This window comes from Lissotriton helveticus, chromosome 10, assembly GCF_964261635.1.
Source record: "Lissotriton helveticus chromosome 10, aLisHel1.1, whole genome shotgun sequence".
In the NCBI taxonomy this organism is placed as follows: Eukaryota; Metazoa; Chordata; class Amphibia; order Caudata; family Salamandridae; genus Lissotriton; species Lissotriton helveticus.
Window position 1 is genome coordinate 594,989,061 of NC_136071.1, and position 144,179 is coordinate 595,133,239.

At 45.4% G+C, this 144,179-nt stretch overlaps 1 protein-coding gene across 1 annotated transcript; it reads left to right on the forward strand.

The window, feature by feature from the left end:
• The first annotated feature begins 11,989 nt into the window (after positions 1–11,989).
• Positions 11,990–94,675, forward strand: LOC144785419 (deoxyribonuclease-1-like). The gene is made up of 9 exons (XM_078664338.1): positions 11,990–12,103; positions 22,975–23,125; positions 60,994–61,082; positions 72,428–72,511; positions 74,551–74,666; positions 79,988–80,100; positions 86,871–87,025; positions 89,648–89,744; positions 91,255–94,675. Exons 2-9 carry the CDS (start codon positions 22,985–22,987, stop codon positions 91,306–91,308), a joined length of 849 nt encoding a protein of 282 aa, XP_078520464.1. The 5' UTR covers positions 11,990–12,103; positions 22,975–22,984; the 3' UTR covers positions 91,309–94,675.
• The last annotated feature ends 49,504 nt before the right edge of the window (positions 94,676–144,179 follow it).

Below are 144,179 nucleotides of genomic sequence, written 5' to 3' on the forward strand. Positions count from 1 at the left end.
GTAATTTGCGATTCCAAATTGCGGAAACACAATGTGCAAATGCATAATGTATCACATCTAGGGAATCGCAATTTGAGCTTCTCTAACTGCATTCGCAAAATAGGTAATCGCAAATTTTACAATTACCTATTTTGCAATTTGCATTTGGAATGATGAATCCCAAAGTGCAAAATACTGGCCGCAAGGGGGCCGATTCTGCGAATCGGCTCATTTGCGACCCGTATTTTGCTTGATGCATGTGCCCCTATGCCACTAAACTCTATTCTGCACCTCTGCACTTTACACCACCCTATTCTGCACCACTCTACTCTATGCCACTCTATTTTAGGCCATTGCACTCTACTCTGCATCACTCTACGCCACTGTACCCTACTTGTCACTGCATTTTATGCCTCTGCACTCTATGCCACTGCTCTACACACAACTGCCCTCAACTCTGCACCACTCACTGAACTGCACTGTGCCAAACTGCACTCTACTCTGCACAACTCTATGCCGCTGCATTCTATGCCACTCTTCTCTATGCCACCTTACTCCACACCACTCGACTCTATGCCACTGCACTCAAACCCACTCTACTCTATATCACTGCACTCCATGTCACTCAGCTCGTCTCTGCACTACTGTACACCACTGCACTCCACGCCATTGCACTCCAAGCCACTCTGCTCTTCTCTGCACCAGTCTATGCCACTCCACTCTATGCCACTACATTCTATGCTGCTGTACCACTCTACGCCTCTGTACCACTCAACTCTGTATCACTCTACTCTGCACCATTCTACTCGGTGCCACTGCACTCTATGCCACTCTTCCCTGCACCTTTCTACTCTATTCCACAGCACTCTAAGCCAATGCATCCCACACCACTCTATGCCACTGCACTCTACTCTGCACTTTACACCACTCTACTCTGCACTACTCTACTCCACTGCACTCTATTCTGCACCACTACACTATACACCACCCTAATCTACTTTGAACTACTGCACTGTGTGCAAATCCTATCTACTCTGCACCACTGCACTTTACACCTCAATAATCTACTCTGCACCACTTTACTCGATGTGACTGCACTCTATGCCATTCTATTTCACTCTGCACCACTCCACTCTATGTCAATGTACTTTATGCAATTCCGATCTATACCACACAACTCTACTTGCACCACTCTACTGTTCACCACTCTACTTTACTCTCCACCACTCTACTCTATGCCACTCCATTTAAGGCCATTATGCTCTACTCTGCATCACTCTACGCCATTGTAATCTACTCTACACCATTGTACTTGTCACTGCTCTCTATGCCACTGCACTCTACTCTACACCACTCTATGCCACTGCACTGTATGAAACTGCACTCTGCTCCGCACAACTCTATGCTGTTGCACTTTATACCATTCTTCTCTATGCCACTCTGCTCCAGACTACTCAACTCTATGCAAATGTACTCAAACCCACTCTACGCTATGCCACTGCACTCTATGTCACTTTGCTCTTCTCTGCACTATTCTACACCACGGCACCCCATGCCACTACAATCCATGCCACTCTGCTCTTCTCTGCACTACTCAACACCACTGCACCCTATGCCACTGCACTCCTTTCCACTCTGCTCTTCTCTGCACCTCTGTATGCCACTGAACTCTTCATCACTACATTCTATGCTGTTGCACCACTCGATGCCTCTGTACCACTCATCTCTGCATCATTCTACTTTGCACCACGGCACTCTATGCCACTCGTCCCTGCACCATTCTACTCTATGACACTGCACTCTACACCACTGCGCACCACTCTATGCCACTGAACTTCACTCTGCACCTCTGCACTGTACACCACTCTACTCGGCATTACTCTACTCAACTGCACTCTTCTGCATAACTACACTCTACACCACTCTAATTTACTCCGAACCACTGCACTGTATGCTAGTCTTATCTACTCTGCACCACTGCACTTTACGTCTCTCTAATCTACTCTGTACCACTCTACTCCATGCCACTGCACTCTACGCCACTCTATTTTACTCTGCACCACTCCACTCTAAGCCACTGTATTCTACGTTATTCCAATCTATGCCACACAACTCTAGTCTGCACCACTCTACTCTACTCAGCACCACTCTATTCTACGCCATTCCATTTTAGGCCATTGGGCTCTACTCTGCACCACTCTACGTCCCTGTACTCTACTTTACACCCTTGTACACACAACTGCACTCTATCCCACTGTACTCTATGCCACTTTGCTCTTCCCTGCATCACACTGCCACTGCACTCCACACCACTGCACTCCTTGCCTCTCTTCTCTTCTCTGCACCACTCTATGCCATTGTGCTCTAGGTCACTGCACTGTAATGCCGCTGCTCTCTATGCCACACAGGTCTTCTCTGCACCACTCCATGCCACTGAACTCTACTCCATGCCACTCCAGTCCATTTCACCCTTCTCTTCTTTACACCACTGATGCTACCCCACTACATTCTATGCTGCTGCACCACTCTATGCCTCTATGCCTCTGCACCACTCTACTCTGCCCCACTGCACTCTATGTCACTCTAGTCTGCACCACTCTACTCTATGCCAGTCAATTTTCTCTGCACCACTTTACTCTTCACCACTGCACTCTATGCCAGTGCACTCGATCCCACTGCACTCTACTCTGCCCCACTTTACACCTCCTCATGTAGTGCTACTCTATGCCAATTGACTCTATGCCACTGCACTCTCTGCCACTATTCATCAATCTACACCACTGCACTCTACACCACTGCAGTCCACACCACTCTGCTCTCTCTGTGCTACTCTATACCTATGCACTCTAAGCCATTGCACCACTCTACACCACTCTGCTCTGAGCAACTTTACTCTATACCGCTCTACTCTATGCCACTCTACTCTGTACCACTGCTGTCTACAGACCTGAACCGTACACCACTACACTCTATACCACTGCACTCTATGCCTCTGCACCACTCTACACCTCAGCACATCTCTACACCTCAGCACCACTCTACTCTGCACCACTCTGCACCACACCACTCTTGACCACTTTACTATATGCCACCCTACGTTATGCCTCTCTACTCTATACTGCTCCTCTCTATGCCACTGCACTGTACGTCACTGCACTCTACTCTGTACAATTATACACCTCTGCACTTTGCGCCACTCTACTCTATGTCACTCTACTCCATGCCACTCGACTCTATGAGACTCCCTTAAAACCCACTTTACTCAATGCTACTGCACTCCATGCTACTCTGCTCTTTTCTGCACTAGTCCACACAACTGTACTCTGTACCACTGTACTCTATGCCACTCAGCACTTCTCTGCATCACCCTATGCCGCTGCACTCTACACCACTACTTTCTATGCTGCTAAACCACTCCATGCCTCTGGACCACTCAACTCTGCATCACTCTACTCTGCACCTCTCTACTCTGCAACACTGCACTCTATGCCACTTCTTCTCCGCACCATTCTACTCTGTGCCACTGCACTCTATGCAACTGCACCCCACACCATTCTATGCCACTTCACGCTACTCTGCTCCTCTGCACTTTACACCACTCTACTTTGCACTACTCTACTCCACTGCACTCTCTTCTGCACCACGGAACTCTAAACCACTCTCATCTACTCTTCCTCACTGCACTGTATGCCACTCTTATCTACTCTGCACCACTGTACTTTATGCCTCTCTGATTTACTCTGCACCCCTCTACTCCACGCAACTGCACTCCATGTCACTCTATTTTACTCTGCAACATTCCACTCTATGACACTGTACTCTATGCCATTGCACTTTACAGCACACTACTCTACTCAGCATCACTCTACTCTATGCCACTCCATTTGAGGCCATTGTGCTCTACTCTGCACCACTCTTCACCACTGTACTCTACTCTACACCATTGTACTCTACCTCACTGCACTTTCTGCAACTGTTCTCTTCTCTGCACCACTCTATGCCACTGCACTTCACTCCTGGCCACTGCACTCCATGCCACTCTGCTCTTCTCTGCACCCCTTCACACCATTGTACTCTACTTCACTGCACTCTATGCAATGCACTCCATGCCACTCTGCTCTTCTTTGCACCACTAGACACAACTGCACTCTATGCTACTGCACTGTATGCCGCTACACCTCTCTAAGCCTCTCTACCGCTCTACTCTGAACCACACTACTTTGTACCACTAAACTCTACACCATTCTACTTTGCAAAAGTCTACTCTATGCCACTGCACTCTATGTCAGTTCACTCTTGTCTGCATCACTGCACTCTATGCCACTGAATTCAATGCCACTTCTCTCTACTCAGCCTCACTCTACGCCGCTGCACTTTGCGCTACTCAATGCCTCTCTACTCTATGCCACTCTACTTCACCCCATTGCACTCTATACCTCTCTACTCTATGACACTATGCACTACTCTACGCCACTGCACTGCACACCACTCTGCCCTTTTCTGCACTACTTTATGCCACTGCACTCTATGGCACTGCACCACTTTATGCCTCGGTCCCACTCTACACCGCTCTGCTATGCGCCACTTTACTCTATGCCACTCAACTTTATGCCACTCTACCCAATGCCACTGCTGTCTAGGTGACTGAACTCTACACCACTGCTATCTATACTACGGTACTCTTTGTCACTCTTCTCTTCTCTGCAGCACTGCACTCTATGTCACTGCACTCTACGCTTCTGCACCACCCTACGCCTCAGCACCACTCTACTCGGCTCTACTTTACTATATGCCACACTATTCTGTATCACTCTACTCGATGCCACTGCTCTATACACCACTGCACTTCACATCACTGCACTAAACACCACTGCACTCTACGCTGCACTACTCTATGCCACTGCATTATACTCTGCACAACTCTACGCCACTACAATTTACGCCACTCTACTCTACTCTACTCTACTCCATGTTACTCAACTCAATGCCACTCCACTCAAAGCCACGCTACTCTACACCACTGAACTCTATGTCAATCTACTCTTCTCTGCACCACTGAATGCCACAGCACTCTATGCCACTGCACTACACGCTGCTGCACTCAACTCTTCACTACTCTATGCCAATCCGCTGTATGCCACTGCACTCTACTCTGCACAACTCTAGGCCACTGCACTTTATGCCACTCTACTCTACGCCACTCTACTCCACACCATTCTACTCTATGCCACTGCACTCAAACCCACTCTATTCTGTGCCACTGCACTCTATGCCACTCCGCTGTTCCCCTGCACAACTCAACGCCACTGCACTTTATGGCACTCTACTCTATGCTACTCTACTCCATTTCACTCAACTCCATGCCACTACACTCAAACCCACTCTACACCACTGCTCTCTACACCACTGGACAATATGTCAATCTACTCTTCTCTATACCACTCTATGCCACTGCATTACACACTACTGCACCTACTCTTCACTAATCTGCCACTCACTCTACTCAGCACAACTCTACGCCACTGCCCTTTACGCCACTCTACTCTATACCACTCTACTCCATGCCATTCTACTCTATGCCACTGCACTCAAACCCACTCTACTCTGTGCCACTGAATTCCATGCCACTCTGCTCTTCTCTGCACCGCTACACACCATTGTACTCTCCTTCACTACACTCTATGCAAGCACTCCATGCCACTCCACTCTTCTTTGCACCACTAGACACAACTACACTCTATGCCTCTGTACTGTATGCTGCTGCACCACTCTATGCCTCTCTACCACTCTACTCTGAACCACTCTCCTCTGTACCACTGAACTCTACACCCTTCTACTCTGCACCACTCTACTCTATGCCACTGCACTCTATGCCAGTCCACTCTTGTCTGTACCACTGCACTCTATGCCACTGAATTCAATGCCACTCCACTCTACTCAGCCCCACTCTAAGTCTCTCCACTTTGCGCTACTCCATGGCACTCAACTCTATGTCACTCAACTTCACTCCACTGCACTCCATGCCACTCTACTCTATGACACTATGCACCACTCTATGCCACTGCACTCCATGCCACTCTGCCATTCTCTGCACTACTCTATGCCACTGCACATTATGCCACTGCACCACTTTATGCCTCGGCCCCACTCTACACCTCTCTGCACCACTTTACTCTTTGCCACTCCACTCTATGCCACTTTACCCTATGCCACTGCTGTCTAGGTCTCTGAACTCTACACCACTGCACTCTACAATACTGCACTCTTTGCCAATCTTCTCTTCTCTGCACCATTGCACTCTATACTTCTGCATCACTGTATGCCTCAGCATCACTCTACTCGGCTCCACTTTACTATATGCCACACTATTCTGAATCACTCTACTCCATGCCACTGCTCTCTATGCCACTGCCCTCTACACCACTTCACTCTATGATGCACTACTCTATGCCACTGCACTCTACTATGCACAACTCTATGCCACTGCATTTACACCACTCTACTCTACGCCACTCTACTCCATGTCACTCAACTCCATGCCACTACACTCAAATCCACTCTAGTCTATGCCACTGCACTCTACACCACTGGACTCTATGTCAATCTACTCTTCTCTACAACACTCTATGCCACTGCACTCTATGCCACTGAACTACACACTACTGAACTCTACTCTTCACTACTCTATGCCACTGCACTGTATGACACTGCACTCTACTCTGCACAACTCTACACCACTGCACTTTATACCACGCTACTCTATGCCATTCTACTCTATACCACTGCACTCAAGCCCACTCTACTCTATGCCAGTGCACTCTATGCTACTCCACTGTTCCCCTGCTCTACTCTACACCACTGCACTCCAAGCCACTCTGCTCTTCTCTGCAACACTCTACGCTGCTGCACTCTACTCCACTGCACTCCATGCTGCTGCACCACCCCATGCCACTATACCACTCAACTCTCCATCTCCCTACTCTGCACCACTGCACTCTATGTCACTGCACCCAACACATCTATACGCCACTGCACTCCACTCTGCACATCTGTACTTTATGCCACTCTACTCTGCACTACTCTACTCCATTGCACTCTATTCTGTGCCACTGCACTGTATGCCTCTCTAATCTACTCTGCACTACTCTATTCCATGCAACTGCACTCTACACCACTCTTTTTTACTCTGCACCACTCCTCTTTACACCACTGTACTCTATGCCATTGCACTCTATGTTGCATTATTCTACTCTTCACCTCTCTACTCTACACCACTCTTCTCTACTCTGTGCCACTCTACTCTACTTCACTGGCCTCTAAGCCATTGAAGTTGAAGTTGAAGTTAAGGGAATTTATAGAGCGCACGTATACCAAAAAGGTTTCAAGGCGCTAACCATTGTGCTCTACTCTGCATCACACTATGCCACTGTACTCTACTCTACACCATTGTACTCTACACAATTGCGCTGTGTGCCACTGCAATCTATGCCACTCTGCTCTTCTCTGCACTCTATGCCACTGCACTCTATGCTGCTGCCACACTCTATGCCTCTATACCACTCTACTCGGCATCACCCTACTCTGCACCACTCTAATCTATGCCACTGTATACTACACCATTCTACTCTGTACCACTCTACTCTACACCACTGCACTCTAAGCCAGTCCACTCATCTTTGAACCATTTTACTCTATGCCACTGCACTCTATGCCAATGCACTCACATTACCCTAAACCACTGCACCCACGCCATTGCACCACTTCACTCTACTCTGCACCACTGCACTTTACGCCTCTCTACTCTGCACCACTCTACTTCACTGCACTCTATGCCACTCTAATCCACTGTGCATCGCTGTACAGTATGCCACTCTAATCTATTCTACACCACTGCATTTTAAGTCTCTCTAATCTACTCTGCACCACTGTACTCCATGTGACTATACTCTATGCCACTCTACTTTACTCTGCATCACTCCTCTCTACACCACTGTACTCTATGCCATTGCACTCTACGCCACACCACTCTACGTCACACCACTCTACTCTTTAGCACTCTGCTCCTCACCACTCTAGTCTACACCACTCTACTCTGCATCACTCTACTCTATTCCACTGCACTCTAGGCCATTTGGCTCTACTCTGCACCACACAACGCCATTGCACTCTACTCTACACCATTGTACTCTATGCCACTGCACTCTTTGCCACTCAGCTCTTCTCTGCACCAACCTACACCACTGCACTCCATGCTGCTGCACTCCACGCCACTCTGCTCTTCTCTACACCGCTCTATGGGACTGCACTCTATGCCACAGCACTCTATTCTGCACCACTGCACTATACGCCACTGCACTGTACTCTGCACTCCTCTATGCCACTGCACCCTGTGCCACTGCACTCTACTCTGCACAACTCTACGCCACTGCACTTCATATCACGCTAATCTATGCCACTCTACTACAGCCACTCTTTACTATGCCACTGCACTCAAACCCACTCTATGTTATGCCACTGCACTCTATGCCACTCTGCTCTTCTCTATTCTACACCAGTGCACTCCAAGCACTGCACTCCATGCCACTCTGCTCTTCTCTGCACCACTCTACGCCACTGAACTTTATGCTGCTGCACCACTCTATGCCTTTTTACCACTCTACTGCGCATCAGTCTACTCTGTACCACTCTACTCTGCACCACTGCACTTTAGGCCACTCTACTCTGAGCCACTGTACTTTCTGCCACTGCGCTCTATGCCAGTACACTCTTCTTAGCACCATTCTACTGTATGCCACTAACCTCTATTCCACTGCACCCCACACCACTCTGCACCACTTCGCTCTACTCTGCACCACTGCACTTTACACCTCTCTACTCTGCACCACTCTACTCCACTGCACTCTGTTCTGCAACACTGCACTCTATGCCACTCTAATCCACTCTGCATCGCTACACGGTATGCCACTCTAATCTATTCTACACCACTGCATTTTAAATCTCTCTAATCTACTCTGCACCACTCTACTCCATGTGACTGCACTCTACACCACTCTACTTTACTCTACACCACTCCTCTCTACACCATTGTACACTACGCCATTGCACTCTACGCAACACTGATGTATTCTTCACCACTCTGCTCTTCACCACTCTAGTCTACACCACTCTACTCTACTCTGCATCACTCTACTCTATTCAACTACACTCTAGGCCATTGCGCTCTACTCTGCACCACTCTACACCGCCATTACACTCTACTCTACACCATTGTACTCTATGCCACTGCACTCTTTGCCACTCTGCTCTACTCTGCACCACTCTACGCCATTGCACTCCACTCCACGCCACTCTGCTCTTCTCTGCACCAGTCTACGCCACTGTATTCTACTTTAAATCATTGTACTCTGCGCCACTGCATTCTATGTCACTCTGATTTACTCTGCATCACTCTACTCTATGCCACTGCATTCTACACCACTCTACTCTGCTCCTCTGCACTCTTTGCTATTGCACTCTACACCACCACACCTACACCACCACACTCCGTGCCACTGCAGTCTACACCACTGCACCCTATAGCACAGCACTCTACACCACTGCACTCTACTCTACTGCAGTCTCCGCCACACTACTCTGCACCATTCTACTCTAAGCCACTGTACTGTATGCTACTGTACTCTACGCCACTGCACTCTACACCATTCTACTCTTCATCATTTATGCTCTATGCCACTGCACTGTACACTACTCTACCCCACTGCATTCTATGCCATTCTATTCTCCACCACTGCACTCTACCCCAGCTCACTATATTCCACTCTACTCTGCACCACTGCACTCTACCTGAATGCACCCTATGCCACTTCACTTTATGCCATTCCACTCTACACCACTCCATGCCACTCTATGTCACTTCCCTCTACGCCACTCTACTCTATGCCACTCTACGCCACGCCACTCCACTCCACTCCACAGTGCTACTCTACCCCACTCCACACAGTGCCACTCTATGCCCTTCTACTCTGCGCCCCTCTACTCTACCCTCCTCTACTCTACCCTATGCCACTCCAAGCCACTCTTCTCCACTCTACGCCAATCCACATCACTCTACGTTATGCCATTCGACTCCACTCATTGTAGTCTAACCCACTCCACTCCACAACACTTTAATCTGCTCATCTCTACTCCATGCCCCTCTACTCTATGCCACTCCAAGCCACTCTACTCCATCCTATGTCAATCCACACCACTCTACGTCATGCCATTCCGCTCCACTCCATTGTAGTCTAACCCACTCCAATCTAAAACACTCTAATCTGCTCATATCTACTCTATGCCAATCCACTCTATGCCACTGCACTCTACACCACTCTACTCCACGTAGTCCACTCTACTCTACTATACGCAACATTACTCTACTCTATGCAATTCCACTCTATACCATTTCTCTGTATGCCACTCTAAGCAACTGTACTCCATGCCAATCCACCCCATTCCTCTACGTTAATTCACTCCACCCTGCTTTACAACAATGGCAAGAAAACATAGACAAAGCCAACAGCTCTCGCATAGGCGAATCCTCTGTTTTTGCCAACTGCTTGTTACTGTTGATTTCGCTGATATTATACTACCACAAACATTGCCTGCAGCAAACACAAATAAATGCAGTCTCCCATTCCTTGTAACATCCCTTCATAGCAAGTCGTCTTTACAAGATCAAATCTGGCCGGATTTGCAAATGTGGGCCACTTTTATTGCCATCTGTTTCGCTATCGGGCCACTTTTATATTGGGGCCCAGGAGCATTTTTTATGCCAGTCCGACCCTGATTTTTAGCAAACCACACTTATTCTGATATGACATGGCCTGCCTGTTGTTTGTGGAGGCGGAAACCTACTTGATTGTAGTGAGGGAGGCAGAATAAACTTTCTAGTAGTATGAGAAAACAAGTATATGAGAGAGGGTGGATATTAACACTTTCTGGGAAGGGTTATTTCCGCCTGCATAAAAGACTAAGATAATGAGAGCCTGTGGAGATAAGATAAGGTTATTTAGTCAGGTAAGTTAAATATTATAGAACGAAAGAGAAGGTTTCCAGGAAGGTTGCACTGGACAAAGGGTTGGGCAGGACGGAAGAAAAAAATTGTATGTCAGAATATAGTACAGAAAAATACTGCCTGGCATAAATATTGTGTCTTACAGTATCGTTTACAAAACTGTCATCCCAGTGGGTGTACATTTGCTACAATTAACTCCAGTGGGTTGATACTTTCGTAAACAATATTTGGTATACAATATTCAAGTTAGATGATATTCTTACAACGCTTTTTTGTGGGAAACATCCTTTACAACGCAACTTTTATCACGCAGTGCCTTTACGACGCAACTTTTACAACGCAAACCATTACAACGCATTGCGCTGGGGGGCGCTCTAGGATAGGGAATAGGTTTCATTTACTATCCAACACCTTCCCTACTATCCACGGGGACTGGAGTTGGAATAGTAAATTAAACTATTCACTATCCAGCGCCCCAAAGCACTATGCGTTGTGAAGGCACGCGTTGTAAAAACAGCGTTGTAAAGGCATGCGATGTAAAAGCATGCGTTGTAATGTCATACATCCCTTTTTTGTGCCACACCTTGTGCCTAATCCAGTACTAAATAGTAGTTACAATACAATACCTTATTCTCATTGGCAATAAAGGCGTGCGATGGTGTGAAGAATGGACAGATTGACCACCAACTCAAAAGTAGGGTGAACAACAATCATGAGTTGGAAGCTAAAATACACAGATATAACAGACAGGTGAAGTTAAATAACTGTCAAATATCGTTTTCAGGGTTATTATAAAAGCTGCCTCTGCCTCAGTAAGGTAAGCCTTTTACAATAGGCTGCATGCCTTTGAGGTCACCCTGCCTCCTAAGGAGGCCTCTGGAGAGAGGAGCAGTTGCCGCGTCCTCGATCTGGGGCTTTTAGGAGTGGGCGGATGGCACTGTTACGGCTTATGCCAGATGTCTGATGGGCAAAGGGCTGGTGCACTCTTCACCAGCAGCCTAAGCGAGAAGAAGCTTTCACCACCGCTGCTGACAGGTGATCCCACCCGCCCATTCCACCATTTCAGGGGTAAGAGAGATCCAATTCGGGCTGGCACAAAGAAAAAGGTGTAAGAGGCGGAAGGGGGTGTTAAAGGCACATTTTCAGTTTATTACAAGGATAAACTGTTATGCTTTTGTGTTTTATTGTATGTGGATATATATAGCTTTGGTTGTCTCAAAGAGGGAGGGGCGGGCAGAAAAATGTCCGATAAGGCAAGCTAATAAAGATAAGGCCACTGAGTTAGTGATGTTGAATATTACTGAACAAACAAGAATGCTGCAGTAAAGGCAGCACCGCCCTGAAGGATTGGCAGGCTGGTTTCGAAGAAAGCATTAGAAAAAAGTTACAATAGAACGGCCAATTCAGGTTGAAGACAGGTACGTGAGGTGACCAGATTGGTCCAAGTCCAACTCAGAAGCATGGTAGCTGAAGTTTGTCCTCTTAGCGAGGCATGAGGATCGAGTACCGTCTCCTCACGGAAGTGTGGGGCATTTACCCGCTGGGCTTCAGGTTTAAAGGACTTCTGCATAGGGTCTTTGGGCCAACTCTTTATTTGCCATGGAGTAGTGGCGTAGAAAGGAAGTCATGAACCCTACTGCTAGAAAAATAGACCCCCTGATCACTGGCATGGTATTAAAATATAGCAATCCTTAGTTTTTAGTGAGTCCAAAGGCAGTTTCCTTGCTAAAGGCTGGTTGAGGGGTGGTCGTGTCGCTGGTAGCGGTTGTGTCACTGACACTAGTGCATGTATCCGTTTAATCAGCGAGGGAGACATGCATGCCTTTAAAACTGCTAAAGGTCTATTATTGCCTCCTCACAAAGGTCTGGAGCCCCAAGAGCAACCCTTCTCTGAGACAGGTTGTGAGGTACCACTCTCTGGAGCGTCAAGAGCATCCCTTCTCTGAGACGGGTCATGAGGTACCTCTCTCTGGAGCCCCAAGAGCATCCCTTCTCTGAGACGGGTCGTGAGGTACCACTCTCTGGAGCCCCAAGAGCATCCGTTCTCTAAATCAGGTCATGACGTACCACTCTCTGGAGTCCCAAGAGCATCCCTTCTCTGAGGCAGGTCATGAGGTACCACTCTCTGGAGCCCCAAGAGCAACCCTTCTCTGAGACGGGTCATGTGGTACCACTCTCTGGAGGCCGAAGAGCATCCCTTCTCTAAATCAGGTCATGAGGTACCACTCTCTGGAGTCCCAAGAGCATCCCTTCTCTGAGACGGGTCATGAGGTACCACTCTCTGGAGCCCCAAGAGCAACCCTTCTCTGAGACGGGTCATGTGGTACCACTCTCTGGAGGCCGAAGAGCATCCCTTCTCTAAATCAGGTCATGAGGTACCACTCTCTGGAGTCCCAAGAGCATCCCTTCTCTGAGACGGGTTGTGAGGTACCACTCTCTGGAGCCCCAAGACCATCCCTTCTCTAAATCAGGTCATGAGGTACCACTCTCTGGAGCCCCAAGAGCATCCCTTCTCTGAGACGGGTACCACTCTCTGGAGCCCCTAGAGCATCCCTTCTCTGAGACAGGTCGTGAGGTACCACTCTCTGGGGTCCCAAGGGCATTCCTTCACTGAGACGGACGTGAGGTACCACTCTCTGGAGCCCCGAGAGCATCCCTTCTCTGAGACGGGTCGTGAGGTACCACTCTCTGGAGCCCCAAGTTGAGACGAGGTACCACTCTCTGGAGCCCAAAGAGCATCCCTTCTCTGAGACGGGTCGTGAGGTACCACTCTCTGGAGGCCCAAGAGCATCCCTTCACTGAGACAGGGCATGAGGTACCACTCTCTAGAGCCCCAAAAGCATCCCTTCTCTCAGACGGGTCGTGAGGTACCACTCTCTGGAGCCCCAAGAGCATCCCTTCTCTGAGACGGGTCGTGAGGTACCACTCTCTGGAGCCCCAAGAGCATCCCTTCTCTGAGACTGGTTGTGAGGTACCACTCTTTGGAGCCCCAAGAGCATTCCTTCTCTGAGACGGGTAGTGAGGTACCACTCTCTGGAGCCCCAAGAGCATTCCTTCTCTGAGACGGGTCATGTGGTACCACTATCTGGAGGCCAAAGAGCATCCCTTCTCTGAGACGGGTTGTGAGGTACCACTCTCTGGAGCCCCAAGAGCATCCCTTCTCTAAATCAGGTCATGAGGTACCACTCTCTGGAGTCCCAAGAGCATCCCTTCTCTGAGGCAGGTCATGAGGTACCACTCTCTGGAGCCCCAAGAGCATCCCTTCTCTGAGACGGGTACCACTCTCTGGAGCCCCTAGAGCATCCCTTCTCTGAGACAGGTCGTGAGGTACCACTCTTTGGAGCACCAAGAGCATCCATTCACTGAGACAGGTCGTGAGGTACCACTCTCTGGGGTCCCAAGGGCATTCCTTCACTGAGACGGACGTGAGGTACCACTCTCTGGAGCCCCGAGAGCATCCCTTCTCTGAGACGGGTCGTGAGGTACCACTCTCTGGAGCTCCAAGCTGAGATGAGGTACCACTCTCTGGAACCCAAAGAGCATCCCTTCTCTGAGACGGGTCGTGAGGTACCACTCTCTGGAGCCCCAAGAGCATCCCTTCTCTGAGACTGGTCGTGAGGTACCACTCTTTGGAGCCCCAAGAGCATCCCTTCTCTGAGACGGGTCGTGATGTACCACTCTCTGGAGCCCCAAGAGCATCCCTTCTCTGAGACGGGTCGTGAGGTACCACTCTCTGGAGCCCCAAGAGCATCCCTTCTCTGAGACTGGTCGTGATGTACCACTCTTTGGAGCCCCAAGAGCATCCCTTCTCTGAGACGGGTCGTGATGTACCACTCTCTGGAGCCCCAAGAGCATCCCTTCTCTAAATCAGGTCGTGAGGTACCATTTTCTGGAGCCCCAAGAGCATCCCCTCTCTGAGACGGGTCGTCAGGTACCACTCGCTGGAGCCCCAAGAGCATCCCTTCTCTGAGATGAGGTACCACTCTCTGGAGCGCCAAGAGCAACCCTTCTCTGAGACGGGTCGTGATGTACCACTCTCTGGAGCCCCAAGAGCATCCCTTCTCTGAGATGAGGTACCACTCTCTGGAGCCCCAAGAGCATCACTTCTCTGAGATGAGGTACCACTCTCTGGAGCCCCAAGAGCATCCCTTCTCTGAGACGGGTCGTGAGGTACCACTCTCTGGAGGCCCAAGAGAATCCCTTCTCTGAATCAGGTCGTGAGGTACCACTCTCTTCGCTGACGGATTAGGTCCTAAAGTTGTGTCCTCGCTGGGTGTGAGGGCTTAATGATACCGAGGTGTGTGGTCTTGGTGCCACTGCCTCCATGAGACATGGTTTGTTCCTCATTGAGCCATGGTCCTTAAAGGTTCTTTCCAGAAGATGAGGCTTGATTGTGCTATATCTTGACTGACACAGGCGTGTTAAATCTTATCTCCAATGAAGTATAGGGTCTAAAGGCTATTTTCCCACTTCGAAATAGGGTCCTCGCCAGGTAATGGGGTCCAAACGCTCTTTCCTGTCTGAGGTACAGGAATAGGCCACGTTATAACGCATGCGTTTAGAACGCATGCGATTACAATGCGGTCATTATAACAACTGTGTATTTACATTGCACGACAATACAATGCATGTCATTACAACGACTTGCTGTAGGGGAGGCTCTGAATATTGGAATAGTATAATTTACTATTCCAACTCCAGTCTGCGCAACAGTAGGGAAGGTGCTGGATTTAAAATCCAACACTTTCTGCGCCCTATGGCAAGCTGTTGTAACGCCTTGCGTTGTAATGGTATGCAATGTAGCAAAGCAGTTGTTGTAATGGCATGCATTGTTTCGCATGCGGAGTAAACGATGTTTACCAAAGCAAGGCCCTAACTCATATGTTGGATACAATGACTGTCATCTCGCTGAGTCATGGCATTCTAAGGGCATCTCACTAAGGTGTTGGTTTTGAGAGCTTTCTCCTGACTGATATGTGGGACTGTATGATTATGACTTTGCAGAAGCATTTAGCTTTAAGTGTATCACTATGATAAATGGTCCCAAAGGCTCTAAACGCGCCGTGCATGAATTCTGTAGGACCCGTTCCATGCTGTCTGCGTTACAAATGTGCTCTGTACACTCTCCCTTAGGGAGGGAGTGGATCTGAAAGCATTAACCCCCTGAGCTACCTCGGACTTGCATGTTACACACAGAGTTCTGAAGTAGTTGAATTATCTCTAAACAATTTTTACTAGGATTGTAATCTCCCTCCACCTGCAGGTCACACATAGATCTCGGATTATGTAAAATGCTTTTTACAACTAGATGACAGTGGCAGGTGCACTAATTCACTGAGCTGCCCCCCTGAAACTAAGAAGTGCGACAGGACACTCACAGCCTGATTCATCAATCTCCCGTTTTGGGAGCCCCTAATAGCGATTCATAAGGAATCGCTATTAAGGACTTGCAAAACGGGATTCATGTAGGAATTGCTAAATAAATAGCGATTCCTACACATTCCTTATTTGCGATTAGCAAATTGCTAATCGCAAATAAGGAATAACTCCCCATTCATTTCTATGGGCCAAAAGGCCCATAGGAATGAATGGGGAGTATTCCTTATTTGCGATTAGCAATTAGCTAATCGCAAATAAGATAGCGATTTAAAGGGTGCCAGGGGTGTCCAAAGGACACCCTGTAGCACCCCTTAAATGCAAATTGAAACAGGTGTTGCGCACACACATGTCCAAAGGACATGTGTGTGTGCAACATGCAACTTAGAAAAATGCTTTTAAAAGCATTTTTCTAAGTTTTCGCTATTTACCACGAGGTTTGACCTCGCGGTAAATAGCGTGCCGAAATTGCGAATTCGCAATTTTTAAATGGATGATGAATTGCATTTAAGGAATCTCAAATAGAGATTCCTTAAATGTAATTCCTCGCAAAATAGCGAAATCGCTATTACCGATTTTTGCATTTGGGATGATGAATCCCAAATGCAAAAATAGCGCTCGCAAAGGGCCAGATTCTCAGAATCTGGCCCTTTGCGAGCCGATTTCGGCTTGATGAATCAGGCTGCAAGTCCCGATCACTTTCATTGTAATTTGCGACCCGAAGGACAGGGTTAAATTGGAGTTTTGCTAAATACTGAGGCTTCACTCTAGCGTGAGCAGACGTCCCAGATGCCCTGGGACAGTCCCAACAATTATCAGTAAATGTAAAACATGTCTTAGTTTTCGGAGAGTGACCTGGACACACGGCAGGCAACCTTTTTTCAAGTGTTTTAAAACCCATTAATTAACTGAAGAATTAAGAACTCAAGAATTAATTAGCATCGCCTAGCAGAGCCCGATTAAACACAGATGATAAATCAAAATTGCATTTCCTTCATGTTATTTACTATGTTTTCTATGTTAATGAGTACGTTCAGTTACGCCATTCATTGCCCCACGGTCGATTTAAACTTGCAGTTCTGTTTTCATGTTTGTGGAGTGTCCCTGTATTTGTTTTTCAAAATCTGATCACCCTATCTCGCTCAGAAGGGCATTGAAGTAGAGTCTGTCCATCAAAAGCCAGGTTCAGGCAGGACAGGAGAGGAGATGCTGGCTGTGAAGTGCAGCACGTGACCTGGGGAGAGTTCACGGCCTATGACGGCCTTAGAACCCTCCCGGATTCTGTTACTCGGAGGCTCCCACTGCGCCAGGCGGACTTTCAGATGCTGCGCCACTGACAGCCTGGCGCAGTGAGCACGGGACCCACGTCTGGGCATACCCTTCCCACATAGGGTGAACAGCAAAACAAACAAGATGATGGACGGAATGTTGCACAATGGCAAAACATTCACCCCCAGTCACAGATATGGGTTTAATCCATCGTTATTTTGCTCACCAAGCCACCCCAGTTCAGACAAGGCCATATGCAAATCAGTCTTGACCCTGTGCCTCATGGGAACAGTCCAGCCCGAACTGGCAAGCCATGTCTTCCCTGGACCGGAATCAAGCATCCTAGGACCGGTTTCTGGACTGTTCCCATGAGGCACATGGTCAAGACTGATTTGCATATGGCCATGTCTAAACTGGGGTGGTGTGGTGAGCAAAATAACGATAGATTAAATCCAGATCTGTGACTGGGGGTAATGTTTGCCCTTTACCTGTTGTGTATGTATGTGTATGTGCGTAAGGGCGCTCATACTGCTATTAATTGCCCTTTACTTGTGTGCGTATGTGTGTGTAAGGGAGCTCATACTGCTATTAATTGCCCTTTACTTGTGTGCGTATGTGTGGGCGTAAGGGCGCTCATACTGCTATTGCCTGTGGTTTACCTGTGCTGTATGTGATAGAAGCGGGTAGTGTGTATCTGTGAATCTGGCACTGGTGTTGTTCTTTCTGTACAGACCCTACTTTTGCTCTGTGTTTGCCTGTAGTTTGCCAGTTCTATATGCTGAAGCTGCTCTGTGAGCAAAGCAATTGCAGACTCTCCAGGTACATGTGCAAAGAGTGTTATCATTGTGCAGCACAGGATAGTGGTGGAAACATGACAATAGGCTTTTCCCATATACCAACAAAATTCATAGTTGCAAAGTAACCCATTGTTATGTGTGATACCTTCAGAAAATTGTATTTGTTTTTTACCTATCTGCCCTTTACTGCTGTGATTTTGTAGCAAGTAGTTACAATGTCAACAACACATTTTCAAGTACTAGAATGCAATGTCGTGTCTGTTAAAAGGTTGGGACTGATGTAAAGTAAATTATTTGCCATGGGGACACTTGGCAGCTATCAATTTCCACACAACACCGGCATTACCTCAATGTAGTTAGGCAAATAGTGCAGAAAAGCAGTGGTACGCGTGTTTATACCATTAAGTTTCAGGTGCCTCAGAATGCAAGGCTATAAATGAAATTGGTGTCATTCAAAAATGTAATGGTTTCACAAGGTACTATGCTGTTGGAAGAGTTGACCACACCTACAGTATCATAATGTTTATTAAGGATTAGGTGAATGATGCCCAACTGTGTCTGGGAATGTGTTTATTAAAACAGAAGAATATAGCACTGTTACTTTTTAAATCTTGCGATAGTCCTGTAAACCAGACAGAGTCCTGACAGACTGAGAGTGAGAGGTAATGATATGTGAGAGAAGGTAATGAGATGTGAGTGTGAGAGTGCAATACAAAGACTTTCTATGCCTAAAATAATCTAACATAAGTCAACTGGATACACTGTCAATGGGACGACTATATATACCCTGCATTACTTCTCCTTTGAATTAAATATGAGCTCCATAACAATCACTGAAAAATGTATATGTTTTGTCAACACGAGAAAGCAATTGTTGCCGATTTTGGGTGTTAGGCAGCTGAATAGACACTGAGAAAGCACCATTAAAACCAACCTGGCAGACAATAACTTAAAATAAAGGTTATCATTATACACCCATGGTTGGAACACTTGTAATACCAAATTTACAACCCCTAAAGTAGAGTTTCTGGGTTTATGAGGATTTGCATATCTAATCCCCTTCATCAATCTGCAAACCAAAGGATGTTCTCCAACCAGTTTGCCATCACTTTTCTGATATCCTTTTGACATTGTTGACCTGTACCCATTAATAATCCAATGGGATTTCCGCCCAGTTGCTGAAGAGGTTAAGAAATGTAAAACTTCTGTGACATCTGATGAAACGGGATCCATACCCTTTTCCATACATCAGCCATTCCAAACTTTCCAGGCCGACGTATATGCCCTAATTGTGCCCTGCCCCCAAGAGGCTCTGATATATCCTGAAGCAAACTACAAAAGTCCTGCATACCTTCAAGCAATTAGAAACGTTTGATACTACCATTGTCAGGCTGCCCTCCAAAGCAAGCGTGTGATAATGGCCTTGAGAGCCCCTCAACAATTGTGGGAAGACTAGCAGATGAATTGGGCAATCTGCCATGAGCTCCAAGAAGGAAGGATAATTAGCCTGTGCACTTCACAGTCGTTCTATCAATACCACACTCACTGACTGCAGGTGCATTTGTGTCATATATTTGGAGATCATGATGAAAAGAAGAAAAGCATAGTGATTTCTAGGGTTGGGCGGAGTTTGTGGAATTCGAAAAACTCCGTAACGTGACCAAAAAACTCAGCCGCTCTACGCGGAGTTCTGCAAGCAGCGGAGTGCGTTTGGTCATGCCATTCGTATTGATTTTCAGTGCTGGGTGTTTGTCCCACACTGTAAAATCAGTGCAAACGGCACCATGTGCAGCGCAAAAGGGTACTGCTTCTTTTCTTGCCGCTCAAGTAGAATCTCTAACCGAGTGGCAGCTTTCTCAACGCGAACAGAAAATTTCTCAACTCGAGCAGTTGTGGCCATCCGCGACCACTCGCAATGAGAAATCTGACCATCCACCGCAAGAAGTCTCTCTGGGAGGTTAATATTCATCGCTTGTGGTGTCTTACTTGACGTTGGCAAGCTTGAGCGGGGGAAAAACTCTGCAGTAGAGTTTTTCAAAACTTCGCCTGCTCTGTGGAATGCAGAAAACTCCACAAACTCAGCAAACGGAGCGGAGTTCACTGCCCAGGCTTAGTGATTTCCATTGGACCAATCCTGAATAAAAGTGTCCATAGCTAAACCTTCTGGTTCTGGTATCCAGCTGAAATATCTTTCTAAATGAGCTGTTAGTCGGGATACAAACAGATGTATGCGAATGGATCCCTAACCATGATCAGTGTCTTAAAAACTTGACAATCCAGACGCTACTCACCTACATTGTAGAGGTTCCTTGAGTACCAGTCTGCCACATAATTGCATTGTCCAAGAAGATAGTCAGCCTCCAGTGATATCCCTTGATAGAGACAAAACTCCCACAATGCCCATGCCAATTCTGCTAAGGGTTTCAAAGTTGTTCCCTCCAATCTGCCTATGTACCTGACTCCTGTCAGAGTGTCCATGTGTAGAAGGTGTGAACATCTGACTTTGTCTTTTATCAGGCTCTGAACAGCAAAGGAGTCTGCAAGAACATCTGGTGCCCCATCCACAGAAACATGCATCTGATTCTAATAGTAAACCTGGGAAAGTTCATACCTCTACATGGCATAAGCACCAGTTCATTTCCTTATTTGCCTCTATGTCTCCTGCCACTGGGAGTTCTGTTTCTGGACTTTACAACTCATTTACAAAAGGTGATGGAAACCATTCAGTAGAATTCAGGTGTTGCAACAACCCCGGCTCAAACATGAAGTTACCTTTTTCATCAAAAGTACTCTCTGCGCTTTAGCAGCTGCTTTTAATTTTTTAAGATACGTGGCGTATCATTATCAGCATTATATGGTTTATTGTTCTTCATTTATCTATCACATTACCATTTATATACCAGGTACCTCACTATGATGTCGGTCACACTGCAACGACGGCCTGTCAGTTACAGTCTGACCGACATCTAGTGCTGCGGTCCGACCTCTGCATTAAGATGCGCAGCAGTCGGAGGCAGCATGCGAAGGGACCGACTGACGATTCTGACGGGCTCAAAGAGCTCGTCTGACCATTGGTGGGAAAGTAATTCCCTACAATGGGGCAGTGTCTGCTCAGGCACCACAGGGATTACAATGTCCCTTTTAGGAAGCCTTTCAATTGCGGCCCAACCACTGCCGGAACTGACTTTGGGGGCTCCTAGCAAGGCCCCTGTCCCACCGTGGCCTCCGCTATGAGGCCTGGGGAGCAGCTGTGGTGTCCCCCCCAAACATCATATCCCGTGTGCCAGGCACCATATTGTACCTGGCACATGGTGCGTGGATGTTGGCAAACATACATTTTTCCAATGCGGGTTGTGCTGTGGCCCTTTTTCAACCTCAGCAAAAGACACAATGGGAAAATGGATGTTTCCGACAGCCTCATGGGCAGTCACATCCTAATTAGTCGGGTGAAGCCACAGACTATTAGTCGGTCTGTTTTCATTCCGACATGATGCCTGTCGGACGCTCGTCCGACCGGCATCGTGATCAGGGCCCAGGTGTTAAACCCTTAACTTTCAAGTGAGTCTAAGATCGTACCCATTTGGTTTCAAGGGACTACTTTCTATTCTAACAGAAAGTAAAGCACAAGCTTTGCTGGCACAAAAGCAGGTTTCACAAAGTAACTGTTTACCATTTGAAACTGACCAGGCTTGAGAACAGCCACACCTACTTCCCCAGTAATAAATAAATTCTTGAATCCATGTTGAAAGGCACAGAATAATCAATGTGTCAACGATAACACGCCCAGCAGCAGAGGATTAAAATAAAGTAAATTACTCCACATTTAGCTACACGCAAACAGCAATTATTCAGGGCAGATCAACACCACTTCACAACACTCCTACCAGAATATAGCTGCAAACAGGCCACCAGCACATTGTAACTATAATAACCAAACTAGTCACCCAAAATGCCCTAGAAAATAGTACATGGATGTACCATGTACTCAACTCAAGCAGCAAGGAAAAAAGAGGACATCCTCAATCAATCAGGTTTCTTATCAAGCGTGACTATTAACCTGTGAGGGTCTCAGTGTTGTGAGGGGGGGGGGGGTTCTGTCGTTCAGTCGAAGAGCCAGGTTTTTAAGCCCTTCCTGAATTGCGGCAGCAATGGTGATTGCCTGAGGTGCAGAGGCAGGGAGTTCCAGGTCTTCTCAGCAAGGTAGGAGAAGGAAGGCTGAATGGCCTGCCTCATTATAGATTGTTTATGCACATTCTCTCTGCCCAGAGAAGCAGTATTACGGGAAATAAAGTGCACTTAAAAGGTGCTAGTCAATTGACAATGGGAAAGGGACTGCATAATATGAGCCTCTTGTCTTGTAATACATTTTGGGCAGCCAAGCCACTAACAAAATGCACAACTTTCCACATCTGCAAATTCAATTTTCTGAAGTTCCACAGTCACCTTAAAGTGTATTTTTACTGGCTTTTTCTCATTGTTTCCTTTTACTTCCTACAGGCCCAGCATCATGTCTCTGGCTATTCTGTATCTTCTGTCCGGGGTCTCCCTACTCAACGTGGGCTCCGCTTTCAAAATTGGAGCTTTTAACATCCAAATATTCGGAGACACAAAGATGAATAAAGACAGCTGCAGTGATGTCATAGTGCAAGTAAGTACAACCTCTGGTATTCCTACCACGATGCAGCTAATAGCATTTGTAGACCACGCCTACTTGAAAACCGCAAGTGAAAACATTCATGAAATTCCACAATTGCACTAACAGTATTTTTGACAAACAGTCATGCACCACTTTTCACATCTCTGATAGTCATTAATAACAGATATCACTGGTACCCAGTGCCTAATGTATGAGAAATGTTGCATCACTGCGCCAAAGCAGTGATGTGACACCTCTCTGTGCGCGTTCCTTGCGACACCATTGATGTGCCGTATTTACAGTACGGCGCATCATGTCGTAAGGAGTTATAGATACGTCAGTATTACTGACTTATCTGTATGTGCAAAAGGAGCGCATTGCTGGGGTGTATCTGAAAACAGACGCAACTCCAGCAAACTGTCCTTTCACATGGGGCAAGCCCCATGTGAAATCGCCTGCGTCAGTCTTACGCCTACCATGAGGCAGGTGTAAGGTTTTGACGCAATGGTGTCCTAGAAGTGGCGCTCTGAAATCTTATAGCTTTCAATGCACCACTTCTACAAGGCTTTTATGCGGCGGAACGCCAACACTGCATACATTATACCTGACGCAGGTATAATGTAGCGCATGGGTTTACAAAGTGATGCATCTGCCTAGATGCGTCACTTACTTAAATATGGTGTAAAGAGGCACATTATTTACGCTGCTCCAGCATCACAGAAAGTGATGCAACGGTGGTGTAATTGTGACGCAGGGCTTCATAAATAAGCCCCTCAATTTTATGATCTTAGAAAGCTGAAACGCGAAGTCAGCTTTGCAGGATTCATACTCGGAACGATCAGATGACAAAAATTAAACAGCAGAGAACGTTCAGTGCGAAAAGCCATCCTCCAAACCGTCTACCAAAAACAACTACTGCAAAGGACATCCATTAGGACTAGAAAGGCTTTAACCATATGTACACTAACAAGATGGACTTTCTTCCACAATCTTTGTAAAGTTTCTCCCTCTGTTCTCTCATTTAAGCTTTCTCTAAAAATGTTTGCAATGACTTTAATGCTGGCCAACTTTTGATCTGTCCGGCCATACAGAATAGGTTTTGTGGCCTAACTTTTTTTCTCCTTTGTTCTTTGTATAGCTTTGTTATACTGCTTGGCTCAGCAGTCAAATAGAAAAAAAATTAAATTAAATAAAGACTGTTAATTTTATTGGTTGATGCATAGTACTGAGCCTCATTTAGAAAAAATATAGGGGTTAAAGAGATCATACAATTTGGTGAAGGGGAAGCTGTGATTAAAAAGAGGTCTCCAGGTAGCAGTCTTGTCAATCATGCCACTAGGCCACAACGGCTTTTCATCTGGAAGCACTGATTTGCTGCTACTAATGTAAGATGGATTCTGCGTAGTGTGGAGCATGAAAAGCCTAGTTGTGTTCCTTGATAAAGAGAGGGTTCTTTCTAATAAATCTAACTGAAAATAAAACTGTGAAATTCACATCATATAGAAGTATCATTTATTTACATTATTCTTTATCATTATCCATTATTTGGGGGGAGCTTCAGTACCTGTATAACAGGATCGCATAGACACTTTTTAAAGTGTGCATGGTGATAAATATCCACAGCTCGTTTGTACCCACATTTTTAAATTCAACTTACATGCAGTTCATTACATTGTCACTGCATGCATGTGTGCATGCTTTGGAGGACATTTGTGCATTTTGGTGTTAGAGCAGTGGCGTAGTCTGCCGGGGTCATTGGACCTTGTAGGAGCATTGAAACGAGCCTCCCCAACCCAGTCGGTACTAAAATACTGCTATAAATGAGATGCAGTGAGCACATGGACCCCAGTTCCTCAATCTAATTATATTTCCTTCTCGCCTCCCTATCGCCACCCCACCCCACTCTCCTCACATCTCCTTCATCCATTTAATGCTTTTCTCTCTATCTCCTTCCTTGGTCTTTCTCTTCCCCTCCTTATGACTCTTACTCATCCTCGTCTCCTTCCTCGCTATTCTCCTTACTTTCTGGTTCCTTTCCTCCTTGCCCACTTTTGTCATCCTTACCTCTTTTCTCTGCTCATGGCATCCACTATGTCAGAACGGGTAGTCTCCGGAGTATCATCCGCTGGTGGGTGCATGGCCGACAGGGCCCATTCCCACCTTTGGGCTCCGGTGCATTCCACCGGTTGCACCAATGGTAGCAACGCCCCTGTGTTAGAACATGTGCCTGAATGCCCACAAATGGTATTTCACAGCAGAAATTACTCCCTAATGTTGATGTCTTTGGATCTGTACCAATTTGAACTAAGCCCACACAGAATTCTTATTGTTTTATTTATCGCTAGATTTTTCTATAGCGCGAACATGGCCCAACAGCATTGATCACTTTACAGTAAAGGCTTAATTTAGAGTGTGGCTTTCTTGCACCATATACACTCTAAATAGGACAATGGCATATCCACCAGTTATGGCAGATGTCCCACATCCATAACAATCTAAATCAGGGTCCATGTTACCAGTGTACACCACAAAATACTAGTGCATATACAGAAGGGAGCATTACATATACATTTATATTTATAAATGTACAATACAAAGTGATAGACCTGTCATCCTTGGGTGGTCTTCCCCCAAATGTTTTGCCTACTTACTTCCTCTTTTTGCTAAATCTTTATGTTGACCTTAGGACACTGAGTACTCTACCAGTACAAACGTGCATGTGCTTCTCCCATAAGCATGGGAACATTGGTGCTTACACAACTGGCATATTTAATTTACTTGTAAGTCCCTTGTAAAATGGTATACCATATACCTAGAATCTGTAGATTAAATGCTACTAGTGGGCCTGCAGCACTAAATGTGTCACCCACACAAGTAGCCCTTTCAACATGTCTCAGGTCTGCCACTGCAGAGCGTGGGTGTGCAGTTTTACTGCCACTTCGACTTGGCATTTAAAACTCTTTGCCAAACGTTAAACTCCATTTTATTGCACAAAAGTCTCCCTTAAGGTAGACCCTAGGTAGTCCATAGGGCAGGGTGATGTGTAATTAATAGGCAGTACATGTACTTTGAAGTTTTGCATGTAGTAGTGAAAAACAACAAAAGTACTTTTTCACTACTGTAAGGCCTACTCTTCTTATAGGTTAAGATTGGGAATTCCTTAATACCCTTTTAGACTGTAATTCCCGATTAGAAAGGAGAGCTGTGTCTCATTTTATATTTTTGGAATAGCAATGATAAACCCTCTTCACTGGTAAGTTGTATTTAGAATTACTATTTTAGAACTGCCACTTTTAGAAAGTGGACATTTCTCTGCTCTTACAGCTATGTGTGCCTGCAGCCTGTCTCCAATACATGTCTGGGGTGAGTGACAGCTACACATTGTCCATTTCCTCTCCACAGCAACAAACACAAAAAGAATAGGTGTGTCTGAGTACTCATGTGCATTCTGATGGCTCGTCCTGGGTAGGAAGGGATGGAGGGAGGAGCTGACACTTTGACCTGAAAAGGCAGTGCCCTGTCCCCACACAAAAGGCGGATTACCCCAACAAATAGTCTGTGGCCAGGGCTGGGAAGAAAGGATTTGTGTGCACTTCAAGGACCCTTCTTTGAAGTCACCCCCCCCCCCACTTCAAAGGAAAACTGGGTATAAGTACTTGGTCTCTGACCCCACCAAATCAGACACTTTTGGACCTGGAAAGAACTTCTGTCAGAAGAACTGCTGTGCTGCTACAAGAACTGTCACCCTGCTGGACTGCTGATCTGGTATACCTTATTTTCTGCTGTGCTGCCATGCTGCCTGTTGCTCCCAATCCTGCTGAGGGACAGGCTGGACTCTTCCGTGCAACCAAAGTGATCTCTAAGAGCTTGTTGTTTTGTCTCCTGCTGTATGAGACTCAGGGTTATCAAAGATACTTGCATAAGAGAAATCGACGCATCTCCAGTCTGCGTGTAGCAGAACGGGTGCCTCCACCCTGTCGCAGGAGTAGAACTGGTGCATCACTCTCTGAACCAATGCATCGCCTTGAGAGCCTGACATATCGGAACCACCCATCGCCGATGCAGCAGTGTGGAGAAATCAAAGAAATCCCTTTGACTGCATGAAGAAACCCGTGCATCGCTTTAGGAACCAACGGATCTCAGCTCGGCGCTTTGTCTTTGGAACCAACGCATCACCACCACTGCGGGATCACCATTGACGCATCGCTTGACTGCACCTGGCATCTCGCTGTTGCGACCAGAATAAAGGTACCTTGACTAGGATTGTGGTTCCTGCTTGGACAGGGTGCATACCTCTTCCTACCAAAAACCCAATTTCTAACACAAAGCAACAGGCAAGACACTTAAAATGGAAAAGCATGCAAGTGAGGTATAGGAGCAGATCCTTTTAAAAGTAAGTGGTAAAAGATGTAAGTTACACCATGGTGCGATTATAAGCAGACAGTGCTAGATGCAATAATACAGATGCAAAGTTATCATGTGTAAGAAGTGCTTGACCGAAATAAGGGTATTGGTCGTAAGGGCCATTTAGAATTGGGGTGCCCTAGCTAGTGCCAGTGTTTGGGCAGAATATTTTTGGGAAAATGTCGTGCGGACAAAAATATTGTGTTAAGAATATCGAGGACAAAAATATTATGGAGGCAAGTTTCTATGAGTAAGCACATTTTTCTATACTTAACTCCACATTTACGTACTTTGACAATATATACATATTCAAGGTATGTAGACGCGGGGTTAAGAATAGTAAATCTATACTTACCTATTTGTACTTACCTTCGTGATATTTTGGTTCTCGATATTTTTGACATGATATTCTGTCCACTCTAAGGGACCCATTAGGATGGTGGGCAGACTTTAGTCCGCCCACCATCCTCGCGGTGCTGGGACCGGCCGCCAGACGTGTCACGGTCCGCACCGCTAATTAGGATGCGACCGCCACCCTGGTGGTCACATTCCGCATATTTCACCATGGGTACCCCCAAAGTGCACCCCCCACACCTCCTGGGGGCCCGCAATATCCCCCCAAAGCACATCCCCGCCAGCCTTGTGATGCCACCATGGAAATGCCTTTGAGGACATGCATCCTAATATGGATGGGCACCGCAACCATATTGTGCCCAAGCTGCACCCGGCCGGCAATCGGAACGATTGCCTACCGGCAGAAAAGCAGCTGATGCACTTTGCGTCCGCCGAGACACCCCCGCCATAATAATATGGGGGGGTTAATCAGGTATAGATTGCGGGCGGATCGCCACCGCCAGCCGGGCGGTGGCGATCCACCCACCATCATAATCACCCCTTAAATTTGTAGGATCAATATTCTATCAGACAAACGATAGAGCCACTGAAATTATGTGGTGAAGAAGAATACCATTATGCAGCTAGATTGACAACATGTTGTGGCTAATGCACAACATTCTGTGTCAGAATTATTTTACCATTTTATAGTTCAAATCTGTTTTAATGTTTTCAATAATGCAGTGCAACAGCAGGCAAGGTGCTTTGACAAAGGTAAATCCACCCTATTAGTACTGCACAACAAACAGCCACTTCCCATCCCCCCACCTCCCTCCGCCCGTGTACTCACTCCATGATAATATACCCAAGGTGCTCAAGTGTCTCCCCTCCCTCATGCCCCTCTAGTCCATTCTCTCCGTCCTCATATCAGTGCCCAGTATCTTTAAGCGTAGCTGGTGGAGGTACTGAGGTGCCGTCAATTCATTAAATTCAGCAGAGAGAACCAATATATAAGGTTGCCACAACTCTCTGTAAGAGTCCAGCTGATCAGAGAGTGTAAGAGTCAGACGTTCCATACCAAGAATACGCCATAGCCTACGGAGCCATGCAGTATGTGTCAAGGGTTTCTCTGTGTTCCAGTGGGCAAGAATGGTTTGGAGGGACGCTTCCAGTGCCAGACATATATGGCACCCCTAGCGTGATTTAAGTGGGAACCTCAGTGAATTGGGTAGTCCTAAAATAACATACGCTGGGAAAAAGGGCAACTGTGCATCAAAATATACATCAATATCAGTTAAAAGTGCATCCCAATAGCGTGCGAGTTTGGCTCAGGACCAGAGGTGGTGAAACATAGTTCCTGGAGCCCCACAGCCTCTCCAGCAATACGCACTACGATTCGGATTGCCCTTGAGAAGTCAAACCAAAGTGAAGTACCAGCAGGTAGCAAGTTTAGTGGCAGTTTCTATGCTTGTGGTGTTGCATGCAGTATGTCGTGCCCTGTAGTAAATCTCCTTCCATTCCTTATGGGACAGCCTCCATCTCAGCTCAAGTTTCCATATCTTTTGCCCCAGGGTTTTAGCTGCAGGGAAGGCTTGCAGCAGCAAGGCATATAGTTCAGTGATGAGACGTCGGTCACTATCATTGAACAAGAGCCATTTTTCAACGGGTGTGAGTGGATGGTGCGCCCCTTTCTGAATATCTGGGTGAGTAACCCAATGACAAACCTCCAAGTAGAGCAGGCTCTCTGATTCAAGTAGCCCACAATCAGTTTTAAGCTTCTCAAAAGGGATGGGACCCATAGCATCAAACAGGTGCCAGATGGAGCGGTAGCCTGCTTCCTGCCAAGTTGCAAAAGCGGCAAGAAGTAGACATGGGTTATACCCTGTGTTGCCCAAAATAGGGGTCCAGGCGGGAGGAAATTAGGTCAGTGCTGTCTGAGAGGCAACATGGTCCCACACCTCTAGAGTAGCTCTGGTAATGGTTGACAAATATAGTCCACAGACTCTCTGTTGTCGCCGTAAGAAAGGGATCTTCAGAGATGTTTGTCCACTATTGCTCTGTCCAGTGCTTTTCAGACTCCTTATGAGTCCATGCCACTAGGAAGTGACGCTGTGTCACCTGGTAATAACATAAGAGGTTTGGGACCCCCAAATCCCACTTGCAAGACGGGCAGTAGATCTGATCAACTGGGGATCTTACCCCGGTCCATGCCAAGTGGCTGAATTCCCCATGCATAGCTTGGAGCATGCCCCCTCCCAAGGGTTCTAGGGGAAGCACCTGGAACAAAAATAGAGCCTTCGGGAGGAGAGTCATCTTCAGTGCTGCTACCCTTTCAAGCCATAAGAGACGATCATGCTTCCATTGAGCAAGATCCGCCCTTATTTGGTGAAGCAATGCTAGGTTATTGATGTTCGCTGTCTCCCTCACCGTTGGAGCAATCTGCACCACGGCCGGACAGGGAACCTAAAGCAGCCCTGAAAATTTGGCAGGCCAGGGGAAAGGGGGAGGGATGTGCCAGTGTGTACTGTTGCTTTTGTTACTGATGGCTCATGTTGCAGTGCTGCTGCAAAACTGGCCCCCAGTGACAAAACCAGCCCCAGCTGCTGAAAGACCAGCCCCCAACCCTCCAGCCTCCGGTGAACATGTCTAATGCCCACTACAGCCAGTCCAGCCCTGATTTGTACACCAAGATATGGCACCAAAGATGGCATCCACTGAAATGGGGATTAGGCTGCCAAATGTGTATATACGAGAGGTGTAACCAAAATGTTACGAGCCTGCGACTTTTGAAAATTGACACGAAAGCCCGCAACATCCACAAATCTCCACGACAAAGGCTGGAAGGGACTGCAGCGGGCCTTCAAGCACGACTGTCACATTATCGACGGAGAGGCTGATGATGTGTTCCCTCTCCCCACAATGCACCCCAGTGATGCGTTGATTATCCCTCACATGTTGTGCCATCGGCTCCATATAAAGTGCAAAAAGTAGGGGAACAGCGGGCAGCCCTGCCATGTCCCTCTATTGATAGGGAAGGGGCCTGAAGCCTGGCCATTAACCAAAAGAGTTGCATGCAGTGCCCCATAGTTACTGAGAGCCCAGGTGCAAAACCTCCTATCAAAGCCAAAGTGGCGAGGTGTTGACTCCATAGAGGGCCAATGCACATGGTCAAATGCTTTCTCAGCATCGATCGTAAGGAGAACTATTTCCCTCAGTGAACACTTGGCTTTGTCTACAAGGTGGATATTCTGCTTGGGGTTATCTCCACACTGGCACTAGGGGATGAAGCCTGCAGTCCACTAGGCCTGGCATATAGGGCCCCAACCACTCTGCCAAACTGTAGGTGAACAGTTTAACATCCACATTTATGAGCGAGATGGGTCAGTAAGAACCTCATTGCTTCTTGTCTTTTCTAGGCTAAGGTGTAAAAGTGATGAAAACCTCAAGCATAGAGGGTGGCAACGCGCCCATATCTGCTAGGGAATTGAACAGCCTGGTGAGGATAGGAGCTAATGCTTGGCAAAGTGTTTTATAGAACTGGGCCAGGAATCTATCAGGGCCTGGTGATTTTAGAAATTTCTGTTTAGCTATGTCCATCACCACTTCATCCATGCAGATGGGCTGATCTATAGCATCAGACTGCGGGGGGTCAATCTAGGTGTGGGTGCACCCTGCAGGTTTGTTCAGGGACCATCGAAAGGCAGATCTTGTGCTGTCTAAACCTCTGCATAGTATTCCTGAAAGACAGCAGCTATAGGTCCATCCCCTGTGATTTCAGTCCCATCCTGATAGAGGATAGTATCTACTCTCTCAGCCTGATGCTTGGCTATTAGCCTGTTAGCCAAGAGCCGGCTACATAGGAGTGCCCCATACCAAGCAACGCGTATTCGGTGCTATCTAAATCTAGGCTGGCTAGCTGCGCAGGTGCGGACTCCAACTGTCACTAGAGCCAAAGCTCCAGTTCTTTACGGATAAGCTCTAATTCTTCCACCTTCTCCTTTAAGGCTTCCAGTTTCTTGCAACAGGGTTTGTTTTCAGCTGCAGCAATAGCAATCAGTTACCGCTTTTAACGTCTCCCATAGCCTAGGTATGGAGGTGTCGGGGGTATCGATGATGGCTACAAAAATTCCACTATCACTTGCGTGTTGCAGCCAACTGCAGTGGCATAGCTACGGCTTTTGTCACCCGGGGCGATTCCTTTACTTTGTTGGCCAGTACTGGTATGAGCGGGGGTGCTGGTGAAGGACTACAACGAGCGGGAGGTGGGATGCCTGCGACAAGGGAGAATAAAGAAACAAAAAAACTTACCATATGCTCGTGGCTCCCCGCTGCCCCCAAAAAAGTGACACCCAAGTTGCACCGCCCTCCCCCAGCGGCTGCAGCATGGCTTTCCTCAGGCACCAGGGGCAAAGCTCCCATTGAGACGGGTGCACCCAGAAGGAATTGGTCACAGCTGAGTGGTCAGACAGAATCCTAGGATCAATCTTGTTCACCTCTGTCTGCAATTTGATGCCGGGCATCGCCAGGAAGTAGTCGAGGTTGGCATAGGTCTTGTGTGCATGGGAATAAAAGGTATAGTCCTTAATGTGTGGGTGGGAGGCCCTCCATAGATCATGTAAACCCATCTCTTGCAACCGTCCTATCCCGTCCCAAGATAACACCCCTGTCTGGCCATACCTCTTCCCAGACCTTTCTATCTCATTACTCAACACAAGATTAAGGCCCCCCCCCCAGCAGCACCACCTGATCCGGGGAAGTTATCCCTTTAGGAATTGTTCCTGGCCATCCTTAGGGGCATAAATGGAAGCCTGTGTAAAGGTCGGGTTCCCTGTGTGCACTTGGTAGGCTAACAGTCTCCCCTTTATATCAGCAAGTTTGAACCCCACTGTGCCCCTGAAAGAGCAGGCTATGAGACTAACCACTCCACAAGTCTTGGTTGTATTGCAGAAAAATAAAATTGTCCAGGGAAGTGCTGTGATTTAAGCCTATGCCACTCATCAAGTGTGAGGTGTGTTTCCTGTCGGAAGCAGATACCGCCTCTGGCATGTTCCAGATATAATAGAATAGCCTTGCGTTTGACTGGGCCATTAAGCCCTTTCACATTTAGCATAATGATCTTCAATGCATCGTGGGGAGAGGGTGTGCTATGACTTAGGTGGTTCCGTGCGGCCAAAGGAAGCCACAGCCATCATGTCATTCAAAGAACCTGTATGTGAAGGGAAGACGTAAGAGGGAACCCCCTTTGCATAGTAGTGCAAGAAATGAATGAAGTGAGTACCCACCCAACCAAAGCACCAGCCATAAACTGAAAGAAAACATAACTACAATGTTAACCGCATCACTGGTGTGAGCCGGAAGAGTCCTAAGAGTGTCCTCAGGTGTGGGTGCCACCAGAGTTGCCTACATTCCTGCATGACATCTGCCCGCCAACCTTGTCACAGGAGCCAGATAATATTACCCCATCACCATAGGGAAATCAAGTATGCACCAGGCTGAGGCGGGTTTCAGGTTGAGTCCTGTATGTTCAGGTCTCCCGCCAGTGTATCTAAGACCGCTTGTCTCTCCAGCGCTATAGTCATTTTAGGGAATGCAAGGACCTTGCTCCAATGATTGAGCCAGCACTCCCTGCACCCATGTGGCCCACTCTGCAAACTATTTTCCTCCTCTTCCACGAGGATCAGAAGGCACATGCCTCCAGTAGAGATTTCAGTGGATAAAGTTTCCCATCCCATCCAAAGATGAGGCAGCACGGGTGGCCCCAGTTGTATGAGAACCCTGGTTCCAAATAAATGTTGTAACTGGTCTGAATTCCATGTGTCAGTGAAGAGTCAGAACGGAAAGATCCTGGTACAGCACCAGCTTATGTCCTGTACCCTGTATGGAATGAGCACCCCTAGCCTTTCATAAGATAGTCTCTTTCAGTTGAAAAAGCAAAAATATCAGGCTTCGGAGGCCGCCCTCAGGCTTTAGAAGGCCAACTCCATGAACTCTGTCCAGCTGCACCTCTGTTTCTGCTGGTGGGTCCAATACTTGGTGAAAGTGAGTCCTCACGTAGGTCCTGATATGTATGCATTCTGCTTGGATGCCTATATTGTTCTTGCAGAATAGTTACGAGGTCCTTTGCATGGGCTTTGATACGGATCTGTTGTTAATGTAACCACAACTCTTCTTGTTGAAAGTACTCAATCTCTATGTCCCGGCTAGATTCATGAGCTTCAAGGGCAGACACTCTGCCACCCACCTCAGTTAGGTCCCGGTGAACGTCTTTAAGGTCTTACGCTAGCTCTTGTTTCACTGCCTGGATGTCCTCCCTCAGGAATGCAAAAAAGTGCCTCCATGAAGGATCTGGGGACCGGGCACTCCTCTTCTCCCCCATCTGCTGCCGGGTTTGACATCTGCCACTGTGCACACTCCTCTGTCGGTGCTCCAGTAGTCAGGAGAGCATCTCCTTTAGTGATCTCTCGTTCTTTCCACTTGCAGTCGCCATGGCAGATATATGAGGAGGGTCCTTCGATAGCAGCATGTGGGGGTTGTTGCACATCTTGTGGGCTAAGGAGTCCAACATGGCTTTGTGCACATATTCCACGAGGTGCTGTGTGTGCACCATAGCCCACCACACTGTCCTGGGGGGCCAAGTTTTTCTGCAATGGCTGCAGCATGCCAGCCGGGTCGTGTTACCAAGCATGGGGCACCTTGGAACCCTCTCGGAGCTGAAGTGGAAGGGCCCATGGTAGTACCAGTCACTCAGTCCCCGATCTAGACCAGACATAGTTGGTGCACCTTCAGTCTGTCATGTCCGGACTGCACAATTGTATTATGCTAAGATTTCACGGTCAGGGGTGCGCTCAGGCCAAAGCTAGCTGTTGGTGCATTTAGCTGGCTTCAGCAGTACTCAGGACTGCTGGGGTGTCTCTCCCGCACCTGCTGGCCCCAGGACCAACACCATGCCTCTGTCCAGGTATGTGGAGGGGGCCACGCGTGTGTTAACCCTTCTATGTCTTACGTGGTGCTACAGCCAAAAAAGTCACTGCATAGCTGTCAGCACTGTCCCCAGGTGTCCGAGTCACGGTCCACGCTTCTTGTGCACCGGAGTTTCCTCTTAGCCTGAAGCAGATATGGACCAGGAGTGCCCCGGCTCTCCTTCTAGGCCACAGATTCACTGCTGCTTCGGTAATCTCCCTCTGCTCGTGCTGACTACAATTTCACCGCGGCCAGCCCACACACTCGCCCGTTGCGGCCACAACCAATTTTGGAAAGTCAGCTCGGCGTCAGGCACAAGGAGAGGTCCATCCACTGGCAAGCCACTCTCCCCCTGCAGCATTAGCACGTTCTCTGGATGGGCCCGATCAATGTCCACCACTCTCCTGGTCCCAGGCTTAGCGATAAAGGCATCCTGTAGTGGCGGCAAGCGGAGGCCGGAGTGGAACGTCCTACCCGTCCGCCATCTTGGCCAAGCCCCCAATTATATAATTTTAAAACTTATATTAGACCTGTTAGTCATAGAGTTGTCTTCCCACCCACTTTTAGCCTTCTTCCTCCATTTATTTCTGACTTTGTTTTTGCTGACATTAGGGGGCCCATTAGGATCACGGGCGGATCGCCGCCACCTGCATGGCGGTGGCGATCCACCCGTGACCCAACCCCGCCCGCCACCCATTACCCCCCACCATATTACTATGGCGGGGGGACCGTGGCGGACGGAAAGACCGTCCACCGCTTTTCCGCCTGGTCATCGAGTTGACCAGGCGGAAAAGGTTTTAATATGGTGGCGGTGTCGGAAAGGCATGTGGGAATGGACTGCGGGGGCCCGTTGTTGGCCCCCAGGTACTCTGGGGGGTGGGAGGTGCACATGGGGGTACCTTTGGTACTCTCCAGCACTTCCATGCACAATATGGCAGGCACCGTGCGATGCCTGCCATGTTGTGCATGGAAGTGCACAACATGCCTTCCTGGCATTGTGGCGGGCGGTGCTGAGCGCACCGCCCGCCACAATGACAGCAATGCAGGATGTGCCAGCCACTGTGGCGGGCGCATCCTAATTGCCCCCAAAGGACCCCCGCCCTTATGGCGGGCGGTCCTGTTTCCCGATAGGGTGGCGGGCGGACAAAGTCTGCCCACCATCCTAATGGCCCCCCAAGGACTCTGAACACTTTACCACTGCTAATAAGTGCTAAAATGCATGTGATCTCTCCTCTAAACATGGTAATATTGACTTATACCCAATGGATCACTGACAGAATATCGACCACAACAATATCCACCTACAGACATATTGGGACATAAATATCGTTGTCAAAAATATCGCCCTCCTATCTTCTTAATGGTAAGTACAAAAATATCAGAAAAAAAATATTGTTGTAAAAAATATTGATGTATAAAATATCGTTTTTTATATGTATAAAAAATAATGTTAAATTAAATTAAAAAAATTACTTTAAACTTATTTTTAGATTTATTTGTAAATAACAATTATAATTAATAAATGTAATGTAAAAAAATAAACATACATATATAAAATGTAATATATATATATATTTACTCAAAAACAATTAATAAGTAATAGTTTTAATTAATTTAAAAAAGTTATGAATGTATTACAAATTTAATAAATATATATATACATAAACCAGTAACATAAAACTTAACAAGAACATTTATAAATTAAAATATTAAAATATTGAATATTTTTTAAACCTACATTTTGCACTACATTGAGGGCAACAGTAGAAAAAGTGTTGGAGAGCGGAGGTGTAAAAATTACTATTCCCAACCAAGCAAGTGCAACAGTAGGGAAAGTGTTGGATGGCATAGAAGTAAAAATTACTATTCCCACTCCAGCTAATGCAACAGTAGGGAAAGTGTTGGATAGCGAAGGATTAAAATTTACTATTCCAACTCCAGCTAGTGCAAAAGCAGGGAAAGTGTTGGATAGCGGAGAGGTAAAAATTAACACTCCCACTTCGGTGAATACAATAGTAGGGAAAGTGTTGGATAGCGGAGGGGAATATTTTACTATTTCCACTCCAATGAGTGCAACAGTAGGGAAAGTGTTGGATAGCGGAGGGAAAAAAAATTACTATTCCCACTCTAGCAAGTGCAACAGTAGGGGAAGTGTTGGATAGCAGAGGGGTAAAAGTTACTATTCCCACTCCAATGAGTGCAACAGTAGGGAATGTGTTGGGTAGCAGAGGAGTAAAAATTACTATTCCCACTCCAGCGAGTGCAACAGTAGGGAAAGTGTTAGCTAGCAGAGGGGACAAAATTACTATTCACACTCCAGCGAGTGCAACAGTAGGGAAAGTGTTAGATAGCAGAGGGGGAAAATTACTATTCCCACTCCACTGAGTGCAACAGTAGTGAAAGTGCTGAATATTAGAGGGGTAACAATTACTATTCACACTCCTGCAAATGCAGCAGTAGGAAAAGTGTGGGATAGTGGAGGGGATAAAATTACTATTCCCACCTCAGCAAGTGCAACAGTAGGGAAAGTGTTGCATAGCAGAGGGGAAGAAAATACTATTCCCACTCCAGCGAGTTCACCAGTAGGGAGAGTGTTGCATAGCGGGGGGGAAAAAATTATTATTCCCTCTCAAGTAAGTGCAACAATAGGATAAGTGTTGGATAGCGGAGGGGTAAAAATTACAATTCACCCTTAAGGAAATTCTAATTTAAAATAAAACAAAATATAATTTACAATACAGAACATAATAAAAAACAAAAAAACAAAACATATATAAAAATATAACAAATGACAAAACATATAAACATATTATAATGTTAACAAACTATAAAAAATGACATACAAAGATTAATATCTTTACCATTTAAAATAATTTACAAACAAATAACAATTTTGTAATAGAAATTATGTATAATCAAAAACATTAACTATTACATAAATATAATAATTTTTGTACCAACACTATAACACCACATAATTTAAAACACACATCTAAAATAAAAATAATGTGCCTCCATAATTAACACAAATAGTGATAAATTAAACAAATATTAATAATTAAAAGACACATTAAAACAGAAAAAAATGTATGTACTAACTAAACATTACCCCTATAGAACCAAAATCCACAACAAAATAAAAATAAACAATTGCCAAAAATATTTATCAAGTAATACATTAATCTTCATGATCAAGTAATGATTAATTAAATTAAACTAAATTAGTTTCCACCCTCTACCCCAATAAACACCACAACACACACCTAAGAATAATCACACAATTTTCATAACTAATTTTACATTAATAAATTAATATCAATTAACCACAAAGCAATAATTACTTTAAAAGAAATTTATTCCCACCATTTACCACTATAAACTCCACAACTCACACATCACATTAATTATACAATTGCCATATTTAAATTTTAATTAATTAATTAGCATTATTCAACAAATCATTAATTAATCATAAATAAATTACCTCCCACCCTATTCCCCTATAAACCCCACCACCCATTTCTAAAAGCATAACACAATTAACATAATTATTTTAACTAATATTTAATGAATTAATAACAACTTTACAAACAAATTATAAAAATTATCAATAAATTAATTCCCACAATTAACACTATAAAATAAAAAATAAAAAAATTATATAAAATATATTAATAAATATATTACAATTAATTGTTTTTCCATCCTACTCCCCTATCAACTGACAACCCGTTCCTAAAAAGATGACACAATTAACATAATTACCAATTCATTATTAATAATTAACAACCCATTAATAAATAATTAATAATACATTCATTCCGACAAATAACATTATACAATATTCAATAAATAAATATTAATTACCAAAAAAGAATAATTGCATTATAATTAAATTACTTCCCACCCTATGACCCTATAAACCCACAACCTGCTCCTAAAGAAATTACACAATTAACACATTTACGAATGAATTAATTAATGAGTGAGTGAGTGAGTGAATTATTTTTAAAGCGCTCTTATGCCGAGGCGTCTTGGCGCTGTGGGACAAAAAAGAGGTATCAGGCTGTTACGGCATCATGAAGAGCCAAGTCTTCAATGCCCTTCTGAAACTGGCTCTGTTGTTTTCCGATCGCAGTGTGATAAGCATGCTGTTCCACAGCTTGGGGGCCTGGTGGGTAAAGGATTTACCGCCCCACCGGACTCTCCTTATTTTAGGGATTTGAATTAGGTTTTGGCTGCAAGATCTTAGAGTGCGTGCTGGCACATAGCGGGGGAGGAGGTTGGAGAGCTCCACGGCGGTGTTCAGGGCCGGACTGGGAACCAAAACCGGCCCTGGCAAAGTGCTCAACCGGCCCCCCACCCGCACTCCTGGGGGTTGGGGGTGCGGCCGAGCTCTTTGCCAGGGCCGGTTTTCGGACGATTTTGTTACAGGGCCGATTTTGCGGCTATGCTGCAAAAACGGCCCTGTAACAAAAACGGCCCCCACCCTTGCGGCGCACCGGGGGATTGCCCGGTGCCCGCAATGGCCAGTCCGGGCCTGGCGGTGTTCCCATAAAGTGATTTGTGAACTAGGTACATGGCCTTGAATTGAATTCTGCGCCTGACTGGGAGCCAATGTAGTCCTTTTATGGCTTTAGAAGTAGGATGTCTTTTTGGGAGGTTGAGTATTCTGGATGGACTGGAGCCTGGCCAGCTGGCAATTAATAAAAATAACAGCCAGTTATTAATTAATTAATAATAAATTAATTCCCATAATTAACAACATCAAATATAAATTAAATAAATACTAATAAATAAAAAAGTATATTTAATTTATTATAATTAAATTTCGCAAAATGTAATTAAAATAAAATAAATTGCTACTAAAACAGCTAACACATATATTAAAAAACAAAAGAAATAATTAGACAAAAAAAGAGCCCGTACATTTAAAATACATACTAAAACACAGAACACTAATTAAAAAAACGATATTTTTAACGATATTTTTGCAAACGATATTTTTGCAAACGATATTAATGACTTCGATATTTAGAAAAACAATATTTCTTATCTTAAACTCGATATTCTGGACCACAATATTCTTGTTGTCGATATTTCTGTTCCTCGATATTTCAAACTCGATATTAGTGCAAATTCACATTTCCAACTCAATATTCTGACTCTATACCAAATGCTACAAGTGGGCCTGCAGCACTGACTGTGCCAATTACTTATGAAGCCCTTAAAACATGTCTCGAGACTGCCATTGCATTGTGTGCAGTTTTAACTGCCATTTTGACCTGGCAAAATAAACCTTTTGCCAGGCACAAACCTTCCTTTTTAATGCATATAAGACACTCCTGGAGTAGGCTCTAGGCAGTCCACAGGGCAAGGTGCAATGTAGCTAAATAGTAGGATATGTACTTTTAAGTTTTACATGTCCTGGTAGTGAAAAACTCTTAAATTCGTTTTTCCCTACTGTAAGGCATATCTCTCCCATAGGATGACTTTGGAGTTGCTTTATTACATTTTATAAGTGCAATTTCCAAATGTGAAGAGATGACCAGTTGAAGTTTGATGTCTCTGGAATCACAATTTAAAATCCTAACTTATGGTGAAGTTAGATTTTAAATTTCCATTCTGAAAACTTCGAGAAAGTTGCAGTTTTCTTGCCATATCCATTTGGTGCCTGCAGTCTGTCTCTGGTCATATGAAAGGGTATAGTTAGCCGTTGCCCTTTGTGTATTCCTCTTAGACAGCCACACACAATGGGAGCTTAGGTGTTACTGAATGGGAGGGAGGAGCTGGGAACGCCTCATTTAAACCTGAATAGGCTGTGTCCTTTCTCCACACAAATGGCTGCATACCCCTGTAGTTAGTCTGCAGCCAGGGCAGGGAAGGCAGGATGCTGAGGGACTTCATAGGAAAATCTCTAGATGCTGCCCCACACTTCAAACTCACAAGTGGGTATACATACTCGACCTTTGACACCACCACTGTAGTACACTTCTATACCTATGGATACTCTGCCAGGTAGCAGGACTGCTGAGCAGCTGTAGAACTGCCACTCTGCTAGACTGCACTCTGCGCACTGCGGGTCCCCTGGTTTGCTGTGCTGACCTGCTGCCTGCTTTACTCTTGCCTGGGTGAGAAGGACTGGCCTGCATCCTTGAACCCAGAACTCAGCGTGACTCCAAGGGCTAATTGGCTGGCCTCCTGATTTGAAGCCTCAGGGACATAACAGGCTTACAACATCTGTGTATCTGTACCTGGACTCTGCCATCTGTGAGTCTACCCTGCCAAGTGGCGCTGCCCCAGTCCTGGTCTCTTGGAAGAGGGCTTAAGGTGCTTTGCCAGCCTCTTCGAATCCAACAGAACCGAAACCAGCTCCTCTGATGCGCGCAGCAACCATGAGCAGTACTGATGCATCTCCACCGCTGCGGGAATTGGACCCATAGCAAAGACCCTCATCGCTGCCAAAACTCACATCGCTTTTGAAACCACTGCAGCGCAACGCATCTTCGGCACAGGCCTTCGCATCTCTTGTCGACGGCTGCTCGTCTATGCAACAGGACCTTGCACCCCAGCCCCACTGCATCTTGGTACCGTTGCTTCGCTCTAGCTGTGTGGCGCATTCTCGACACGGAACCTCGCAAAGCTCCCCAACTAGGATTTAAGGTACTATGTTCAGAGGTCCTAACTGGGTTCCTGTAGGCAGCCCGTGCTTCATCGCAGTCGGCCAGCACGTTTGACTTTGTCCCAGTCTGGCATAACCAGATATCTACAGTTGGCGCTTTACAATCTTTGGCACTATTTTTACTGAAATCTTTGACATTGAATGTCTCTGGTTATACTTATTGGGTTTTTCCTATTTTGGCTTTTTCATTTATTAAAAATCACTCTATTTTTCAAATACTGTTGCGTTTACTATATTAAGCTCCATTTTTCTAACCTGGTGTGGAATCTTTTTGTGGTGTGTTTTCACCTTGCTACTGTTTCAAGTATTGCACAAATACTTTATGTATTGCCTCCGAGTTAAGCCTGACTGCTATGTGCCAAGTTTAGAAAGGGGTGACGCACAGGTTAATTTGGGGTTTGCTTGGGCCTTAACCTGAGGACTGTGGCTGCTGCTTGACCAGGGCTTGCACCCAACTCAACCAGCCACCCAGTTTCTTACAACTTGTCAAAAATGTTTGAGCAAAAATGTCACTGCATTAGTTCTAGTTTCACACCTGAATACAGTATTCAGCACCTTCAAGGTAATTAATCTTTACACAGGGTTTGCCACTGGGTGTCACCACGTGTGGACCACATTGTAACTAACATTTGGTCAATCTAAACTAGAAACAATGTTTTGTTGTTAAGGTCTGCAAATCATGCACAAAACGGTGGACTAAGTGGCAGTCACGTTAAATCCACAATTACATGCTGAAATTCGGACCCTTATTCGTGAACTGTGAGAAATATAAGCAATCTTGTAAATAGATCTATGCTCAGGGTTCGAGGGTATGTAATCCTCAGCGATTCTTAGGAACGGATGAAAGCAAGTTCTGTGCCGAGATGTCTCTCGCTCGCACAAGCAGCAGTGACTCACCTCGTGCACCTCGGAGACGCCGGCACCCCGCTGCTGCTGTCGCTCCTCTACGGTGCTGAAATGCTTGGCCTGTGAGCATCCACCCACGCCACATCTCTAATTGTGTGCCAGGTCTATGTGACCTACTTTTTCCCCAGACTTGGATCGATTATGCTTAAATCAAATTATTCAAAGTTATAAACCTTACATCACTATGCTCCTTTGCATGGAGCCAATCACATGGTAATCTCTGCAGGTATGCATAAAAGGTGCTGTTATGAAAATAAATCACTCGTCATTTGATTAATCCAGTGGCTTGGGTTGCCTTCGCAGGAATGCTGCACAACGGAGTGTGCAGAGATGCAGTAGGTTTGCCACTGTGCTCCAGCTTTACACAAAGTTCTAGGATATTTGTGCCCACAGTTGCAAAAGTTGGTGCAGGGGTTTATGTGACAGAATGCAATTGGGCACTGCTCAGGTGGGCCATTACAATGGTGCATGAATAGACGCTTTGTTTTGTGTCTCATTGTGTCACGCAAAATGAGGCAGAGGATGTGGCCTAACGGCTAGAGTGGCCGACCTAAAAGCTGTCAGGGCGCCTCCTGAGAGCTTCTTTGCTACTGTGCCTGTGCCTATAATACAGCGGCAGGCGCAGGGGCAAAGAGATTCCCGCATTTGCTTGGGGCATGCCCTCAAACAAGTGAGGGAACGCCCTCCTGAGAAAGGGCTGGAGCTGTATGTGCGCCAGTGCTTTCAGTATTACAGAAGGGGTCGCACAAGCAAAAAAGTCTAAAAAACCAAAGTGCCTCGGGGCACGCAACTCCCGTTGCGCCCCCAGGGCACTTAGTGTAATACAGCCCCTGGTGCTCAGGTAAAGCGCCTTGATACCTTTGGGTCGAGTTGGCGCTATATAAAACTCCCCCCAAAAAAACATAGGAAATGTGGGCCTTAGAAAACCAAAATGAATAAGTTTGGGTATGTCTTTGTGTCCACTCTACCAGTGTCTATATACAAAATCTTGTTTTTAAGTTTTCAGCTTTTGAGCATCATTGAGAGATGAATAAAGCTCTTCGACATGTTTTCAATGTTGTCTCTGCTGGGAGAAAGCACATCAGCTGCGACAAAAGAATCAGCAGCAGTGCTGGAATATAGGCGAATCGAGACAAACTCCTGCTCCGGCCGCTATTCTACAGCTAGATCAACGAACCAGTCCCAAAGATTCGGTCCGTTTGCATCCCAGAAGAGTGTGCAAGCACTGGGATATATAATAACACTTACACAATACACAATACAAATAATAATAGAGTTTAGTACTATCTAATGGAAACAATTTGATTTGCCTGCATTAAAATCACAAAAGGTAGAGTTAAAAAACAAAACTAAAAGTTTTCACAATTATACCTTGGAGGTGGGGCTGGTTGAAGTGTCTGCATTACTCATTCAGCTATTTTACCAGGATTTTAACTTGCAACATACAGGTAAAACATAGATCTCTGCAAACTGATCATTAACCCAATGAGCTTCCTCAATTAAAACATACATCTGTGGCCTACATATTACAACGTACGCTGAGAAGCATGCACATTAACCTCTTGTGTTATTTTATGATGCTTTTAAACCTGTGACATAAATGGCACCCATATCTCATTAGTTAATTAACCACCGGAATTAACTTACCACTGTTACGCACTGAGGGGCACTTGCATCAAACTCCACATTTGTGATTACCAAATAGTGATTATTAAGGAAACAATAACATTTGTAATTCAATAACATTAGCTAATAGCGATTTGGAAATTGCGAATCATTATTAGCTAATGTGACTCCAGGCCCATAGGAATGAATGGTAATGCATTCACAAAGTGAGATTACAAAATTGGTAATTGCAAATTGCGAATGCAAATCCAAGGGTGCCCGGGGGCCTAAGGCCCCCCCCTGAAGCACCTCCCCAAAAAAGGTAAGTGTGCACATGTAAAGCATGTAAAGCACACACATGCCCTAAGGGCATGTGTGTGCTACATGTTACTTTGAAAAATGAATTTTTGTGAATTTTTCAAAGCTTGCACAAATTACTATCAACTTGAAGTTGATGGAATGTAGCTTTTCCTACATGCACAGTTTGCATTTAGGAAAGGCTACATGCATTGGCAAATAGGGATTCGCAAATTGCGATTCCCTAAATGCATTCGCAATTTAGGTAGTTGCAAAAAATTGCAATTCCCTAAATTGTGAATGAAGCAAGGTACATGCATCTAAAAAGGCATTTTTCCATTTGCAAACGACCGATTCGGCGAATTGGCCTGTGAATAGAAAAAAGCTTGATGCATGCGTCCCTGAAATCTGTGGGATATGCATACATCTTTGCCACAAGTGTCTTGACGTTGATTTTTCTTTGGCCTGGTCCTGTTGGTGCACTGCACAGGCCTGAAACAGTACTGGGCTATTTATTCTGCCCTTCCCACCCCAGCACAAAATAGTCCAGACACCAAAAAACAAGCATTGGCAAGGTCAATCGGTCTGGCCTTTCACATAGCTACAGTTACCTCAAATAAGTACTAGATATTCTTTTCGAGTCAGAAGAAACAGTGTGAAGTCTTTAAGAAGACTGCAGCCCTACAGAATTATACTAGATGTCCCTATCTAGTCAGAAGCAGCTGCTTAACAAGTCTGTCACAAAGCTGCAATAGCTCAAGTTTTTACTAAATGCCCCTCTTGAGTAAGATGCAACTGCTTAAAAAGTATTAAAAAAAGTTGAGCCGGTGTGGTTCCAGCATAAAAATTTACATATCTACTTTTACTACTCTAATAAGTTGTGTTTGAATCTAAATAGGATAAGTAAAAATGTTAATGCTGGTATATCCTGAGGAATCAATATTGGCAACTTTCAATACATTTCTTGATTACTATTGAACACTTGTAAAGATAACACATTATATATAGATACTAGCAACCACTGGCTAAGTCAAGTTCCTTTTATCATATTGTTGGGAAACTGCTCTTTTGAGTGCCACTACATTTATGTCTCAGTAAAATGCCCACTGTCTTATGCTTTGGGCTGTGATAGGAATAAGCAAAATGCAAGCCAAGAGATAAAGATATAATTGTGTGTGTACATGTATATATATATATATATATATATATAAAGAAATAAATATATATATTACCTACTGGCGGTCGCCAGTAGTAGTTATAGTTAGGACCTAGTTTCCATAGGAAATCCGCAACATTCTATTGGGAATAACTTTGGCGCTGGTGGACGAATTTTCGCGAATTTCTCAAATTAGATGGCCCGCTCCGCTCCGCTCCTTCCCTGAATGTTTGGGGGGGATTCGTCAAGCGGGGGCCGAGATAAAAGGGGGTCCCAAAACGTGTTTTCTCCATGTTAATTTCCATAGGGCGGTTGGACTCACTTTTAGCCCGAACGGCTGAATGGATTCCCACCAAACTTGCCCAAATTGTAGGGACTGGTAGCCCGATGTGCCTTTGCTATGTCTCAAGATATGTGCTCCAGAGGATTTTGAGTAATTTAGGTTAAAAAAAATATATATATCTATAAGCGCGCCCCGGTACGCGCACCGGGGAGCGCACCCGGCACGCTACGCGAGTTCGCGAGCGGAAAGCTGATTGGCTCTTGGGTGTCTGTCAACATTCCAAACAGTCCGGAGCGGCCGCCATCTTGTATCTCGGTAGGATCGAGATACAAGAGGTGGCAAAAACAAAGGGGGAAATGACCAAAAGGGGGCAGGGTAGACCCCCCCTGACCCCCTAGGTTTGATGTGGGGGCCATAAAAGGGCCCCGCGGGGAAGAAAAAAAAAATTTGATTTTCGCGGGGGGAGCACCTGGTACGCGCACCGGGGAGCGTACCATGGAGGAAAAAGAATGAGTTTTTAAAAAATGTAGCATTTTTTTATAAATTGGAGGTAGTTCTAAAAAGAACTGCTTTTTTTATTCTTTTTGTTGTTTTATCATTTTTTATTGTTTTTTTGAACTTTTTTACTTTTTTTGGCTTTTATGAACAATTTTATATTTTTTTTGTAATTTTTATGGGGACAAACAAAAAATAGGGAATTGTAAACGGCTCAACTGGAGCAAAAAAAAACAGGAAAACATTAAGGTTTCTTTGGGCACTTGCGGTTGTCACCAGCAAGGTTAATCAATTTGATGCTTTGTTCACGATAAGAAATTGTAGTCCCACAAAATACGCAAACAATTTGAAAATCTCCAAACTGGGTTTGGATGTTTAGGACCGTCTCCCTTGCCTCTGGACCCGATGGAGTGTGTTGTTTGCCTGTGGAGGTGATTGCAGAAGATTGGGGAGGGTTTCTGATTAGTTCTCTCACCTCTGCCGCAGAATAGTTGTTGGGATGCCTCCGTTGCATGTGGCGAATCATGGTATTATTACCAAAAGAGTACTTTTTCGCAGGGTTCCCCCTGGAAAGTACAGTGCCACATATCAGACATGTCACTTTCGCCCCATTGAATTTCTTTTCGCCCCTTGGGAATTTAAAAAACTCCCACACAATGTGCTCTCTCGGTTTATAAGGGGGATTGTCTTCAGGCAGGAAAGTCCTCCTCTCCTCCTCCTCCTCTTCTTCTTCACCACCAATGTGGTGAGATATATATATATACATATATATTCGAACCTGCTTCCCATCCACCTCCAATAGCTGGACACAGAAAACGGCACACCAGGAAAATCCAGCACAAATCCTTTATTGTGCACTTATGGAACATAGGACGACGCGTTTCGGCGTTTGCCTTTATCAACTTGATAAAGGCAAACGCCGAAACGCGTCGTCCTTGTTCCATAAGTGCACAATAAAGGATTTGTGCTGGATTTTCCTGGTGTGCAGTTTTCTGTGTCCAGCTATTGGAGGTGGATGGGAAACAGGTTCGAATAAAGTGTGGCGGCTGCTGCCACCAACGGCGCCAGCGTTGTGAGGCCGAGGATCGTTTTTGCAGCAACTTGGTGAAATATACATATATATATATATATTTATATATACTCCATCAATTGGCTCCACATACAGAGCGCAACCCGGCCGGTGCTGGTGTTCAAGTGGGAACCAAGCATCGCATCAATTTCCCACCGAGAAGGAATTCTTACGCCGCACTCCATGAGTTTGATTTCGTCAGTGTATTTATTTGTTTTATTCCAATTGACTAACGTATTTCAACTACCATGGTCTTGATCATGGGTAATTGAGTCCTTTTTCCATTTCAGTATTTATACACAATTGCCCATTCAGCCCATAATGAGGCTTTCTGGGATATGTGGTTCTCAGAAACTCCCTGAAATTAAAAGCATCATCTACATATTAAGTGTCCACATAATATTAACTGTTTTATACAAAACTTGGGTATGGAATTATTGTAGAAGAAAATGCAGTTGAGTTTTTCGTTTGTTTTTTTTTGCAAGGAAGGTGTCCCTTCCTGCACAAAAACAATCCTGACTGTATTGCAAGCACCTTACATCGTCAGGCAAGGGTGCCTGCATTGGCGCTTCGCCACCCCAAGTGCACTAGTGCAGAGATTGAGCAGGAATGTGCCATATGTCAGTAAATATGGGCCATTCTGCCCTCTCCCTTCGACACAACGCAGCAAGTTGTCTTGCTTCGCTGCGTTCCATCAAATGTTGGTAAATCTTTACCTAAATATTCGAAATGCTTTCCCAGCACTGCAGTTCCTCAAGGCATTACTAGAGTTCCCTCTTGAGTCTGATGCAAAAGCATTGAAACCCTTTCACGAAGCTGTAGTTCCACTAGTCATTACTAGGTAACCCTCTCAAGCCAAAAGCAAAAGCATTTATATTCTCTTGTGAAGGTGTGGTTCCACAAGTCTTTACTCGGTGTCCTTCACATGTCAAATGCATATTGTCTTTAATTCTTACTTGAAGCTGCAGTTATGCTAGAGGTTATTAGGTGTCCCTCACAAGTCAAATGCAAAAACATTGACATTTTGACTGAAAGCTGCAGTTCTTCTAGTTGTTTCTAGGTATCCCTCACAAATCAATGCAAAAGCATTGAAATTCTTGCTGGAAGCTTAGTGGCGGCTCCTCCACTAAGGCAGAGGAGCATCGCCCCACTTCTGTTCGCAGTGGAAAAAAAGGTTAAAAAAATTATAATAACTCTAAGCTATTATCATTTTATTTTTCGTTGCTTCAGCGTTTCAGTGGGTAGGGCAGGGTAGGACAGATTTGCTCTGCCTTCAGAGCAAGGCGAGCAGTGGTGGGCAATATGTAAGCATGTGTGAATGTTTGACCGGCCCTCTGGGGCTGGCCAAACATTCATATGCATTTTGCATGTCCTCCATGCAGGTTGCATTACAGCCTGCATGGAGAACATGGCCAGCCTCCAGTTCTCTGGCTGAGCGCGGATCCACGGTCCTCAGACCTGCAGCGTTATGATTGGCTATCAGGAGGCTGAGAGCAGAGTGCTTCCTGCTTTCTTTTCAGAGAAAAAGCCAGGAAGAGGATTCAGGAGAGGCGGAGGCAGATGGCCAGCAGGCCGGCCAGCAGATGAGTGGTTCTTTTTTAACCCCCTTCTCCTCCACACATCCCCCCTCCCCGCCCTTCTGCTGCTTACCGGGAGCAGCCTCGCCTGCTGAAGCTGCAGTTCCACTAATTGTTCCTAGGCATCTCAGCCTCCCTCAAGTCAAATACAAATGCATTGATATTCTTTTGTGAAGGTGCAGTTCCACTAGCCATTACTTGGTGTCACTCACAAGTCAAATGCAAAAGCATTGAAATTCTTACATCAAGTCACTTCTGCTAGTCATCACCAGGTGTCTCTCAAAAATCAAATGTACAAGCACTGAAATTCTTTCATGAAGCTGCAGTTCCACAAGTTGTTACTAGGTGTCCCTTTCTAATCAAATGCAAAGGCTTTGAAGTTCTTACATGAAGCCATAGTTCCCCTAGTCCGTTATATGTATCCATATAGAGTCAGAAGCAAAAGCATTGACATTCCTATTTGAAGTTGCAGTTCCACTAGTCGTTACTAGCTGTCCCTCACAAGTCAACTGCAAAAGCATTGAGATATTTTCCTGAAGGTGCAGTTCCACTTGTTGCGAATAGATGCCCAGCTCAAGTCAGAAGCAACTGCTTTAAATGACCTGCACCAAGCTGAGGGTTTTGGCTTTAGAATATACATTTTGATACACACTTTTACTATTTTTTAACCATTTGCGGTTATTTTTCATGGGATTGGTTGGAAATGCTGATTCATAATAATGAGACAAAATTATAGATTTCAATACATTTCTTGATCACCCTGCTGTTTATAGGAACATTTATTCACTGGTAAGTACAAGTACGATTAAATAGCTTATTTTGTCTCTATATGTTTCGGTGGGTATAAGCTTTGTCTTTGATTTGAGAGGACTTTTTTTCTTTATACTGACAGAGCTAGTTCAACACTCCAATAGGGGAGATGCAGTTCCATAAGTAGTTACTAGAGGGCTCTCTCTAGTCAGCTACAAGTGGTTGAAATGTCATTCACAATCCTGTGGAGGGTGTGGCTTAAACCTATAAATCTGTATACACACTCTAGCTACTCTAATGACTTGTGCACATTTACAGTAGGATAAATAAATATACCAAAGCTGGTTTAAAATGAGGAATGAACATTGTATTTTGCAATAAATGTCATGAGAGTTACAAAAATAATTTATGTAACCCTACTATAGAAAGGGACTATCAGTCATTCGGAAGTGCAAGTGTCTATCAATTTTATATTTCTGTTTCTAGGAAACAATTGTTTAGGTGTATGAGCACATGTGCAAGGGCAAAATGCAGTCTCTCAAAGTGATAGTATCCAATGGCTGGAGTCGGCTGGTCTGTTGATCGAATATCTTCTGCTGTGGTGGAGGGACTATAATTTGAGTGGCATATCAACAGACCAATGGTGAAAGAGTGTTAATTGGGATCCCCTATATAAGAATGCTGTTTTTTTTGGGAAACTGTCTTTCGGTCCAGATCTAAAAAAGATATAAAAAAGACTAGTGAACAGGCTTGGAAACTGTGTCAGGAAGACAGGGCAGAAAATGAAGAGGATCATTAGTAGAACAAGGACTACCAGGAGAACCAGTAGGATTAGGAAAATGAGGATCAGGAACAGAAAGGCAGACCAATAGAACCAGAAACAAGAGGATATCAGCCCCAGAAGGATCAAAATCAGGAGGACCACTGCCAACAATTGGAGGATTGGGACTAAGAGGACCAAGAAAAGCAGGAACAGGACTGGGCCAATAATACAAAGGTGTAGGACCAGGGCCAGGAGGACTAAGAAACAGACCATTGCCTGGAGGAGGCTCAAAGCCAGAAATTTTAATCCTAGGGTGGCCATGTCCAAGCGAACCAGGAGGACAGGACCACGAGGTATAGGAGGCCTAGAATCGGGTGAATACAGCCTGAAGAAGCAAGAGCAAAGTAACCAAGACAAGGATGACCAGGGCAAGGAAGACCAGGTGGCCAAGGGTGATGAGGAACAGGACAAGGACTGGATGCCAGTAGGTCCAGGAGATTTAGGGCCAGGGCCTTGTTATCCAACACAAGAAGAGCCAGGAAGGTCCTTAGTTTTTCATCTAATGGTACTGGGGTGGGAGAAGAACTCCTAATAGATGGGCAGTCTCCCAAATCCACAATGTTTCTAAGGATACCCCAAACTTTTTCTCTGTCTTGGATGGGTTCATGTTTAACCTTTTTTAACACAAGCTCTTGGGGAAAACTGGCTAACAATTATGATAAAGTCTATAGGTTGTTTTGTGCATGATAGACTCGGAGTCTGATGCTAAGGGTGACATCATCTGCTTTCAGGAGACAAGGTTTCCTATGTGATAAGGAATGAGACTTGAATAACAAGAATAGGTTTGGACTTAAAACAATGTATACATTTTCCAAATTACAGAAAAACATCCATTGACATCCATAATTCATCCAGAATTGAAACCTCTGCAAAGGATCCAAGACTACTTTGTTCTATGAAAGGCAGTCCCCAGCCTGTGGGTGAAGCCTTAAACTATTTCTTGTACTTGAGTAGCATTGCTAAAAAGGAAGAGAATGGTGGTCTTCCGAAGTCCGATGTATGTCACCAGGGCTTCCTTGAATAGTGATTTTTTTTTACTGGATTTCATTGATGCATGAGCACAGGTTATTTCAGATTGAATCCAAGATTTCTTTGAAGGCTTTACCGATGTTTAATTGACAGATCAATTTGAAAGATGGTCCATGTTGGCTTATAATTGTGGCCATGCTTCTGGAAAGAGCGATCTATCATAACATAACATTTATTTGTAAATCATACTTTTACCCTGAAGGGTATCCTGGTGCTGAACAACAGATGTTTATTGCTACCCAGCTCAATGGTACTCATTTTACTGAGCTCAGAGAATGAAAGGCTAAGTATATCCAGCAGGATTTGAACCTGTGACAATTAGACCAAACACAGGCCCCTACAGTGGATGCATTAGTCCACTAGGCCACCAGACTCTGTTGAGACGATGAATGATGGAGTGGGCCATAAACTTAATACTTGGCTCCACTGTCTGCCAATTATGTGCCTTCTGAGCAAGTGTCACATTATCCAATCACTTTTAGATAAAGTCCTAGTCGTGTCCACTGTTTCTGTATTAGTTTTAGTTTCCTTTAGATCAATAGATACAGCATATGTTATAGCAATCTATGCATGATTGGACCAGGGCTCTTGTAAGTTTCAATTGGTGACTGGATTGCGGTAATTGTAAGATCTTTATAAGCATCATGATTAACAGGTTGGTGCCAATGTTTGATTTGAGCACAAAAGATCAGATCAGAGTTGATAAGAATGCCTGGCTTTTTGACTTTCGAGGATCGTTTTGCAGAACATTTGACATTGCGTCAGTCAAGTCTAAAATCACATTCCTGATTATGTTGTTGCCCAACAGAATTTCCATTGTTCATCAATTTACTCCTAGAAAGATTTACTTTAATTAAAGATAGAAGCACTTGAGGCATTCGATGATTTTGCCCTTATGCTCTAAACCATGCTCCAGCCTCAGATATCAGTCAATATCATCAGGAGAACTTCTGAAACTGAAGTAGCTATTCAGAGATCAGGTTTACCAGTGATCTCTTGTACATTGTGAAGAGTGGCAGGGATGAGGCTTGACGAACCCCATAGGTGAGCCTATTCCTTCTGTCACTCAGTATCCAAATCTGATCTGTTGGCTGTGATCTGATAAAAGGGAGAGCATCCTCTGTAGAGATGTGCCTGTCACACGGTAACATTTTTCACTCTGAATCTTGTATTGCGCCAGATCAATGTATAATATTCATCCATAAATGATAACCATGGTTTATGCTAATCTGGCCTGATTTTCAAAGTATACACCTCATAAGCCCCAAAGACTACATCCGAGTATGTAATCAGGGGATCAATAACATGCATCCAAAAGGCTCGATCACCATCTAATCAAAGGATTATTTGAACACTTCTATTTCAACCACTCAACATGTATGCATGGGTGTCTACTTCTGTGATTTCAACTGCAAACTGATTTCAGACTGGTCAAACATCTGGCTTGATAACGTTCTTCCTACTGTTTTTTTTTTTTTTTTTATTTACAGATTACCATGCTAATAGATGGCATGGATTTAAAACAGTGGCCATGACAGCTTCCAAACGTCTTTTGCATTATTTTCCCAGAACATTCTGAGCACCATATGAATCTCAATTAACTGACCCTGTTTGGCCACTTGTGTCCATTGTAGACTCATGGTCATGTGTGGTGTCCCAGTGAGATCACAGTGTGTCTGGTACTTGCAATCTTTCACATCACAATCTGCTATATGTGTGTCCTTTTAAACTAATTTTCCCATTGCTAGCAAGCAATGCCATTAAGAATTTCACATTTGTAATAATCACCAGGACAACTCATCTTGAACCGAACTAGGAGGCAACCGAGAGCTAAACAGCAGGCCTTTGAAGATTCAAAACCTCAACGGGCAAAGACTTCCATTTAGAAGTAAGGATTTATTTCCTTGGTCACAGACCTCAGGCCCCTGATGCACCCAGAAATTGCTAGAAGAGGGGTTCTGGTTGTAGACATACGAGACAGCTTCAACATTTATAGTATTCTGGCCAGGGCACAAGTCCTAAAAAAATGAAGTGGGGGGACGCTGTCACCGGAAGTGAAGTCACGACAGGAAGTGACGTCACGAAAGGTGACTTGCACCATCAGGCTCATTGCCTCCCCTCGCTCACCCCTTAGATGCGATTGCATCTGAGAAGTGAGAGCGTGAGCAGCGTGCTGTGAGCTCCGATCTCGTCTTAGAGAGGCCAAAGAGTTAAGTCCAGCTGTTTGGCAGGGGGACGGCATCCACCTGGTAAAATAAGTGGGGGGACGCCATCCACCCGCGTGGTACCCCGACTCGAGCCCTGATTCTGGCAGTAGAGAACTGTTAGATGGAGAGAGCATAAGTACACTTTGTTGGTAGAGGTCAAAAGGCGAGGGCTAAGTAGGATTGGTGGTAGTAGCAGGACAGTGTATGGAGTAAGTGGGTAGACAGAGAGCTTATCTGAAGAAGTCCAGTAGAGGGGGAGGGCGCGTCTAGCATCTTGTCATGAACGAAAGCGCCGGTCTTCAAACTGCCACCCTCCCAACCAAGTGGGCATGAAAGGATATCCAGTGAGACCCGGGGCATAAGGGGCAGCTGAAGCTTTCTTCACAAGATACTTAGAACACCAATAGCGTTTTGGCGTTTTGCTAATATACTTAACAAAATATGCTTTTCCAAAGGACAACTGAACATAACTGAAATCCTTAAATGTTATGGACTTTCAAACTGTCCTGAACAAGATATATAGAGTCACTGAAAAAAGCGAAGGTTAAAGTGACGCTATAGTTAGGGACTGTAATTATTAAGCATGGGTGGATTTTGCGAATCTGGCGTACGCGAATGTGCGCAATCCGCAGGATCCGCAAACTCTTGCGAATTTGCGGATTTTTATTTTTTTTGTTCGCAAGGGTTTCTGCCAGTTCGCGAGGGTTGTGTACCAGTTCGCAATTGCGAACTTACTTGTCGGCTCGCAACGGCCGCGACTATGTTATTTCTACGTCTGGTTCATCATCACAGGTTTGCGAAGTTACCCTAGCGGTCGTACATGTGCGCGGCCATCTTGTTTGCGTGACGTAATTCCGTTTCCGGGCGCTATGTGTAATCTCGCAAAGTGTGCGGCTTGCTAGTACAATTTTGCGTGTGCTCGCGAGGAAAATCTCGCGCAAAATTACCCACGCGGTCGTGAACGGGCGCGGCCATCTTGGGTGGTTGCGTTCATATGGCGCGTCTGAAAAAAACATGGTTTTAATGTTGCCCTGGACCATTTCACGGGATGATGATGACTTCTTCGACCCAGTTACGCTCGCTGATGAACTTTTTCGCATTGGTGTCTCACTCAGTCCCACACTCTTAGTGTGGCTCACAGGGGGTGTGCTGACAGGGGTACTGGGTGTAAGTGAAGCGTGTGACGTTTCTTCCTCCTCGTCATCATCAGATGGAACATCAACGTTTTCTCGACTTGCAATTCGGACTTTCTTGATCTCCTCTAGGTGCGCAAACCATTGGACAGTGTGCTGTCTGTCAAGATGACCTCTCTGGCCTCCAGTCCCATAGTTGGTACCAAGCTTACCACGACTAACTGCAAGCTTACAAATGCTACAAATGGCTAGGTTTTCCTTTTTTGGGCAAACACTAAAGAAGTCCCAAACTGCGGACTTGAAATGTCTGTGGGGGCCGGAGGAGGCGATACTGGTGGTGGTCATGCTGCTAATGCCAGATGAAGTGGAGGATGCGTATTGCTGAACTTTACTACGTTGTGCACTTTGCCCACCACTAAATGAGGTCGAGGTGGATGGAGGTCCCTTCTGGCGAGGAAGAAATATGGAAGTGGTAGGTGGTGGTGTACTAGTTAACTTCAATGATTGTGGTGTTCCCATTGCCTCCTCGTCGACTTCATCATCACGCTCAGCAGCTTGTCGGGCTAGGGTCAAAATGTCTGTTTGCTGCATGCCTGCTGGGGCTTCAGTGACGTTAGTGATGACTGCGTCGTCGTCGTGAGAGTCTTCAGCAGCAGGAGTATACGCCACTTCTTGTTGAGCATCATCACACTCCATAACTATGAGAGTTTCAATGACCTTCCTTTTACGCTTAGCTACCTTTGTCAGATCATGGTGTGCCTCAGGCTCACTCTCAGACAGCAGTGGTGCTGGTTCCCAAGTAAGATCCATATCATCAGAAAGAGGTGGGCTTGAAGAAGATGTAGACACCACCACCCTTGATCTTTTCCTTGCTCGGGATGTGGAAGACAATGAATGATCATCAGGAGGAGTGGCTTCCTCGAATGATATCTCGGCTTGATTGTCGAGTTCCAGATGTGCCCCTACTTCTGGAGGAACAACTATTGTGGGCACTTGTTGTGCCCCTCCATGCACCTCTGCTTGTGCATCTCCTTGCGCTGCCTCTCCTTCAACATGTACTTGGGCTTGTACTTGCACATGAGGTTGTTGTTTCGGCTGTGGTTGTTCAACACTCGTCAGATGAGTTACAACAACCTGTGTTGATTGAGGGACATTGCTGCTGCTTTCTTGCGATGAGCCAACATCACTGGACAATGGTGATTGAACAAGTAGACTGGCTGCCTCTGCAGCACTCAAGGTCTTGGACTTAAGTTGGCGTGGGGGTCGTGGCACTGAGCCCAATGGAGCAGGGGTGCTGCTCCCAGCTTGGTCCCCAGCAGATCCCGCTGCTGCTGCAGGCGTTTTTTTTTTTTTATTCCCCAAAAATGTGGCGGGCGGCACACCAGTTTTCTTGAAACTTGCTTCTTCTGCTCCTTTCTGCCATCTTTCTTGCTAGAGGAGCTACGGGGAACTTTGTTTGTGGCCATCTTCTTCAGATGTCACTCAGAACAGCAGACCGCAGTTGCACAAGTTGCAGAGTTGTCTGTGGCCACACGTGACGTTGTGCTGCACACACCGCAGCAGGACTTCATCCTGGCACTGGTGGTTCTCTTGTGCACCTAAAAGCACACGTAAGACAGAGGAACATCAGTTATACAACCCCAAAAATCGACAAAAACCACAAAATTCAGCACAATCACAGCCCACCCATGCCCTCAATGATGTTTAAATTCAAGAAGACACCCCACAGAAAGACTAGACCCATGCACCACTCACTACCCCTGGGCATAATGGATGAAAGCTAGGCAAAATGGCTGCACCCCAAGCACATGTTGCCTGTACCAGCACTCAAGATGGCCACCACCACCCACATGGCCAGTCCACATCAACAGAACACCCCAAAAAAAACGAAAAACACACATAAATCACCACAATCCAATGCCATCCAGGATGTTTACATTAAAGAGAGTGATAGCCAACAGGCAGACTCAGTCCCTGCACCACCCACTACCCCTGGGCAAAAGGCCCCACCAGCACCCCCAAAAAAACGACAAAAACCCCACAATTCAGCACAATCCCAGCCCATCCATGGCCTCAATGGTGTTTAAATTCAAGAAGACACCCCACAGAAAGACTAGGCCCATGCACCACTCACTACCCCTGGGCAAAAGGCCCCATCAGCTGCCCCACAAAAACGACAAAAACCACAAAATTCAGCACAATCCCAGCCCATCCATGGCCTCAATGGTGTTTAAATTCAAGAAGACACCCCACAGAAAGACTAGGCCCATGCACCACTCACTACCCCTGGGCAAAAGGCCCCACCAGCAGCCCCAAAAAAACAACACAAACCACAAAATTCAGCACAATCCCAGCCCATCCATGGCCTCAATGGTGTTTAAATTCAAGAAGACACCCCACAGAAAGACTAGGCCCATGCACCACTCACTACCTCTGGGCAAAAGGCCCCACCAGCAGCCCCCAAAAAACGACAAAAACCACAAAATTCAGCACAATCCCAGCCCATCCATGGCCTCAATGGTGTTTAAATTCAAGAAGACACCCCACAGAAAGACTAGGCCCATGCACCACTCACTACCCCTGGGCAAAAGGCCCCACCAGCAACCCCCAAAAAACGACAAAAACCACAAAATTCAGCACAATCCCAGCCCATCCATGGCCTCAATGGTGTTTAAATTCAAGAAGACACCCCACAGAAAGACTAGGCCCATGCACCACTCACTACCCCTGGGGAGAAGGCCCCACCAGCAGCCCCAAAAAACGACAAAAAACACAAAATTCAGCACAATCCCAGCACATCCATGGCCTCAATGGTGTTTAAATTCAAGAAGACACCCCACAGAAAGACTAGGCCCATGCACCACTCACTACCCCTGGGCTAAAGGCCCCACCAGCAGCCCCAAAAAATCAACAAAAACAACAAAATTCAGCACAATCCCAGCCCACCCATGGCCTCAATGATGTTTAAATTCAAGAAGACACCCCACAGAAAGACTAGGCCCATGCACCACTCACTACCCCTGGGCATAATGGATGAAAGCTAGGCAAAATGGGTGCAGGCCTCAGACACTGCCTGTCTTCAAAATGGCCCCTTGACCCCCAAGCACATGCGGAGGGCCTGCCTGTACCAGCACTCAAGATGGCCACCACCACCCACATGGCCAGTCCACATCAACAGAACACCCCAAAAAAACTAAAAACACACAAAAGTCACCACAATCCAATGCCATCCAGGATGTTTATACATTAAAGAGACCCCACAGGCAGACTCAGTCCATGCACCACTCACTACCCCTGGGCAAAAGGTCACAACAGCAGCCCCAAAACAATCGACAAAAAACACAAAATTCAGCACAATCCCAGCCCATCCATGGCCTCAATGATGTTTAAATTCAACAAAACAGTTGTATCATGCACCCATAACTAACCCTGGTCCTACTGGATACTGTGGCTACCCACAATATATTTTATTTAATGTTCTGAAAAAGTTCCAAAATTGTAGTTGCAGCAACTGTAATGCCCCAAACAAACTTACTTGTGAAAGTTGATTTCTAATCCAAAAGTGATCCAAAGAAAGTCAAAAAGGCCTTAAATCCAAATATCCAGCAGCATCCACAAAGAGTAATCCTTCCAGGTCAAGGTCCAAATGAAAGTGACCACACATGAAGAAAGCACTGGGAGGGGCCTGCTGTACAGGAACAGGAAGTTGGAGACTGTGGGGCACTTCCTTCCAAAATGGACTCCTTGCTAAAAAAAAGTCCAGGCAAATGTCAACCTGAGGAGTGATTCTGATAAAAATCATCATTTTCTGAAGGTTTATGCTGTTTGCTGGTGGATTTTTTGTGCGAAATTGCAAATTCTGTATTTTGCGAGTGCGAGATTGTTGCTGCCCGCCGCACCTACGTGTTCGCAATTGCGAACTCTCGCGATGCGTGCTGCTGTGCAAGGTGGCAAGGCGAGATGACGTAATCGCGGTCGACAAACTCCAGCGGGATCCCGCAGCAAGATCCAAAATGGCGCAGCACTAGCAAAATATCGAGAAAAACAACTCGGCAAACGCTGAATGACGGTAAGTGAACGCCGCTCGCCGCAAAATTGTATCATCAAGAAAAAAAATCCGCCACGTGCGAATTTACGGATTTTCGGCAAATTCGCTAGAGTTCGCGGATTCAAATTTACCGAAAATTTGCAAATTCCGCGAGCGGAACGGATTTTACGCCCATGCTTAGTAATTATATCTAACTTTGCATTTTAAAAAACTTGGTGTTTCACTGAAAAAATAAAGGTTAAATGGACATTATAGTTAAGTGAAATCGTCAGTTAAAACATAGCATTTTAAATAAAGCCAATGAAATTTACCACTTATAGTTTTCAAAAGTAACTATAACTTGTGCCCTAAACTAACTATAACTCACGCCCCATCATACAGTGTTGTCATCAATGATGTAATTTCAAATGTCATCAGTGATGTTATCAATGATGTCACAGAAGATGCCAAGAGTGATGTTATATAAGAGGTAATTAGCAGTGCACAGCAAGGGCATGAGTTATAGTTACTTAGTGGCCAGGTCCTGTGTCCAACAGTAACCGAGTCCCCATGTCCTGAAATGACACCTTCAACATTTTTCTTCATGTTGCAGCCAGCCAATCAGAGCATGAGCTTCTGTGGGATTCACGCTCACATGGGAGTGAAACGGCCGACGGGGAAAAAAAAGTCTCTTTTGAAAATCGGATCTCTCTGTTATTTCATTTCACACGCAGAAATTCCCAATTCCTAGATGAGATTTCCTGCTCTGCACCATGCTATTATGAGTTAATCCAGCTGGAATACAAAATATCAATCGGGATGTAGATATACCATGCCTATTTCCACACAGTGGCATAGAAAGGTCATGTGGTACCTGGTGCGGAATATTTCTTGTCACCATGGCTTGAAAAAATGGTAAAAATATGTGTTTAAAACACATATTTTTCCCATTTTGACTCACCCCTCAGTGATGACACCCGGGGCGGCCCGCACCCACTGCACCCCCTTTCCTATGCCACTGTTTCCACAACTTTTCCCAATTCCAGATAGGTTTTCGTGTACAGATTCCTTTCTTCAGTGGGAATCTGTGAGGGAAACACCATTGAAGAAAACAGTTGTAGATCAGCACTGAGATATTGCATTTCTCAACTTGTAATCGGACCCAAAGTCTTGTGCAGCAAACCAGTTCCAATCAAGGCCCAGAAGGGACAGATTCTGGCAACATTTTCTGGATGACCACTGACTATAAAAATAAGCTCCAAACAGACTGATTATAAAAAGACTTCTTTTATATGGAAATCCTGAAAATCTGGATTGAACTGGTCGTTGCCCGCCTACGTTGGGCACCTCTTTCTTATACTCGACTTTTAATATGATCCCCTTCGATCTTACTTGAAATCTTTTCCTGATTTGGAATATAATAATCTGCAGCTGTGTAATGTGATAAATTTAAAAGTACGATTGATTATCATTTTTGTTATGTTATGTTATGTTATGTTATGTTATGTTATGTTACGGAGAGTTTTGTATAGCGCTCAGCTACTCCGTGGAGTGTCCCGGCGCTTAAAACCCTCGGCGGTACAGATGGGTGGGGAACAAAACAGAGCACCTACTGAACAAGAGCCTGTCCACATTTCTTGAAACAGTGACCTGAGATCCCACCATACTGTTTTAGAGCGTTCGCAATATTGAGGATTTTGTACGGTTTTGATATCGGGGGAGCAGTGGCAACCACACTACATCAACATTTTTACCAAGTTACCAGGTAGACAGTTCTCACTTCCATGCGACCCAGTGACTGTTTTGCCTTGCCTCAATCTCTTGGGGGCCACCTCCCCAACACATGATGTTTTACTGCAAGATGAGTTTCTATTAAGACTGTCTACATCAAATATACTCATCCATGGCATTGTACATAGAGTTTGACTGGACCACTATATTAACAAAACTGTTGGCTACTAAAATTTAAGCATTACTTGTGACTCTGTGATCTTGGTCTAGTGTTTACCAGTTGTTCTTGTTAAAGACACAGTCATTGATTAGCACCAGAGGATGTGTAGTGGGTGGATCGATTGGAGGGTGATATGTAGCTAAGGGGACACTCAGGTGAGCTGGCAGTGATGTCTCATTTGGGTCTCCTACAGATTCTGGCGAGGTATGATATTGTGGTCGTGCAAGAGGTGAGAGATGCTGATCTGAGTGCGGTGACGCCCCTGATGGAGAAACTCAACAGGTACCTTTGTAGATCTTATGCATTTCTGTTTGTTGTTAGCTGGGCCCTTGAATGTCCCAGAGAGAGAGCAATGTCCCAAAACTAGCCAATGCCTCCTAATAGAATCCTGCTGCATAAAGGAATGTTTTATGAAAGTTAGTTTCCCAGAGAATTGGTTTATGGAAGCTGGTACATTGGGCACCACGAGTCGCCATAGCTGGTCTCAGAAGAACACCTCACTTCTCCCTCCCTTTGAACCCCCCTCACCCCATCCTTTCCTCCTCTCTGTAAGGGCTGACTGACCATTAACTCATTAATGAGATGAGCTGCACTAAAGGCTTTGGGACTGCCCCCAGCTTAGGGTCACCACCCGGTTGGTGCTCACACTTCTCCAGTTAGCATCTCAAAAGGAAAAAACGTGATTCTATAAGTTTGGTTTGCAAGACACCCTCTGTACTGTAGCCAGTGCCTATATATATTTATTTATGAAGGTCACTGCTGGCACCGCCCACTGCTATCATTGTACAGTGCCCCTATCTTTTTGGTCTTTATTCTGACATAGTTGCTGTCAGCCCTTTTTCTATGTGCCGCCCTGCATTGATCACCAACCAGATGTGTGCTGTGCTATAAAAATACCAATACATACAGTAACCTATGCCATTTCTTTCAAATTAGCACTATACCATATTCATGTAGCGATTGAATGCTCTAGAGTTGCTCCATGTCTAATGTGAGTAGCTTGTTCAGTGCTGTTTTTCCCTTTTCATTCTAGCTTTTGTACTTCAGTATTTATTTTAAAAATATCACATGTACCAAAATATAATGAAGTAATAATAATGTAATTAAGTTTGCTCTATATAAATCTGATACCTATATTTAGCTGCCCAGCAGTTGTCACTACAACAGAAGTAATCTGAAACCTCCCCGAGTAGGATGGTAATGATTGATGACGTAGGTCTCAGCCTGCCTCATCAAGGAGTATAAAACATTTGCCAGCATTCGCACCAAGAATTTTAGATTCTATTAAGGACATAGGAGCGAGGATTATGCTTCTCTTTCTTTACTACTCAAAAACAGATGCCAATGAGAAAACATTTTACATACAACATAAAGCACATATCCCATGATGCGCTGCCAATTATTCACCAATCATGAAACAGTGGACCATTTAAGTATGAAAGAAGCCATCCTGAGAGCCTCTTTCTTTGCTCAGAATAGTCCATAGGAACTTGAAGGCCAATGATAACAAACTGAAGTCGAAGGGACAACTCCATAGGATGTCACCAATCCGCAAGCAACAGCTCAGCCAGCAACTGAAGTGTGAAACGCCAACTCTGGGGACGACATTTGAACCTGTTCAGTCTGTCTTCTGATCGGAACCTACAAAAGAAATAAGGGTTGTATGACATTACAACGCATGCTAATACATCGCATGCCATTACATCGTGGTTTTTACAACGCAAGTCGTACAACGACTTGCGTTGGAGGGCGCTGGACTTAGGAGTAGTATAATTTACTATTCCAACTCCAGTCTACATACAATAGGGAAGGTGTTGGATAGTAAATTATACTATTCCTTGTCCTAGAACACCATCCAGCGCTAGTCGTTGTAACGACTTGCGTTCTAAAAACCGCAATGGAATGGCATCGCGATGTAACGACCGCGTTGTAAACGACGTTTCCCGAAATAAGGCACCATAATATCCACATATCCCTTAGAGATAAATACGGGTGAGTAACCAATGAAATAAGAACAGTCAAAATCCTAACATTCCAAATCAATGACCGATATTCCTGGGTGGAATAATCCTCGCCTCAATGTCCTTAATAGAGTCAAAAATTCTTGCTGCGAATGTTAGCAAATATTTTATTCTATGTCAGGATTGGAGGCTCTGATTATGCTAGTTTAAAGCTTATTGAATACTACTGAGGTAATACCACCCATCGGTTTGTAATAAAGTTGCTTAAAAGTAGAATCAGATGATCAGAAATCTGATTTCATGATGTCCTAAATAGTCAAAATTAACATAAAGCCATATCACCTCGAATAGAATGAGCCCAAACACCTGAGTGTCGATTCCAGCTTCTGCCAAAACTAATTTTAACAATCTGGCTATAGTGACAGATGACACTGGTTTAAAAGGCTTCTGTAAAGCAATCAACAACTGACCAGAAGTATCATTTCTCAATGCACGAGTACATTTCTCATATGCGTTCAAGCATTTAACCACACACAGTTTATCGTTAACAGGAAATGCATGATACTCAATACACTTTTAAAAGGTTTTTGTCCCGCCAGTAATTATAAAATAAACTCATTCAGGAGTCAATACTCTACCTGGAATGGGCAGAACTCTCACTCTCACACAGTGAGAAGTAACAGCATGGCTAGCTTAGCGGACAATTGTTTTCTGGACAACTGATCATTACTCGGCCATCTTTCAAAAAGGTCCAAGACCAAATTCACATCCCACAAAAAGAAATACTTAGGTTTGGGGGGATTAGTACCACTGATATCCTTAAGAAGCTTATAGATGATGGGTTGCATCCTTACAGGAATATTATTAATCTGTACATGTCCTGCTGGAATAGCAGAATGAAAATTGTTCACCAACCTATATGATAAACCCTCAGTTGCTAGGGTAACTGTCTGATGGGAAAGTACCGACTTCAGGTCCTGTTTGATGTCCCATACCTTGGTCTTTGGGAGCCTCAGCTGAGCTGACTCTGAGTCGATCACTAACCTCACGAACTCTATGGATTGAGAGGAACATAGACTTGATTTCATCTTGTTGATTACAACCCCAAGTCTTGTAAGAGAGATATTGTCATCAGCAGGTGTAGAGATACCAACTATTGGGAGTGCGCCATGATCAGAACATCGTTGAGATAAATAATCATGCACACTCCCTGCTCCCTGATGTATGCCATCAATGGTTTCATCACCTAGGTGAAGCACCATGGTGCTGAAGAAAGCCTGAAAGGAAGGACCAAATATTGCAGCCACCTGTCCCTCCACCTGAGTTGAAGGAAACATATGTGTGGAGGAAAGATGGAAATGGATAGGTACGCATCTTTGAGATCTAAAGGGACCCTCCAATTATCTTTCTGCAACAAGTCTGTCAAGAGATTGATATCCTCCATTCTGAAATGTCTGTATGTGATAAAGTAATTGAACTCTTGCAGGTTCAAAACCAATCTGCGTCCTCCCCTCTCTTCTGAACCAGGAAGATGTTGCTGCAGAAGTCCGCTGGATGAGGATGGCAAAAGGCCACAGCGCGCTTCTACAGCAAGACTTTTATTTCATCATCTATAAAAGTTGACTTTTGCAGGGAACAATTAAGCTGGGGAGGGAGCCCCTGTTGACGGGTTGTCTGATAGAACTCCAGCCTGAAAACATGAATGGTTTACAGTACCAAGGCATTCTGTGACGAAAGAATTGTACTCCCAAATGAACCTCTGAGACATCTATGACCCTCACCTGAGGAATTATTGGATTGGAGAGGCGTATGGAGAAGCAATATCTGGATGGAAGAAAGTACCTCCCCTCGTGGAGCCTTGCCACTCTCCTTGACTACATTCAGAAAATTCTCTCGGAGAGCATTCCAAAAATGCTCACCTGGAATACCTTTTTTAGGCTGGTTTGCGCTTTGTCCAGAGATTTGAACATGATTACATATTTTGAGCTGTCGTTTACAAAATTTGTCCCCAAAAAGCTGTCTTTCAGCTAAAGGACGAGCTTCCACCGAAGCTAATTCAACAAAGTTTGTGTCCATAAGCATCAGGAGGGATTTTCTTCTTTCCAAGGATATGACACAATTGGCATTTCCCAGCAGGCATATGGCCTATTGGATCCACTCTGCCAAAATATTGAGGTCAATAGGGGCACCAGCCTCCTTGCTGGTTAGGGCTATTTCCAGAATTTTGCCAAAGGACCTGTGAGCTCAACCATTTTATCCTGCTACGCACGCCAAGCACAGTCTATTCACTTTTTGGGGTCCTTGGCAAACTTTTTTTTAGAAAGGTTAACATACTAGTGTAAATTTCAGGAGTTTCAGCCACTTTGTTAGGGATCCAGCCGTGGACGCTGCCTCTACTGTGGACTTCTTTGTAGAAGCCCTTGCGCAATTTATCATGCAAATATATTGAAACCACCAGAGCAGGGCCCCAATCAGAAGATCTTGGACTGACAATATCCTCGAGGTTGAAATTGAAGGTGTTGGAAGGGGAACAGGAAGAGACCAGAGGTCTATCAGAGGATGACTTTTTGAGCTTCTTGCACCTTGGAGTGACATCATGATTAGAATGGGCAGAGTCGGTATGCAAGGAATCCATTTCTGTATCAGCCTTGTGTTTAGACTGAGACCCTTTAGAAGTAAGAGGGGCTGAACAATATTGGTGAGCTTCAATAGAGCTTTGGGAAAGGGCGGATAAGGCGTCAGTATGAGGCCAATCAGACAACTTGGCTTTTGCCTTGCAAGGCAGGTCAGAATCTGCGTCCTCCCCTCTCTTCTGAACCAGGAAGATGTTGCTGCAGAAGTCCGCTGGATGAGGATGGCAAAAGGCCACAGCGCGCTTCTACAGCAAGACTTTTATTTCATCATCTATAAAAGTTGACTTTTGCAGGGAACAATTAAGCTGGGGAGGGAGCCCCTGTTGACGGGTTGTCTGATAGAACTCCAGCCTGAAAACATGAATGGTTTACAGTACCAAGGCATTCTGTGACGAAAGAATTGTACTCCCAAATGAACCTCTGAGACATCTATGACCCTCACCTGAGGAATTATTGGATTGGAGAGGCGTATGGAGAAGCAATATCTGGATGGAAGAAAGTACCTCCCCTCGTGGAGCCTTGCCACTCTCCTTGACTACATTCAGAAAATTCTCTCGGAGAGCATTCCAAAAATGCTCACCTGGAATACCTTTTTTAGGCTGGTTTGCGCTTTGTCCAGAGATTTGAACATGATTACATATTTTGAGCTGTCGTTTACAAAATTTGTCCCCAAAAAGCTGTCTTTCAGCTAAAGGACGAGCTTCCACCGAAGCTAATTCAACAAAGTTTGTGTCCATAAGCATCAGGAGGGATTTTCTTCTTTCCAAGGATATGACACAATTGGCATTTCCCAGCAGGCATATGGCCTATTGGATCCACTCTGCCAAAATATTGAGGTCAATAGGGGCACCAGCCTCCTTGCTGGTTAGGGCTATTTCCAGAATTTTGCCAAAGGACCTGTGAGCTCAACCATTTTATCCTGCTACGCACGCCAAGCACAGTCTATTCACTTTTTGGGGTCCTTGGCAAACTTTTTTTTAGAAAGGTTAACATACTAGTGTAAATTTCAGGAGTTTCAGCCACTTTGTTAGGGATCCAGCCGTGGACGCTGCCTCTACTGTGGACTTCTTTGTAGAAGCCCTTGCGCAATTTATCATGCAAATATATTGAAACCACCAGAGCAGGGCCCCAATCAGAAGATCTTGGACTGACAATATCCTCGAGGTTGAAATTGAAGGTGTTGGAAGGGGAACAGGAAGAGACCAGAGGTCTATCAGAGGATGACTTTTTGAGCTTCTTGCACCTTGGAGTGACATCATGATTAGAATGGGCAGAGTCGGTATGCAAGGAATCCATTTCTGTATCAGCCTTGTGTTTAGACTGAGACCCTTTAGAAGTAAGAGGGGCTGAACAATATTGGTGAGCTTCAATAGAGCTTTGGGAAAGGGCGGATAAGGCGTCAGTATGAGGCCAATCAGACAACTTGGCTTTTGCCTTGCAAGGCAGGTCAGAATTACCTTCGGCAGGTTTCGGGGAAACCTGTTGATCATACCCATGGCATTTGGCAAACAACTCAAGTTGGATCACCAAAGCTTGATTAACTGTGAGGACAACTGCATTTTCAATTGCCCAATTGATGGACTGCTGCACAGAAGCATCAAGTGCATCAACCAGATTATCTTGTAAATGGTGCCCTTGTTCCCTTTCATATTCCACCTCCTCAAAAGGGCACCCAATCAGTCATGATGAAAATGTGATGAGGGTGTAGATATACATAGCCAAGTCTATCCCAAAGGATATGTAGGAGAGCCAAACCCCAACTGCAAAGGAGAAAGTGGTGTCAGTTGGTGCTGTATTCAGATTATTGCAGCCCCCATGTAAAAGTAATAGCGGGAGTCAGGGAGAGCCTAAAATGGTAAAGGATTGTGCACTCAGCTCAATGTAGGGCAGAACTCTATTATTTCAGCCTGAGCAGGTGTCCAGTCTGCGCTGTACAGGAAATTTAATCAGTAACAGGGTGCTGAGAGTTAAAAGAACGCTTTGGCGAGAAGGAATTAAAAGAGGATGGTGCATAGCCCAAAAGGAGCCCATAAGCAGCCCAATTGGTCTACGCCTACAGCTCAGGATCTCAGGCCCGATCATTGAATGTGCTGAACAGGAACTGCCGGGGGAGGGGCTTGGGGGGGGGGGGATACGTTTTGCAAAAAAATAAGAAAGAGTAAAGAGCTTGTCAAGAGAAGCAGCGTATCCTCACCTGGAGCGAGGGCGGATATTGTGAAGCAAGGTTAGACTGTCCTTGCGCACACGGTGCAAATGGGTACAGAAGAAAACCGCTAGAATGTAACTACGAGGGGGTAAAAAAAAAGACACATATATGCAAACACAGCTATCAACAAGCCATACATAGCATCATTTGTAATGTAAAGCAATACCCAAGTACATTGCAAAACAGATATAAATGTAATAAACAAAGGCAATTATCTCAACGGCAGAGCAGCAAAGAAAGAGGCTCTCAGGATGACTTTGTTTATACTTATATGGACTACTGGGCCATGATTGGTGGATAATAGGCAGAGCATCCTGGGATATCATGTTTATGTTGTATGTAAAATGTTTTTTCATTGGCTGCTGTTTTTTAGTAGTAAAGGAAGAGAATCATAATCGGAGCCTCGGGTCCAGACATAGAATCTCTGCCCTTAATGTCGAACTACATCCTCCCTTTGTCAGTTCATTATGATGGGAGAGTATTCACTGCTCCAGCATGGTACCCCTATATATTATTAAGACCCATGAATAACAGGGCCAGACTGGAAACCCAAAGGGGCCTTGGCCAATTTTTTCACACCAGCTCCCATATGGTGCTTAGCAAGTGCAGCAAATGAGCCTGACCACTACAAGGGGGTCTGTGGGAGGGGTTCTCCACATTCAGCTGAGCACCAACCCGCTTCACTGCTTCAGCAGCAACCTGCTGCTTCCATAGCCAGGTTCCCTGAAATGAAATACTTCTATGCAACAGTGTACTATACAATGTGGTGCAAAAGTACCAGTGTAACCACAGTGCCTAATTTGAGCCAGTGTTTTCCGTGCTCGGCCCTTATTTGTGAACACCAGCACTTATGACAGTTTATCTAATTTAGAGATGAGCACAAAAACAGTTGTTTATTAATTGAATATGTGATTGTTGGTAGTTGTGTGGGTACGGTCATAGGCATAGCTGGCAGGGGCAATGAGTGGTGCAAAATGCAATGGCGTCCTCACGTATTTAAAAATTAAAACATATAAGCACTGCATCTCCTTCTTTGAATGCCTTGAACAGCTTGCATAGTCTAGACAGCAGGAGTCACTATAAGAGCGGTAGCTGCTTCCCCTTCCTAATGGCCATTTCCTCCATAAGCATCACTAGACTTCAGTACTTAATTTGTTAAAGTGCCAGGGCCCGAGGTATTTCTCAGGAAGCTACTATGGTTGGCTCTACACACTGTCCATGACAGCATTGCCACATACTATTCCAAGTCACCTAATTATATAAATGATGCCCGGGTCCACGTCTTTTGTATTTTTTTAAGTATATTTTATAGTTTGTTCATGATCTTTGCTAAACAAAAATATACAGACAACAGCACCATGTGGTAGACTGTCATAAATAAGTGCGGGTGTTTACAAATGCCCACGTGGGTCCCAGGATCACTGTGCCACTGGATTAAAGCTAGCCTGGCTGATGAGAGGTGATGCCCCGAAACAGGTCCCAGGATGCTTGTTTCCAGGTCCAGGGAGGACCTGGTTAGGCAGTTTGGGCTGGACTGTTCCCAAGACTGATTTGCATATGGCTGGGTCTAAATTGGGGTGGCATGATGAGTAAAAGAACAATGGATTTAACCCAGATCTATTGACCGGGGGGGGGGGGGTGAATGTTTGATTTGCTCTGCGTTCCGTCCATCATCTGTGTGTCTTTTGGTGTTTACAAATTAGCACCGGCACAAATTAATCTCTGCTAGGAGGATGCACGAGCAGTACTTGTCTCATGCTCCACAGGGCATATTTTTACATAATAATCCAAAACGTTGTCAGCAGGTATCAGTATAAGAGCATTACTTTGCTCTCCTTTATCATGCGGGGTGTTTCTTACTTTGAAATAACAGCCACATCTACCTCAACAATACTTCAAGCCCAGAGAGTACATGTATGACGAAAGGCCAGATGTACGAAAGGATTTTGAAATTGTAACCCCACAAACTCACTGGGCTTGTAATTGCAAAATGCCTTTTCACTAATGTACAAAGTCCATTTTATAAGTTGCAAAGGTTTTTCAGACTCATAAATGGGTTTTGCGACTGGCACCGAATAGCAATTTAAAAGGGACATAAAAAGGGGCATTCTTTGAAAACCCATTTGGTATGCAATGCATCAATGTTTGTGTTCCTGTCGCAAACCGCTGAGCAGTACCCAGCACCTCAAATGATGTGGTGACTGATTGCCAGAGGGAATGCTTCCCCATTGGGAACTATGTTGGCAACCTCAGAAGGAGTAGGCAGTGGTACCCCACTTCCCCAATGTTTCAAAAAAAATCTAAAAGACAGCCGGCAAAACTATCATGCGCACTTACGGTGCACAAACCACTCCTCCTACCTGTGACCCCGGTCCGCCCGCGCTAATATAGCCCCGTAGCCGGTACGAAAAATAGAATGATAATAACATTGTAATTATAATTTATTTTTTCCTTTTTCCACTGCTCTGAGAGCAGTGGGGCAACGCTCCTCTGCCTTAGCGGAGGAGCTGCAGCTGTTTAAAGCATGACCGGCCGAGAATCTGTTTCCGGCAGCGAGAATAGGAGACGGGAAGTAAGAGGCTGAGAAGCCGCTCCGCACCGAAAACAGCCCGTTGGATCGGATTTCCAGAACCATAGACCCAGACTTACGTGGTTATGATGAATTTCAAAGAGGATTAACTCCCTTGGAAGTAGCGCTTTGGGGATTGAGAGAAGCCACAACATAACGGAAATACTGTATTGGCCCAAGTCCTGATGAGGCCCATAATGAGAGGGCTGAAACGCGTCGACACCTTTATTTAAAAGAAGACCCCAACCGAAAGACTGGGAAACTGTAAATGGGACAATTGACCTTTCAAGGAGTAAAAAAAGACTTGTGACAGATCAAAATTTTTATATGATCTGCTAGACTCCTTGCTAAATAGGTTTGGGGTACTTACTTTGTTTAAAAGGAATGCTGAGGCTAAAGTAAAAGCCAAGCATCCTGTAAAACAAGTTGGGCTAACTACAAAAAAACCTTGTAGTATTTGTTCATTGTTGTATATATTGTATATGTCTGTGTAAAAATAATTTGTGTATGTGTGTGTATATATTGGTTGGTCGAAATAAGGTAAAAAGAGACTCTAAAAGATAAACAAAAAATCTATTTTTCCTTTCAAAATAAATTGAAAATCAAAAGAAAAATATTTGGTGTTCTTTGTGCAGGGCGGGGTTATCTGTGAATTGAAACATAAGAATTAGATTCATACAAATACATCAAGTATAGAATGAGATATTTAAGTAATCCCATTCTTGAAATAAGTTTTGTTCTAATTAAGTCCAAGGCATCATTTTGTTTTATAAAAACTGTATATACCCAGATGCCATAGGTTTACCGGGTTACCCCTGTTGTTTAAGGAGCAGCTGTTTAAAGCAGCACCAGTTTAAGGAATACTGGCTGCTTAAACAAACAAAAAATTATATCTGGTAATTCGAACACCTGGGAATATCCACGCAGACCACCATTCCTGCTTTTGTGTCAATCACAGGGGGTCACAAATTGTCACTTGCCTGATTAATAATCATTAGGCAAGTCGTTTTGCGACCTCCTTTTGAATGGTAATTTTGCAATGCCACCTATTAGTACACAGATCACTTCGTAAATTCAGAGTCCGTTGGCTAAGTCTGTGACCAGGGCCGAACTGGCCATAGCCGCACCGGGCAATCCCCCGGTGAGCCGCACAGGTGGGGGCCGGTTTTTGGGCCCTGGGGGCCGTTTTTGTTACAAGGCTGTTTTTGAAACAAGGCTGCAAAATCGGACCTGTACCAAAATCGGCCGAAAACCGGCCACGGCAAAGAGCTCGGTGGCACCTCCAACCCCCCCCCCCCCTCCCCTCCACCCGAGTGGGGAGGGGGGCCCGGCTGAGCACTTTGCCAGGGCCAGTTGTGGTTCCCAGTCTGGCCCTGTCAGTGACCAAATTTTGACCAATTTTTGAGTACAGTATTCATGGTACATCTGTCCTGAAAAGGCCAATACTAGGCTGTCTCCTCTTCTAAGGTGTAGTGCTCTTTCTGAAGTACTCTCCGCACGAGCCAGCATATGTCATTTCAAAAAAGGGCCTGAATCTTGTGCCAGTTTGTGAGTTAGTTTGTGTATTCGTACAGCACACACAGTGTAGAGGCTGCGTGAAGGCAACTGTTCTAGCCTTGTCCACCGCAAGACCCTATGGCAGCAGAATTGGCATTCCTGGCCGTCGAATGCCACTATTAAAGATGCAGTCCTTCCCCTGGTGCTGGCTGTAGGAGAGCAATAATCCAGCCCCTGCCACCTTAGGTCACTCCAAGGCCTGTCTAACAAGTGGCATTATTAAGCAGCAGTTCCAGAGCAGGCCGCCATGTCATGATGAAGAAAGACATACTCCCAGAACCTAGTCCCTCTACCACATTATTTTTCAGTTTTATACAGCCAGAACTTGGCCCAAGGGCATTTTAGCGCTTTATCTGAGCACCAGATTACATTACACAAGGTCAGATTCATTTTTTTGTACATGTGTGTGACAAGCCGGCTATATATATATGACCGACAAGTTTGCAAATGTGCCAGGTTTCACCCAGTGACCAGCATTCCCTGTTCTATGCAGCAGGTGTCACTGTAGCGGATGTTGATACAATTGTAGCTTTTGTTCTACCTGGAAGTGGTCTCTGATTGGGCTGCAGTCAGGTCATCCCTTTTCCCATGCACTCTTTGCAGATGTAATTTAACATAGATAACTTTAGTTTAAGACATGTAATTATGTGTGGTTCTAATGGCAAATTGTACTCCATGACTGTCTTTTTATGTTTTTGCAGTATTTGTAATCACAACTACGACTATGTGATCAGTGACCCGCTTGGACGGCAAAGCCACAAAGAGCAGTATCTCTTCATCTATCGGTGAGCACACACAGTACAGCCAGTATCAGATTTTCCATTAGGAACTAGAGGTCAAAGTTAATGGGAGCCAAAGTCCTGGGGACATCTCCTACCCCCAGGAAAGGTTTTGGCCTGCTGTGGGATCACACAACAGGCCGTGAGTATAAAGGAATCTAAAGCATGGGCTCTTACTTGACTTAATCGATATTGCAGGGAGATGGTATCACTCTCTTTAAAAGAATATAAAACACTGTTACAATTGTTTTGAGCACAAGAGTGAACAGTTTTTTTCATCCGACACGTGTTTCACTGCAGTGGAGTAAGACCTATTGCTCTTAGTGTTGATAAGAAGTAAAAGACACAGAGCAGTCCAGTCTCTGTGGTCATAATTGTTGTGTCTTCTTGTGTGGGGTGAGAAGTCCTGATACTTCCATGACTTCTTTGGAGAGAACGACCCTCTGAAACAAAATGGTATGATGAGTAAGGTACACGCAGGCCCCGGCATGAACAAAAGCCACAGTGTGAGCCAGAGTTTTGGGAGGCCCAAATTCCTCTGTGCATGGCTAAATGTGGTGTAAAGTGAGGGAAGGGTTACATCTGCCTGATCCCGGGTTAGTGTTGCCTCACCAAGACTTAGTGTACAGCGGAGCGTCTGTACCCTGCTGGTGTCTGATTGACCCAAGGAAATAGTTTCACAAATTGTTGTGTTGGTCATTTTTTTTAAGCCATCTTTATTGAGTTTTTTTGTTTTGTACAACACAAGCAATTGCATAAATATTTAGTATGTATTTCCATTGGAACTTGCAGGAACACATCGACAAAGTAGCAACTGTTTAAGTGGAATAGTGTGGCTCACTGGTTAGAGGCGGCAGGCCTGAGAGCAGAAGTCAGCCCGGGACCAGGGTTCAATTCCCGACGCGGCAGGGTCGTGGACCTTGGTTAGCGGACTCGATAATTCTCGCTTCGGTGCTTACTCTAATCAGGGGTTCCACTCGGCAACTCTGGGCATTAGCTTGCCTAATCTCCACAACGGCCCCACCAATTCCGGGGATGCCTGGCTCCACCTTGGGGACTCCCAGCAAGGGACCATCCCACAGGGAAAGCCAGGACGGGTTCCCCAGAGTTATACAGCGCCGGGACGCCCCGTTGCTGGGGCAGCTGTGCGCTTTACAAGTATACTACACTCCGAGACATGCTTTTATGGACCCGATTACGAGCTGCTCGTAATATTCCAACCCATGCGTAAAATACTGTTTATCATGGGTGGGAATTACGACTTGTTAGGTATTTAACACATCCAATAATTATCAAATGCGTTAAATAACTCAACGATTGTTAAATTTCATATGGTCGAACCTGCTGAAATTTAACAGGGGAAATCCAATGGTATTTACCATATCATGCGGATGTTGGCACATTAAACAGTTATTCACATGTGTTATTTCACGTGAGCTCATAACAGGTGGTATTTATTGCACCCAGTAAATAATGTACCCTGTGGTATCGTTATTTATTAGGGACGATAAATAACACCTTAACTCGTAATCAGGCCCTTATTCTTCCACAGGTGAGCCTCATTCACCATGACAACACAACTATCCTTTGCCCATTTTCCTAAGTCACTACCCCCCGACTACACTTTGAGTATGTCCTACAGTGACCGGTCCCAGTATTTGGATAGAGAAGAGTGCCAAGTTTTCTAGTCAGGTGCAGAGCAAGGGGTGAGCGAGGGTTAGGATGCATCAGTTGCTGTTGTCCATTGGCTCATATGTAGGCTCCCCGCTGCTTGCATAGGAAATGCTTGTACTGATGGCTGCTGCAAAACTGGTACTGGGTAATACTGGAAACCCTTTAACACCTTCAATGCTAAGGCAATTCCCGCTGGGTGCTGACTCTTCTGGATTCCCATTGTTCATGACAAGGTCAGCTCGTCATAAGCACAGCTCCAGTAAACTGCATGACGAGCTGGCCTTGTCATTAGCATGGAAGTGGTTTTAAAGATCTCATACCTATCTTTGTGAATCTTCACTTACAAACCTTCTCCCATCCTATTTCCACAGGCCAAATACAGTGTCTGTGGTTGAGTCTTACCACTACCATGATCAGAGTATGTACTCCGGAGTCGACGTCTTCAGCCGGGAGCCCTTTGTGATTAAATTTCATTCAACCAGTACAGGTAATGCAGCACAAAATCATATTGCCTGTCTTCAACAGCCCATTCACCCCACTTGGTCAGCCTTCTCCTGCTTGCCACTTCAGTGACAATCCCATTGTCTTTGTGTTTTTATTTCTATACTTTAGATTGTCTCTAAAGCAAGAACCAGCCATAGTGGGCATCAGAGCTAGTGCTCAATTTGTAAAATAAATAACAATTAAAAAAAATAAGTCTATTGGTCCATAGTTTATCTTAGGAGCCAGTACTCAGCACTGCCCAATGCCAGGTTTGACGAATGACAAGGCTGCCTACTTTTGATGCCATTTCATGCTTTCTACCACCTCCTTACGAATGCCTGCCCACTTTCTTCCTAGTCACCTTGCCTTTCCCACCCCTAATGATAAGGCTGACACAGCCAACAGTCCACCGTCTTACCGGATTGTCCATTGCAGTAGATGCACCTGCAGTTGTAAATATATACAGATGATGTCTTCCTGAATCAGAATGTTAGCATTTACCATTGCAGATGACTTAGCTTGTGTATAAAAGATTGTGAGGGCCTAACCATTGTTGTCTAGATTGTAACTATTTTCAGGACCCTATGTTACACGGGAAAGAGGGCTTGATCTTTCTTTATCAATGTTTTGGGCAGGGCTGATTTTGGGGTACTTCAAAGTTCAAGTTTCAGGTGATTGTATTGTTCAATGAAGTCTTCAGCAGCCAGTCAGATGTCTGAACGGCTGAGGAAGCCATACTTCCTTGTTTATTTTATTTTATTTATTTTATTGAGTCTTATATAGCGCTGGCTAGACCTGGAGGTATCAGAGCGCTTTACATGAGGATTAGAGTTACAGGCTAACATGGTACATTTGTTCAAGCCCAATCAAAACATAGGAAACAAAGAAAAAGAGCAGAGTTACAGAAATTCGATTATGGGAGGGGGAGGGATGGGAGAGACAGGGAGACAGGGAGAAACTGTGCCCAATGTCCGGCTGGGTAGGTGACGGCCAAGGGGATGAACCAGGGCCGATCTCCTCAATAGCTGAACAGAGCAGCTCCACCGGGAGTCGGACATAATGCTCGGAGAATAGAGTGGAGTGTTGCGGAGTGGCGTAGATAGGCGTGTGTTTTAGGGGTTCAGTATTATTGCTTTGTAGAATGGGAAATGTCAACTATAGTACTAAAATTACAAAAGTGAATTCCAGAATTTATTGTTGCATTGTGATACAACATAAACAGAGAAAATAAAAACAAACAGTAAGAGAGAATACTTAACAGATAACACATTCTTAACGCCTTAACTGCGGCGTTTTTTCCGCCGCGGTGCGGGCGTTCTGAAGAGTGGGCGGGGCTCCGTCGGCCATTGGCCGACGGCAGCACTAGGGAGGTAGTGCTGCCGTCGGCCAACGGCTGACGGCAGCAGGCAAGCGGTTAATAGAATAAATGAACAGTCAAGAAAAGAGAAGTAAGTAATATTCACACATTGAACCAAAATCTCTGAAATCGCACAGCCAATTAGAGGAAACCCAGCAGTTACCTCACAGGTCTAGGAAAATCTTCGAAATAGAAACACAGATTCTTTGTTTTGGTCCTGAATACCAGGTCTCTCAAGTAAAGTGTCAGGTCTTGACTACCCTGTGACACTGCTCTCTATTTGGATGAGGTCAACAAAAGAATGTCCCTCTTCAAAAAAGTTCAAAATGCTGATGTCTTTCTGGTCTGTGTCTTTTCTAGTCTATGGCATGACTGAATGTGATCATATCTCGCAGGCTAGAAAAGGCCTGTGAAGGCTGCTCGTTAGCTTTCAGGTAAGGATTTTTAAAACACTAGGCAAAATTATATTTTGCTATTCAGGTGCCCTGGTTTCCTAAGCAACCAAGCATACTTGAGGCCATTTGTTTGCAATATGATACTCCCTTATGGCAACTACAGGTGGAATCATAAGGCAGTTGCATTCAGTGGTCTCATGTGGCACTAGCCCTGCTGCCAGTGACTGCCAGAATTCGTACTGCAAGTGTGAAAGGTAGGTAACAGGAAGCCAAAGAACAGTCACAGAGAGGAGAGTGTACAAGGACTCTGGCCAAGAGGAACCGAGTGAACAACATAATAACATAATATGCGTACAGGGCACCGTAGCGGGTAAAGATTAGAGTATGAGAAGAGAGTCTTAATAACAGCAGATATCGCCCTAAGAGTGATTTTAGTTTGCTGAATCTGTGGCACCTGTACCGGAAGTGCTTCACACCGGAAGTACTCGAACCAGTCCGAATGTGTCCAAGGCTGCAGGAGAAAGTCTTGTGTGACTCGGAAGTGTCAGTCCTCATGTCTTCTTGGACTCTTCTGCCTATTGGTGCTGCTAATCTCCACTGCTCTGTGTGCCACCATCTTAAGCTCTTCTTTTGGAGAATCCGCAACCTCTTCTTTAGACGTGATCTACTCTTTTTTGTATCAGGTGAGTCCGGTGAAAACAGCCGGGACCTTGACTCCACCACACTCCTCGAGAACCTCGCCATCCTAGGACTGAAACAACTCGTCAGTACCCCCACCCACAGAGCGGGCCACACCCTCGACTCCATCTTCCCGGGAGGATGTAACATCCGCTTCAGCCACACCACGCAGCCCCTCTGGACGGACCACCACTGCGTCCACTTCACGTTCAACACCACCTCCGCACCCTAGACCGCCCCACGCCCGCCGCAAGGGAACTGGAGTAAGGTCACCGAGGAGCACCTGAACTCTGCCCTTCTCCAAGACCTCCCCAAGACCACGACTTACACCAACTCCTCAGCCAGGGAATTCCACCGCTGGATCTCCTACTGCGCCGACAAGCTGGCACCTCTCTGCCGCACCGCCAAACAGTGCCAGCTGAAGGCCACCTGGTTCACCAGCGAATTCCAAGAAGCCAGACAGTCCTGCAGACGCTGGGAAAAACCTGTAGGAACCAGAAGACCACAGACGCATGGAACAACCACAAGAGCACCTTCAAGGTCTACCACCAGCGTATAAGGGACACCAAAAGGACCTTCATCAGAGACAAAGTCAAGACCAACGCATCCAATGTCAAGGAACTGTTCAACGTCATTTAGCAGTTCACAAAACCTGCCTGCGAATCCTCTGACATCAAACCCTCCCAGGAACTCTGCGACACACTCAGCTCCTATTTCCACCTGAAGATCAAGGCCCTCTAAGACAACTTCAATGAGCCAGCAGAAAACAGCACCACGCCACCCACCACCGCCGAAAAACTGACCATCACATCCTGGGCCCCTGCTTCCGTTGAGCTCATCTCCTCAACCATGAAGAAGACGCAGTCAGGAGCCCCAATGGACCCCTGCCCCCCTCACATCTTCCACAGGGCCGCCGCTGTCATTGCACCTGAACTAGGACGAACAATCAACTCCTCCCTCATATCCGGCATCCGCCCAGACTAATGGAAGCACGCAGAGGTGAAACCCCTCCTCAAGAAACCAACAGCCGACCCTACCGACCCATCTCTCTCCCCCCCTTCACAGCCAAATGCACCGAAAGACTCGTAAACACCCAGTTGACCGCCTTCATTGAAAAGAACTGCATCCTAGATGCCTCCCAGTCTGGCTTCCAGAGCAACCACAGCACCAAGACCGCACTCTTCTCAGCCAAAGACGACATCCGCATGCTGCTAGACCAGGGACACACCACAGCCCTCTCCTCCTAGACCTCTCCGCAGCCTTTGACACCGTCTCACATCACACACTAGCCACCGGTCTACACAATGCAGGAATACAGGGAAACGCCCTCGACTGGATCCAATCCTTCCTCTCCAGCAGAGCCCAGAGGATCTGACTCCCCCCTACCTCTCCGACCCCACAGACATCATCTGCGGAGTACCTCAAGGATCTTCATTAAGCCTGACGCTCTTCAACATCTACATAGCCCCCATCGCCGCCATCGTCAGACAGCACGGGCTTAACATTGTACACTAAGGAGACGACACCCAGCTCATCCTCTCACTCATGAAGAATCCCAAAGACACCAAACTCTGCTTTCAGGAAGGAATGAAGAATGTGGCAGCCTGGATGAAGGACAGCTGCCTAAAGCTCAACTCTGAGAAGACCAAGGTCCTCATTCTCGGGCCCTCCACCTCCGCCTGGGAGAACACCTGGTGACCCCCCGCCCATCAAAGCCCGCCCACCCCCACTGACCACGTTTGGAACCTCGGCAAAATCCTCGACTCCTCCCTCTCCATTATCCACCAGATCAACTCCGTCACCTCCACCAGTTTCAACTGCCTACGCATCCTCCGTTAGACCTTCAAATGGATCCCCCCGACTGCAGAAAAACCGTCACCCACGCGCTCATTACCAGCAGACTAGATTACAGCAACGCCCTCTACACTGGAATCAACAAAACTCTTCTACGCAAGCTCCAAACCATCCTAGGGACACCGCGCCACAAACATATGACCCAACACCTATGAAGCCTCCACTGGCTCCCCGTTGAGAAGAGGGTCACGTTCAAACTCCTCACCCACGCCTACAAATCCCTCAACAACATAGGACCCAAATACCTCAACGACCGAGTATGTTTACACATACCCAAAAGACACCTCTGCTCCACTGACCTCGCCCTGGCAGAGGTCCCCCGCATCCGCAAAAGCAGAGCCGGCAGGAGAGCTTTCTCCTAAATCGCAGCCAAAACCTGGAACCAGATCCCGATCAACATCAGATGCTCCTCTACCCTCCACACATTCAGGAAGGACCTCAAGACCTGGCTCTTTGACTGACCCCTCCCCCCCCCAGCGCCTTGAGATCCTCATGGATGAGTAGTGCGCTCTATAAACTACTGATTGATTGATTGATTGATTGAGGTGCACCCCATCCCCGGACGAAGAACCACAAACCGGACACTGTCCACTGTTGTAGGCCTCAGACTATGCAATCTGAGGATGTGGGTTGATAGTAAAACACTTTTCCAGACTGGCTCAGGCAGGAGTAGGCTTTTGAAACACTCAAGGATAATCTTAAATCAAGCTAGTGTCAACTCTCAAGCTTCTCTCAGGTAGTCTTTTGCGATGACGAGCACCTAGAGACACTCGCTTGTGCATGAGAGCACTATTATATAAAAGTTTATACTATAACCATGATAAATTCCTGAAGTGAATTTGGGCCCGATTGTCAGATGTCCCCTCAGCCATATTACAAGTGCATTATATCCAATGGCACTTGTAATATCTGTCACGTTTGTGATGCAGTAACCCATCTGCTGAACTCTAAATCAGGCCCTCACTCTGTGTTTTGCCCTGGATGGGTTGGCTGTTTGACAGGTTTGACTGGTTGTTTGACAGTGTTCTCATACTTCCACAGCTATCAAGGAGTTTGTGATGGTCCCTCTCCATGCAGCCCCCAAGGATGCTGTGAAAGAGCTGGACGCCCTCTACGATGTGTACGAGGACATCATCAATGAATGGCAAACAGACGTAAGTACTGCACTACCACCGTCGGCAAGGATCTTGTGCTAAGAGCAGTGCTTTAAATGGGCAGGTACTGTCCGGTACTGAGTACCTGCACTTCTTTCATTTGAAATGGAGAGTACCTGCATTTCTCTGCAGAAATACATTTAATAGAACTGAACTGGCACTTCTCAAGAGCAAACAGGTACCCTAGATAGTGAGTGCCTGTACTTACAACCAAAGTTAAACAAATAGGCCCAGATCTACTAGAAGCCGGGCAGCTTCAGTGATATTCAAACTGCCCACTGCTTGGGCCTGGCTTCATTTGGTGCTTGGTTTTCACAAAAAGCCAGGTTGCGGTACTGTAGTAGATGAAGGTTTGCATTACTTCCAAGGTGTTTGTACAGTTCTTGCCCTGTTTCGAACTCTAGGCATTAATTATCGGTGATTTAGTGAAATAACCAACTATCAACCCCACCCCAGCCCACAAAGAGAATACTGGGGAAGGAGGACAGTAAAGTGAAAGGTTTCTCGTCCTGTATATCTTTTAAATCCATTGAGCGGGAGGACACGCCAACTGTATCATACAGATCATGAAGTGAAAGGACCCTACGTACAGTGATCGATAAACCGATTGTTGGAGTGGAGGACAGCAGGAAAGATTGCATGTTTTAAAGTGTATGGAGAGTGCTCCAGGTGGCAAATGTTTATTTTGCCTGGAGCACCGAAAGTTCATATGTCTTTCAGGATTAATGCTGACTCTTTAGCTGGGAAATTAACCCTTTGGATTATAGCGTCCCATATCATCAGTCACTCAGATGTCATAGATTTTAAAAAAAGAGCTCCGTTTAGCTACCGACCCTCTGTTGCCTCAAGCTGGAACCCTGTCCATAAGCGCTCTGATGCCTTGGCTCTGTATGTTGGGTGACATCAGGGAACAAGAGAATTCTGGATGAAGAAGTAGGACCTCGGCCACTGCTCGCCTGCACCCTCACATTGAACGCATGCGAGAGGGCTGGACGTCGAGGGTGCGAGGTTAGTGATTCCCCAATTGCCTAGTGGTGTGAGTGTAACTGCCATCACAGTGTTTGGGGGGGGTGGGTATCCACCTGCTGCCAATGCTTAATTTGGGATGTATGACATTACAACGCATGCTTTTACATTGCATGCCTTTACAACGCGGTTTTTACATCGCAAACCTTTACAATGCATAGCGCTTTGGGGTGCTGGATAGTGAATAGTTTAATTTACTATTCCAACTCCAGTCCCCGTGGACACTAGGGAAGGTGTTGGACAGTAAATTAAACTTATTCCCTATCCTAGAGCGCCCCCCAGCGCAATGCGTTGTAATGGTTTGCGTTGTAAAAGTTGCATCGTAAAGGCACTGCGTGGTAAAAGTTGCGTTGTAAAGGATGTTTCCCCTTAATTTGTGCCAGTGCTTCCCTATGATGGGCGCTGGAAGGCAATTTTAGTGACCAGAACTTATCTTTCATCATCAGACTTTGACCCAGAGCAAGAGAGAGAATGGCCAGAGTATATAACTAAAGACTGCACTGGGACTCATTTTGTGATGCAGGGCGCGCAACGAAATTCGTTTTATTAATTTAATTGTTAACTTACCTGCAATCATCCATATTCTGGTGTTTACCACCCCCCACCCTGCCCCTCCCCCGCCCCGCCTGCCTGCCCCACGGAACTCCCTCCACGGGCCGCGGCTGGTGATGGATGAGGATATGTGAGTGATAGACATGCAAATTGTAACTTCATAAAGACCAAGGGCCTTATAATGAGTTAGGTGGTCCGGAAGGGGGACCGTCCGGCACCGCTAAACCCATGTTCGAACTGCCCGCCAGATTAGGAGTTTTCTCCTGTCTGGCGGGTGGTCCTTTGCTGTTCCCACAGCAGTGCCTATGAAATAGGCACCACAATGGGGATGTCAAAATCAGTAACTGCATGGCATGGACTGCTTCAGTCCATGCCGTGCAGGTACCGAGGTGCATGCACACAAGGGGGGCATAACATGTGCCCCCCTGAATGCACCCCATGGAGCAGAGGCACAAGGGGACCTTGTAGGGCCCCATTAGTTTTCTCACCACCACACTTTTCATGGCAGTCGCACCACCATGAAAAGTGTGGGAGTTAGGAAACTCGTAATATGCTTGGTGGCGCCATAGCGGCCCACCAAGCATATTGCAGCCTCAGGACCACCACCCTACTGCCAGTGATCTCCAGGGCCGGACTGACCGCCAGGCGTTTTGGAATGCTGCCCAGCTGGGGGCTGATTTCACTGCGGTGGGGGCTGATTTCGTTCATGGAGACCTGCGTGTACTTCGAAATAATTAAAGCAAAAGGAATTTCGTTTAGTACACGCCGGTCCCTATCAACGAAATCAACCCCAAGCTCAGCAGCAATCCAAAACGCCCGGTAGCCAGTCTGGCCCTGGTGATCTCTGATCCCTGGCAGTTGCATTGATCCCAGGGTGGCCCAACTGCCGTGACCATAATAGTGCGGTCAGAAGACCTCCACCGCCACGCCGCTGTGAGTCTGGTGGTTTGTGGACCGCCAGACTCGTAATGAGCTCCAAAAACATATAGGCAGTTTAACAACAGCAGCCGTGGGATGCTCAATGAGTTTACACCAGAGAAAGCCCAGTAATCCATATGGCAACATGGCCCGGGCAGAGATGCTTTTGAATGGGTAAAAGCATGCAAAGGGCAAGAATTGGAAGCGATGTTGAGTAGTAGCTGTTCATCTTTTTAAGGCAAGGATGCTTCCTCCTGCTGAAAAAATACAATTAAGGCCAACAAGTAACATTATGAATCAGTTCAATGTTCAATAATCGACATTATTATCATCAATAGGTAGAAGATTGGCATCAGGGTGAACATACTGAAACACCAAAGAAGACTCGAAGGGAGTCAAAAATACAAAATCTGATTAAAAATGAAAAAGAGCCCCGCAGGCCTCTACATACAGAGACAGAAAATAAAAAAGATATGAGAATGCAGTGGTGGGAGCACGTATCACAACGCAATTTAACAACACCCTTGTTTACCATGCAAGCCAGCTCTGCCCGCAGAGCCCAAGCTCTACCGTGCAACCAAACTCTGCAGTGCAACCCAGCACTACCGTGCAACCCAACCCATAAATCAGGTCCCTCAACAGCCTTGAAAACAACTTAATGTTCAAGAAGGATTACAGAGCCATCACAACATAATAAAATTATATCATTACTCACATCTAATAAGCTACCAAAAGCGAGTAGTGACTTCACTGCTCCACCCGCTTTTTGCAACATCTTCTTTTAAGTCTCCCTTACCTCTGAGACCTCACCTGTCAGAGGAAGCGAAACGTATCTGTCAACAGACAGCGCCACAGAAATCTGGCCTCTCAAGTAATCCCACGGGAAGTGGTGAGAGACGCCACTACTCCCAGGCCAACCCGGAGCCTGGGAGAAAAACGTCCGAGGTGCAAACATTACTTTGAAATGTCCAAGCGTAGGCGTTGTCAGTACATAGACCTTCTTTTTATTTTGCCTTTTGTGCCTTGTAGTCCTGTTTTCGTAAATGGAAAAGCAAGTCCAAAAGGGAAAGAAAAACAGAACCGTAAGAGCTACCAACGCCTGAGATGGTACAACTAGTGAGTTCTGTGACAGGATTGAAACACCTATTTATTACATGAACTAATGTTACCTGCAGCTGATCATTAAAAAGCCAATCACAAGTCACCCCGGAGTGCTCTGATAGTGCCTCTGTTTGGTCATGGAACTCGTTGGTGCCTGGTATGGCTTTAACATAGACAGAGGGGGGGGGGGGAGGGGGTACATTATCTCGTATATAATACAAGGTATTCTGCAACCCATGTATAAAAACATGTCTCGTTTCTTTATAATAGGCGGATTATACTGCACCCAGTTGCCAGTCATAAAGAAATGCTACTCAACTGTAACAGCGTATTACAGTTGAGTACCTATGTCACAATGCTTGCTGCCAGAGTCAGCAGAAGAGGAGAAAGGCAGATCAGGTCACAGAGCATAGATTAAAGCAGATGTTTACAGAACAAAACGGAAACATTGTTTTTCTTTCTTCCGCTGGGTTTTTCTAGCTGCACAGTGACAAGCAGAAATGAGATATTCATGGCAACCTGTTTATTGTTTGCACTCAATAGGTAATTATAGAAAAGTAATAATCTTTATGAAGGTTTCTACACATGCCAAACTACTGCACTTTTTTTTTTAAAGAATTGATGTGTGTTAAGCAGACTCTGATATATGTTTCCAACAAATTAACAGCTTTTTTTTGAGGTTTTAATTTTGTTCTAGAAATTCAATTTGTATTCTTCATGTTTGCAAACATGCTTTCTGTTTCATATGTAAGAACTACACAGCAAGGAATTAAGTGGTTTATGGAAAAAGGTGAAGGGGTGATCAGCTATTATAGGGATTGAAGTACCCCTACCCTCTGCCATACATGAATCGGACATTGCAGGTCACCTCAGAGTTCCAAAGCCTCATAAGGAACTCAGATTTCGGCCTCCTGCCTCTAGATGGGCAAAGAACTCACCTGTGACGTACAATAAATATCCTTATAATGTAGGTCAAGGGTAATTTATCCCATATATAAAGTTATTTATGACATCTTTTATGTTTACATTGAACAATAGCTAAATGTTATCGCCATCTTCGTGATCTTACTGTTTTACATGATGCTTTTTGAGTGAAACCAACCCTCGCAGGTACTCGATGAAGTATTTTCTCTCCGGTTTGCTGCAGTTATTTTGCCTGTTAGCGCCACCTGGTGGCCATATTTTGAACCACGCGAAGCCCCGTAATTATACATCTTTCATTATTGGAATACGATACTTCAGTTTCCTATGGTTGGATGCGGGTGACTGGTAGTTGAGAGCCAGAACCCCTTAGTTAGTCATTAGCTTACCATCACTTGAATTTTCAGCTAAACAATCACCCAGGCCCTCATAGGAGACCGGTGTTTCTGTGTTCGCGCGACAGTCCGCACTATTGGGCGCCCAGGTTAAACAAGCTGAGATATATTAGGGGAAACCGGCTAATTACTGACGTGGATTTTAGTGCGCAATCCACCGGAATCTACATGGTGCTCTTCGTTATATGGGAATACTCTGTATAGGTGCTATTTACTATAATAATTGCCTATCGTCACCCTTGGTAATATGTTTTTTCCAGGAAACCCTTGACCGCTTAGCGGTGTTGCAGGTGGTGGAGTCTTTTCTGCATACTGACGGGGAGGAAGAATTCTTAGTGCTGGGGCACTCCGTTGGAGTAACCAGGCGCATTATACACTTCTAATCTAATCTAACTATAAATGCTTTTTCTGTTACTCTGCTATATAATGTCCATGACCTTGTGTGCAAGGAGTGTAAGTTCTGCACCAATACTGGATACATATTTTTGTTGTGTTGTGTTTTGTTAATATCCATGAATTTTTGTCCATATCAGTATTAATGGCATAAATCTCTAGTTTAATGTTGTGTAATGTAAGGGTAAGTTTATTGTGTGTGGTGATCTGTATATCTAAGGAATATGCACACTTTCCCCCGATTGCTGCAAATATCTCCATAGAATACATGATACCCTCTACAATATCAATGTATGTGCTCTATATTTCATCACTAGAGCCTATTCCCTACGGATGAGTCGTAGCATGCCATGTGTAATGTAAAGGTGTATGGGCCGGGCCTGGGTACAATTTTATTTATGCCGCTTTTAACGGGAAATCCCACCAATTATACCGTCATGGTACTTGGTACACTTGGCATACATGCACTATATAGATATACGTACTCAATGTATTCTGTTCTTGACAGATTAGTATGGCCATTGTCATGCGCTTGACGATGAAAGCATGTGTTTGCCGACAGGATCTAAATGGTGCCTGTATAGTGTATACTAAATTGATGTAACAGTTATTTGTCCATATATTTACACAATAACCTCCTGCCGATCTTGTTATGTGCCGATCTATAGCTTTAGGGTATGAGAGGTGGCAAAGTAATATTTCTTGCAGCGTGGAAACCATGTTCTGCAGAGGTGGTCTGTGAGAAACCGAGGCCCTTGTTACAAGTGTCGCAGAGGGTACTCTGATATTTATTGGACACCGATACCACATGGTTCGATATTTACCACCAGGGTTAGTAAATAGCCAGGAGGCCCATAGGAATGAATGGGAAGTTATTCTCAATTTGAGAATCGCAAATTGAGAATAATTTCAAGGGTGCAGGGTTGTCCAAAGGACACCCTGTTGCACCCCTGAAATAAGCATGGGTGCACATGCGGCGCACATGCATGCCCTAAGGGCATGTATGTGCGTCACATGGCACTTTGAAAAATGCTAAAATGTGCATTTTTCAAGGAATTCGCAAATTACCACCAACTTGAAGTTGGTGGTAATTTGCGATTCTTTAAGGACAATTAGCATATTTTTTTTGCTTCATATATTGCATTTAAGGAATCACAAAATTTGCGATTCCTTAAATGCAATTGCAAAAAAAGGAATCGCAAATTTTGCGATTCCTTGTTTTGCACCAGATTTACCTTTATACATACCATTTGGCAAATTCGCATTCGCAAACGCCACAATTCTGCGAATTTCAGGGTTTGCGAATGCAAATTTGCTTGATACATATGGCCCTATATCAATTATTAGATTCACATTAGAGCCTTGCAAAGGACAACGAGGTCAAGATGGATGTGTTGGACTTCCTCATCTTCAATGAAATGACTTACAAGGGACCGATATTTTCCCTGTTTTCCTTCTCTGTAGAATATTCTGTTTCTTGGAGACTTCAATTCCGACTGTAACTACGTTAGAAAAGGTGACTGGTGCAAGATCCGCCTGCGCACGGACGAAAGCTTCCTGTGGCTGATTCCAGACAATATGGACACCACCGTGTCACACACCGACTGCGCTTATGACAGGTGAGAAAGCAGTTACACCTGCTAATGAAGTCACTGTTCTAGATTCTAAAACTGCGAGAAAAGCTGCCTTCAGCCCTCACTTATAGTCATGCAATTGATGTTACCGCATAGTCCTGCAATGCAATTGATAACGCTGTGATTTTGTTACCGTGCCGCAAAATCACAATCCAGATAACAGAACTCCTCTTGTTGACCTGAAGATCACCACCAGGAGAAGAAAACTTTGCTGCTTGGATCTTCTAAATTGACATTTGTGGTATCAATGCTCATCATTTTAGTTGGATTAAATATCTGAGAAGAAGCCATGGAAAGCTCTTGTACAAAAACATACTTGAAGGTTTGGGAGGACCTGGAGGGTAGAGTCAAAATAGCTATTAAGATCAAGAGCCACAGTGGCTTCATTTATTAAAGTGCACTATGGTGAAATATCTCCCTTTCAGACGAGGTGGTCCAACCACCATCTGGTCCATCTTTAAGTCTCCCGATCAGGGACCTTCAGACACCCACAACATGCAATAACTAAGCACCCCTGAAAGGTCTTAGATAATCCTACCCAGGCTCTCTGGGTCTATATTTGAGAGGCTAGTATTTGGTTTTGGGTGTTATTCTCAGGATTCATTATTAGTCACCTTTGTAGCTGCTCAACAAGTGGCCTTCACACCTGTCCATCAGCAGAGACAACCATAGAACCAAATAAGAAACTGAGCAATAAATAGTTCACTCTAACAAAAATGAAAATACAGAAAAAAGAATAGAGATTGGAGTGGCATTATCCCAGATACTGAAATGAATTGTGTGAGATTGCTAAGAACATATAACACCCAACTACATAATGCCGACAAGGCTTAAATCAATGCAACAACAGACTGCACGCTAAAGCAAATATAACTCTTCCATACTGTAAAAGGACTCTGGAAACCGGTGCTAGTTTAGATTGTGGTCATTTCATCCAATGAACTCAGCAAACCCATCCTGGTCTATTTTATTTAAATAGATTAATCTGATCTGTGTTTGTAAAAAGCCCAAACCTTGGCTACACTATTCGAGCTAAGAAACAGTTTGCCAAAATGTTAGTAGAAGAAAATACTCATGGTACCACTTGGACTGTTGCCTGGCAATAATAGGCATCCTTTGCCACTATGCACCTCATAACAAGCCAGAGGGGAAATGGGTCAGTTTTTTCCCATTCTCTGGTGGTACAGGTAACTTGAAAGGCTATGTAAATCTGTCCCATTCTAGCCTTAGAGCCTGCTACAGTAGGCTCTACCGATCCTTAAATGTCCGCTCCAATGTTAACAAGGGAGCGGGCCTTTGATGGCCGGTACGGCCCGCAATGGAAGGGTCTAAGGCAATTAGAACGTTCCGAAGAGCAGAATGTTCCAATTTTTTAAACAAAGACCTCACGGAGCCCGGGGAGGTTAAAATCCTCTTGGCCCCATGAGGCCTTTATTCACAGCAACAGCTGTGAAAAAAAATGGAATGTTGATGCTCCGGGCTTCTACCGGCCATTAGAAGACCAGAGCACTAATTTTGTCTTCAATGGAGCGCTCAGCATTTCAATATTCGAATATCAGTTAGACTCTGAGAGTCCCCTCAGAAATGAGGAAAAACCAATAGAATCAGTAATCCCGGTTCAGGTCCCAGTAATTCCTCATTTTGGAACAGACTTATATCTGGAGATATCGGCTGCTGGCAGTGCGATGTTCACACATAGCAGATCTTAAGAGCCTAATTGGAAGATTAGAACAAATGGGGATTGAGATCTGGCAATGACCTACTTCCTTTCTTGTCTGTTTGGCTGACACAAGGTGCAGTTTCTCTTCCTTTCCTCATCCTTTGTTGCAGGGCTGGCTTTAGGGCAGTGCGACTGGTGCGCCCGCACCGGGTGCTGACCTGTGGGGGGGGGGCACTGATCTGAGGAGGGACGCTGTATTTAGTAATAAGGTATGATTGGAGAGATGATGGGCACTTTTGCCTGGTGGTAGTAAGAGAATCCAAGGAGGCGGTCATAGGGTGTGGGAGCGCTAAAAAGGATTGTCGCACTGGGCGCCACCAGCGCTAAAGCCGGCCCTGCTTTGTTGCCACCACATCAGGGTTTGCCCTGTGATCAGCATTCTCACACTCTATTATTACGTATGTCCTCCAGATGTGAAAGTAACTGAATACTTTGCCGTTGTATAACTCTGCTGCCACTACTCAGCTCCTTTTTTTAATCCAGTCTTTAACATCCACCTAGAAATAAAACTTTGCCTAGGCCTTGGTTGTAATGGCACGTGGATGGGCAAGACTAAACTACGGCTTATTGGTATAAAGACTGGGATCTTGAAGGTATGGAAGACAGAATAACTTGCCCCCATGAGATCTGACCAATGAACTAGGTGGGCACTTGTCCAAAGCTGGCATGTTTACTGAAAAAATCCTGTGAATCTATATTGACATGAATTGTCCCGGATCCCCCAAATAAGGAACACAAGTTAAGGCCATCTCTAACTAAAATGCCTGGCCATTATTGTTTCCCCTCCCATCTATTCTGCAGTATCAAACACCATGAAGGCACGCTGTCTCCAATGTAAGGCCAGCATGAATCATCTTTTAACCTCATGTTTCCCCTTTTCGTTGCAGGATTGTTGCCAGTGGCTGTGAAATGAAAGAGGCAATTGTTCCTGGCTCCGCTGGTGTGTTCAATTTCCAAGAAGTCTACGGTCTCACCGATGAGGAGGTACAAAGACTGCCTTTGCTGTTATTCCTTTGCTTTACTCACCTTCGCAGCTACAAGGCCGCTTGCAAAGTATTCCTCACCCCAGTCAAAAAATGTTCAGTACTTGCCCCTCTTTTGGTGTCCATGTTAAAAACAGTCCTCTTTATGCTGTATGACCTCTTCTACCTTAATAATCAGGGGGATCATGCCAGAAAGCATCTGTCTTCCACATATAATCATCAGGAAGCCCTCCCACAAAGTCCCACCTGCATGTGGTGATGGTATGAGTTCAGGCTTATGGGGTCTCTTCCTGAGTGGTAGTGCATGATCAGTTCTCACAGCACGCATTCCACTCTTGGATCAACATTGATGTGACAGCGTTCACACCAATCTCATTCACTAGGCTGAAGTGACAGACAAACATACTATTATCCTAGACATAGATGAATACTCTGTATTCTTTTGCTGTATGGTTGGATGTCCTATTGAAAATGGCCTCCTGTAGGCTAACATCTCAATGCTTCCCTATGCTTTGTGTCCACCCGTGGAACACATTCCCACCCCATACACCCACCTTCCTCTAATCCACCACACCTGATACTTCTATCCCATCTGCTGCCTCACATGGGAGTTGATGCAAGAATTCCCTTCTTAAGGGCAGGCTCTCCTCTTTGTGTTTTTACTTCATGTGTGAACCCATGCGCAATATGTCTAGGCCAGCGGTGTTGTACATAGGTCCAGGTGGGCTAGCACCATGCATGATTTCCTGAATAAGCACTGCCTATGCAAAATAGGTCCATTTAATATCCTTTCATGGAATTTTAACTCATGAGGAAATCTTAAAAGAGTGCCACCTGCACTGGATACCCCCGGTCTAGATTAATGAAGCCGCAATACCATCCTTGGGTCTTGGTTCACTGTCGGAATAGTCCACAGCACTTCCAGGACCAAGCCAATCTGTCCATGTCAATTCATTTGGGGCCTATAAAGAAGGCTGATTGCTTCTTCCTTAGAAGGGGTGCATGGTCTTTCTTCATGCACTCTCCAGTCCACCATTTCAGACATCATATACAGGTTCCTTTTTCTGGGACACACCTCAGCTTGGTCTTTGCTGCTTCACTAGAAAAGATCTTGTTCAACCCATTTCATTTATTGCAGAGAAGGCATTGGTGTTGACGCGTGGGGGTACCCTGTCCACTTCTAATTTATAATCTCTGCCTTTAGTCTTGGACTGGAGAGAAACAGACATCATGAGATAGGTTTGTGATGCAGTCTTTCCCTGAGCCTCCCACTTTCTTCCCCCAAGTACAGGCTAAGCCTAGAAGACACACACCGTGGAGGTAAATGGGACAAATCAATCACCCACCACACTAGGTGGTAAAAGGTGTTACCATCGTCCAATCTGGTAAACATTGATGTACACCTACAGTTCGAGGACAACAAAGGCATCTTTTGTTATTGAAGCTGATTTTGGGTGCAGATACAAGACAACTTCCACACTCTTACATGTTTCCAATCTCTCTCCTTATAGGCCCTGGCGATCAGTGACCATTTCCCGGTCGAGGTGGACTTGAAACTGTCCTAAAGTCACCGGCTCTGACAATTTCTGCTTAATACTCTGACACCTTGGACTTTCGAGAAGGGAATTGTTGCACGTCACTGCTGTCGATCCCACACCAGGATGGATTTAATTTACTCAAAGACGAAGGGGACTAGCAGGAACAATTGATACGCTTCACCAACAATAACAATAATGTGAAGGATGCTGAGCTTGAACCAGTATCCCAAGTGAATTCAAAAAGAAAATATTTTTAATGTATTTATGACAGGGTTGGTGGGTGCAATTAATGGGCTCCTGTATTATAATGAGAGAATTGTGTGTAGTGCAACACAAAATAAGGGCCAAACTTTCTTCAGTGTCCTCCTAACCCAGGCCAAATAGCACAAGAAAAGGCAAATGAAGAGCAAATACACCTTTTTGAAGAAGAAAAAAATATAATTTAAGTTAAGAAATTACTTTTTCCAAGGATTTGGGGCTGGATGAATTAATATGTGGTTGCAAAATAGTGGTTGCAAACTGTGACCAGTATTTTGCGACCATTAAAGATTTTTAAGAACCAACCTATGTACTAATGATTTGATTCTCAAAAATCAGACTCATAGTGGGTCACAACCGACCCATGTTATGAATAATAAGGAGGTAGGTCGCAAACTATGACTCACTAAGAATGGACCTCATCACATGGATGGTGGCCTGCTGGGGTCTGTGACCGCATTTCAGAAAAAGAAACCTTTTTTACATATATATATAGAGTTTGCAGTGGTTCCATGGACAACTGTTTACTCCCAAACACATTTTTTTTAATATTCATAAATGGGAAGGGGTCATGAAGGGACCCCTTACCATTTGTGAATGGATTACCACCCCAACTTGGAGACTGGGAACTTTTCGAGGGCTTAAGACTGCTATCTCGGTCTTAAACCGTTAAAAACACATGGATAGAAATCGCTATTTGGAGGCAAAGTCTACAACATATTAATTTCAAGTACATTGCTAAAAGTAGTTTTTTTGTTGCAAACTCTGAATCAGAGAGTTTGCAACAAAAAACTGCTTTGTAAATCCTTCCCTTGGTTAATAGAGGCCAATCAGTGCTTTTATTTGTGCCAGTGTTTTCCAGTGCTTGGCACAAGCACTTAATTGTCAACACTGGCACTTATGACAGTCAGCCACAGGGTGGCAATGTTTGAATAATTTATAGATGAGCAAAAAAACTGTTGTTTATTAATTCAATATACTTACAAAATTATGAATATCTACCTCCCAAACCATTATAGCTTTGGGAGCCTGAAATAGCCTGAATTGTCACACCTGTAGAAGTGTGATAGATAGTAGTTGTGTTGGTACTTTCATTAGTAGCGCTGGCAGGGGAAATGGGTAGTGCAAGTTGCAGTGGCCTCCTGACAAGGACCCTGGTCTTATTTTTTTTACAAATTAAGCAGTGGGGCCAAGCCCCCATAACTCGTTGGCTGCGGCATGAATTCCGTACCGATGCTGGACATTCCAATTACGGGCGTGGCTCCGACGGTCTACGGCCGTCGTGCGCACACGACCACGGTGTCTAATGTCGGTCGGGGGTTGGTGACAGTCATCACTGACATATTATGTAAACATAGGTGATGAACCACTTTCTTACCTTGTTCATGAAAAGTTGTGGTATAGAACTGGAAATCAAGTTAGGGTAAATGAGAAGGGGATGGTTGGATTAATACGTAGTAGTGCACAGATCGGGCCTTCGGTTAGCCTCCTCAGCCATTGGCTTTTGCATGTTTTCCCTTGTTTGCTGTGTGCTCGGATGGGTTGCCATCAATGTAATCATATTTCACGGCTGCTTGTATTGTGCTAATTGTGTTCCCATTAGGCTTTGGTGATGGGGTATCTATCATGTGTTCTAGTTTTTAGCTGCAGATAATTCATGACAACTAGCTTATAATTGTCCATTCTTTGCTGCATTTTCTTAGCTTAGATGACACCTTCATTGCTTTCTTATGGCTTTTTTGCTTAGGAAGTGCTACTGTTTGGATTCCTCAGCCTGTCATTAGGAGACAGTGCTAGTAAGGAACTGGAAGTACATCTGTTTTATGTGCTGCAATGCTACCATGCTACTGGGTGTACAACTCTGGTTAAGAAAGCCTGTGTGCACATAAAAACTTTCTTAATACTGCAACAATATTGCAGGTTTGACTTGAATCACTGTGAAAACAGGAAACAAAAGATGTGAATTCTATTGTATGGTATTTCTCAGATAATTTCGAGACTGCACAAATGTACTAATAATCATGTCCAACAATGCTAATAATGAAGGAGCGGAGTCAACAGACATGTTTTCGTTCTGTTCAGTGAATTATGTTGATGGGATAGGATTACAATATAATATTTTAATCATTAAATGATTTATTACTATTCCATGAATTTTTAGCTCTTAGTCTTACATAATACCCACCACACATAATCTACCTATCCTACCACATCTAACCTACCATACCATATGTGCCAACCACTCTTGACCCAAAATACACCCCTAACATACATTCCATCCTTCCATACCTACCTTATGTACTGTACCCACTGACCATACAGAACCACTGTACCCACCTTAGCTACCACATCTGCCTTCTCTCCTAATACACCTGCTTAATTATCATGCTTCCTTACCTAACCTACCATACCATACCTACCTGCCCATACATTACCTACCTCAGCCTCTGCAGTGCATATATTTTGTATGGCTGACATGAGGTGGCAGTTTTGTGAAAAGGGAGAAAGTTATTAAATATGACAACATTAAAGAAGTGATCAGACATGTCCTTATTGTGGGAAAATTGTGTTTTCGAAAAGATGCGTCCTAGTAATTAGTACAACTTGTGATTAAACTAAAGTGACCAACATGTAGTAATCACATGCTTCTCACATGAAAATGATTTGTATTATAACACCAATTGATATTCAAGAAACACCGTACAAACTAAAAAGAATCAGGCATAACACTTTGCAAACATAATGCATGTTACAATAACATAAACCTACCTCCACAGTCAGAAATATTGTTGTACTTCAAAACAGTAACACTAACTATATGAAATAACAGTTCTATTAACTTCATCTCTAACACATCAAAACTATTAAAACACAGTTAACACATCTACTAACAGACTTCCAGTATTTGCTTTCTGCTTCACTAACTTGAGATTATTGTATAGTTAGATGATTTGCATTATTAAACTGAACATATGCTTACCAAAGTATTACATCATTTACAAAAAACAATACAATCTGCTTTCTATTTCCTTTGTAAATCATAGTTTTTATTATTTCTATTCAAATGCTGCAAGTGCACGTATGTATCTATTACAATTCAAATGTGTTGATCTTTTAAATAAAAAATATCACAGCAGATCTTTCTCTTTCAACATTTTTTGTTACAAAATGAAAAAGTACTATATACATCGTGAAATGCTGTGAATTAATTTGTGCTGAAACCAAAACAGGGTTTGGGCTCAATGGCAATAAGGACAAGCCGCAGCGAACGCCGAGATTGTTATCGGTTGCTGCTTTACCCGGTTGAATTAAGAGTGCAACTTATCTGGAAACGCCGAAGAAATTCATGCATGACCGCCTGAAAAAAGAAACGAGACAGCGCAGATATACATATAAAACAAACAGTATATCACGGCGAGGGTACAGATTTCTACCACATTAGTATTTTAAGGCACGTTGAGGAAGAACGGCTCATGGAAGCCAACATAAGAAGTAGAAACAGTAGAAGATTGAGGTCCTGATGAAAACTCCCCCTACTAAGGGAGTTTGAAACGCGTAGACCACCTCTACGCACAGCTTAGGAATATATGAATTATAAAGTGAATTCAGTGAAAAAGAACAAAAAAAAAAAATCCCAAATCTGTTGTTGTAAATATTTGTATAAAATTGTGTTGTGATTATCCTGAAACTGTATAGTGAATGTATGGATGAAGGAATGAATGTGATGAATGGAAGTTAGAATATGTGATTTCATTTTCTGTATTTTTGATATGTGTAAGCGATATATATGAAAAAATGTGAATTTTGTTAAAAATTGAAAAAATGTGTCTTGTGATTTGAAAAATGTAAATAATTGATTTATTCTAGACGGAAAAAGAGGTCCATGGAACATATTGTTTAACTTAATACGTTTCCTCCCCGAAGAAATAAGGTCAAATAGGTGGCAGTTTTGGTGATCATTTTGTTAATTAATTAATTTGTAACACCTTAAAAAACAGCTATCACATGACCTACCAAAAGACAGCACAGACTCTATCTCCCAGGGCTGAAGTCATCTTTAAGGAAGAAAGTGACAGCTCTCCAATTCAATATAGACAGCTGAACAGAACTGCAGAGCAAGAATGAAACAGCTTTTCTGTTGGTTTTGGACGCAAAGTCTAACTTGGAAAGAACTCCATCCTGAAGGGTGCATTATTTAATGTCAGTGTATAAAAAAACCCAGACTTTAGCTATGAAAAAGTTCCAATCCAACTAGTTTTAAGAATGGCCTTTGGTTTCGCTGACCAAGTGACATAAACGTACTATGAGGAAAAAGATTTTTGTAGGTTCATCCGCACCTTTTTCCCCCACTTTTTGACTATTAGTTGGTGGTGTAAGGCCTCTGTAGTGTGCTGGGCCCTGCTGACCAGGCTTCAGTGCATGTGCTCTGACCCTTAAAAGTGTATGTTTAATTGGCATGTACCCAAGTGGCCTACGTTAACTTGCTCATAAGTCCCTATTATATATTACCATGGTACCTAGGGCCTGTAAGTTAAATATCCCTCATGGACTGCAGTACTGGTTGTGCCACCACAAGTGTGACAAAGTAAAGCATGTCTGCCAGTCTAATAGAACAGTTTTTAAACTGCTACCTCGACTTTGGCATTTAAAGTAAGGGCAAAGTCCAAATCTTCCTGTTTAATATACATAAATCACTCCTAAGGAATACCCAATGAGCCCCCAGGCATGCTGCCATATAATAAAAAGAAGAACATGTTTTTTATATGGCCAGATGGTAAAACCCCATTTTTTTAATTTTTACTGTGGAAAGGCAAGTAGCCCCATTGGTGAGTACAGGGTTATACGCTGACAACTCAGCAGTGCTAACTTCTGAATGGGTCTACTAAAAACGATACTTCAAGTTATCAAATAAATTGTGCATTAAATCTGACTTGTTACTTAAGTCGAATTTAATGTAACTTTTTTACAAATGGCAACTTTAGAAATTTGATTAAATCAAAAAGAGACTAGCTCTAGTTACTTTAGGGGAGGGGGAAGACTCTGGTATGTTTTGTCACGGAGTGTGAACACCCAGCAGGTGTGTTCAAAAAGCCCTCACCCACCAACCTAGTTGGTGGCATGCTTCATCATCGGGCCCACCCAGTGGCACCTAGCGTGCCCCGGGTGTGCTTCAACGCCTGACTACAGCGGAGCTGGTATATTACTGAGTGTGCGGTGAAGATAGTTAAGGAAGTGATGTTAAAACGGCTGAACGGTGGTCCCAGTACCCGAAGGTAAAATTAGACTTTAATACCTGGGCCTCCGTCAGCGGTTAAAAATAAGGCAAGGGGATGTAAGGGGCGAGTTACGACCTCTCACATCCAATGGGTCAACATGTTTCAGCCAGTGCCTTATGACTAGACTGGCTTTCTTCAGGACCTAAAATAAGTGAGTGCAAATTACCTAGTGGGGGTGTAGGGGAGACTATGTGTCTACACGCCCTAAAGTGTATCTACGTGTGAGAGGGGGATTCCCTTCTCAAGACCACCTGTACACATAACATGAAAGGACAAAACAAAACACACAGGGAGAAGGTAGAGTCATTAGGATGTACAGTTTTACGCACATCTGATGCCGTCACTATAGCGAGTGCTGGTGGGCTATAGGCGGCTATGGTGTGATGGTATTGGTGGTACCATCACAGTGGGAATCGCACTGATAACTCGAGAGTGAGGTGATTTAAGAGACGGAGAAAAACAGGGTGCATTAGTGAAATGCGGCGCAAGGAGGGATTCTTACGCAAGTTTTTGCTCAGGGCCCCCAAAATCCTTAAAATGTCCCTGCTCTTGGTCCTATCTGCTCTGTTCTGCCTCTTCTCAGAGGAGCAGTGCTCTCTGGGGAATGTTCTCTCTGGGGCCCCCACCCCCATCCTTTTTCCAGGCCTGGCTGGTGGCTCTGACTGAAGAGAAACAATGTAAGTTGACACTTTGTTTCTCTTCAGTCCTGGGCCACCAGGAGCAGCTCAGTGCAGGCTGCTTTAGAGGGAAAGAGGCTTGCTTTAGCGCAAGCCTCTCTCTCCCAGCTCTCACCGAAGAGCTGAGGCAGCCCCCTTCATTTACTGAAGAGGGGGGGACCCCTCACCGTGGCTGCTGCGGGGGGTGTTTGTTTGTTTGTTTGTTTTTGCCCTCCACATTACAGGTGCACTTAATTAGACCAATTAACAAGACTACTTAAGACCTGGGAAAACACTCATTCCCCACCGGTATGCGAAGGAGGCACTACAGGTCCAGAGCAGGCTCAACCCAGAAGTACTGTGAGTATGAGAAACCACCACCACGACTCCTGGTAAGCGCTATTTTCTTTCCTAACAGGTCTCCCTAATCAGCATGGTAAATGTTTGTCCCCCCAGGGTCAAGCCTTTGCCACCTCCCAACCTTGAGGTCAGACTGAGCAAAAACTTGCGTAAGAATCCCTCCTTGCGCCGCATTTCACTAATGCACCCTGTTTTTCTCCGTCTCTTAAATCACCTCACTCTCGAGTTATCAGTGCGATTCCCACTGTGATGGTACCACCAATACCATCACACCATAGCCGCCTATAGCCCACCAGCACTCGCTATAGTGACGGCATCAGATGTGCGTAAAACTGTACATCCTAATGACTCTACCTTCTCCCTGTGTGTTTTGTTTTGTCCTTTCATGTTATGTGTACAGGTGGTCTTGAGAAGGGAATCCCCCTCTCACACGTAGATACACTTTAGGGCGTGTAGACACATAGTCTCCCCTACACCCCCACTAGGTAATTTGCACTCACTTATTTTAGGTCCTGAAGAAAGCCAGTCTAGTCATAAGGCACTGGCTGAAACATGTTGACCCATTGGATGTGAGAGGTCGTAACTCGCCCCTTACATCCCCTTGCCTTATTTTTAACCGCTGACGGAGGCCCAGGTATTAAAGTCTAATTTTACCTTCGGGTACTGGGACCACCGTTCAGCCGTTTTAACATCACTTCCTTAACTATCTTCACCGCACACTCAGTAATATACCAGCTCCGCTGTAGTCAGGCGTTGAAGCACACCCGGGGCACGCTAGGTGCCACTGGGTGGGCCCGATGATGAAGCATGCCACCAACTAGGTTGGTGGGTGAGGGCTTTTTGAACACACCTGCTGGGTGTTCACACTCCGTGACAAAACATACCAGAGTCTTCCCCCTCCCCTAAAGTAACTAGAGCTAGTCTCTTTTTGATTTAATCATATATTAACCGGGGACATGGACTAGCTTTCTGGTCCTACCTCTCTCTCTTGATTACGCAACTTTAGAAATTTGCCACTTTGTTGCCGCCTTTGATGGTCAATTGGTAGTCACACGCGAGAGGGGTGGCTCTTATGTTTTAGCAGACATGTTTACATCTCAGAGAGGGAGAAGCAGTTGCCAAGTGTTTTTTCAATGAGCGTGTAGCCTCCAGAAATCCACAACTCAGGGATGGGCTAAGGAGCTCCACAAACCATGAGAAAGGTTCTGCAGTGGTGGTAATGGGCAATATGGCGCATTCCAGGTAGGCTAGCTAGAAGCCGTGCTTTACAGGAATGGCACTTATAGGTAATATTCAAATGTCAATAGAAATAAACGTGCTAAAGTAACACAACATCTAATTCAGTCATATAATAATTAATTCAAAAGACCACCATATTTTGCAATTTTTATATCAAGATCATTCATGTAAATGACTGTTGTAAAACATTGTCATATTGATTCAAAACAAACGGTGTGCACAGTAATCCCAGTGAGTAAAGAACCATAAAGTAAATCAATACATGACAAAAAAAAATATGTGTGACTTTCTTTCCACTAAATTATTTCATAAGCCCTGTCAGGGCTGTATCTAGTCTACATTTGTTTGTGTTCTGTGTGTCTACAACGTTCCGACCTAGAAGGTTAACCAGGTCTCCTCAGGACAGAAGGGATGGATGGGGCATCTTAAGAGAATGAATACTTGATGAATATTATCAAGTATAGCTGGTCCCAGAGGCAAAAGTAAGAATAGTATACGATACTACCTTGTGTCTGGAATAGAAGGTGAAGATTCACCCAGAGTGTGTAATAACACTGTTGATGAAAAAAAGACAGAGCATGCTGGAGAGCCACAATAGTTAAATTCCCAAAGGTTATAAGGTGATAAGAAATTACCAACTTACTCACGGGGCATATTTTAAACCTCCAAAACACGATATGAGAAAGAAGTCATAATTAGTAAATAGACGTTCCTCGCTGACAAAAATAACAACGCATACCCTTTGAGATAAATCGACCGAATGTAGGCGTACCACGCAGTACGGTTCCAGCAGCAAGCGGATTCCAGTATGCGATCAGCAACGCAGCCTGGAGGCCATCACCGATTAAGGACACGGGTATGCGTGTAGAGGGCACGTGCAGACGAGGCTTGGAAAGCAGCTGCATTACAAGCCTCATTATGGAGAATCTGTGGTGTGTTGAGGGTGCCGTTGCTGAGGGGTTGAACCGAGGGCAGGGGGGAAATGAGAAACACAGTCCTGCCAAGTGCCAAGCATCAGGCATGAGACTAACGCATTTTAATGTAGTGGTCTACATCACCCCATTAAAATGCATTAACCACACATATTGAGCACCCTGATCTGGTGTTGTGAAGGGTGAAGCTGGACGATCGCTATGCTGTATTTAATCACAGCAGCACTGCATCTGAGTGCTTTGCTGAATGAGGACAACCATCCCTGAAGCTGCAAAGCCAGGCAGCTGAGCTCTGAAGAGATGACATGCAGTACAGGGGCGTAACAAACACCCCCCGCAGCAGCCACGGTGAGGGGTCCCCCTCTCTTCAGTAAATGAAGGGGGCTGCCTCAGCTCTTCGGTGAGAGCTGGGAGAGAGAGGCTTGCGCTAAAGCAAGCCTCTTTCCCTCTAAAGCAGCCTGCACTGAGCTGCTCCTGGTGGCCCAGGACTGAAGAGAAACAAAGTGTCAACTTACATTGTTTCTCTTCAGTCAGAGCCACCAGCCAGGCCTGGAAAAAGGATGGGGGTGGGGGCCCCAGAGAGAACATTCCCCAGAGAGCACTGCTCCTCTGAGAAGAGGCAGAACAGAGCAGATAGGACCAAGAGCAGGGACATTTTAAGGATTTTGGGGGCCCTGGGTCAAATTATTTTGGGGGCTCCTGTTTGGATCAGCTTTGAATTTATGATCCAATTTCAGCTCTTTCATGCACCCTTTGGCCAGGTCACTGACAGTGCACAAGCACACTATTGCAAATTCTAAATGTGTTTACATCTAATATTAAGGGATAGTGACTTGTGTTTTCAATATTGTAACACAGCAGCAGCTCACTAATGTCACTGCAAATAACCTCTGAGTCACCCTCCCATTTCTCATATTTCAGGTCCTTTTGATCTAAAAGAACCTTTTTTATGGATTTTGCATGAAACATAAACACAACATTTCTCTGCAAAATGGCTGTAATAGACTTTCACACATCACCCACATTAAAAATAAATTAAAGAAAAATGGTATATAAAACAAACTGTCTAAGCATTACTGAAGGTCACGAGGACAAGACTCTGCAGAAAAGAGCTAGCTCTATGAGGGGGCCCCCTGAAAGGCCGGGGCCCTGGGCCAGAGCCCACTTTGCCCATAACTTAAAACATCTCTGGCCAGGAGAAGGTTTGCAGTTCCAGGGATGTGATTCTGCTGGTACACATTGGAAGGTAAGCAAGCATTGGAAATGCAATAGTCCTCGCAGTTGTTTGTGTTGGAGCTATTGGCATTGTAAATGGCAATGTTTTTTACTTATTTGTTACAGTGTGTATGCATGTGGCTTGTTGTGGAATCATGTGGGTTGGATTGAATTAGTTAGTTGTGTAATTGTGTGGCTTGGAATTGTGTGGTGTGGAGTGAATTTGTGTATTGGAATTATGTGGCATGGGTGGTGTAGAATTACGTGGATAGTAATTACGTTGTAGTAAGTGTCCTGGAATTATTTGGAGTGGGATTGTGTCAAGCTACATACAAAAACTTTAACTGTCCTCATGATATCTAGCACTCTTTGTTTTTAAAGAGATAGCTTCGGTATTTATCTGTGAATAATTTGCCATAAACATAGCGCAACATATCAACCTTTTCAAAACTATGGTGATGGAATTCCATCACATGAGCAGTGGGAGGAATAGGGAAGGAGGGGTTTTAGCAAGACAGAATGCAGATAAGAGGAGGGACTATTACACGTTGTAACAGGAGGAACCATGAAAGTACTATCATGGCCAACAACATTGTTCTCTTAGTGTAATCGCCTGGGCATCAACCAAGCAGCCTATGGTGGGACTTTGAAAAGAAGTCCACCAAAAGAGGGCCAGCATTTCTGGCTTGCACAGCAGAGAGCGAGTGGAAAGCACTCTGACTCTAAGCTTGACCTAAAAAGCAGAGCTACGCGGCAACTTTGGGTCTAGGAAACCAGGTTAAAGTTTCAGAGTCAGACTTTTCATCCAGCATGCATGGTACTGTTGGAAAAATTGGGGCAGGCTGAAAGTCAGTGACATGCTGACAGCTGAACACCCAGTACAGCAGGGCCTAGCGAGGAGGGGGATGAGAGGACACAACCTCTGCCCCCAGCATACACAGTGGATGCTGGGTGCCAAACATGAGTTATTGGAGATGCCAAGATGGACCAGTAAAGCTTGACACAGGCTGCCAGGACAGGCTTTCAGCTGAGTGCAGACCTAAAGTCCCAACACCCAAAGGGATGCCTGAAGGGGTCTTTTGTAATGGGGTTACTTTATAGCTGCTAAGACCACAGCTTTTTACTATCTCTTCAGGGAACAAGAGATACACCACCCATATGTCACACTCTAAAACACGTCCTGATAATGCAGGTAAATGTGAGGAGTAGAGTGGTGAGAAGGCTGAGATAGGCCCCAAAGGTCCTTTTCCTGCTGACCTCTGTATATCCACAAGCATGTGTACATACGAGGGATAGTTGCCCCTTTCCCTTAACCGGCTTTTTGTTAAAGATGCAGGCTAACAACTGCATGTGTAATCTTGGGGTGAATGTGATCTATTTGACAGTTCTATGTGTACAAGTCTCAGAGCACAGTGTGCACGTGTACATATGTCTTCTGCATTCATTGCTTTTGGGTACAACTCCCAGGGCCACAGATGAACCTGTGTAAACTAGGGATGACGGCAGATGTTTTTCTACATTCCAGTTTCTGCGTTCATCCTCCTGTGTCTTAGTCACAAGCATGTGCACATAGGCAGCTTGAAGGCTTCTTTCTACTCTGTGTAAAACCAGGAGCCTCCTGTTATATTCAAAGCATTGATATGTTGACATCAGAAACTCGGTTTATACGTTCTATCCTAGTGGTGTACGGTTGGAGAGGTATGGAAGGTAACAAAATCGTTTTTTTAAAAAAAGGGGGTGTGAGAAGTTAGCCTGGCATATGATGTCACTAGTTCTAGTGAGCACCTTGCACTAGTCTAATCGACCCTTATTGATGGTGGCTGTAAAGTGAACCTTATAGAAAGCTATCCTAGTGGTAGCATGGACCAGCAGTCATCAGGCTAAGACTTCAGAGAGCATATTAAGCAAGTTGTTTTACCAATTATAATCACTTGATTACCAAATGAAAGGACACCACACAAGGTATATATCAAATATATATGTATTTATTCTAAACACAAGCCCTCTGCACTCTTTATGAGGTCAGAGGTAAAACTACAATACAAGTCACTGAGTTAATATACGATAAGTTGCACAGTATAGGTTATGCCCTAGGGGCCTCACAAACCATATACTAAAATAGTGGTATAAGAACCACGAGAGAATTAGAAAGCAGGCCTTGGGCCTGTGGAATCGCTGGGGCTACTCTAAACAACCAAAGGCTAGGAAGTAGGAGGCCCACGGGAGACGCGTGCAGTGTCTAAACACAGACACGGGTTACCATTGACTTTCTTTGGGAAACGTAAAAGTTACAAAATTACAATTTAAGGACACTTCCGGATGGACTACGATGGAACCCTTTTAAACTAGGACACTTTGAGAGTCAAGACCCACGGGAGCACTGGAGTACTCGTGTTACCTCACCCAGGGAAGCCGTGTGCATAGGTGTCTTTTCGTGTCGGGTTTTGTCGTCGTTTTCAATGGAGAGCTACAAAGAAGTGCTGCAGGCGACCAGAGGAAAAGTGTCCGGGTGGAACCAAGGGTGGATCGAAGGTCTGAAGAACCTGAAAGCAGAAGGGACAGGGTCTGGGTCACTAGTCAGTGACCAAAATGGAACCAGGAAGGAACCAGGCGATGTCGGGTGATTTCAAGTGAAGAAGTGAAGTTTGTCTCTTCAGCCACAGGACAAAGAGTTGTCGACGATGACCAGGAGCTGGATTCTAGCTGTTACATGAAGGATCTAGTTGACTGCGGTGTCGGTAACCAGATTGGACCCAACAAGCCTTGGCAAACGCACCCCAAGCAGGATGTCTAGAATGGCTTCAGTGCAGACCAGCAAAGTCTGTGGCGCTTCACCTTTGCAGGAGAGCTGGAACAAGCCTGGAGCAACCAGGAAAGCAAGTTAGATTCAAAATGGCTTCTTCAGGGAGCTCACTAGCTAACGGGCAAGGAACTGGGAAGACGCATCAAGTGGAAATGCAGGAGCAGGCCCCACGGGACACTCGTGGAGTGTGGAGGCCTGAGCTTCAGTGCAAATGGTGCTCGGGTCTGGGGCTTCAAGCACCCCAATGCACAACTTTAAGATACCTCGTGAAAGGAGTGCAGCTTGCAAAATGCACGATGTCCAGGAGTTCCGGTCCCACTTCTCTCGTGTCCGCCACGGGTCTCAGCTTTGGTGTGGGTCGGAGTCAGAGATGTCTGGAAGTCTGTGTCCTGTGTCGCAGATTCTTCGGGATCCGGCGGGAGCCTCAAAAATGCAGACTGGCAAAGTTGCTGTTGGTGCCTGTTTGAACAGGGTGGTCACTCCTTGACCACAAGGGAGATGTCTTCCAGTCAAAATGGAATGTCAGGATATGTCTTGCAAAGATTCGTCCAGGGTCATCTGAAGTCCTAGGGACTGGGTTCCTATACTTATACTAAGTTTAGGGGTTGGACTATCTTTAAGGTCTCTCCTATGGGTGGACCTGAGAAGGAGGTGGTTACACCCCTTTGTCCAGTTTCGCGCCTGAGCTGGGGCTGAGTGCCCCAGCAACTGGTTTGAACTGGGCTATGCACGGAGCACCTTGTGTGCCCCAGGCAGTGTCTGGAAAAGCATTTGCTGAATGCAGCCCTCCCTGCCCCAATACACAAAAGCCTGTCTGGGGAGGTGCTGGCACCTCCCTGGACAGGAAACCTATTGTCCAGGCCTCCCCTGCCGGAGTTTCGTCCAACAACAGGAGGTCAGACTCGTGTCTGTGGCAGCAGCATCCATTGTGTGATGCTGAGGCTCTGTTTAACTTTAACCAGGTAAACCAGTAACTACATGTCTTCTCCCTCTAGAAGGGTGGAGTGCTACCCCCAGCCACCAGGACTGGCGGGAGGGTAATATTCCAAAGTGTTTGACACCTTACACGACATGTTTTGATAAAGCCAAACAAAAGTTAGCATTAACCGCGAGGATTATAATGCACTCAAGAGTATATCGTATGGCTATATCATAGAACAACTATAAGGAGATGGTTCCGAAAGCTGCAGAGGGGCTCAGCTCATGCTAGGGCACCCTCTCACATAAAACCAAGCCCTCTGCCTCCAGGATTGTTAAGGCCTGCCATAGGAGAGACTTATAGGTGTATATGTGTCTATATGTATATATAGATATAGGTATACTATATCTAAGTACGGGGTGATTACACCACCTTACCCAGGCTGTGTGAACAGACCTGTGGTGTCAGTTTGGAAGGCAAACCAGGAGTGGCACAATACATGCTGCAGCCCCTGGTAGGCCTTAGATGCACCTATGCCCTGGGTACCTATGGTACACTATACAGGGGCTCACAAGGGTGACCAAGTAACCAATCTGGTCTGTACCTAAAGTACATGGTATCAATTTAGAGAGAGAACAGCTGGACTGTGGGTCTGATTGGCAGGCCCACAGCCACACTAAAGTTGAAAAACCAGAGAATCACAGCAAAAAGTGGGGGTGGCCATAGAAAGCAGACCCTACTCTCCTACAGGGGGTGTCTCCCAGGTAGTCATAATGGAATAATCAATAGAGTACTGTTTTAGACAGGCATCCCCTTTGGGTCCCTCTGGGTACACGCAGACATCGGAAGTTATTGTCGCCTTGGCTGAAGCACATGCTATCCATGACACTGTGGGGCTGCCGCCATGACCGGATGCCAACGATCTCTTAACTGAGGTGTCCCACATGTTCAGCGCTATCCGCTGCTATCTAATCTTAAAGCTTGTGGTGTAGTTCTCAAAAACAGCAGGCACATAGTTCTGAAAGTCGGAAGTGACAGCAGCTGCAAGTTAGTACCCCACTTTGAATTTTACTTGTGTTGATAGAATATTATATTAATAATATTAAAATGTAAATATTTTGCCGACCCATTGATCTTTTATGGTCCAGATCTTTTTATTAATTTATCCAGGAACAAATACTCTTACCTAAATCCAAAGGCTGATGAGGTAGAGCAGTGGGAGAACAGAAGAAGTAGATAGAAGGCGAGGAAGGCAAGATACCAGGGGGGACTGGGAAAGGTGAGAGGGAAGCGATAAAATATATGGGGTAGTCACCCATGGTGCTTAGCCACTCTCGCCAGAATTAGCTCTTTCGCAACGTATTCAGTGTCAGCAGGCTGGGTCTTTTAGTGCGTAATACCCACTGCGGTCAGTATTTGCCTTGCTGATCAGGCGTGCCCCCTTGTCCTGTAAGCTGGTGTACTCATAAGTAAAGAGGACTAGTAAGTTCCCAAAAGTGCTGTGCCAGATATTGGATGCATGAGCCCCTCATTTTGTCAAAGTGTAACAACTTGTTCTGCAGGGAAGCAGTAAGCTTCTTCATCCCTGTGAGGTCCCACAGTGTATGCAGACGACAATGTATCTGTGCCCCATTTGGTTTTGATGACATGTTTAGCCCCACACGAAGCCAAAAAACATTATTATTGCTTTCCCTTCGTTAGAGTGCAGAGGGTGTGTTTGGGCATTGGTGAGGCTCAGTAGGACGTAGCTAGAAAGACAGGGTATATCTGTTGCAAACATTTCATTGATATCTTTCAGATGGCCTACTGGTAGCGTTTGAGTCTGGGACAGAACCAGAGGACACGAGTCAGTGTGTCTGGGTGGCCGAAGTTGTGTTAACAGCCATTAGGACTGTTGAGTTTCCATTTCACCTTCTGGCTGGGGTGTAGTACCAATAATGTGTCACCTTAAGCATTCCTTATTTTCCTGAGGCACAGAAGGAGGAGGTGTGCATGTTATGGAGGATGTCAGTCCATTTCTTTTTGATGAAGTGAAAGTTCAGCTCAGCTTTTGAACTGCGAGGCAAGAATAGTGCACAATTCCCATGTTTTGAATTGTTTACCCAGACCCACCTTATTTAGTATTTTCCACAGAAAAAGGCCTGTACACGCCATTAAATGCATGGTCTCAGTCAATTGACAAGAGAAGTGCTGGGACACACTCTACAGTGAATGTGTGTCTGTCTGTCAGTCTCTCAGACACTCTGGAAGAGAAAGCTGCACAGTGTGAAAGGTTATGTCTGTGACTGGTTGTCTTTGTCTTTATCGATTTAGAGAAATTTGGGGAAGACACCTTGGATTGTTTCTGCAGGACACTAGGTTGAAGAAAGAGGTAAGTCTTCCTTTTGGGCTAATGATCGACAAGGCAAGAGTTGGGGAAACTTATGAGTCTTGAGTTGGTAGGTTGGGTGTTAGCAGGAGATCCTTGAGTTGTTCTCTGAACAGTAGCAGGTTGGATGGGTTTTGATGCTCTACAGGAAGTCTGTTACAAGGGCTGTTGTCAAACATTAAATGGATCAGACCTCTGCGGAGTATTTTAAAGTGAGTTATTGGGAAGGCGGTGTAGGGTTGGAACATAGCTTATTTTTTGGGGTGATGTCCTTGATCGATAGGGGTGCTTTCAGTAAATGGCTTTGTGAGGTAGTGGCATGGAGGTTGAAAAAGCAGCAAGAGTGAGATGTTAGCATCCAGGAAATACAACAATGGACTGTTTAAATACATCTGTCCAAGAATGGCAACGGACAGTTGCATGTGTTAAAAACCTTAGCCCTGCCTGGTCTTTACAATGTATTATTGGAGTGTAAACACCAATTAGCAAAATCAAAAGTGGGCCGGGAGAGATTCCAAGACCAGGTTTACTAATGTCACAGGTGATGGAAAATATTGATAAATGAACTCTGACCACAGGAAAAGTGTACACCCCATTTAAGCTAATGTGCTGACCTAATAGATGCACCTCATGCAATATACTCTTTTTTACCATTTCCAATGTTGGAATATGCCTGGGGGGTTTTGGGAGCTGTGTCAATGTGGATGTCCCTGGGTATGAGTTATTGACCTGGTGGGGGATCTTTTCCTTGTTTGCATAAGAGTCCCAGCAACATTGCTATGTCACTGTACAGAACAAGAATGCTGTATGAGTGATAAGGGAAGTGAAGGGGGTTGAACAAGGCTATTATACATGGTCCAAAACAAAAATTGCTTGTGGTGGGTCAGAGGTAAGAATGTGTCCCCCACTCCAGCAAAATCCTCTCCTCCATCAGTAGCCTTTGTGTATGTGTCTGTATATGTAGAGGGTGGGAGGGAGAGGGCGAGGGATGGAGGGAGAGGGAGAGGGAGGGATTCAAATAATGTAATCAGACAGCACTGATTTGCCACAAAAGGTAGTTGGATCATTTAATGTGTGTGGCAAGGTGCAGTGTCTGTTTTTCCGTGTTGTCAACTAATAGAACTAATAGATTAATCAGCTGTGGTGGACCCTGGACAAATAGCACTGGGGAACAGGCAGCATCTGGCCTCTATAGAGACACCAGTGAAGACTCTGGAGTAAACAAATACAAACTTTGAGGCTAGGGGTTCTGGGAGAGTATGAAGAAGAAGAAGGGCAATAAGGTCTGTACAGGATTGATGAAGAGCATAAGAATACACTGGAAGCGGTAATCAAGGGAAAAAAATCACAAGGTGCTATAGGGACAAGGTCAGCTGGGGTATAAAAGAAGAATAGAGAGGCAGGGAATGGAGAGGGTGAGAAAATGGACGAAGGGAATACAAAGCAGATAGCATAAAAAGAGCAGAGAAAGGGAGAGAAATGCTGCACAGGAAATAGGAAAAGCATAGTGGAATCATTTTGACGGGATGGGAGAGAAAAAGTTGGAGATAAAAGTGATAGAGAACAGAAAGAAACAGGCTGGGATGAAAATGAAGAAAATAAAGGATGCTCAGAAATAATGGAATGGAAGAGATAGAAAGCAAGAGGGAGGAAGGAGGTGTGAAAGAGAAGGAGCAGTGGATGCACTTTTGGCAAAACCGAACGAAGAGTGGGCCCAATGTTGCATATCCTTACAGAAGTATGCATCAGGAAACTCACCTAAAATAGGGCAAACTTCCCCAGCGTACTGATGGCAGGGACCCTTATAGTGGACAGACCACTACCTATGATAGGTTGCAGGCAGACTAAGCCCAACTATTAACTCCACCATCCAGGGTTACTTATAACGGCCCTATTGGTACCAGTGGAGTAGCAATAGCCCCTGCAGTATGGAAGGTGACTGGCCTGAGAGATCTTGAGTGGCGCGGAGAATGGGGGGCCCCATCCATGTACTTTGCGGGGGGGCCCCCTCAAGTTTCGTTATGCCACTAATGACAGGAGCATTGTGAACCCTGTTATCACCCCCCAAAGGTGGCCTATGGTGCTTACAACCAGCCATTCTGGCACAGCAGAGAGGCTGTGTGAGTTCCACTGGCTGTGAATAAGGTCTGCAGTGTTTTTCATAAATATAAAAAGTTAACACCGAGGCAGCCTGACACATGAACAAAACTAATACACAGTATAATTTAATTTGCGGCCCAAATGAAGAACGGCAGAGACTCATGGAAAGAAGTTCAGGAGGCATCACACAACCAAGCTGTGAAGTCTAATGGCTTGTGTTCTCGTGGAAAGCAGCTTTATAACTTTTACCAGAACTGTCTGCCCTTGCACTTGGTTTTGGTTTGGTTGTGACTGGAGGTCAGGTCCCGGTCAGCACAGGCTATCGCAGGAAGTTTCATTTCAATTTCCTGCCTGCTGAGCCAGGCCCCCAGGAGTTGCTCCTGCCGCGGGGCAGCGGAAAGATTAAATACAGAACAAGAGAATGTGGCCGTTCCTGAGGGTTAATCCCCAAGTTGTGAGAGCAGGTGCTCTGTGCCAAGTTTCTTTAAAACAAAAACAACAGGTGATGGACAGAATGCAGAACAATGTCATACAATCACCCCAGTACAGAGATCTGGGCCTAAATCCATCGTTTTTTTGCTCACCATGCCTTTCCAGTTTGAACCCAGCTATATGCAAATCAGTCTTGACCCTGTGCCCCATGGGAACAGTCCAGCCCGAACTGCCAAACCAGGTCCTCCCTGGACTGGAAACAAGCATCCAAGGACCGGTTTCGGGCTTTCAGCCCTCATCAGCCTGGATAGCTTGATTCCATTGGCATGGAGAGCACGGGACTCACGCCTGAGCATACCCGTCCCACTCGGGGTGACAAAGCAAAAACAACAGGCGATGGACAGAATGCAGAAAAATGTCATACATTCACCCCAGTACAGAGATCTGGGCCTAAATCCATCGTTTTTTTTCTCACCATGCCTTTCCAGTTTGAACCCAGCTATATGCAAATCAGTCTTGACCATGTGCCCCATGGGAACAGTCCAGCCCGAACTGCCAAGCCAGGTCCTCCCTGGACTGGAAACAAGCATCCAAGGACCGGTTTCGGGCTTTCAGCCCTCATCAGCCTGGATAGCTTGATTCCAGTGGCATGGAGAGCACGGGACTCATGTCTGAGCATACCCGTCCCACTCAGGGTGACAAAGCAAAAACAACAGGTGATGGACAGAATGCAGAACAATGTCATACATTCACCCCAGTACAGAGATCTGGGCCTAAATCCATTGTTTTTTTGCTCACCATGCCTTTCCAGTTTGAACCCAGTACAGGCTCTGTGAAGCTTAACTTATTTACAGACTAGGGAATGTCCTACTGCGGAATCACAGTCCTCCCCTGTAATGAAAACTTCCTTATCCACGTGCTGACATCTGTAGGTGAAAGGTAACAACCACAATTCATGAATACAATTATTGCCCAAAGGCTAATACTACTGATGGGATGATGTTTCGTGCATGCTGTGAACTGAAAAAAGTGAGCTAGGCAGTGAAATAACCCCATGTATTAACCACACAGTGGAATTAGTCTCTGCCACAGAAAACGGTAACTGTTCTAATTGTTCATTATGAAACAATGTGTATGTTGTGTCTTACATGGACATTAAATTCTGTTTACCAGTAAAATTAAAAGGCAAAAACAGTGCTGAAGCATGTAAATAATCCCATGGCACTTTTCCATTTTTAGGTCGAGCCTAGCTATTGCGTAAGCAATCGTTATACGAGAAATGTTGTAGGGGCTCCAGGAAAGCCTAACAAGAGGGTTTGGAATGCGGATTATGGCCAGTGCATGTGCGCCGGGCGTGCGCTCACCATTTCCGCCCCCCCCATCAGACTTGAAAGGAAGCCGCTTGCACACCACCATTTGTCTGAGCCTCGGCATCAGACTTCAAAGGAAGCTGCTCCCCCGCCCCAACCCCCATCAGACTTTAAAGGAATGCACTCCCGAACTTGCTGGCCTCGCTCTCGTGAGCCTTTATTTACTTGTTTATTTGTATGTAGCACTGCTCTTTAGAAATATTTGTTTGCTATTGTGCAATCAGGTATTTTCCCCTCCTTTGCATTTCTGCTTTCCTACCCGGGAGCACCGCTCAAGTCCTCTCTCCTTGCTCTTTTGGGGTTGAGGTATTCCTCGGAGGGTTACTTTGGTTTCTATATCTAGACACATGGCATGTTCAGCGCGTGTACTTTACATATCGCTGCCTCCCGCCTGCTTGTGTTTATACATTTCAGCACACTACTGTGCTCTTTCACTTTGGTGTGCCTGCCGCCGCTTGTGTTAGTTTATGCATTTCAGCAGGGCACTGTGTCTGTCACTTTGGGATGCCTGCTGCTGCTTGTGTTCGTTTTGCATATCTGCTTGCTTTCAGCATGGTACGGCACGGCACGCTTTGTCTTTACAAATAGCGCGAGAACACTTTTGTTTCCTTCCACACGGCGTGGCTGTCTCTGCACACAAACTGGAGGCTGCCCAACTTGGTGTAATGCACACACACCTTCTGTTCCTCTGCTGATACAAAGGATTCGAGCAGTGTGTCCAGCTCGCAAAGTTAAACACAACGAGGGAACGTGTTTGAATTTTCTTGTTGTTTCCAAACCAAGGTGTTATTCGTGCTTGCCCATCAGACAAAGCTTGTAAACTACACAATCTCGTTTCAGTAATTATCTCATCATATTTCCTCACAACAGGCCGATCAGGCCAAGCCTTAAAAGTCCAGTTAATGCTTGCAGCACCTATTAAGGAATAATGTTGGGTAAAAAGATAAACTTTGAAAGCCCGCACCTGATAATCTTAATTTATGTCTGCAGCTGTGGAATCCATGTTAAGGTTTAGCAGAGCAGCAGGCTGCTGTGTTTGTCAGGGTTTATTTCAAAAGCTAATATTTAAGTACAAGTGACTCCTGTGTCATGTGCGCTTAAGAATGTGTTCAAGAAAGTGCTTTAATCGTATTTGAAACACTGCATCTCTTTTCATGTACTGATTTCGGTTTGCGATGTAGGTTTTTCAAAATGCAAATTACTGCAAACAGTTGAATAATTCCTCCTTTTCTGGGGTTACCTGTTCCTATAGCAGGCCCTTTGGCAAGGGCAGTCTGTTCCTGGTGACACACAGCATGAAATGCTGCCCCGCGGCCGTGTGCCTTTCACGACCGCGCAGCAAATGCTTATTCTTTAAGGGTGTGAAGATTTTACTTTTAAATGCAGCCTTTGTTGTGCTACTTGGTGAGTGACTCAAAAATAGTCTGGTTATAGTTTTGCACAACTAATCCCCCCACATAAGTGTAGTGTCCTAGGCTTGTTTTGGAATGTCTGTACTGTGTGAACACTCTAATTCTAGTATGACATCTGTGTGTTCTCGACTGGCAGTTGACGGACTTCTTGTGTAGCTGCAGCCGCCCTGCTTTGATGGTCCAGTTAATCAAATATTAAACTACAATCTGACCTTATCCACAACGTATCTTTCCATGATTACGACACACATTTGATGGCGACGAGGACTGGGCCATCAACACGAACCCACGGAGTCTCCATCACCTGATTTTGAAGAGATTGCCAATTTGGAGGTGAATGGCACTTCATTACCGCTGCACATGACGCAACAAGTAAGAAATGAGTAGCGTTCGTCGGAACAAGTAAGATCGCCAAAGCGCGTATTTTATTTTACAAGGAGCAGGGCGGGAAGCTCAATAAACTAAATCAGGGCTTTGAAACGCAAAAGGAAAAGCCTGCGTTTCAGCAACTGTCCGATCAACACGCTTGTCATCAGAAGCGTGTTGACGTAAGGGCGTCCCAGCGTATGTTTGCGCTCCATTGATGAAACGCACGTACATTCTGGAAGACGTCACAATGCATTCCTAACAAGTGGGGGTTATCGAACGTCTACATTCCTCGCAGTGAGGTCATAATCTAATTAAAGAAGAACGTAATAGAGGGAGCGGCAAAGTTAAAATAAAATAACACAGAGGTCAACATATTGAGTGGCACATCAGGTTTCTTGTGCATATTCAAGTTGAAGTTGAACGCTGATGTGCACAGCAAATAACCAGCACATCTTCATCATTCATGTTTGAAATTTAGCGCTGATGTGCATAGCTTATCCACATTTATATTCCATTTTGTGCATTCAATTTTATCGCTGATTTGCACAGCTCTGGAAGAATGACGAACATTAAGGAAAAGAACGTGTAAGTAATTTACTTGATTTTTCTTCTGGATTCCATCCATATTAAACCGGATCTCTATGATTACTTTGGAATTGTATCATGCAACTTGGCCTTGTAGACCTTTGTTGCCTCCTGATCGCAAAGCTGTGTCGTATGAAGGACGTGAAATTGATTTGTCTGGCTATATTGAAGACATTCTTGAATACAAGGGTAGGAGGATTGCTGGGAAAATCTACGTGGCACACAAGGGCTTAAACATTTTAGGATGGTTCTATCAAGGTTTATTTGGGATGGTACTTAGGCCAGGAACCAAAGATCAAGTTTTGGCTGTAAGAGAACATCCTGATCTTGAAGGTTTGGTGAGTGAGTTTCCCCATGTGTTTTCAGGGGATTTGGGGAAAATAAAAGATTTTCAACATGAGATCATTGTGAAAGAGGGGGCATGTCCTATAAAACATACATTGAGAAATGTACCATTCAGTATCAGACAGGACCTAGAGAAAGAATTAGACTCTTTATGCGCCAAGGGGATAATTGAACCTGTGGAATCTTCGTTATGGTTATCTCCCTTAGTTGTTGCGCGGAAGCAAATTGGGGAGCTTAGGGTTTGTGTTGACCTTTGTTGCCTGAACAAGGAAATGTGGGTGGATTCTTATCCCCTCCCTAACATCAACAAAATGTTAGCCACTCTTAAAGATGCAAAAGTTTTTACAAAACTAGACCTAGCGTCAGCTTATCATCGGGTTGAACTAGCTCCAAAATCTAGATGTCTTACTGCCTTTGTTTCACCCTTTGGCACGTTTCAATATGTACGAATGCCCTTCGGGTTGGCCTCAGCGGTATCAGTATTTCAGCGGTTAATGTCACAAATTCTGAAGGACATTAATGGCTTGTCTATTTTTCAGGACGATGTTCTGATTTTTGCCCCTGACAATATTACACATGATAACATCTTAAAAAAAAGTACTTTCCAGATTTCAAATGTATGGTGTTGCATTGCGCAGAGACAAATGTGTTTTAGATCAAGAGAAGTTGAATACTTGGGGCATTTAGTGAATGAAAAAGGTATATTCCCAAAAACGAGTCTTGTTGACTGCATTGTCAAATCTAACCCTCCTTCTGATAAAACTACGTTGAAGTCTTTTCTAGGGATGTGTGAGTTTTATTTTCGCTTTATCCCAGATTTTGCAAGCATGTTAAGACCGTTGTCCCAAAGGTTGACGAAAGGAGTAAGTTTTGTATGGAACAAAGATTGTCAGGAAGTGTTTGAGTGGGTTAAGCAAGAATTAATCTCTCCGAGAGTTCTCAAACATTATGATCTGTATCTTACTTGCACGCTTACAGTAGATGCAAGCAATGTGAGGTATGGGGCAGTCCTTTCCCAAAAGAAAGGAAATGAGGTCAGGAACATAGGTTATGCGTCTAGAGTTTTATGTTATGTTATAGCCACACTTTTTGAGCGCACGGCTACCCCAAGGGGTGTCCCGGCGCTTTAGCAAAGAGGCCTGAAGAAAACCCAGAAAACCCAGAGGCAGATACACTATAGACGCACTGATTATACAGAGAAGAGGACGGTCTTCAGCTCCCTCCTAAAGGCCAGAAGGTTATTAGCCTTACGTAGGGAAAGAGGGAGCTCATTCCAAAATCGAGCTGCCATATACTGAAACGACCGACCTCCCATCCGCACTCGTTTGACCACAGGCACCTCCACTTTAGCCAGATCAGCTGATCTTAATTTCCTCCGTGGAACATAGAAAGCAATACGCTTCCTGAGGTAATCGGGGCCAGTAGAGTGGAGGGCTTTAAACGCCAGCGTAAGAATTTTGAACCTGATTCTGCTGGGCATTGGTAGCCAATGCAGCCTGACCCGCAGCAAAGAGGCACTGACTCTTCTCGGTAGGCCAAAGATAGCTCTGGCCGTCGAGTTTTGGACGATTTGCAATCTGGACACAAGATATTTAGGCAGTCCTGCAAAAAGCGCGTTTGCATAGTCCAGACGCGATCCCACAAGCGTTTGAACAATGTTCTTGCGATATGGCAGGGAGAGGAGTGGGAGAAATTTCCTCAGCATCTTGAGGATGCCGAAGCATTTCCCAGCTAATCCCGTGATGTGTGGACGAAAAGAAAGATCGTCGTCAAACACAACTCCAAGATTTTTTACTTGGGAGGAAGATTTCTCAGGTGGAAACATGTCCAGGGGCCACCACGACTTCCAGCCAGGGTCAGGGGCACAGCCGAAAAAAAGCAACTCGGACTTATCCGAGTTGCATTTCAGGCTCCATCGCTGAAACCACGCAAAGATTGCACTCAGACAGTCTTTAATTCTACCGCCGTCGAAAACCTCTCCCTTCCTGCAGGTGAACAGGAGCTGGGTGTCGTCAGCGTATGAAATGACCCGGGCTCCAAATGCCTCCGCAACCTTCGCCAGAGGGGCCATATAGATGTTAAAAATGGTGGGGCTCAAGATAGACCCTTGAGGCACCCCCACCTCTAGCGAAGGCATTTCCGCGGAGAACGGTGGGGCCCAGATCACCTGTCGACGGTCGGCTAAGAAAGATTGAAACCAATCCAACACCGTCCCCCGCAGTCCTATCTCCCTGAGTCTTAAAAGGAGACCTGCGTGTGGGACGGTGTCGAATGCCGCCGACAGGTCCAGCAAGACCAACATAGCCTTTCCCCCATGATCAAGTGTCTCCCTGATGGCGTCGGTGACCTCCACAAGAGCTGTCTCCGTGCTATAATTGGCACGGAAGCCAGATTGAGAGTCATGCAGCAATTCGTTGTTCTCAATAAAGGTGGTAAGAGTGTGCTGGACATGGTTCTCCGCCACCTTCGCCAGAGCAGGGAGGAGGGAGATTGGTCTATAGTTGGCCAGCTGCAAGGGGTCTAACAAAGGTTTTTTAATCAGCGGGAGAATAAGAGCGTGCTTCCACTCTCAAGGAACCACCCCGGAGCTCAGAGACAAATTAGGCAAGGGGTTCAGCAAGCTGTTTACAGCTGAAGCCACATTGCCCAGGCATTTAGCCGGGCAAGCATCCAAAGGGGAACCCGATTTCAACCGAGAAAGCAGCTCAAGCGAGGCTTCACAAGACAGCTGGGGGAAAGCCGACAAAGTTGGCCCGGACTCTGCTTCTACAGATGGCAGAAGCTTCTGATCACATCTTGAGGCCACAACACCCATCAAAGGCTCCACCCCGGGAAATGAGTCCTGAATCTTTAAGATCTTAGCAACAAAAAAGTCAGCAAGCTGCCTGATCCACTCCTCAGTGTGGGAGTGTATACGGGCGCCAGCAGCAGGATCCACGAATTCCTTCACAATTCTGAATAGTTCCCGGCTCATATTATCTGCTTGATCTATTCTATGCTCAAAATAGATCTTTTTGGCTTCAGCAATCTGTTTATGGTATAGTTTTATAACATTCCTGTACTTGATTTTCTCCACGAGATCGTACTTGCGCCGCCAGAGTCTTTCCGCCTTTTTGCAGTCTTGGCGCATTTTCCGTAAAGTGGAGGTAAACCAAGGAGCGGATTCCTGGCCGGGAGCTACTCTCGCTGGCTTCCGAGGGGCAAGCTCCTCGAATCTTGCCTGAAGCCAGTTTTGAACTGACGACAGGTCGGCTTCTAGATTCCCTGTCATAGTACAAGGATGTTGGCAGAGTGCATCAGCGAGCATGTCTGCTGTCACTAAGTGAAAGGCTCTTGATTGTCGAGACCCGTCCTTGTGACTTCTGTGGCTAGTCTGGCACTCAGATAGTAGGACAAAATTTATTAAAAAGTGATCGGACCATAGAACAGGGAGCGGGAGGGACACCTTAATCGGCACCGTAGAGAATATTAGGTCAAGCGTATGACCTTTAACATGGGTGGGACTATCAATAAAAGGGACAAGCCCTAGCATCGCGGTGATATCCCGTAGTTTGGACGCTTCGGTATCAGTTGTAGAGTCCATGTGCAGATTTAAATCGCCCAGCAGCACGCAATGCGCAGAGCGCATGCAGGGTACTGACAGAGCTGACTGCAAATCCTCAAAAAAAGAGCCGATAGGCCCTGGTGGTCTGTAAACAAGAATCCCTGTACAGGTCTGTGAAGCCGACAAATGAATAATAAAACCAAGGGCTTCACATCCTGCGATATTATCCACAGGGAAAGAGGAACATCCCAAAGTCTTGTCGACTATCAGGGCCACTCCACCACCTCGACCCCCCGTTCTATCCTTCCTTAAAATGATGTAATTGGGGGGAAGGGCACTGGCAATATCCGGTTCTGAGCCCGCCCCCAACCAAGTCTCTGTCAGAAAAAGACAGGAAATTTTAGAAAGTGCAAGGAGATCCCAAATCTCCGCCGAATGACGCGCCAGGGATCTAGTATTCAATAAGGCGCAATGACATTCTAAGGGGGGAGAAGGTATAGTACGAGTTGGCGACGATAAAGGACGCCAATCACACACAGAACATCCTGTACCCAGTTGGCGACCGCCGGGGAAAAGAGAATTGCAGTCCAACCCAGGTGGGCGTAGCGCAAATAAAGCAGCAGCACTGTAGGTAATCATCCTGAATGACAGACCCGAGAGCCAGAGTCCCACCTCACACGCCTCCGAGACGCTGACGAGCGCAGACGGGCAGGACTCTGGCACGACTCAGGCACAGGGAAGGCGCACATCTGAAGTTAAGTATTCCGTAATCAGAAAGGAGTTGTTAGCATGCTGGTGGGCTGTCATGAAATTCAGAAATTTCATTTGAGGAAGAAAATTCTGTCTTCAAACGGATCATAAACCTTTAGTTTTTATTCTAAGTGGTAAAAATGTTAGGTCTTTCACTCCAAGAATTTCACGCTTATCGAGTATATCCCTGTGTCCAAAAATGGTTGTGCAGATTATTTATCTCATTCTTCTGACACCATGGAAAGTCAACCTGATATAAAACAAGAGGATGAGGAAGATTATTTATTGTAGCGGCTGTGGATCTTCCACATTTATGTGCTGTGTTAGAAGACAATTGGCGTAGAGCTCTTAAAGATGACTGTTCGTTAGTTCAAGTAATGGATTTTGTTGAGAAGGGTTGGCCTAAAGAAAGGAATTTGGCTTTTGATTTTAAAACTTTTCTGCAGGTAGCAGACGAACTTACTATTGAGGATGGGCTTTTATTCAGAGGGGACAAACTCGTACCTCCTCTTACGTTGAGAGCGGGTCTGATCAAAAATGCACATGAAGGCCATCTTGGGGCAACGTTGACTAAAAAAAGACTACGTTTGTCGTTTTGGTGGCCGTCTATGGACAATATTGTAGATGAGTATGTCAAATCCTGTGTTATTTGCTCAAGGTGTGACAAAGCTGTCAAACTGCGTACTCCCCCCCCTTACCCATATTGAAATGCCTTCTGCACCATGGGTAAAGTTAGGATTAGACGTGGTAGGTCCTTTCCATGCTGTTGATCCATCTTCCAGGTTTGGTTTAGTCCTCATGGACTATTATTCTAAGTGGCCTGAGGTCAAGTTTGTAAGAGAAGTAACTACAAAGACAGTTATCGAGTTTTTGAATGATGTTTTCTTGAAGGAAGGGTATCCAGAGTTTTTGATTACAGATAATGGTACATAGTTTGTGAGTTCCAAATTTGAAAAACTTCTAGATAATTGTTGCATCAAACATCTCAAAAGTTCACTGTACCACCCTCAAACCAACGGTTTAGTGGAACGTATGAATAGGGTGCTGGGTGAATGTATCCAATGAGCCATTGCTAATAAATGTCTAGTTGCAAATTCTGTAAGGAGTATGTTGTGGTTTTACCGCACTACACCTCACTCAAGTACAGGTGTGTCACCGTTTGAGTTGCTACGGGGATGAAGGGCTGCCACCATTTCCTGTACTGCATGGATGAGTAGATGGGTCAAAGGAGTGGGATGGTCTGATGAAAGCGTTAGGGAAAAGGTTAAACTGGTTCAGAACAAACAAAAATCATAATATGATGTAAAAATGAGGGTTAAAGATTTTGAGTTGAGACCTGGTGATTTTGCTTGTATTAAAAAACCTGTCCATGTACAGAAGGGTTAATCGAAAGTTAGTTCACCTATCATGGTTGTGGATGTGAAGGGCAGTTCTGTGAAGCTCAGCAATGGGCAATGGTGGAACAAATCTCTCTTAGTAAAGAGAACTGTTCAACCTCCTTTACTTAATGATGATATCATGGATGTGGAGCAAGACTGTTCGAATAGGCCTACCTTGAAGTGTTGTGTTAAAAATCCATTCAATTCAGATTGTACTGGGGAATTTTCCCTGAGGCGCTGTGTACGTGTCAAGCAAATCCCTTTTAGATACAGGCAATAACTCTCTTGATTCTTCTTGTTTTTTTCTTTTCTTCTTGTTGTTTTTCTCTTCTTTTCTTCTTCTTTTCTCTTTGGATTTCTTGTATTCTTTGTTTTTTTTACTTTAGCAGTGTATAGTTTCAACTTTTGTTTATTAAGGAAAGGCCCATGTAGTGTCTTAGGCTTGTTTTGGAATGTCTGTACTATGTGAACACTCTAATTCTATTATGACATCTGTGTGTTCTTGACTGGCAGTTGATGGACTTCTTGTGTAGCTGCAGCCGCCCTGCTTTGATGGTCCAGTTAATCAAATATTAAACTAAAGACTGACCTTATCCACAACGTGGCTTTCCATGATTACGACAATAAGTCGAACTAAAATATTGCACATCGTCCATAACGTAATGTAAGTCACAGGCAGCAAAAAGTCCGGAGTAATACCATTGGCTATACCTTATTCTCAAATGCACTTTTCAGCAGGCAAATGGGTAACTAGATACATGCCTCCTCTGGTGAGTACGATCTTTGCTCTGAACAAGACATTTTAAAATAAAGACTGATCCCAATATTCTGTTGTTTGGGGAAGGGGTTTGATTAGTAGCCCGTATCTTAGTTTTCATTGCAGAAAACGCATTGAAATATTGGATCATAATTGACACTCATCCTGCAAATCCCGTTTGACTAGGTCGCCTCAGTGTTTACCAGTTGAAGGGATTCATGCATCATGTATTTGGGGGCAAGAGGTGGGGTAGATTTCTTAGCGAAATTGTTGGTGGGCACATGATTTACTTTTCATTACAACATACCATGTATGATTTTATTGTGCCGAAAACTGTTTCTCCTCACACATGTACCCCTTGTTGCATCCTTTTCCTAAGAAGCCCCTATTGATAAACGCTATCGATGACAGTCATTGCCCTCACTCTATCTATCGCCCTCACTCTATCTATCGTACTTACTCTATCTATCGCCCTCACTCTATCTATCTATCTATCGCCCTCACTCTATCTATCTATCACCCTCACTCTATCTATCTATCGCCCTCACTCTATCGCCCTCGCTCTATCTATCTATCTATCGCCCTCACTCTATCTATCTATCGCCCTCACTCTACCTATCTATCGCCCTCACTCTATCGCCCTCACTCTATCTATCTATCGCCCTCTCTCTATTTATCTATCGCCCTCACGCTATCTATCTATCTATCTATCTATCTATCTATCTATCTATCTTTCGTCCTCACTCTATCTATCTATTGCCCTCACTCTATCACCCTCATACTATCTATCGCCCTCACTCTATCCATCTATCGCCCTCACTCTTATCTATCTATCGCCCTTACTCGATCTATCTATCGCCCTCACTCACTCTATCTATTGCCCTCACTCTATAGCCCTCACTCTACTTTTATTTAAGTATTAATTATTTTTAAAAATTAAAAGCCATTGTTATTTGTAATATCAATACACCTAAGTCACGTACATACAACACATATTGAATTACAAATAATATAGGTGTCAAATTTGCAAAAGTTAAAAGTATTGGCATTGTAAATGACAAAGTTATTAATTTCGCGACTTTCAAAACCAACACATAAATAAAAGATTTGTCATTTACAATACCAATAGCTCAAACTTTCCTAATGCGAGACCTATTGCATGGCAAAAGCTTGTTTGCAATGTCCAAGCAAACTGCATTACAGAACGTAACTGATTTTGACCATGATACAAAACAGACACTTCAAGATGAACAATGTCAATGACGGATGATACAATATTATCCAAAGTATATATACAGGAAGACAGTGTGTTATGCTGTTATCACTACAAGATTTTTTTCTAAATTAGCCTGATCAATTTGGCTCAGACACACCACAGCTTCTATCTGCAACAGTTTCCAAAATTCATTATATGCTGAATAAATAAAACGTTTAGTTCGAGGTGATTTTGGAACTAAAAGAAAATCAGCCAGATCGATGTCACTTGATAAAAGAGAAAGGTGTCGTGTCACTGATGACAGTGTGGAATGTTCCAACCATTGCTGACACAATTTACCCACAAAGTATGTGGTAACTGTATGGGAGTGTGGAAAACGAGGATCAGGTCTGCTTGGGGTAAAGCCTTTCGTAGTATTCAACAAACGCAATTGACATGAATTCAAATTTGTCGGCCACACTAACCATCCTAAAGGGTCGGATCAATAGTGGAAGAGTTGAGCGTGCCATTCTGAAACATGACAGGCAAGTCTTCAATTGTATAGTTGGTATTTGTTTGCCCTGTGTCATAAGGAGCCAAGGATGGAATTGAGGGAACATTAACATTTTTGGCTATGGCTAAACCAGAACAAGTAGTTTGTTCTACCATTTCTTTTAGGAATAAGATTTGAGATGGTATCAGACATGCAGGATTCAAAGCTTCAGTGCCCTGTACTTGCCAATCCCTAGTCCCCTAAATGGTTTTGAAATCAATGGTGTCCTTCCAGTGTTGATAACCCCTCACTGACAAATCATTCCTGAAGGACATGGAGTAAACCAATTTAGTGTGTGTCAACATAAATTTAGTTTGGGGTGGCATTATCAATTTATAAAACTTGGACTGTGGGTCTGAAAGATTGTAACCAGAAAAATACATACATTTACCATGCTGGGTCTTTGAACTTCAATGTAAGGGTGTTGGGCAATGCTCCCATTGAGTATAATTAAATAAGGGTCTCTGGGTCTTGGTCTTGTGTAAAAAATGATAGCCATAATGTTCATAACAAAATAAATCTGCGGAATTCAAATACAAATCTTCAGTGTCAAAAGCAGCATAATATTTTAAATTAGAGAACAATAAATGAACGGCATGAACATCCCAGCCATCAGAATGTATGTCGGACAAAACCACATCTCCTAAAAATGTATGCAATATTCAAAATTTCAGTCGGGCCATGGATATCGTATGATACTTTATCCCAAACAATGCTATCAACCGGGAACTCTGATATATTGACAAGGGCTTGGTCTCTATTCATTATTGTGATGACGTATGAGGGGCCAGAACTCCGTCAACAAAGTTCACAGCAGAGCGCTCAGGTAAGTAATGGCCATTAATTAAAAGGAAAAACACAGTCACAATCCCAATCCACATGAAAAGGAATATCATCATAAGCGCCATCCAGATACATGTCCAGGGCGGGACCAAGTACGTCTTTTTGAACCAAGAGATTAAAAGACTGGTACGTTTAGGGGGTTCTGCCACAGAAGATGATGAAGAAGATGTGTCAGAGTAAAAGCTTTTCCGGTCCATTTAATAACCACTGGACCCCAGTTGAAACAACGGGGGATGTGCTGCATTGGATGTTTCGGGTATGGGACTCTCAGGAAGGTCTATTATGACCTCAACTGGAAGAGAAGCATACTCAATATCCGCAGATGTGGACGTAGAAGGAAAAACAGGTAATAAATAAATTGAAGTTTCCATCTCCCCCTCCATTCGCTGGAGAGTAGTCGAAGAAAGAGAAGCCAACAGATTCAATGAAAGATATTGGCATGGAATGATTTGAAGAAGTGAAACAAAAGGAGCTAGGCCCATATGGACAGGTGGGAAGGCTGGACCTTATCTTAAGCAAAAACACCAAAAACTTTGCCTAACCACCTACGTTTAGATCCACATTTATGGAAAGTTGAAAACGCTCACTGTCAAATTCAACAAGGTACTTTTATTTATACCAAACAATTTTTCAATTTTATAAAATTGAAAAATTGTTTGGTATAAATAAAAGTACCTTGTTGAATTTGACAGTGAGCGTTTTCAACTTTCCATAAATGTGGATCTAAACGTAGGTGGTTAGGCAAAGTTTTTGGTGTTTTTGCTTATGGAATGATTTGAGGCAAACTATTCAGTATCGGCCATATGGTGTAGCTTGACATGTTTGATGGAAACGTAACGATTCTCCTTACGACCAGGTAAAGGAGGCCGGATCACAGTACGGGTGCCTTTCGAACCAAGGACTCTGACCGGTGCACAGTATAATGCACCAAATAATTTTTTGTTCTCCACTCTCAACCAGGTCTCCAACTTTAGGAAACCAGCCAGAAACAGGAACTGGCACCGCTGGATCCACAAAAGAGGGCAACTGCGCTTTCACTTGTGAATCACAAGCTTTTTGTAGATCGTGTACCATAGCACAATGATTATCTACATCAAAGGTTGTGGCAGCCGCCACATTGTCTAGACCATCAAGGTCTGGCACAAACATTTTAATGCTAAAGAGCATTTCCTATGGTGTCCGCCCACCCATGGGAGATTAACGTTGGACTCCGTAAAGATGAGTCAGCCAGCCTCTGCCAATACCAAAAACCCTTGCCGTTAAAGACTGCTTTAAGTCACAGTTCATCTGCTCCACAACAGAATTGACCTCAGGCCAATATGGAGATGATAATTGCACCTGCACTCCCCAACACTTAATCTCATCCGGGTAAGCCTTAGAGGCAAATGCAGGACCTTGGTCAGAATGGAAAGTGTCACAGGCAAATGTACCAACAAAGACACGCAAATCTTTAATAACAGTTCGGGCATCAGCATTGCGTTGTGACCAAACCCAAAGAAATCTAGTGCACGGAACCACTGCAACCAAGATGTGTTTAAAAGCAGTGTCATAAGTCAAAGGACCGCAGTGATCATAATAAATGCAGCCAAATGGCTGATTAGAGATGTAAAGCTGAGTGTGGGGTGGACCTGAAACAATAGAAGGCTTAATTTGTTCACAAATGTTACAAGACAGAACATATTTACGTGCCTGTTGATACAAACCACGCCACCAGAAACGTCGCAGTAAAAGGGAAATTGTCACAGTTACTCCAGCATGGGCGGAAGCCACACATTCATGAGTGGCAAAGTTCAAAGAAAGTCTGCTGTCCTCGTTGGGAATCAGCCGATCCCCAACGGACGGAATAGTTGCAAATGGGATATGATCAGAAGACAAGTGATATGTATAACATGAAGGGAAACCTTGGGGGAACTCCGCTCCCTCCTTCATCCCAGCTATAGCTGCCAAAATATCATTATCAATTTTAGTCATAGACCTAGTGACTGCTGCTACTGAAGAAATGGCCACTGCAGATTTGGCTGCCTCATCAGCCAGCGAATTACTCACAGCATATGCTCCCACACTTTGATGGCCCAAAGTATGAATAACATTTGTGAGTGGCAAGCGCTCCTTAAAAGCGTCCACTTTAATATAAAGCAATTTATGCTTGATTGCACTACCTTTAGAATCACAAAAATCATTTTGTGTCCAGAAGAACAAGTTGTCATTGAAGGATTGTAAGCAATAGAGGGGTTGCTGAACTGTTCCTATGGAGAGATAGGGAAGTTTTTTAGCTGGCGTGGCGGATATGGGTAGGTCTCCCCACGCGGACACTGGCGATTTGAGCTACAATCCATGGGCTCATCCCTGATGTTCCGTCCCGCCGATCCCTCATGTGGCAATTAGTACTTGACCAGTAGGCATAGGAGAATCCACAGAGGTAACATACACCACATACATGACACTAGCATGTTATTGTTTTTCCTTTTCCTCACTTTCGTAAAGGTCCTGATGAATCGCGGGTGACTTTACCCTTTGCGAGAAACATGTCGACCACTTTCACTTCTAGTCTCCTCTAGGATCTCTTGAGTTAACCTGTTGATACCTAGCGAGCTAGCCCCACCTTTTAATTGCAGCCAGGGGACCCCCAGAATAAAGCGAATTCCGGTACCCCTCGCTACATTTTAATTTCCCCATCACAATAACACACCGCCCTGCCCACACACCCCCACCTCATCATAAGGCTGTTGGACAAAAAGATCTCCGCCAAAGAGCCCCTCTTTGAGGTGAGCCCGTCGGGGATTGCACCGCCTCCCCGACGAGGAGCAAACGCCGATGATGAAGCATGACACCCTTCTGGGTGTGTGAGGCAAATACGTCCAACATAATGGATGCCCTAGGGTGTCATACGAACGCCTTTGGTCACGCCAGCTAAAAAACTTCCCTATCTCTCCATAGGAACAGTTCAGTAACCCCTCTATTGCTTGCTCTGTATTTGATACGGACACAAGCTGCAACTGGACCTTCCACCCTTCTGAGTGGTAAACAGTGTCCGTTGATCAATTGATCACTTGTCTTACCTCCCCCCTTTTTGATAAAAAATTGAAGGATTGTAGACAGTAAAACGAATCTCACACTACAAGAGTCAGAACATCAGGATAAGCAAATTCAAGAGCCAAAACAAAAGCATGTAGCTCCGCCAATCTAGCTGTGCAATCATCAAGAGACTGCGTGCGCACCAAGGATGATTTAAAATCCCCATCAACAATCTGTCCTGCGACAATCGCGCAGGCAGCAGTAAAAGCATGCTTAGAACCAATGGCTGGCTGCGCAGATCCATCAGTGTAAATAATGCATTTGTACTGATCAAGAGGGAGTAATAATAAAGGAGGAGGATGAACATGTTCATACTGTAAAAACTCCTGCATCTGTAAAGAAGGATCACAGATTAAGTTGACATCAGCCGACGTCACAGAACTAGCCCATTGTATCCAACGTGGATGCAAGGCTTTAGAATTTGGGACACTAGTCTTCATAACTGCTTCTAAAGCAGGTACCGGCGAAACCATGAAAATGCCTTTACCTTGTGCCAAAGAGCGTTCTTTGAGAATCGCCATCTGGACAGCTGTCAAACGGTTTCTGTAAAAGAAAAACGCTTCTCAGCAGGAGTATACAAATGCGTGTCCCCCTCATTGAATGTCAAGTATGTGAAACTTAATTTGCCTGGTACAATCGTTATTACCAAATTTGTAGAATAGTCACGTGTTAACAAGAAGTTGGTCGCAAGCAGATCGGACTGCAGAGACAGAAGACTTGCAGTATGTTCTGAAAGCCAACAGGAAAGAAATAAAAGAAGGTTGTATCAATGAGTAAAGAGGTTTGATAGGCTGGGCATAATCAAGAATGTATGACCTCCCAAAATTAAAAAAAAACAGCAAGGATTGCAATTTTTTAAGTGTAGATGAAGGTTGAAACTGTGCACATTTCTCCAGAAAGTGGGAGGCCAGCCCCCTACCTTCATTATTTAGTTTGTAACCAAGAAAAAGAACCACCAAGAAGGCGATGTGAGACTTAGCAAAACTGAATTTGTAACAAAAGTCTGCAAAAATATGTGATAATGCGCTCCACATGTAAGCGATGTGGTTGTAATTCATCATTGGTCAAGTATATGTCATCGACGTACGAGAAGAAATCAGGGTCGATCTCATGGAAAAGAGATACTATGCGTGCCGCAAACACACCAGGGCTATTCTTATATCCCATAGGCAATCTTGCATATCGGCGCTGATTGCCCAATGCACTGAATGCGGTCAAATCACGGATCTCAGGAGCTAAAGAGTGACTGAAAAATCCATTGGAAATATCCAAGGTAGTTTTGTATTTTTTGCGAACAATGTCATTCAATAACCCAGAGCTCTGCATGTTCTGAACCGCAAAGGTCCAAACTTGACTGTTTAAATGTCTGTAATCTAAAACAATACGATATGAACCATCCGGGTTCAATATCGGAAAAAGAGGATTATTCATCGATTAAACACAGGGTTCAATCACACCCTGGTATTTCCACTGGGTTAAGATTTCACTTATGGATGCTTAGCGTCTTGTTTGATTGGATACTGTGATTGGGGCTGAGGTGTAGAATGCAAAGGAATCACATGAACTGGAGAACCCTTGTCCCAACCTGCCCGATTGTAATATAATGCCGGAGCTAAGGCTAAAGCCCACTTCGAGGCAAAAGCCATTTTTTCATCATAAGGGACATATTGTGAAAAACTGAGTAGCATAACATCTTCCCCTCTAGAGGAAGCTAGGACAAAAAGGGGGAGGCCAATCAACCTCCACCAATAAAATTTCATGAGAAGAAGTGAGGTTTTCCCAAAACACTGCTTTAACTGGGCACTTAATATCACCCTCAATTCGGAGGGTTATTTCGTAAAGTCTATTTGGAGGAGCGGCTCGAGTATCAGCTGTCTCTATTGTAATAAAAGTGTCAGTTGCTTTCGCCGCCAGGCGCTGGTGGAATGTCTGTCGCACTATGGTAACCTCCACTGCGCTGTCCAGGAGGATTACTGCCCAACTCCTGTCGAGCAGCAGGGTTCTCACCATGTGAGGTATACTTTGCAGTTAAAGCGGCAACTTTTTTCTTCTGAAATGGGGCTCGATATTGAGGTGGTTCCCCCTCCTTTACTTTTACATCAAACTGGCGCTGCAGGTCATGTCTTGCTGGCGCAGACTCACCTTCTCTGTGATCCTGCCGTACTCCCCCACCGAACTTTTGATCCGATGATTCCTGAAAGGAATGAGGAGAACGAGGATCAGGAACCTGGAACCTCTCAGGTGTCTTAATTTTAGAGTGGTCACGCAAATCATATCCATGCTAAGAAGCGTCAAGAGAGGCAAACCTGCACGAGAACTTGGCTTCTGTTGCTGCTGCAGTTGAGTTTTATTCCAAGCCTTTTTAAGAAAGACTGGGCGTCCCTCCTTCTCAGGAGGGAGCTTATTATGTACCAGAGTAAAAGGTCTTACTCCCAAACTATTGCGTCCTATGAGGTATACACCCCCACAATAATAATCGGCAACTGCGGCTGCCGGTACACTGATGCCCCAGCCGATAGCCATTGGTGTACTTGTAAGCAAACTGCCTCACCTTTGATGTTGGCCAGAATCATATTGGCGACTATAGGGAACATTCCCACTAATTTCAGCCCCAATTCCAGGGCTGGACCAGACTCCTTGTTCATCCTGTACCTTCTTCAGAACGCTCGGTAGAACCCTCATGGAGGGGGTGCCAAAGCACAATATATACTACTCCTGTCCCCACTGAACACCATTACTTTACTCTTCCTTATCACGAACAGAAGCACAGAATGTCGTACCTCAATAACACTTTTATTCACATGTTGCACTATACACACAATGCTACAAATGTTACCAACTGCTGGGTATGGGGAATGATGCCAGTACATCAGAAAATGAGAGCAATGCCTTTTATTCCCTTGCCGTTTTCACACAAGGGCTCCTGCAGAGCCTGGTTTGCATTGTTGTGGGCTTCTGAAGTTGCTAACATTACTTATGTTGATGTAGGAAGACTAAACTTTCAGTTGAATGAAGTGTGTTACCCTGATGAGGAAGGAGATCCACAAGCTAATGGAACTGTTAGAGAAATGGAGGAGTGTCGTCGAGGAAATTCCTCTGCGCGCTATGTTTTCCCTAACACTTGAACACCCAAGGGAAATTAGCCTTCTGTTATCGCTGTTACTAGAGTAATAGTAGTTTTTGGTCCTCACACAGCACCTATTTCATTTGGGGAAGTAAAGGTTATTATCATCTACCTATTGGGTGGTCTGGAAGATGCTATGTGTCCTTTTTTGCTTCCACCTGTGTTTTTGGCACCTGCATCCCACCATAAAGTCTATAAACTGTATAATAAGAGCCGATTCAAGAGGACAATAAACAATGATGAGGTGGATCAAACTGATACTGCACTGCAGCAGTATATTGACTTTAACTTGGGACTATTCTTCTTTGTTGGTGCGGCTTTAAATAGCAGGACGATCAGGCACTTGACACATGTTGTAGAGGTTGTAACCAATCAGACAGCCTTGGCACTTGGAAATATCACAGAAGAACTACAAATTACAAGAATTGTGGAAACTCCAAAACAGGATGGTCCTTAATGTCATCCTGGACAACCTTGGTGGATCATGTTGCATCATTGGGAGCAGCTGCTGCGAATCAATCCCTGACCATGCCCCTTCAGTTTTTGAAGCAATTTCCAAAATGCACAAAACAGCCACTGAAATTCTCCAGGATTCAGGGACATGGACTTTGACTGGATGGCTATGGAACATGACTGTATGGTCTGGAAATTACTGTCAGCTCTATGTATATTTAATGTGATTCTTTTAATTTCTTGCCTATGTATTCAATGTGGCCCTATGCTCTGTTCCCTTTGTATTTCTACTTGTACCTCGTGTATACCAACTATCAATCAATCAATCAATCAATGACACTTGTAAAGCGCGCTACCTACCCGTAGGGTCTCAAGGCGCTGGGGGGGGGGGGGGTGCCGCTACTGCTCGAACAGCCAGGTCTTCAGCTTCCTCCTGAAGGAGAGGTGGTCTTGGGTCAGGCGCAGGTCGGTCGGGAGGGAGTTCCAGGTCTTGGCGGCCAGGTAGGAGAAGGACCTTCCTCCTGTAGTTGCTCTTCGGATGCGGGGGACGGCGGCGAGGGCGTGGTTGGCTGATCGAAGGTGGCGTCTGGGAGCGTAGAAGTTGACTCGGCTGTTGAGGTAGCTCGGGCCTTGGTCGTGTAGGGCTTTGTGTGCGTGGGTGAGGAGGCGGAAGGTGATTCTTTTGCTGACGGGGAGCCAGTGCAGGTCTCTGAGATGTCCGGAGATGTGACTGGTTCGTGGGATGTCGAGGATGAGTCTGGCTGAGGCGTTCTGGATCCGCTGGAGTCACTTCTGGAGCTTGGCGGTGGTACCGGCGTAGAGGGCGTTGCCGTAGTCCAGGCGGCTGGTGACGAGGGCCTGGGTGACGGTCCTCCTGGTCTCGGTGGGGATCCACCAGAAGATCTTCCGTAGCATGCGTAGGGTGTTGAAGCATGCCAAACAAAATGCTAAGAATGTAAATGCCCGCCTAGCAATGGACCAGGAAATTAATGAACTCATGAGAATAGATGTAAATGATATCTTCCATGCTCCTTCCAAATCATAGAGATATCTTCAGCCAATGCTAAAAGGGCCATCTGCGGAAATTGAAAATAATTGTCCGCAATGTAATTCTTCCGTCTTCACTGTTGCTTGTCTTTCTATTCTGCTTGTGTCGTCAGCTTTAGTTAACGCCTTCTGTACTGAGCCAAAGCAATGTATGCGAAAAGGCCTGTAGCTGCTAGAATGCACCTGGATAAAGATGTAACTGTTGCTCACTATTAGAACTGGGGGTCACTAGTTGGCAGAGATAGGTACCACTGTCCAAATAGGGATCCTTGCTTCTAGTCAGGGTAAGGAGGAAACACTCTTTAGATAACCTCTGCTCACCCTCTTGGTAGCTTGGCACAAGCAGTCAGGCTGATCCAAAAGCAATGTGCAAAGTATTTGCACCAACACTCACAGTAACACAGTGAAAACACCACAAACTGACTCCACAACAGTTTAGAAAAATAAAGGTATTTAATCTAAGCTACACAACATGACCAAAACGACAAAAATCCAACATACACAGTTCAAGAATATGGTTGCAAAAGAGTTCTAAAAGTTGGGATAAAAATAATCCACAGTTGCGTGAAAAGTACACACTTGCGTCAAGTTTAGCCAACAGTACCTTTATACCTCACTCCCCTCATTCGGTCCTTACGCGGCAGCGGTGTCACCGCGTTCAACTACACGGACGACATTCAGTTGGTTTTTGATATCAGTTCTTCGGACCATTCCATCGACAACTTCCAAACCACCCTCTGTCTCACCAGTGACTGGATGGAGGTGAACCATCTGAAACTCAACCCCGATAAGACAGAGTTACTGCTTGTCGGGGGGGCTTCCAACCCCTGGAAATCCACCTTCTGGCCCACGAGGCTGGGTCTTCCCCCCAACCCTGTCAACTCAGTAAAAAGCCTTGGGATCATTGTCAGCAACGATCACACTATGAAGCCCCAGATCAACGCGGTGGTCTCCTCTAGTTTTTTCCAGTTAAGGAAAATCAAAAAGATCGCACGCTTCCTGACCACCGAGGCTCTTACCCTGGTTTTGCTGGCCCTAGTCATCTCCAGGATAGACTATGCCAACTCGCTCTATGTTGGCATTCCGGCCTATCAACTGAAGAGGTTACAACTCGTACAAAACCAGGCGGCACGGCTTATCTACCATCAGCCTAGACACCAACATGTCCGCCCCCTGTTAAAATCCCTCCATTGGCTCCCGGTATCTGAACGCTGTAAGTTCAAATTGGGGTGCATTATTTTCAAATCCCTTGCAGGCACAGGTCCTTCTTTCATCTTATCTCTACTACACCCATATGTCCCCTCCCGCAATCTTCGCTCTTCCCACCTGGCCTTACTCCGGACCCCGACTTTCAAACCTAAAAAACTGGGTGGACTAAGGTTCTCATTTCTTGCCCCGTTATACTGGAACTCTCTCCCGTTAGGCCCGAGACAAGCCTCCTCTTACATCCACTTTAGGTCCCTCCTTAAAAATCACCTGTTTTGTAATGCTTACAATTAACGCTTCTAGCCCCTCTGATTGTCTGCCTCCTTTTGCTTTAGCGCCAAGAAACCGTAGGGTGTTAGCTGCGCTTTATACATTTTTTTTACATTACATTTTACATTACATTTAAGTTCGACAAAGTTCCAAAGCAGAAGCTGGTGCGGTGGAAAACAAGTGATGCGTTGCTCCTTAGACCATGGAGAGGTGTTGGCAACAGTCCTGCTGCAGCAGCGGGCATGTTGCGATGAATCCGGTCTTTATGGGGAGGAAGGCGAAGACTTGTATGGATTCTGGTGGGTAGGTTCTGTAGGAAGTTTGGTCTCGCAAAGGCACGATGCGAAGATCTCTAGGGGCTGCGACGATCTCCTGGGCGACGATGCGTGATCTAGTGGCGATCTTCCTCTCGCAGCTCCTCGATGCAATGGCTCTGCGACGATGTTCGCAGCGACGTGATGCGAGCCGCAAGCCAGCGGTGCTGCGATCTCACCCAGCGATGACAGGCTCTGCAACGCTGCTCGCAGCGATGGTGATCTTCCCGCAAACGAAGGATGCGATGTCTCCGGCAGCGGCAACAGGCGCTGCGACGATCTTGGCCTTCGTAGCGGCGGGAATTTCCTTGCACTGTTGGGAATGCGCTCCACAAGCGAGCGATGCAATAACTTTTCTGTAGCAAAGTCTCTCAAATCTTGGGTTCCAGCTTCCCAGCACAGGTACAACTTCCAGCGGCACCACAACTGGCCCAAGCACTCTAGGAAGGACAGAGCTCTCTCAGCAGAGCTCAGGGAAACTGGGGGTGAAGTCCTTTTGTTCCTGGGACTTCAAAACAGGGAGCCAGCTCACAACAGGCCCTTGGAGATTCCTTCAAGTAAGGGGACAAAGCAACAACAAAGTCCTTCCCCTCTCCTAGGCAGCAAAGCAACTGCAGGTCAGACCAGCATCACACAGCAGCAGCAAAGCAACTGCAGGTCAGTCCAGCATCACACAGCAGGGCAGTCCTTCTTCTTCAGTCTTCCAGCTTTCTCCTTGACAGAGGTTCCTTCTTGTTTCCAGGATGAGCTAATTTTCTGTAGTCTGGGGTCCTGTACTTATACCTCTAAAAGTCTTTGTTCCCTTTGTGCAGGAAGGTTCTGTGCCCAATCTGAAACAGTTCTGGATGTTCCTTGAGCACTTTGTTTTCCTGGCCTCTCCGTTCCATTCAGAGAGAGGGGCAGGGTCGTCAGCCGCCCAGCAGGAGTAGGAGCGAGCATTGTGGAGGGAAAGCACAGCCCTGGAGCACGTTGTTGACATGATTCTTTCTCTCCTTTCACAGTGCAGGGCAGAGACATCAGACACACCACAGGGGGTGGAGCCAGCACTATGGGGGCAGGCACAGTCCTATTCAGGTCCCAGGTGCTATCCCCTCCCACCACTCAAGATGCAGATGCAGTCATTCAGCCTAGGGCTGACTCATCCAGCCTCCTGGGGGCTCCCCAGCCCCTGTCACTTTCAAACCAGTCAATTCACAAACAAGCCAAGGCACACAGAAAGGTCAGACAAGAGAACAGCCACTTTCTAAAAGTGCTGTTCTCAAACACAGGATTTAAAAAACAACCTTTCCTAAAAGATGTGTTATTAAATTCTGAGTTCAGGGATACTAGACTTGTATGTCCTATCTTGCTCCTATGGGAAAATAGGCTGGAAACCACTGTAGCCAGCATACCCCATGATAGCCTATGAGCAAGATAGCCTTACAATAGTGAAAAACGAAAATGGCTGTAATTCACTACCAGAGCATGTCACCTGCACCACTACATGCTCTACCTTTCACATACACTGTACCCTGCCCAAGATGGTACCTTGGGCCTTCCATAGGGGTGACCAATGTGCACAGAAAGGGAAGGGTTAGGCCTGGTCAGTGGGGACACTGACCAGGAGGAAATGGCAGTTCACAGACTGCACACAGGCACTGCGGTGGCAGGCCTGATACACCATTTTAGGGCTACTCATGTGGGTGGCACAATCAGTGCTGCAAGCCCACTAGTTGCAAAAAACACAGTTGATGGACAGAATGTAGAACAATGTCATACATTCACCCCAGTACAGAGATCTGGGCCTAAATCCATCGTTTTTTTGCACTCCACACCACCCTGGGTTAGACACTGGCTATATGCAAATCAGCTCTGACCCTGTGCCTCGTGGGAACAGTCCAGTCCGAACTACCAAGCCATGTCTTTCCCAGACCGGAATCAAGCATCCAAGGACCGGTTTCTGGCTATCAGCCTTCATCAGCCTGGATAGCTTGACTCCAGTGGTGTGGAGAGCCTGGGACTCACGTCTGAGCATACCCAGCCCACTCGGGGTGAAAATTGCAAAAAACACAGTTGATGGACAGAATGTAGAACAATGTCATACATTCACCCCAGTACAGAGATCTGGGCCTAAATCCATCGTTTTTTTGCACTCCACACCACCCTGGGTTAGACACTGGCTATATGCAAATCAGCTCTGACCCTGTGCCTCGTGGGAACAGTCCAGTCCGAACTACCAAGCCATGTCTTTCCCAGACCGGAATCAAGCATCCAAGGACCGGTTTCTGGCTATCAGCCTTCATCAGCCTGGATAGCTTGACTCCAGTGGTGTGGAGAGCCTGGGACTCACGTCTGAGCATACCCAGCCCACTCGGGGTGAAAATTGCAAAAAACACAGTTGATGGACAGAATGTAGAACAATGTCATACATTCACCCCAGTACAGAGATCTGGGCCTAAATCCATCGTTTTTTTGCACTCCACACCACCCTGGGTTAGACACTGGCTATATGCAAATCAGCTCTGACCCTGTGCCTCGTGGGAACAGTCCAGTCCGAACTACCAAGCCATGTTTTTCCCAGACCGGAATCAAGCATCCAAGGACCGGTTTCTGGCTATCAGCCTTCATCAGCCTGGATAGCTTGACTCCAGTGGTGTGGAGAGCCTGGGACTCACGTCTGAGCATACCCAGCCCACTCGGGGTGAAAATTGCAAAAAACACAGTTGATGGACAGAATGTAGAACAATGTCATACATTCACCCCAGTACAGAGATCTGGGCCTAAATCCATCGTTTTTTTGCACTCCACACCACCCTGGGTTAGACACTGGCTATATGCAAATCAGCTCTGACCCTGTGCCTCGTGGGAACAGTCCAGTCCGAACTACCAAGCCATGTCTTTCCCAGACCGGAATCAAGCATCCAAGGACCGGTTTCTGGCTATCAGCCTTCATCAGCCTGGATAGCTTGACTCCAGTGGTGTGGAGAGCCTGGGACTCACGTCTGAGCATACCCAGCCCACTCGGGGTGAAAATTGCAAAAAACACAGTTGATGGACAGAATGTAGAACAATGTCATACATTCACCCCAGTACAGAGATCTGGGCCTAAATCCATCGTTTTTTTGCACTCCACACCACCCTGGGTTAGACACTGGCTATATGCAAATCAGCTCTGACCCTGTGCCTCGTGGGAACAGTCCAGTCCGAACTACCAAGCCATGTCTTTCCCAGACCGGAATCAAGCATCCAAGGACCGGTTTCTGGCTATCAGCCTTCATCAGCCTGGATAGCTTGACTCCAGTGGTGTGGAGAGCCTGGGACTCACGTCTGAGCATACCCAGCCCACTCGGGGTGAAAATTGCAAAAAACACAGTTGATGGACAGAATGTAGAACAATGTCATACATTCACCCCAGTACAGAGATCTGGGCCTAAATCCATCGTTTTTTTGCACTCCACACCACCCTGGGTTAGACACTGGCTATATGCAAATCAGCTCTGACCCTGTGCCTCGTGGGAACAGTCCAGTCTGAACTACCAAGCCATGTCTTTCCCAGACCGGAATCAAGCATCCAAGGACCGGTTTCTGGCTATCAGCCTTCATCAGCCTGGATAGCTTGACTCCAGTGGTGTGGAGAGCCTGGGACTCACGTCTGAGCATACCCAGCCCACTCGGGGTGAAAATTGCAAAAAACACAGTTGATGGACAGAATGTAGAACAATGTCATACATTCACCCCAGTACAGAGATCTGGGCCTAAATCCATCGTTTTTTTGCACTCCACACCACCCTGGGTTAGACACTGGCTATATGCAAATCAGCTCTGACCCTGTGCCTCGTGGGAACAGTCCAGTCCGAACTACCAAGCCATGTCTTTCCCAGACCGGAATCAAGCATCCAAGGACCGGTTTCTGGCTATCAGCCTTCATCAGCCTGGATAGCTTGACTCCAGTGGTGTGGAGAGCCTGGGACTCACGTCTGAGCATACCCAGCCCACTCGGGGTGAAAATTGCAAAAAACACAGTTGATGGACAGAATGTAGAACAATGTCATACATTCACCCCAGTACAGAGATCTGGGCCTAAATCCATCGTTTTTTTGCACTCCACACCACCCTGGGTTAGACACTGGCTATATGCAAATCAGCTCTGACCCTGTGCCTCGTGGGAACAGTCCAGTCCGAACTACCAAGCCATCTCTTTCCCAGACCGGAATCAAGCATCCAAGGACCGGTTTCTGGCTATCAGCCTTCATCAGCCTGGATAGCTTGACTCCAGTGGTGTGGAGAGCCTGGGACTCACGTCTGAGCATACCCAGCCCACTCGGGGTGAAAATTGCAAAAAACACAGTTGATGGACAGAATGTAGAACAATGTCATACATTCACCCCAGTACAGAGATCTGGGCCTAAATCCATCGTTTTTTTGCACTCCACACCACCCTGGGTTAGACACTGGCTATATGCAAATCAGCTCTAACCCTGTGCCTCGTGGGAACAGTCCAGTCCGAACTACCAAGCCATGTCTTTCCCAGACCGGAATCAAGCATCCAAGGACCGGTTTCTGGCTATCAGCCTTCATCAGCCTGGATAGCTTGACTCCAGTGGTGTGGAGAGCCTGGGACTCACATCTGAGCATACCCAGCCCACTCGGGGTGAAAATTGCAAAAAACACAGTTGATGGACAGAATGTAGAACAATGTCATACATTCACCCCAGTACAGAGATCTGGGCCTAAATCCATCGTTTTTTTGCACTCCACACCACCCTGGGTTAGACACTGGCTATATGCAAATCAGCTCTGACCCTGTGCCTCGTGGGAACAGTCCAGTCCGAACTACCAAGCCATGTCTTTTCCAGACCGGAATCAAGCATCCAAGGACCGGTTTCTGGCTATCAGCCTTCATCAGCCTGGATAGCTTGACTCCAGTGGTGTGGAGAGCCTGGGACTCACGTCTGAGCATACCCAGCCCACTCGGGGTGAAAATTGCAAAAAACACAGTTGATGGACAGAATGTAGAACAATGTCATACATTCACCCCAGTACAGAGATCTGGGCCTAAATCCATCGTTTTTTTGCACTCCACACCACCCTGGGTTAGACACTGGCTATATGCAAATCAGCTCTGACCCTGTGCCTCGTGGGAACAGTCCAGTCCGAACTACCAAGCCATGTCTTTCCCAGACCGGAATCAAGCATCCAAGGACCGGTTTCTGGCTATCAGCCTTCATCAGCCTGGATAGCTTGACTCCAGTGGTGTGGAGAGCCTGGGACTCACGTCTGAGCATACCCAGCCCACTCGGGGTGAAAATTGCAAAAAACACAGTTGATGGACAGAATGTAGAACAATGTCATACATTCACCCCAGTACAGAGATCTGGGCCTAAATCCATCGTTTTTTTGCACTCCACACCACCCTGGGTTAGACACTGGCTATATGCAAATCAGCTCTGACCCTGTGCCTCGTGGGAACAGTCCAGTCCGAACTACCAAGCCATGTCTTTCCCAGACCGGAATCAAGCATCCAAGGACCGGTTTCTGGCTATCAGCCTTCATCAGCCTGGATAGCTTGACTCCAGTGGTGTGGAGAGCCTGGGACTCACGTCTGAGCATACCCAGCCCACTCGGGGTGAAAATTGCAAAAAACACAGTTGATGGACAGAATGTAGAACAATGTCATACATTCACCCCAGTACAGAGATCTGGGCCTAAATCCATCGTTTTTTTGCACTCCACACCACCCTGGGTTAGACACTGGCTATATGCAAATCAGCTCTGACCCTGTGCCTCGTGGGAACAGTCCAGTCCGAACTACCAAGCCATGTCTTTCCCAGACCGGAATCAAGCATCCAAGGACCGGTTTCTGGCTATCAGCCTTCATCAGCCTGGATAGCTTGACTCCAGTGGTGTGGAGAGCCTGGGACTCACGTCTGAGCATACCCAGCCCACTCGGGGTGAAAATTGCAAAAAACACAGTTGATGGACAGAATGTAGAACAATGTCATACATTCACCCCAGTACAGAGATCTGGGCCTAAATCCATCGTTGTTTTGCACTCCACACCACCCTGGGTTAGACACTGGCTATATGCAAATCAGCTCTGACCCTGTGCCTCGTGGGAACAGTCCAGTCCGAACTACCAAGCCATGTCTTTCCCAGACCGGAATCAAGCATCCAAGGACCGGTTTCTGGCTATCAGCCTTCATCAGCCTGGATAGCTTGACTCCAGTGGTGTGGAGAGCCTGGGACTCACGTCTGAGCATACCCAGCCCACTCGGGGTGAAAATTGCAAAAAACACAGTTGATGGACAGAATGTAGAACAATGTCATACATTCACCCCAGTACAGAGATCTGGGCCTAAATCCATCGTTTTTTTGCACTCCACACCACCCTGGGTTAGACACTGGCTATATGCAAATCAGCTCTGACCCTGTGCCTCGTGGGAACAGTCCAGTCCGAACTACCAAGCCATGTCTTTCCCAGACCGGAATCAAGCATCCAAGGACCGGTTTCTGGCTATCAGCCTTCATCAGCCTGGATAGCTTGACTCCAGTGGTGTGGAGAGCCTGGGACTCACGTCTGAGCATACCCAGCCCACTCGGGGTGAAAATTGCAAAAAACACAGTTGATGGACAGAATGTAGAACAATGTCATACATTCACCCCAGTACAGAGATCTGGGCCTAAATCCATCGTTTTTTTGCACTCCACACCACCCTGGGTTAGACACTGGCTATATGCAAATCAGCTCTGACCCTGTGCCTCGTGGGAACAGTCCAGTCCGAACTAACAAGCCATGTCTTTCCCAGACCGGAATCAAGCATCCAAGGACCGGTTTCTGGCTATCAGCCTTCATCAGCCTGGATAGCTTGACTCCAGTGGTGTGGAGAGCCTGGGACTCACGTCTGAGCATACCCAGCCCACTCGGGGTAAAAATTGCAAAAAACACAGTTGATGGACAGAATGTAGAACAATGTCATACATTCACCCCAGTACAGAGATCTGGGCCTAAATCCATCGTTTTTTTGCACTCCACACCACCCTGGGTTAGACACTGGCTATATGCAAATCAGCTCTGACCCTGTGCCTCGTGGGAACAGTCCAGTCCGAACTACCAAGCCATGTCTTTCCCAGACCGGAATCAAGCATCCAAGGACCGGTTTCTGGCTATCAGCCTTCATCAGCCTGGATAGCTTGACTCCAGTGGTGTGGAGAGCCTGGGACTCACGTCTGAGCATACCCAGCCCACTCGGGGTGAAAATTGCAAAAAACACAGTTGATGGACAGAATGTAGAACAATGTCATACATTCACCCCAGTACAGAGATCTGGGCCTAAATCCATCGTTTTTTTGCACTCCACACCACCCTGGGTTAGACACTGGCTATATGCAAATCAGCTCTGACCCTGTGCCTCGTGGGAACAGTCCAGTCCGAACTACCAAGCCATGTCTTTCCCAGACCGGAATCAAGCATCCAAGGACCGGTTTCTGGCTATCAGCCTTCATCAGCCTGGATAGCTTGACTCCAGTGGTGTGGAGAGCCTGGGACTCACGTCTGAGCATACCCAGCCCACTCGGGGTGAAAATTGCAAAAAACACAGTTGATGGACAGAATGTAGAACAATGTCATACATTCACCCCAGTACAGAGATCTGGGCCTAAATCCATCGTTTTTTTGCACTCCACACCACCCTGGGTTAGACACTGGCTATATGCAAATCAGCTCTGACCCTGTGCCTCGTGGGAACAGTCCAGTCCGAACTACCAAGCCATGTCTTTCCCAGACCGGAATCAAGCATCCAAGGACCGGTTTCTGGCTATCAGCCTTCATCAGCCTGGATAGCTTGACTCCAGTGGTGTGGAGAGCCTGGGACTCACGTCTGAGCATACCCAGCCCACTCGGGGTGAAAATTGCAAAAAACACAGTTGATGGACAGAATGTAGAACAATGTCATACATTCACCCCAGTACAGAGATCTGGGCCTAAATCCATCGTTTTTTTGCACTCCACACCACCCTGGGTTAGACACTGGCTATATGCAAATCAGCTCTGACCCTGTGCCTCGTGGGAACAGTCCAGTCCGAACTACCAAGCCATGTCTTTCCCAGACCGGAATCAAGCATCCAAGGACCGGTTTCTGGCTATCAGCCTTCATCAGCCTGGATAGCTTGACTCCAGTGGTGTGGAGAGCCTGGGACTCACGTCTGAGCATACCCAGCCCACTCGGGGTGAAAATTGCAAAAAACACAGTTGATGGACAGAATGTAGAACAATGTCATACATTCACCCCAGTACAGAGATCTGGGCCTAAATCCATCGTTTTTTTGCACTCCACACCACCCTGGGTTAGACACTGGCTATATGCAAATCAGCTCTGACCCTGTGCCTCGTGGGAACAGTCCAGTCCGAACTACCAAGCCATGTCTTTCCCAGACCGGAATCAAGCATCCAAGGACCGGTTTCTGGCTATCAGCCTTCATCAGCCTGGATAGCTTGACTCCAGTGGTGTGGAGAGCCTGGGACTCACGTCTGAGCATACCCAGCCCACTCGGGGTGAAAATTGCAAAAAACACAGTTGATGGACAGAATGTAGAACAATGTCATACATTCACCCCAGTACAGAGATCTGGGCCTAAATCCATCGTTTTTTTGCACTCCACACCACCCTGGGTTAGACACTGGCTATATGCAAATCAGCTCTGACCCTGGGCCTCGTGGGAACAGTCCAGTCCGAACTACCAAGCCATGTCTTTCCCAGACCGGAATCAAGCATCCAAGGACCGGTTTCTGGCTGTCAGCCTTCATCAGCCTGGATAGCTTGACTCCAGTGGTGTGGAGAGCCTGGGACTCACGTCTGAGCATACCCAGCCCACTCGGGGTGAAAATTGCAAAAAACACAGTTGATGGACAGAATGTAGAACAATGTCATACATTCACCCCAGTACAGAGATCTGGGCCTAAATCCATCGTTTTTTTGCACTCCACACCACCCTGGGTTAGACACTGGCAATATGCAAATCAGCTCTGACCCTGTGCCTCGTGGGAACAGTCCAGTCCGAACTACCAAGCCATGTCTTTCCCAGACCGGAATCAAGCATCCAAGGACCGGTTTCTGGCTATCAGCCTTCATCAGCCTGGATAGCTTGACTCCAGTGGTGTGGAGAGCCTGGGACTCACGTCTGAGCATACCCAGCCCACTCGGGGTGAAAATTGCAAAAAACACAGTTGATGGACAGAATGTAGAACAATGTCATACATTCACCCCAGTACAGAGATCTGGGCCTAAATCCATCGTTGTTTTGCACTCCACACCACCCTGGGTTAGACACTGGCTATATGCAAATCAGCTCTGACCCTGTGCCTCGTGGGAACAGTCCAGTCCGAACTACCAAGCCATGTCTTTCCCAGACCGGAATCAAGCATCCAAGGACCGGTTTCTGGCTATCAGCCTTCATCAGCCTGGATAGCTTGACTCCAGTGGTGTGGAGAGCCTGGGACTCACGTCTGAGCATACCCAGCCCACTCGGGGTGAAAATTGCAAAAAACACAGTTGATGGACAGAATGTAGAACAATGTCATACATTCACCCCAGTACAGAGATCTGGGCCTAAATCCATCGTTTTTTTGCACTCCACACCACCCTGGGTTAGACACTGGCTATATGCAAATCAGCTCTGACCCTGTGCCTCGTGGGAACAGTCCAGTCCGAACTACCAAGCCATGTCTTTCCCAGACCGGAATCAAGCATCCAAGGACCGGTTTCTGGCTATCAGCCTTCATCAGCCTGGATAGCTTGACTCCAGTGGTGTGGAGAGCCTGGGACTCACGTCTGAGCATACCCAGCCCACTCGGGGTGAAAATTGCAAAAAACACAGTTGATGGACAGAATGTAGAACAATGTCATACATTCACCCCAGTACAGAGATCTGGGCCTAAATCCATCGTTTTTTTGCACTCCACACCACCCTGGGTTAGACACTGGCTATATGCAAATCAGCTCTGACCCTGTGCCTCGTGGGAACAGTCCAGTCCGAACTAACAAGCCATGTCTTTCCCAGACCGGAATCAAGCATCCAAGGACCGGTTTCTGGCTATCAGCCTTCATCAGCCTGGATAGCTTGACTCCAGTGGTGTGGAGAGCCTGGGACTCACGTCTGAGCATACCCAGCCCACTCGGGGTAAAAATTGCAAAAAACACAGTTGATGGACAGAATGTAGAACAATGTCATACATTCACCCCAGTACAGAGATCTGGGCCTAAATCCATCGTTTTTTTGCACTCCACACCACCCTGGGTTAGACACTGGCTATATGCAAATCAGCTCTGACCCTGTGCCTCGTGGGAACAGTCCAGTCCGAACTACCAAGCCATGTCTTTCCCAGACCGGAATCAAGCATCCAAGGACCGGTTTCTGGCTATCAGCCTTCATCAGCCTGGATAGCTTGACTCCAGTGGTGTGGAGAGCCTGGGACTCACGTCTGAGCATACCCAGCCCACTCGGGGTGAAAATTGCAAAAAACACAGTTGATGGACAGAATGTAGAACAATGTCATACATTCACCCCAGTACAGAGATCTGGGCCTAAATCCATCGTTTTTTTGCACTCCACACCACCCTGGGTTAGACACTGGCTATATGCAAATCAGCTCTGACCCTGTGCCTCGTGGGAACAGTCCAGTCCGAACTACCAAGCCATGTCTTTCCCAGACCGGAATCAAGCATCCAAGGACCGGTTTCTGGCTATCAGCCTTCATCAGCCTGGATAGCTTGACTCCAGTGGTGTGGAGAGCCTGGGACTCACGTCTGAGCATACCCAGCCCACTCGGGGTGAAAATTGCAAAAAACACAGTTGATGGACAGAATGTAGAACAATGTCATACATTCACCCCAGTACAGAGATCTGGGCCTAAATCCATCGTTTTTTGCACTCCACACCACCCTGGGTTAGACACTGGCTATATGCAAATCAGCTCTGACCCTGTGCCTCGTGGGAACAGTCCAGTCCGAACTACCAAGCCATGTCTTTCCCAGACCGGAATCAAGCATCCAAGGACCGGTTTCTGGCTATCAGCCTTCATCAGCCTGGATAGCTTGACTCCAGTGGTGTGGAGAGCCTGGGACTCACGTCTGAGCATACCCAGCCCACTCGGGGTGAAAATTGCAAAAAACACAGTTGATGGACAGAATGTAGAACAATGTCATACATTCACCCCAGTACAGAGATCTGGGCCTAAATCCATCGTTTTTTTGCACTCCACACCACCCTGGGTTAGACACTGGCTATATGCAAATCAGCTCTGACCCTGTGCCTCGTGGGAACAGTCCAGTCCGAACTACCAAGCCATGTCTTTCCCAGACCGGAATCAAGCATCCAAGGACCGGTTTCTGGCTATCAGCCTTCATCAGCCTGGATAGCTTGACTCCAGTGGTGTGGAGAGCCTGGGACTCACGTCTGAGCATACCCAGCCCACTCGGGGTGAAAATTGCAAAAAACACAGTTGATGGACAGAATGTAGAACAATGTCATACATTCACCCCAGTACAGAGATCTGGGCCTAAATCCATCGTTTTTTTGCACTCCACACCACCCTGGGTTAGACACTGGCTATATGCAAATCAGCTCTGACCCTGTGCCTCGTGGGAACAGTCCAGTCCGAACTACCAAGCCATGTCTTTCCCAGACCGGAATCAAGCATCCAAGGACCGGTTTCTGGCTATCAGCCTTCATCAGCCTGTATAGCTTGACTCCAGTGGTGTGGAGAGCCTGGGAC

Bases quoted from the DNA above. Each gene is read 5' to 3' on its own strand.
- LOC144785419 (XM_078664338.1), top strand. From the start codon at position 22,985: ATGTCTCTGGCTATTCTGTATCTTCTGTCCGGGGTCTCCCTACTCAAC. The intron at 72,512-74,550 runs GTGAGCACACAC...CTATTTCCACAG, and splicing joins CAGTATCTCTTCATCTATCG to GCCAAATACAGTGTCTGTGG. The intron at 80,101-86,870 runs GTAAGTACTGCA...CCTTCTCTGTAG, and splicing joins TCAATGAATGGCAAACAGAC to AATATTCTGTTTCTTGGAGA.